We start from the raw sequence: 144,179 nt of genomic DNA, 5'->3' as shown, positions 1-144,179 counted from the left end.
AGCGGCTAGAGATTTTCTTGAGATTAGCATGAACCCAACTCCAGATTTGACTGAAGCGCCGGAGAGTGGAAGCTGCAGCAGGAACATCCTCAGAAGGAAAAATTGGTAATTCTGGGACTCGTGGATAGAATCCGTAATTAATGAAGAATGGGGACTCACCAGTGGAAGAGTGGCAAACTCGGCCCAGGGTAACAGTTCCACCCAATCGTCCTGTGAGGGAGAGAGACAAACGCGGAGAAAAGTCTCTAAATCTTGATTGACACGTTGTCACGATCCGGGTATCTGGACGCCATTACTTACCCTTCAGATGCCTCCTGAGGCTGGCTCAGCGTTCCAGGACCGGATCCCATCCGTTACACTGATGTCCACATTCCTGCCTCCTCTCCTGTCACTCTGAGACGCGGTCACCGCGGCGCCATGTTACATCTGGAATGGCGTTCCCCGCGGCCTCCGCCGCTGTCCCTGAGTTCCTGCATGCAGAGTGTCAGAGTGGCGATTACGTCAGCCGCGGCCTCCGCTGTGTCCGCGTGGTTGGATGTGCATCTGTCAGCCTGGCGCCTCCTGTCTCCGGTGGCCGGCGCCGCCATTACTGTTTTCATTACCACATGGATTACAAACCAAACTTCCCTCCAAGTGTCTGCATGGGCGCAGCCATCTTGGATTCTGTCAGCTGATCATTTCCACCAATCTGTTCTCAGTATTGATAATCTGCATAATTGCCTAGCCAATCCCTTCCTTGCTGCAGGTATAAATACACTGTGCCTGAGCAAGGAAGGCGTCAGTGCTTTGGTTGTCAAACCTAGTTCCTGTTTGTCTCTCTCCTGTGATTGTCTTCCAGGTTCCAGCTCCTGTCTCAAGACTTCCACCATAGAGACCCGCACCAGCATTCCACCTGCGGTGTAGCCTGACTCTCCAATCCATTGTGGATTCATCTGTTTCCAGCTACAACATTACCTGCTTCCAGCTCAGCTTCCAGCAGAGTACAGCTTCTCTTAAAGGGCCGGTGTCCTTTCTACACTTTACCACTCTCCACCGGTATTATTATTTCTCCGCTCTCAAGTTCTACATTTCAGTTCATATTTCATCGCTCCCAAGTTCATTTATTATTTAACTGGTTCCAGCCAGTATTCACTCCGTGCTAACAACAGTCTGGTTCCAGCCAGTATTCACAGCAGCCGTTTTATCTTCAGCAACCCAGCTTTTCCTGGAACACCAGCTGGCACAATCCTGGGTTATCTCCATTGCTACAGTCGGGCCTGGTAAGGACTTTCCATCTAGAAGATTATAAGAACTATCTCACACTACCAGTGCCCTGTGGCTCCTGCCATCCTGTAGTACCCAGGAACTGTATTTATTCTTTGCTGACTTTTACGTTTTCTTTTACTGCTGCTGTGTTGCGGAGTTGTCATAATAAACATCATTGACTTTTTATCCAAGTTGTCGTGGTCACGCCTTCGGGCAGTTATTATTCATGTTACTTACATGTCCAGGGGTCTGATACAACCTCCCAGGTTCCGGTACATCTCAGCCCCTACAACTGAGGCTGCCTCCCGTCAGCTCAGGCCCTCAGTTGTGACAGTAAGCACTGACTCAATGAATCCAGCCGGAGACCAGGATCAAGCGGCCAGGCCGATGCAAGAACTGGCAGCCCGACTAGAACATCAGGAGGCTGCACAGGGCCACATCATCCGCTGTCTCCAGGATCTCTCTACTCGGCTGGATGGGATTCAGACAACTCTCCGTGGATCAGGCGCGTCTGGTGCGTCAACCACAGTGACTCCAGCTATAACCCCACCCACCTTACCCATTTCTGCTCCACGTCTTCATCTTCCAACGCCAGCAAAATTTGACGGATCTCCAAGATTCTGCAGGGGATTTCTCAACCAGTGTGAGATTCAGTTTGAGCTACAACCTGGCAATTTTCCCAGTGACCGTACAAAAATTGCCTACATTATTTCTCTTCTCAGTGGCTCAGCCCTTGATTGGGCATCACCGTTATGGGAGAGGTCCGACACCCTGCTATCTTCCTACACTGCCTTCGTGTCAACATTCAGGCGCATCTTCGACGAGCCAGGCCGGGTAACCTCAGCTTCATCCGAGATTCTCCGTTTACGCCAGGGGTCACATACTGTAGGACAATATCTGATACAGTTCCAGATCCTGGCATCCGAACTGGCATGGAACGACGAGGCCCTGTATGCTGCATTCTGGCATGGCTTAGCTGAGCGTATTAAAGATGAGTTAGCTACCAGAGACTTACCTTCTAAGTTAGATGAGCTAATCTCACTCTGCACGAAAGTTGATTTACGTTTCAGAGAGAGAGCAACTGAGCGTGGAAGATCATCTGCTCCAAAATCTTCTGCTCCTCCTCCTCGTCAACTGTCACCATCTAAAGATGAGCCCATGCAACTTGGCCGTTCCCGTTTAACTCCTGCTGAGCGCCGAAGACGTCTCTCCGAGTCTCTCTGTCTCTATTGTGCAGCTCCGTCTCACACCATTAATGCCTGTCCCAAATGTCCGGGAAACTCCAAATCCTAGCTCGCCAAGGAGAGGGCCGGCTAGGAGTAATGATCTCCTCTCCATCTCCTCAAGATTGTAATCTCCCAGTCTCGCTTCAAGTTGCTCAACGTTATCGGAACGTCATTGCCCTCCTTGATTCCGGAGCAGCTGGGAACTTTATTACCGAAGCCTATGTTAAACGGTGGTCCCTACCCACCGAGAGACTTCCTTCGTCCATTTCTTTAACTGCCGTGGATGGCAGCAAAATTTTTGATGCAGTTATTTCTTTAAGGACTCTACCAGTTCGTCTGAGAGTGGGAGTTCTTCATTCCGAACTTATTTCTTTTTTAGTGATTCCAAGAGCCACACATCCTGTGGTCCTGGGCCTTCCATGGCTCCGTCTTCACAATCCTACAATTGATTGGACGACTACGCAAATCCTGGCATGGGGTTCCTCCTGTGCTGAGACATGTTTGTTTAAAGTATTGCCTGTCTGTTCTTCCTCCCCCAGGTCGTCTGATGTTCCACCTCCTCCATATCAAGATTTCACGGATGTGTTCAGTAAAGCTTCTGCTGATATCCTTCCTCCTCATAGAGAATGGGACTGCCCGATTGATCTCGTTCCAGGGAAGGTTCCACCTCGAGGCCGAACTTATCCGTTGTCTCTGCCTGAGACGCATTCTATGGAGGAATATATTAAAGAGAACCTAGCAAAGGGGTTCATTCAACCTTCTTCTTCTCCAGCCGGCGCAGGCTTCTTTTTTGTAAAAAAGAAAGATGGTGGTCTGCGGCCGTGCATCGACTACAGAGGTTTGAACGACATTACCATCAAGAACCGTTATCCTTTACCCCTGATTACTGAGCTCTTTGACAGAGTTAGCGGAGCTACCATCTTTACAAAGCTGGACTTGAGAGGTGCATACAATCTCATCCGGATCCGTGAGGGTGACGAGTGGAAGACCGCCTTTAACACCCGTGACGGACATTATGAGTACCTCGTCATGCCCTTCGGATTGAGCAATGCTCCAGCTGTCTTCCAGCATTTTGTCAATGAGATCTTCAGAGACATTCTATACCGTCATGTCGTGGTCTATCTAGACGATATCCTCATTTTTGCCAACGATTTAGAGGAACATCGTTTTTGGGTTAAAGAGGTTCTGTCCCGTCTCCGTGTCAATCATCTCTATTGCAAATTAGAAAAATGCGTCTTTGAAGTCAAGTCCATTCCGTTTCTAGGGTACATTGTGTCCGGTTCCGGACTAGAGATGGATCCTGAGAAACTACAAGCAATCCAAAATTGGCCGGTACCCTTAACCCTCAAAGGGGTCCAGAGGTTCTTAGGGTTCGCCAACTATTACCGAAAGTTTATACGAGACTTTTCCACCATTGTGGCGCCTATTACTGCTTTCACTAAGAAGGGTGCTAACCCGTCCAAGTGGTCTGAAGAAGCCATGCAAGCATTTCATCTTTTAAAACAAAGGTTCATCTCTGCGCCTGTTCTGAAACAGCCTGACATCGACTCTCCTTTCATCTTAGAGGTGGATGCCTCCTCCGTTGGAGTAGGAGCGGTGTTATCTCAGAGGGCTAAAGATGGCCATTTACACCCTTGCAGTTTCTTCTCCCGGAAGTTCTCCCCAGCTGAGCGCAACTATGCCATTGGCGACCAGGAGTTGCTAGCCATCAAGCTCGCTCTAGAAGAGTGGAGGTATCTGTTGGAGGGAGCTTCTCATTCAATCACCATACTTACAGACCACAAGAACCTTTTATATCTGAAAGGCGCACAATGTCTCAACCCTCGTCAGGCCAGATGGGCACTTTTCTTTTCCAGGTTCGACTTTAAACTCCAGTTCTGTCCGGGCTCTCAGAATCGCAAGGCCGATGCCCTTTCCCGCTCATGGGAGCAAGAAAATGAGTCAGAGTCTTCAGACAAGCATCCTATTATAAATCCGTTGGCATTCTCCACGGTAGGGATGGACTCTACGCCCCCATCAGGGAAAAGTTTTGTGAAACCGATGCTAAGGAAGAAGCTCATGCATTGGGCCCATGCTTCCCGTTTTGCCGGACATACAGGTATCCAAAAAACCCTGGAGTTTATCTCTAGGTCCTATTGGTGGCCAACTCTGAAAAAGGACGTCTTGGAGTTTATTGCATCTTGCCCAAAGTGTGCTCAGCATAAGGTATCCCGCCAGTCGCCTGCGGGGCAACTGGTTCCACTATCTGTTCCCCGTCGACCTTGGACCCATTTGTCGATGGATTTTATTACAGATTTACCCATGTGCAACAAGTTCAATACCATCTGGGTGGTAGTTGACCGGTTCACCAAGATGGCACACTTCATTCCTCTCACCGGTCTTCCGTCAGCTTCCAAGTTGGCTCAAGTATTCATACAAGAGATCTTCCGACTCCACGGTCTTCCTGAAGAAATTATCTCAGATCGAGGAGTTCAATTCACAGCCAAATTCTGGCGAAGTTTATGTCAAGTCCTCCAAGTCAAGCTAAAGTTTTCCACGGCTTACCATCCTCAGACCAATGGTCAAACCGAGAGGGTGAATCAGGACTTGGAGGCCTTCCTCCGCATCTATGTGTCCTCCTCTCAAGATGACTGGGTTCAATTACTTCCCTGGGCCGAGTTCTGTCATAACAACCAGTATCATTCTTCATCTGCTTCAACACCATTCTTCACTAACTTTGGATTCCACCCTAAAGTCCCTGAGTTCCAACCGCTTCCAGCAACTTCTGTTCCCGCAGTGGATATCACCTTGCATCAGTTTGCCAATATCTGGAAGAGCGTACGATCAGCTCTGCTCAAGGCATCGTTCAGGTACAAGAAGTTTGCGGATAAGAAGCGTCGAGCAGTTCCTGCTCTCAAGGTGGGTGATCGGGTATGGTTATCCACGAAGAATTTGAGGTTAAGAGTTCCCAGTATGAAGTTTGCACCTCGCTATATCGGTCCTTTCAAGATTGAACAAGTCATCAATCCTGTTGCTTACAGACTCCAGTTGCCTCCCTTCTTAAAAATACCCAGGACATTCCATGTTTCCCTGTTGAAACCGCTGATCCTGAATCGGTTTCATTCCTCACTTCCTCCAACTCCGAAAGTCCAAACTCAACGAGGCGTTGAGTATGAAGTGGCCAAGATCCTGGACTCACGTCACCGTTACGGTCAACTACAGTATCTTATTGACTGGAAGGGTTACGGCCCTGAGGAACGCTCATGGACCAATGCTTCTGATGTCCATGCTCCTGCCTTGGTCCGGAGATTCCATTCCAAGTTTCCTCAAAAGCCAAAGAAGTGTCCTGGGGCCACTCCTAAAGGGGGGGGTGCTGTCACGATCCGGGTATCTGGACGCCATTACTTACCCTTCAGATGCCTCCTGAGGCTGGCTCAGCGTTCCAGGACCGGATCCCATCCGTTACACTGATGTCCACATTCCTGCCTCCTCTCCTGTCACTCTGAGACGCGGTCACCGCGGCGCCATGTTACATCTGGAATGGCGTTCCCCGCGGCCTCCGCCGCTGTCCCTGAGTTCCTGCATGCAGAGTGTCAGAGTGGCGATTACGTCAGCCGCGGCCTCCGCTGTGTCCGCGTGGTTGGATGTGCATCTGTCAGCCTGGCGCCTCCTGTCTCCGGTGGCCGGCGCCGCCATTACTGTTTTCATTACCACATGGATTACAAACCAAACTTCCCTCCAAGTGTCTGCATGGGCGCAGCCATCTTGGATTCTGTCAGCTGATCATTTCCACCAATCTGTTCTCAGTATTGATAATCTGCATAATTGCCTAGCCAATCCCTTCCTTGCTGCAGGTATAAATACACTGTGCCTGAGCAAGGAAGGCGTCAGTGCTTTGGTTGTCAAACCTAGTTCCTGTTTGTCTCTCTCCTGTGATTGTCTTCCAGGTTCCAGCTCCTGTCTCAAGACTTCCACCATAGAGACCCGCACCAGCATTCCACCTGCGGTGTAGCCTGACTCTCCAATCCATTGTGGATTCATCTGTTTCCAGCTACAACATTACCTGCTTCCAGCTCAGCTTCCAGCTTCTCTTAAAGGGCCGGTGTCCTTTCTACACTTTACCACTCTCCACCGGTATTATTATTTCTCCGCTCTCAAGTTCTACATTTCAGTTCATATTTCATCGCTCCCAAGTTCATTTATTATTTAACTGGTTCCAGCCAGTATTCACTCCGTGCTAACAACAGTCTGGTTCCAGCCAGTATCCACAGCAGCCGTTTTATCTTCAGCAACCCAGCTTTTCCTGGAACACCAGCTGGCACAATCCTGGGTTATCTCCATTGCTACAGTCGGGCCTGGTAAGGACTTTCCATCTAGAAGATTATAAGAACTATCTCACACTACCAGTGCCCTGTGGCTCCTGCCATCCTGTAGTACCCAGGAACTGTATTTATTCTTTGCTGACTTTTACGTTTTCTTTTACTGCTGCTGTGTTGCGGAGTTGTCATAATAAACATCATTGACTTTTTATCCAAGTTGTCGTGGTCACGCCTTCGGGCAGTTATTATTCATGTTACTTACATGTCCAGGGGTCTGATACAACCTCCCAGGTTCCGGTACATCTCAGCCCCTACAACTGAGGCTGCCTCCCGTCAGCTCAGGCCCTCAGTTGTGACACACGTTCAGTTTGCCCATTGGTTTGTGGATTGTAAGCAGATGAGAACTTGAGTTTTATTTGTAAGGCTGAGCAGAGAGCCCTCCAAAATCTTGCAGTGAACTGTACCCCTCGATCAGAGACTATCTCCCGAGGTAACCCGAGCAGGCGGAAGTGTTCACGAATAAATAGTAAAGCCAACTTGGGAGCCGTTAGTAAACCGGTCAACGGAACAAAATGTACCATTTTTGAAAAGCGGTCAATAATCACCCAGATGGTATTGTAACCCTTGGAGAGAGGTAATTCCGTAATAAAGTCCAAAGAAATATGGGTCCAGGGTTTCTTAGGAATGGACAGTGGACGAAGGAACCCCGCAGGAGGCAGATGAAGAGTTTTGTGCTGAGCACATTGAGGACATGAATTGACATATCCTTCTTCATGGTGTCCCACCAATATGACCTTCATAGAAATTCACACATTTTTTGAACTCCAGGATGACCGGAAAACTTGGAGATATGAGCCCACTGCAGTAACTTTGGTCGAAATTCAACTGGTACAGACATTCTCCCAGGAGGAGGACCCAGAGAGGTGGGAGCTGCTGAAATAGAGACTGGACTGAGAATTAAGCTCTTTTCAAAGGAATTCTCCTCATCTGAGGCCGTTAAAGAACGAGACAGAGCATCAGCCTTAGCGTTAAGAGTCCCGGCCCGGTACTTAATAACGAACGAGAACCGAGTGAAGAAGAGCGCCCATCTAGCTTGACGGGGATTCAAGCACTGGGCCGTCTTGATATACAACAAGTTCTTGTGATCAGTGTAAATAGTAATTAGGTGTTTAGCACCTTCCAATAAGTACCTCCATTCTTCTAGGGCAGATTTTATTGCTAAAAGTTCCTGATCTCCAATGGTGTAGTTTCGTTCAGCAGGAGAGAACTTACGAGAATGGAAACCACATGGATGTAACTTCCCATCAGAAGAGTACTGTGAAAGGACGGCTCTGATGCCTACTGAGGAAGCATCGACTTCCAAGAAGAATGGTTTTGAGAAATTCAGTTGTTGGAGTACCGGAGCAGACATAAAGGCTGATTTCAACTGGGCAAATGCTTCTACAGCTTCGGAAGACCAGAGACTTGGGTCAGACCCCTTTTTGGTTAGGGCAGTAATGGGTGCAACGATGGTAGAAAATCCCTTAATGAATTTCTGGTAGTAATTTGCAAAGCCCAGGAATCTTTGTACCGCTTTCAAGGAGAGAGGCTGAGTCCAGTCCTGAATGGCATTGAGTTTTTCCGGATCCATACGAAGCTCCGTACCCGAGATGAAATAACCGAGGAATGGAATCGAAGGGACCTCAAAGATACATTTGGAAATCTTGCCGTAGAGACGATTCCTTCGTAAGCGAAGAAGTACTTCTTTGACCTGTACTCTGTGCTCTGCAAGATTCTTACAAAATAACAGAATGTCATCCAAGTACACCACTACCCTTTGGTATAACATATCTCGGAAGATTTAATTTACAAATACCTGAAAAACATCAGGGGCATTGCTGAGGCCAAACGGCATTACCAGATATTCGTAATGCCCGTCCCTGGTATTGAAGGCCGTCTTTCATTCGTCCCCCTGTCGGATACGTATCAGATTATAGCTCCTCTTAAATCAAGCTTAGTGAAGACGTGGGCTCCACGAACCCTATCAAATAGCTCAGTAATTAGCGGCAAAGGGTATTTGTTCTTAACAGTGATATCGTTTAAGCCACGATAATCATTACATGGTCTTAACCCCCCATCCTTTTTCTTCACGAAAAAGAAACCTGCTCCAGCCATGGAGGTAGAGGGGCGAATTAATCCTTTCAGTAGATTAGATTTGATATAGTCCGACATAGCTTGGGTCTCGGGTAATGACAAGGGATATGTGCGTCCCCGGGGCAGCATTTTCCCTGGGATAAGCTCAATGGGACAGTCCCATGGTCTATGGGGTGGTAACTGATCGGCCGCCTGTTCCGAGAACACATCTGTGAACTCCCGGTAGGCCTCCGGAATGAGCTCCTCATCCGATTTGAAAGATGCACGGAGCGGGTAAACAGGAGTGAGACAACTAGAGTGACAAAACAAACTCCAGGACAATATTTGTGACGATTTCCAGTCGACGTGAGGGTTGTGAATTTTAAGCCAAGGTAGACCAAGAACAAGATTGTGAGGCATCTCCGGAAATACTAGAAACTCCAGATGTTCTTGATGCAGAGCTCCGACCTGCAGCTTGATTGGCTCTGTGCGACTTGTAATAAGACCATTAGATATTTTGGTACCATTGATGGCAGTCAACGTTATAGGTCATTTGACAGACTAACTGTAAACCCAGACTCTGAACACAAGAAAGAGAAACAAAATTCCCTGCAGACCCAGAGTCCAGCAGGGCCTTAACAGGTTTGGCTATAGACTCAGAAAACAGAGACACGGAGAGTAAACAATCCACTGTCGGAGAAGATTTAGATGTAACCCCTAACTTGACTCCTCCGGAACAAGCTAGGCCTGCCCGTTTCCCGGACGGGACTTGCAGAACTTGATAAAGTGATCCGCAGCTCCACAGTAGAGGCAGAATTTACCCTCACGACGGCGCTGTCGTTCCTCCGGGGACAGCCGGGATCGGTTGATTTGCATGGGTTTGTCCGGACTCGGGGTAACTGTTTGCTTAGGCGGGAGAAGCCGGAATCTGGATCGATCCTACCGACTACGTTCGCCACCTTGTTCCTGCATGCGAAGATCCACCTTGACACAGAGTGAGATCAACTCTTCTAAAGGATCCGGCAGATCCCTAGTGACCAGCTCGTCCTTCAGACGTTCAGAGAGCCCATTCCAGAAAGCGGTCCTGAGAGCATCATTATTCCAGCGTAGTTCTGAGGCAATGGTCTGGAAGTGAACCACATACTGTCCCACATAATGGGAGCCTTGACGAACTCGGAGCAGGTCCAAGGAAGCAGCGGTCATTCTTCCGGGGGCCTTCAAAAATCCTTCGGAATGACGCAATGAAATTAGTGTAACTTGAAAACCAATGGGTCACATCGTTCCTACAATGGAGACACCCAATCCAACTCTGAACCTTAAAGCAAGGAAATAATGTATGCCACTTTGGACCAATCCATGGGGAAATTGTGTGAGAGAAGTTCAAAATGCACCTCGCATTGGTTGAGAAAACCACGGCAATTCCTTGGATTCCCATTATAGCGAGAGGGAGTGGGAAGCTGAAGGCGTGACCTGGTTCCAGACGAGGATTGAACATTACTGGAGATGACTACTGGAGCGGGTACTGGAGCAGGAGCCGGAACTACTGAAGCCAGGGAGGCCTGAATTTGATCCAGCCGGCCGGAAAGTTCCTGGAGATACTGCATCACCTGGCTCTGTGCCGCCTCCTGACTCTGAACTCGGGAAGCCAAGTTTTGGATGGCGCTTGACTCTGGGTTCCGATCCCCCGGGTCCATGTGGTGTCTGAGTATACTGTCACTGACCTGGGTTGGGAGTGTTGAGTACTCGGGGGTTCTTTCGATGATCGGGAAGAGGAACCACAGCTGGGCCGGAGCAGGGATGGCCGGATGTAGGTTTTCCTCATGCAGAACTTAGTAATTGTAACCGACGTGTAATGCTAAAGAATTAGTTGTGGCCAAGACTTGGGGGCGATGCTGAAGTACACAGAAGAATGAAGAACTTGTGAGCGATGTTGAAGAAATTAATGAAGATTTGAGAACGATGTTGAAGCACACAGACAAATGAAGAACTTGTGAGCGATGCTGAAGAGATGAATGAAGATTTGAGAACGATGTTGAAGCACACAGATGAATGAAGAACTTGTGAGCGATGCTGAAGAGATGAATGAGGATTTGAGATTCAGTGTAACTCTGGAAGTTTGGGAGGCATCCCACTAAGGGATACCCTGTAATTCTGGAAGCACAGGAGGTGTCCCTCTGAGAGATACACTGTAACACTGGTAACGCAGAGCATGTCCCACTGAGTGATACACTATAATGCTGGTAGCACAGGGAATGTCCCACTGAGTGATACACTGTAACGCTGGTAGCACAGGGTAGGTTCCACTGAGTGATACACTGTAACGCTGGTAGCACGGGGAAGGTTCCACTGAGTGATACACTGTAATTATGGTAGCACAGGGAATGTTCCACTGAGAGATACTCTTTAATGCTGGTAGCACAGGGAATATCCCACTGAAAGATACTCTGCAACGCTGGAACACAGGAGATGTTCAGCTTGAGAACACGCTGAATGCTGCTAGCACTGGTGATCATTGGAAAGACGATACTCAGGCGCTGGGGCTCTGTACGGGGTCTGCCTTTGTACTTCCCTCCTTCTCCCGATTGGCGGAAGGGGCTGATGACGTCACCCGCTCACCAAGCTCTCGTGGATGCCAGGCGCAATGGCGGCGCCCACACCCCGGGAACCCGCCGGAGGCAGCGCCAGCAAGACGCGACGACCCGGAGCCCACCGGGGGCGACGACCGCCACACCCCGGGAACCCGCCGGAGGCAGCGCCAGCAAGACGCGACGACCCGGAGCCCACCGGGGGGCGACGACCGCTGGGAGACCCAGCGCACCCGGAGCGGTAAGCGCGGCAGCCGCAGCGCCGCGAGTGTGACAGCCTCAGTAATCCGCTTTGCTACATGGTGACTGCTGTCATATTTCATTGTCCTCGCAAAGGACTGTTGGACAGTCAATTGCTTAGATGTAGTAGTACAAGTGGTCTTCTGACTTCCCCTTTAGGATGACGATTGACCCCCAACAGCAGCAACAACAGAAGCAGCAGCAGTGGCAGCAGTAGGCATACCACTCAAGGATCCTCCAGAGGAATCCTAGTTAGGAGAGGACTCGTCAGTCATGCCAGTGACATGGCCTGCAGGACTACTTACATTCCTGACTGAGGAGGAAATTGACATAAAGGGAGTTGGTGGTGTGGCTTGCAGGAGCTTGGGTACAACAGGAAGAAGGTATGTAGGTGTCAGTGGACTGCTTACGTTCTTACCCACAGTTTCTGAACTTGACACTGACTTCTGATGAATGCGCTGCAGGTGATGTATAAGGGAGGTTATTCCTAGGTGGTTAACATCCTTACCCCTACATATAACAGATTTATGAAGGCAACACATGACTTGACACCTGTTGTCTGGATTTGAGGATAAATAATTCCACACCGAAGAGGTGGCATTTTTGGTATTTTGCCCAGGCATGACAATGGGCTATCTCATCTCATTCACAACAACTGTCTCCACTGGTGCCTTATTCAAACAAACCACATCACAATCAGAATCCTCATCGGCAACTTCCTCCTCAGCGCCAGCTACACCAATATCCTCCTCATACTGGTGTACGTCTACAGTGACATCCTCAATCTCAATATCAGCAACTGGACTGGCGGTGCTCCTCCCAGCACTTGCAGGGGGTGTGCAATTGGTGGTAGGAGCCTCCTCTTTCCATAGAGTCTTGGGAAGGTGAGGCCTAGTCATTGCAACTATGGACACACTTGGACTCTCCTTGGGGATTTGTGATATCTCTGAATGCACAGTTGTTTTTTCCTATGCTTTAACAGCTTAATTTTTTTATTTTTTTGAGAGCTGAGCAACCAGTCATGAACATAGGCCAAAGCCTTAACCATTCATTGCCAGTTTGTGTCGTGCATGGCATATTGCCTATTTTACATTTCTCATCAGATAATTTCTTTTTTTTCTAATTATTAATTTTTGCTTCTTGTATTTTACATGCCATCTATGACAGTGAGCATTGGCCTTAGCAGACGACGTTGATGGAATTGCATCATCAATGTCATGACTTTTAACTTCAGCAGCTTCAGCACTAGTACTAGGAACTGGAAGTGGTTCCTGATCTTCCACTATTTTTTCCTCCAAATTGTTCTCCATTTCACAGGACAGCACCCCTTTATTATTTCACCACACAGTGCCCTAACTGACTTTTCAAACAATTGAATATCCCTCATAGCATTTAAAAATGGTTAGACAAATTTCTAACAGAAAAAGATATACGAGAATATAGCCCTTAACCTAAATAGATTAGGGAATGCAATCTAATTCAGGTTGAACTCGATGGACTACTAGTCTTATTTCAACCTCACTGACTATGTTATTATCTTACTATGTGTTATATTTATACTACTAATAACTACTAGTAAATGAATGAAAAAGTTTAAAAATGTAATGTATAAAGAGGAAAAAGAATGTTGTTGGATGGAACATAAAAACCTACAGCAGCATGTAAGTCCCACATGGTCTCCCATCCAAATACTAAACACATCCAACACTGCTTAGCTTCCAAGAACTGTAGAGATTGGGCATGCGCAGTGTATTAAATCTATATTTCAATTTGGTGTTTTAAGTGAGATATCTTCTACAGTTCTTCGATCTACTAGTAAATTAATGAAAAAGTTTAAAATTGAATGCATCAAGAAACAATACACTGTTGTTAGTAGTATAACATTGTAAAAAGCATCTGGGAAACCCAGGTAGTCTCCCATGTAAGTACTAACAAGTCCCAACACTGCTTAGCTTAAAAGAAGTGATGAGAATGGGCATGTGCAGTGTAATGTAGCTGAAGGTAAGATTTGTAGCTTTAGTTACATCTCTTCTACAGTACTTCTCTCTAATTGTAAATTAATGAAAAAGTTTAAAATGTTATGTATCACTAGAAAAAAGAGTGTTGTTGGTAGTACAAGAAGACCTACAGCACTTGGTATCCCCATGTGGTCTCCATCCAAATATTAACCAGGCCTAACACTGCTTAACTTCCAAGACCAGATGAGATTGTGCATGAACAGTGTTGTGTGGCTGTAGGTGAGCTTTGTAGTTTTTTTTTAGATTTCTTCTACAGTACATCTCTCTATGGTAAAGAAATGAAAAAAGTTTAAAAATGAATGTATCAACAGTGGCAAACTGAAGATTTCTAGAGGGGGTTTCCAAAAGCCAGTTCACAATCTCCCACTCTGCACAACATTGGTGCAAACGCAGGAGTCTGGGGGAGCAGTAGATGAACCTAGTATCAACCTAGGACATTAATGTAAACATTGGTTTACAGTATTGGTTTACAGTATTAATATTTACTAAACAAAGTGGTCAGGAAAATGTTAAACATACCATAATAAATAAATAAATACACAAACATAATAGAACCCGACTGCATTTTCTTTTTTTTAAATACATTTTTATTATGGGTTTATACAAGCAGGGGGTACAAAAGAAAATAGGGGAATAGGGGAAAGGGGACACAGTATAGGGAGTGGGACATGTACAAAATGATAGTATCAAACAGATACACAAAAGACAAGACAATATCGGAACACAATGATGGTGAAATATTTAAACAGCAGTACCATGTGTACGGATACTCAAAGATTACTAGCATTCAAATTAAGGCAGTGATACCCAGTTACAGTAATAATAATGTATATGATATAAAAAAATGAGCTATAGGAGGAAATATGGAATAGCAAATTAAGATCAAAAGGGAGCGGTCACGATCCAGGTATCTGGACGCCATCACTTACCATTCAGATGTCTCCTGAGGCTGTCTCAGCGTTCCAGGGCCGGATCTCACCTGTGTTGCTGATGTCCACACGCCACATCTCCCTCCTGTCGCTCTAAGACGCTGTCACAGCGGCTCCATGTTAAATCTCAGAATGGCGTCTCCAGCCCTCCGCGGCCTCCGCCGCCGTTCCTGTGTTTTCAGTATACAGACTTATCAGTGTAACGCCTCATGCCTGCCGCGGCCTCCGCTGTCATCCATGTGGTTCCAGAATGCAAGGCGCCAGTGTGGCGTCTCCTGCCTTCTGCGGCCTTCGCCGCCATTACTGCTGAATCTCCACATGGTTTCTCAAACTAACTTTCCCTCCAGGTGCTAGCATGGGTGCAGCCATGTTGGTTTCAGTCACATGCCTCAGTTTCCACCCATCCGCTGCTCTACTGGAATCTGCATAATTGTTCAGCCAATGCCTGCCTTGCTGCAGGTATAAATATCCTGTGCCTGAACCAGGAAATCGTCAGTGCTTTGGTTGTCAAACCTTGTTTCCAGTCTCTCTCTCCTGTGGTTGTTTTTCCAGGTTTCCAGCTCCTGTCTCCAGCCTCCACTTACCACCGTGCGGTGCAGCCTGACTCTGCAGTCCTCTGCGACTATTCCAGTTTCCAGTTTACAGATCCATCTGCTTCCAGCAGTCAGCTTCCAGCAGTGATCAGCATTCCTTAAAGTGCCGGTGCTTTCCCAGCAGTTCTCCACAAACCACCGGTACCAGTATTTCTACGCTCTCAAGCTTCATACTATCATTTGGCTGGTTCCATCCAGTCTCCACTCCATGTTCACACCTGACTGGTTCCACCCAGTACCCACAGCAGCTATTCCAACAACAGCGTACCAGCTTACAGTTAACATCAGCTGGTATGTTCCTTGGCTATTCTCACTACTACGAACGGGCCTGGTAAGGACTTTCCATCTCAAGGACATTAAGAACTGTACCTATTTCTACCAGAGCCCTGTGGCCATTGCCAACCCGTAGTATCCAGGAACTGTGTTATACTTTATTGCTTGTTGCATTATTCTTTTACCGCTGCTGTGATTCATGGGGTTATCTAAATAAATTATTATTGACTTTTACTCTGGTTGTCATGGTCACGCCTTCGGGCAACCTTCTTTCGTGTTACTTACATCGTCAGGGGTCTGATACAACCTCTACATCTCAGCCCCTACAACTGAGGCTTCCTCCTGTCAGCTCAGGCCCTCAGTTGTGACAGTAAGCACTGACCATATGAATCCAGCCGGAGACCAGGTTCAAGCGGCCAGGCCGATGCAAGAACTAGCAGCCAGACTCGAACATCAGGAGGCTGCACGAGGCCACATTATCCGCTGTCTCCAGGATCTCTCTACTCGGCTGGATGGGATCCAAACGACCCTCCGTGGATCTGGCGCGTCCGGTGCGTCCACCACAGTGACACCAGATGTAACTCCACCTACCTTACCCATTTCTGCTCCACGTCTTCACCTTCCAACGCCAGCAAAATTTAATGGATCTCCAAGATTTTGCAGGGGATTTCTCAATCAATGTGAAATTAATTTTGAGCTACAACCTGGCAGTTTCCCCAGTGATCGTACTAAAATTGCCTATATTATTTCCCTCCTCAGTGGCTCAGCCCTCAATTGGGCATCACCTTTATGGGAGAAGTCCGACATCCTGCTGTCCTCCTATACTGACTTTGTAACGACATTCAGGCGCATCTTTGACGAGCCAGGTCGAGTGACTTCAGCTTCTTCTGAGATTCTCCGTTTACGCCAAGGATTGCGTACTGTGGTACAGTACCTAATACAGTTCAAGATCCTGGCGTCCGAACTGGCATGGAATGACGAAGCCCTGTATGCTGCATACTGGCATGGCTTATCAGAACGCATCAAGGATGAATTAGCTACCAGAGACTTGCCCTCTAAATTGGATGAGCTAATATCTCTATGTACAAAAGTTGATCTACGGTTCAGAGAAAGAGCAACTGAGCGGGGAAGGTCACCTATTCCAAAATCTTCTGCTCCTCCTCCTCGTCAACCGTCTCCATCCATAGATGAGCCCATGCAAATTGGTCATTCCCGTCTATCTCCTGCTGAGCGTCGAAGACGTCTTTCTGAGTCCCTCTGTCTTTACTGTGCAGCTCCGTCTCATGCAATCAATGCCTGTCCCAAACGTCCGGGAAACTTCAAGTCCTAGCTCGCCAAGGAGAGGGCCGGCTAGGAGTAATGCTATCCTCTCCATCTCCTCATGATTGTAATCTCCCAGTCTCACTTCAAATTGCTCAACTTTATAGGAACGTCATTGCCCTCCTAGATTCTGGAGCAGCTGGGAATTTCATAACTGAAGCATATGTTAAACGGTGGTCCCTACCCACCGAGAGACTTTCCTTGTCCATTTCCTTGACTGCCGTGGATGGCAGTAAGATTTTTGACGCAGTTATTTCTCTAATGACTCTACCAGTTCATCTGAGAGTAGGAATTCTTCATTCAGAATTTATTTCTTTTTTAGTGATTCCAAGAGCCACACATCCAGTGGTTTTGGGCCTTCCATGGCTTCGTCTCCACAATCCATCGATTGACTGGATGACTACGCAAATACTGGCATGGGGGCCCTCCTGTGCTGAGACATGTTTGTCCAAAGTGCTTCCTGTTTGTTCTTCCTCCTCTAGGTCGTCTGATGTTCCACCTCCTCCATATCGAGACTACACGGACGTGTTCAGTAAAGCTTCTGCTGACATCCTTCCTCCTCATAGGTAATGGGACTTTCCAATCGATCTCATCCCAGGGAAGGTTCCACCTCGAGGCCGAACTTATCCGTTGTCCTTACCAGAGACGCATTCCATGGAAGAATACATTAAGGAGAATCTGGAGAAGGGTTTCATCCGACCTTCTTCTTCCCCAGCAGGTGCAGGTTTCTTCTTCGTTAAGAAGAAAGACGGTGGCCTGCGGCCATGCATCGACTACAGAGGCTTGAACGACATTACCGTCAAGAACCGATATCCTTTACCCTTGATTACAGAACTCTTCGATAGAGTTAGCGGAGCAACCATCTTTACAAAGTTGGATTTGAGGGGTGCCTACAATCTCATCCGGATCCAAGAGGGTGACGAGTGGAAGACCGCCTTTAACACCCGTGATGGACATTATGAGTACCTCGTCATGCCCTTCGGATTAAGTAATGCTCCAGCTGTCTTCCAGCATTTCGTGAATGAGATCTTCAGAGACATCTTATATCGCCATGTCGTGGTTTATCTAGATGATATACTTATCTTTGCCAATAATCTAGAGGAACATCGTTTCTGGGTAAAGGAGGTTCTGTCCCGTCTCCGTGTCAATCATCTCTATTGCAAATTAGAGGAGTGTGTTTTTGAAGTCAAATCCATTCCGTTTCTAGGCTACATTGTGTCCGGTTCCAGACTAGAGATGGATCCTGAGAAACTACAAGCAATCCAGAATTGGCCGATACCCTTAACCCTCAAAGGGGTCCAGAGGTTTTTAGGATTCGCCAATTACTACAGAAAGTTTATACGAGACTTTTCCACCATTGTGTCGCTGTTATGATTCCAGTACTCCTGACCGGAGGAGATCTTATGACAATGGCCAGAGTACTGGAAGGGAATGCTGGTTACGGGAGCAGGAAAGACTAGTTGCCCCTGGCGCCCTAACTCTATTGTCTCACCCGTGCTATCGGAAATCCCTTGCGAGACTATGGTTTCTTGAGCCCCTGGCAGCCACGTTTGAAAGGCGGATTATGTCTGCCCAACTCCGGTGCCCCCCGGTCTTAGTGAGAGACAAAGGGAAATCCGAGGCAGGATGATGACAAGAGGACCTCTGACTACAACAGGCCAAGGGCAACAAGCTAACTAACCAAACTTGAAGTATGCGCGGAAAAACCGCCAGATAAAAGGACAACCAAAATCCACTAGTCCATTACTCCTACCCAGCACCGCTGGATACCAGAGTGGATCTGTGGGAGCGGAATCCTCCGCAAAAGCTCCGAAACACAAATAATAAATAATAAGTAATAAAGCGGCCAAGCCGCAACACACGGCTACGCCGCGACTCACGAACACCACTGGATGTTTAACGGTGCTCAGTCAGGACTCTAGGAACAGATGACGACTTCCGAGTGCAGGACAACTGAGGACAGGAACGACCGGATACAGCAGGACTGGAAACACTCTCAGCAAACAGATACAGCATGCAGGAAGCTATTACCGGCGTCTGTGTGAGGCACTGCAAGAGCATATAAACCGAAGCCCTCCAATCAACTGCTGCCAGTGCTGATTGCATGAATGCCGTGCAGCTGCCTTGCTGCACGGCCAGGAAACAGGTGCCCTTACTAATTTAAATGGACCCAGCAACGGGGAACGCGGTCCGCCAGTGGCGTCCCCGTTGCTAGGGTCCGTGCGGCTCCGTGCGCCCGGCGTCTAGCGTTGCCAGGGAGCCGGCGGCTGTACGCGCACGGCGTCCCTGGTTGCTAGGCGCCGGGCCGCACCGACGAGCGGACCCCGGCGCCTAACAGTACCCCCCCCTTGAGGAGGGGTCAAGGAACCCCTAAAGCCAGGTTTCCGAGGAAATTCCCGAAAAAATGCCCTCTTGAGCCTCGGGGCATGGCGATCCTTATCCAGGACCCAAGACCTTTCCTCTGGACCATAGCCTCTCCAGTGCACCAGAAAATAAAGCCGACCCCGGGACAATTTGGAATCGAGAACCTTCTCCACCAAGAACTCCTGTTGTCCCTGTACATCTACTGGTGATTTCCCCTGAGAGATCTTCCGAGGAAATCTACTGGAAGAAACGTATGGTTTCAACAGGGAGCAATGGAACGTATTTCCGATCCGGAGAGCTCTTGGTAAACGTAACCGGAAAGCAACTGGGTTGATTTTTTTAATAATATGAAATGGTCCAATAAATTTGGGGCCCAATCTAGCTGAGGTTTGTTGAAGTCTAACGTTACGAGTCGACAACCATACCCTGTCTCCCACCTTAAAAGTGCAAGGACGTCGGAGCCTGTCCGAAAAAATTTTCTCTCGAAATGCCGCTTTTCTGAGGGCAAGGTGCACTTTTTTCCAAATAACTCTGTGATGAGAGGTTAAGGTTAGCGAGGAAACAGAAGAATGTTGAAAAAAAGAATTAGCTCTGGGGTGAAAACCAAAAACTGAAAAGAATGAAGACACATTAGTGGAGGAATGACAAGAATTATTGTAAGCAAACTCCGCCAAAGGAAGAAACTCGGACCAATCATTCTGGAGTTTGGCTGAGTACAAACGCAAATACTGTTTTAATGATTGATTAACTCGCTCGGTCTGCCCGTTGGATTGGGGATGGTAACCGGATGTTAAAGACAATTTCATCTTTAATGAGGCACAAAAGGACTTCCAGAATTGTGCAATGAATTGTGGACCCCGATCAGAAACAATATCAGTGGGCAACCCATGAAGTCTGAAAACATGGCGGAGAAACAAAACAACCAATCCCTGGGCAGATGGCAGTCGGGGAAGAGCAATGAAATGAGCCATCTTGCTAAAACGGTCCACTACCACCCATATGACTCGGAATCCGGCTGACAGAGGGAGGTCTACCACAAAATCCATGGAAATATGAGACCATGGCCTGAGAGGAACATTTAAGGGCATAAGTTGCCCGATAGGCAAGGAACGGGGAACCTTATGCTGTGCACAGACCTGACAAGAAAAAACAAACTCCTTAATGTCTTTAGAAAGACCAGGCCACCATACTGAGCGGGAGACTAATTCCAAAGTCTTAGAGATCCCCGGATGCCCGGCAACTTTGCTATCATGAAATTCAGTCAAAACAGTAGCTCTCAAAAACTCAGGGACGTAAAGACGACCAGCAGGAGTATTTCCAGGAGCTTGATGTTGAAGCTGCTTTAACTGGGTAAATAAATCTTGTGTGAGGCCTGCCCAAATGACTGAAGACGGAAGTATGGGAGTAACAGGACTGTTATTATGAACTGGAAGAAAACTGCGTGACAGGGCATCCGCCTTGGTATTCTTGGAACCTGGCCTAAAGGTGATAATAAACTTGAAACGAGTAAAAAATAAAGCCCAACGAGCCTGCCGGGCATTCAGCCGCTTAGCTGATTCGATGTACTGAAGATTTTTGTGGTCAGTCAATACTGAAATGGTATGTGTTGCTCCCTCAAGCCAATGTCTCCACTCCTCGAAAGCCCATTAAATAGCCAGTAACTCCCGGTTACCAACATCGTAGTTGGATTCAGCGGATGAGAATTTCCTGGACATGAAGGCACAAGGATGTAGTTCCATAGACTCCGGATCCTTTTGAGATAGGATAGCCCCCACTCCAACCTCCGAGGCATCAACCTCGACAATGAAGGGCAATTCTGGGTTGGGATGTCTGAGGACTGGAGCTGAGACAAAAGCTTGTTTCAAGGCCTGAAAGGATAACTCAGCTTCACGTGACCAGTTGGTAGGATCCGCTCCCTTCTTAGTCAGTGCCACCATGGGAGCAACCAGGTCGGAAAAAGAATGAATAAATCTTCTATTATAATTCGCAAACCCTAAAAAGCGCTGAATTGCTTTTAAGTTGGTGGGTTGCGCCCAACTAAGGATGGCTTGGAGCTTCTTAGGTTCCATGTAGAATCCCCGAGGGGAAATAATGTACCCTAAAAAGGATACCTCCGTGACATGAAACTCACACTTCTCCAGCTTGGCATATAGATGATTTTCACGTAATTTTTGAAGAACCTGACGCACCTGGGTAACATGTTGTTCAATTGAGTCAGAATAGATCAGGATGTCGTCTAAGTAAACGACCACGAATCTTCCTAGAAAGTCACGGAGCACATCGTTAATGAGATCCTGGAAAACTGCCGGAGCGTTAGACAAGCCGAACGGCATCACCAGATACTCGTAGTGACCCGACTGAGTACTGAAAGCCGTCTTCCACTCATCTCCAGACTTGATTCGGATGAGGTTATATGCTCCCCTCAGGTCAATTTTAGAAAAAATCACAGCCGAACGCAGCTGATCAAAGAGGACAGAAATCAGCGGCAGAGGATAAGTATTTTTAACTGAGATCTTATTCAGGGCTCTAAAGTCAATGCAAGGTCTGAGTGATCCATCTTTTTTCTCCACAAAGAAGAAGCCTGCACTTAAAGGGGATTTAGATGGCCTGATAAATCCTTTCCCTAGACTCTCCTTAACATACTCATTCATGGCCGCAGTTTCTGGCCCGGATAAAGCATATAACCTTCCCTTTGGCAATGTGGCACCGGGAATTATCTCAATAGCACAATCATAAGGCTGATGGGGAGGCAGAATGTCCGCATTGCCCTTGGAAAACACATCAACAAAGTCCTGGTATTCCACGGGAATGGGGTCGGGAATGGCAGCAGCTATTCTAACGGGAAACGTAATACATTCCTTATTACAGATGGTACCCCATTGTGAAATCTCCCCCGACTGCCAATCAATGGTGGGATTATGAAAGGCCAGCCAAGGGTGACCCAGAACCACTGGAACTGCTGGGCAATGGGTAAGGAAGAACTCGATCTTTTCGGAATGAAGAGCTCCTACCGTAAGTAGTACAGGAGGTGTACAGAGGGAAATAACCCCATTGGACAAGGGACTCCCATCTAAACCATGCATAGTGATACACCTACCCAAGGCTAACTGAGGAATACCTAAGGCCTTGGCCCAAGTTAAGTCCATAAAGTTCCCTGCAGCTCCACTGTCGACAAAACCGACACCGAAGAACTGAGGCTGCCAAAGGAAACTTTAGCTGGGACTAAAAGGGAGTTATTCGAGGAGATAAGCTGCAGACCAAAGTGAACCCCCTCACAATTCACTTGGTCGAGGCGTTTCCCGACTTGTTCGGACAATTACGGGCAAAATGTCCCTTACCCCAACAGTACAAACAAAGACCAGAGTTTTGCCTTCTGGCTCTTTCTTCTGGAGACAGTCGGGAGAGACCCATCTGCATGGGCTCCTCTACGTCCTCAGGAATGGAAAATACACATGGAGTAGTCCTGACTGGTGCTCTTTTTTCAGCCCTCCGCTCTCTGAGACGTCAATCAATCTTAATAGAAAGCTCCATGAGTTTATCGAGAGTCTCAGGAGCGGGATACTGAAGGAGACTGTCTTTTATAGACTCAGATAAGCCGAGGCGAAACTGACTGCGCAGGGCTGGGTCATTCCAGCCACAGTCGTTCGACCAACGGCGAAACTCTGTACAATAAACCTCTGCAGGATTTCTACCCTGTCTGAGAGCGCGTAACTGACTCTCAGCGGATGCCTCTCTATCAGGGTCATCATACAAAAGCCCTAAAGACCCCAAAAAAGCGTCGACTGACAACAATGTCGGATCCTCTGCTTTTAAACCAAATGCCCAGGTCTGAGGATCCCCCTGGAGCAAAGAAATAATGATTCCAACCCGCTGAGATTCAGTACCTGAGGAGATCGGTCTTAAACGAAAATAAAGTTTACAGGATTCTTTAAAATTAAAAAACTCCTTCCTATCACCAGAAAAACGGTCAGGCAAGTGCATTTTTGGTTCAGGGACTACCCTCGGGGAAGTTCGTAAAAGATCTTCCTGCGACTTCACCCGCAGGGAAAGATCCTGAACCATCTGAGTAAGTTCTTGAATCTGGCTGACTAGGAGCTGACCAGGATTTGGCCCTAAACCTGTGGGATTCATGAGGCCGATAACTCTTACAAAACGGAATAAGGAAAAAATCAAACCCTGTTTAATTTTAAGTTTTGGTTTTGGCCGGTAATAATGTTATGATTCCAGTACTCCTGACCAGAGGAGATCTTATGACAATGGCCAGAGTACTGGAAGGGAATGCTGGTTACGGGAGCAGGAAAGACTAGTTGCCCCTGGCGCCCTAACTCTATTGTCTCACCCATGCTATCGGAAATCCCTTGCGAGACTATGGTTTCTTGAGCCCCTGGCAGCCACGTTTGAAAGGCGGATTATGTCTGCCCAACTCCGGTGCCCCCCGGTCTTAGTGAGAGACAAAGGGAAATCCGAGGCAGGATGATGACAAGAGGACCTCTGACTACAACAGGCCAAGGGCAACAAGCTAACTAACCAAACTTGAAGTATGCGCGGAAAAACCGCCAGATAAAAGGACAACCAAAATCCACTAGTCCATTACTCCTACCCAGCACCGCTGGATACCAGAGTGGATCTGTGGGAGCGGAATCCTCCGCAAAAGCTCCGAAACACAAATAATAAATAATAAGTAATAAAGCGGCCAAGCCGCAACACACGGCTACGCCGCGACTCACGAACACCACTGGATGTTTAACGGTGCTCAGTCAGGACTCTAGGAACTGATGACGACTTCCGAGTGCAGGACAACTGAGGACAGGAACGACCGGATACAGCAGGACTGGAAACACTCTCAGCAAACAGATACCTTATGCAGGAAGCTATTACCGGCGTCTGTGTGAGGCACTGCAAGAGCATATAAACCGAAGCCCTCCAATCAACTGCTGCCAGTGCTGATTGCATGAATGCCGTGCAGCTGCCTTGCTGCACGGCCAGGAAACAGGTGCCCTTACTAATTTAAATGTACCCAGCAACGGGGAACGCGGTCCGCCAGTGGCGTCCCCGTTGCTAGGGTCCGTGCGGCTCCGTGCGCCCGGCGTCTAGCATTGCCAGGGAGCCGGCGGCTGTACGCGCACGGCGTCCCTGGTTGCTAGGCGCCGGACCGCACCGACGAGCGGACCCCGGCGCCTAACAGTCGCCTATCACTGCATTGACCAAGAAGGGTGCTAATCCGTCCAAGTGGTCTGAAGAAGCTATGCAAGCTTTTCATCTATTAAAGCAACGGTTCATCTCAGCTCCGGTCTTGAAACAGCCCGACATCGACTCTCCTTTCATCCTTGAGGTGGATGCCTCCTCCGTTGGAGTGGTGTTATCCCAGAGAGCTAAAGATGGTCATCTACAACCTTGCAGCTTCTTCTCCCGGAAGTTCTCCCCAGCTGAGCGCAACTACGCCATTGGCGATCAGGAGTTGCTGGCAATCAAACTCGCTCTGGAGGAGTGGAGATACCTGTTGGAGGGAGCTTCTCATTCGGTCACTATACTTACCGACCACAAGAATCTTTTATATTTGAAAGGCGCACAATTTCTTAACCCTCGTCAGGCCAGATGGGCACTTTTCTTTTCCAGGTTCGACTCTAAACTCCAGTTCTGTCCGTGCTCTCAGAATCGCAAGGCCGATGCCCTTTCCCGCTCTTGGGAGCAAGAAAATGAGTCGGAGTCTTCTGACAAGCATCCTATTATTAATTCGTTGGCATTCTCCACGGTAAGGATGGACTTTACGCCCCCACCAGGGAAAAGTTTTGTGAAGCCGGTGTTAAGGAAGAAGCTCATGCATTGGGCCCATGCTTCCCGTTTTGCCGGACATACAGGCATTCAGAAAACCCTTGAGTTTATCTCTAGTTCTTATTGGTGGCCAACTCTGAAGAAGGACATCATGGAGTTTATTGCATCTTGCCCAAAGTGTGCCCAACAAAAAGTATCCCGCCAGTCGCCTGCGGTGCAACTGGTTCCATTATCTGTTCCCTGTCGACCGTGGACCCATTTGTCGATGGACTTTGTTACAGACCTGCCTATGTGCAACAAGTTTAATACCATCTGGGTGGTAGTTGACCGGTTCACCAAGATGGCGCATTTCATTCCTCTCACCGGTCTTCCGTCAGCTTCCAAGTTGGCTCAAGTATTTATTCAAGAAATCTTCCGACTCCATGGTCTTCCTGAAGACATCATCTCTGATAGAGGAGTACAATTTGTAGCCAAATTCTGGCGAAGTTTGTGCCAAGCCCTCCAAGTCAAATTAAAGTTTTCTACAGCTTACCATCCTCAGACCAATGGTCAAACTGAGAGGGTGAATCAGGACTTGGAGGCCTTCCTCCGCATCTATGTGTCTTCCTCTCCAGATGACTGGGTTCAACTCAGTTCAGCCATAACAACCAATATCATTTCTCATCTTCTTCAACACCATTCTTCATTAACTACGGATTCCACCCTAAAGTTCCAGAATTCCAGCCGCTTTCAGCAACTTCTGTACCAGCAGTGGATATCACCTTACGCCAGTTTTCAAATAACTGGAAAAATGTGCGAGCGGCTCTGCTCAAAGCATCGTTCAGATACAAGAAGTTTGCAGATAAGAAGCGTAGGGCTGTTCCTGCTCTCAAAGTGGGTGATCGTGTGTGGTTGTCCACGAAGAATTTGAGGTTAAGAGTTCCCAGCATGAAGTTTGCACCTCGTTACATCGGTCCTTTTCAGATTGAACAAGTCATCAATCCTGTTGCTTACAGACTCCAGTTACCCCCATTCCTGAAAATTCCCAGGACATTCCATGTTTCCCTTCTGAAACCGCTGATTCTGAATCGGTTTCATTCTGCACTACCTCCGGCTCCTAAAGTCCAGACTCAACGGGGAGTTGAGTATGAAGTTGCCAAGATTCTGGATTCACGTTTCCGCTACGGTCAGTTGCAATATCTTATTGACTGGAAGGGCTATGGTCCTGAAGAGCGCTCTTGGACCAATGCTTCGGATGTCCATGCTCCTGCCTTGGTCCGGAATTTCCACTCTAAATTTCCCCAGAAGCCTAAAAAGTGTCCTGGGGCCACTCCTAAAGTGGGGGGTGCTGTCACGATCCGGGTATCTGGACGCCATTACTTACCATTCAGATGTCTCCTGAGGCTGTCTCAGCATTCCAGGGCCGGATCTCACCTGTGTTGCTGATGTCCACACGCTACATCTCCCTCCTGTCGCTCTAAGATGCTGTCACAGCGGCTCCATGTTAAATCTCAGAATGGCGTCTCCAGCCCTCCGCGGCCTCCGCTGCCGTTCCTGTGTTTCCAGTATACAGACTTATCAGTGTAACGCCTCATGCCTGCCGCGGCCTCCGCTGTCATCCATGTGGTTCCAGAATGCAAGTTGCCAGTGTGGCGTCTCCTGCCTTCCGCGGGCTTCGCCGCCATTACTGCTGAATCTCCACATGGTTTCTCAAACTAACTTTCCCTCCAGGTGCTAGCATGGGCGCAGCCATGTTGGTTTCAGTCACATGCCTCAGTTTCCACCAATCCGCTGCTCTACTGGAATCTGCATAATTGTTCAGCCAATGCCTGCCTTGCTGCAGGTATAAATATCCTGTGCCTGAACCAGGAAATCGTCAGTGCTTTGGTTGTCAAACCTTGTTTCCAGTCTCTCTCTCCTGTGGTTGTTTTTCCAGGTTTCCAGCTCCTGTCTCCAGCCTCCACTTAGAGACCCGCACCAGCTTACCACCTTGCGGTGCAGCCTGACTCTGCAGTCCTCTGCGACTATTCCAGTTTTCAGTTTACAGATCCATCTGCTTCCAGCGGACAGCTTCCAGCAGTGATCAGCATTCCTTAAAGTGCCGGTGCTTTCCCAGCAGTTCTCCACAAATCACCGGTACCAGTATTTCTACGCTCTCAAGCTTCATACTATCATTTGGCTGGTTCCATCCAGTCTCCACTCCGTGTTCACACCTGACTGGTTCCACCCAGTACCCACAGCAGCTATTCCAACAACAGCGTAACAGCTTACAGTTAACATCAGCTGGTGTGTTCCTTGGCTATTCTCACTACTACGAACGGTCCTGGTAAGGACTTTCCATCTCAAGGACATTAAGAACTGTACCTATTTCTACCAGAGCCCTGTGGCCATTGCCAACCCGTAGTATCCAGGAACTGTGTTATACTTTATTGCTTGTTGCATTATTCTTTTACCGCTGCTGTGATACATGGAGTTATCTTAATAAATTATTATTGACTTTTACTCTGGTTGTCATGGTCACGCCTTCGGGCAACCTTCTTTCATGTTACTTACATGTCCAGGGGTCTGATTCAACCTCCCAGGTTCCACTACATCTCAGCCCCTACAACTGAGGCTTCCTCCTGTCATCTCAGGCCCTCAGTTGTGACAGGAGCATGCTCATTCAGGCTAAATTGCAAGGGAGAGGTGCTACAAGGTTGTGAAATGAGATCTGCGCCCTCTCCATCTGTAACGTATTCATACCAGGACATCAATTTCATAATGGGAGAGGAAGCTGAAGAAGAATATGGTATGTATTCATTTTCCATGGTAAAGTGGAACCGGATTTTATGGAAGACCTTGTGCTATAGTGGCTCTTGCAGCTATACACATATGACCCATATGATAAGCTGGCACCTCAGTAGAATAAATGTGTAATAGTGCCAGTGTGGGGTCGGGCAGAGGGATAACTTTAAAACTTTATTTATTAGCTCAAAAACATAATTCCAAAAAACTTGAAGCATAGAGCAAGTCCAAAAAACTGTTATGAACCACAGGTAGTGGTTCATTCCTATTTTATGTTTATACTTGTCTTGCAGGCAAGGATTTCCCGTTGCTCTGGTTTAAGAATACTCTTGTTTGCTGCCGGTGGTGAGTCTGTGTATTGCAGCTTGTTCCCATGTGTTCAGCCTCACCTGTCTGTTGATTGCACCTCTCAGTTGTGCAGCAGGGCAGCTGCACGACATAATTAATTAAGCCTCTGTTATATTCTGGCTCAGTGCAATTCACAGACGCTGGTGATATTTCCTGAGTTCCAGAGTTCTTGAGTTCTGAGCTAGTCTCTGCCAGTTCCTGAGCTCCTGTCTAGCAGTGTCTGTCTAGCTGCTTCCAGTGTCGGTTCCTGAGTGTCGGTTCCTGTGTCGATTCCAGTGTCTGATCCTGTGTCCTGCTGTGAAGCGTTCCTGTCCAGGAGTCCTGTGGCTTTGTCTGTGCCTGGGCGAGTGTCTGGCTTCTTGGTGTCCACTGGTCTGTCGTTTGGGATTCTGCCTGTCCTTCAGTTCTGAGAGTCTGTGTCGGCTGCATTAGGGGTTCCTGTCCATTTGCCAGTATTTGTACCGGTTCCGTGAGTAGCGGCTTTGCCGCGTCCGTCGGCCTAGGCCGCAGTTTTCTTTGGTTATATTTAGTCACTGGTGTTTTGCAGAGGGTTCTGCTTATGCTGTCACCGCCGGTACACAAAGTATTGTGTCGGCGTGTGGACAGCATTTCCTTTGTTGTTCTTTTCCTTTGGCAGCGTGCCGCACATATATTTAGTTTTAGGGTAGTTAGTAGCCCCTAGCTTTCTGTTGTTTTAGTTAGAGGTCCCCTTGTTATTATCCTGTCTCGGTTCATGCCTTGTCTTACGCTAAGACCTGGGGGCATCGGAGTTGGGCAGACATAATCCGCCCTTCAAACGCGGCTGCCGTGGGCCCAAGAAACCATAGTCACTCAGGCGTGAACTGACCAAACGGGTAAAACAACGGTGGTAGGGTGCTAGGGGCTATTTCCACACCACACCTTATTTCAGCGTCATGTTCTGGTGCTCAGGACTCACTACGCAACATCTCCCTTGTTCTGAGCACCAGGAACCTAACATTATCACCAGCCATACCACAAAAAAGAAATAATACTTTTTCTTTTTTGGCCCATTCCAGTGTCCGGTGTTTAGAATCCAGTCCTGTCTAGAACTCAGTGTGCAGAATCCAGTCCGGTGTTTAAAAATCCAGTCTTGTCTTGTCTAGTTTAAAAATCCAGTCCAGTCCAGTCTTGTCTTGTCTTGTCTTGTCTTGTCTTGTCTTGTCTTGTCTAGTCTAGTCTTGTCTTGTCTAGTTTAAAAGCCTCCTATGCCAACTATGCAAGCCCTGCAGGCGTCTCTCTCAGCCCTGAACTCTGCTTTTAGTGCTTTGAAACCTGAGCGACTGGAAGTTTTGCAGCAATCCTTAAAGCAACTGCAAAACCTTCTGACTAAAATTTTGCTTATCTTGCCAGAAGTCGTTGAGAGTTCATCTACCTCTAAAGAGACTCTTGCTCACAATATGGTGACAAGAGAATCCTCAGGTTTAATTAGAGAGAAAAAGTTTGAAAGTTTTCTGCGGCCCAGACTCTCAGAAGAGGAGCGTCTGCATCGCAGAAGCTTAGATTTATGCCTATATTGTGGGGGTTTAGGCCACTATCTGCAGACCTGTGAGTTGCGCAAGCCAAAGTGTGGCGACAAGTCTTGCCCTCTGGCCAAGTTGAGTCAGGATACAAGACCTACTCCTGTCTCTACTGTGGCAGAGGTACTTGTCACACAACCCACACTAAAAAGCACTCTGTCCTATAATTGGGGTCCTTGGGCTAGGGAGCCCCATTATAGATTCAGGAACCAAAGAAGAATGTTTCTCTCCTCTTTTGATTTTCCTGTGGAAGCAGAGTTGCAAACCCCTGGAGTGGTGCCCGATGCCCAGGGTCCTGGAGTGGTGCTCGATGCCCAGGGTCCTGGAGTGGTGCCCGATGCCCAGGGTCCTGGAGTGGTGCCCGATGCCCAGGGTACTGGAGTGGTGCCCGATGCCCAGGGTCCTGGAGTGGTGCCCGATGCCCAGGGTCCTGGAGTGGTGCCCTATGCCCAGGGTCCTGGAGTTGTGTCCGATGCCCAGAGTTCTGGAGCGGTACTTGATGCCCAGAGTTCTGGAGAGGTACCCAATGCACAGAGTCCTGGAGCGGTACCCGTGCCCAGAGTCCTGGAGCAGTACCCGGTGCCCAGAGTCCTGGAGCGGTGCCCAGAGTCCTGGAGCGGTACCCGGTGCCCAGAGTCCTGGAGCGGTACCCGGTGCCCAGAGTCCTGGAGCGGTACCCGATGCTCTAGGTTATAGAGGGACATTGTAATATTATAGCTCAGGTGTCAATACCAGAAGGGGTCTCAGAAGCTGTTACCCCAGGTAAGGACTTGAAAAGCGCAACCCCAGAAAGAGTATCTAAAACCATAGTTCTAGAAGGGAACTCGAGAAGCAAAACCCCAGAAGGGATCTTTGAAGTAATATCCCCAAGTGGGGTCTCGAGAGACGCAGCCCCAAAGAAGGGTCTAGAGGTCGCTTCCCCAGGAAAGAACTTAAGAGGCATAGCGTTAGTGGAGGTTCTGAAGGTTATAGCTTCAGCAAAAGTCCCGGAAGTCATAGTCCCGGGAGAAGTTTCGATAATTATTGACTCAGAGAGGGAGGCCGACGGCCGGTCCCAGTAAACAAATCCAAGGTGCTGACCCCAGCGGGGTTCCCGAAGGCCACTGCCCCAGTGGGGTTCCCGAAGGCCACTGCCCCAGCGGGGTTCCCGAAGGCCACTGCCCCAGCGGGGTTCCCGAAGGCCACTGCCCCAGCGGGGTTCCTGAAGGCCACTGCCCCGGGTGGGGTTCAGAAAGTCACTGCCCCGGGTGGGGTTCAGAAAGTCACTGCCCCGGGTGGGGTTCAGAAAGTCACTGCCCCGGGTGGGGGTTCAGAAAGTCACTGCCCTGGGTGGGGTTCAGAAAGTCACTGCCCCGGGTGGGGTTCAGAAAGTCACTGCCCCGGGTGGGGTTCAGAAAGTCTCAGCCTCGAGTAAGGTCAATAGTGACCAGGTCCTAGCAAAGCACTCTAGTGAGTCAGATGTGAAGGAAGCAGATCCTGACTCTGTTGATATCTCAACATCTATAATCTTTGATGGGGACTTAGTCCAATTTCTGGCGCTTTACAAACACTATTACATCATTATGTTGTCTAGACCATTTCTGGGCATCACTTCAGAGAACCTTGTGCTCTATCTGATATATTCCTTTAGAGGGGAGCCTTTTGAGTGGGCATCCAATTTAATGAAAACTGAAGATCCCATTCTTCAGGATCCCCCAGCATTCAGTGATGCAGTTATTAAAAGATATGGTTCCAAAGAAATTGGTTCAGGTTCCTTTAGGTCACCCGTCTTATCTGCTGAGAGTTCACCGTATACTGTAAACTTGGCACAAGAGTCTCAGCCCGTTGTTTTGACTGCAGGATGTGCTTTTCTGTCTTCTTCTAATTGTAGTACTTTGCCTGAAAGTTCAGCTCCCAAGTTTAAGAAACCAATCTCTGATTTGAACCCAGCCTTGCTGGGAGGTACCATCAGTTCAGACAATGTTTGGGGAATTACCTTGGTCAGACCTCAAGAACTTTGTAAAAATAAGAAGAAGAAGAAGAAGAAGAAGAAGAAGAAGAAGAAGAAGAAGAAGAAAAAAAAGAAATAATTATTGACTCTTGCCTTGAGATATAAAAAAAAAAGATTTTTTCCCCCTTGTCTTGTGTCCAGTGGTCACCGTCTAGAGGGGGGCACTGTTACAAGCTGTTGCCACAGCTTGTTTCTGTTTCTTATCTTTGTATGTTTATTCCAGTGTCAGGTTTATTAATGTATACCTTGTTTTGGATAACCTGAATTTTGGGGTCCTTTGACCCCTCCTCAAGGGGTGGGGGGGTGGGGTAATGTTATGAGCCACGGCTGTGGCTCATTCCTGTTTAGCATTTTGGTTAGGTATTTTATGTTATATTTCTGTTTATGTTCCCCGTGGGTGTCATGGGGTGTTCGGAGCTCACCCTTAAGGAGAGAGCACTGTTATGAACCACAGGTAGTGGTTCATTCCTATTTTATGTTTATACTTGTCTTGCAGGCCAGGATTTCCCATTGCTCTGGTTTAAGAATACTCTTGTTTGCTGCCGGTGGTGAGTCTGTGTATTGCAGCTTGTTCCCATGTGTTCAGCCTCACCTGTCTGTTGATTGCACCTCTCAGTTGTGCAGCAGGGCAGCTGCACGACATAATTAATTAAGACTCTCTGTTATATTCTGGCTCAGTGCAATTCACAGACGCTGGTGATATTTCCTGAGTTCCAGAGTTCTTGAGTTCTTGAGTTCTGAGCTAGTCTCTGCCAGTTCCTGAGCTCCTGTCTAGCAGTGTCTGTCTAGCTGCTTCCAGTGTTGGTTCCTGAGTGTCGGTTCCTGTGTCGATTCCAGTGTCTGATCCTGTGTCCTGTCGTGAAGCGTTCCTGTCCAGGAATCCTGTGGCTTTGTCTGTGCCTGGGCGAGTGTCTGGCTTCTTGGTGTCCACAGGTCTGTCGTTTGGGATTCTGCCTGTCCTTCAGTTCTGAGAGTCTGTGTCGGCTGCATTAGGGGTTCCTGTCCATTTGCCAGTATTTGTACCGGTTCTGTGAGTAGAGGCTTTGCCGCGTCCGTCGGCTTAGGCCGCAGTATTCTTTGGTTATATTTAGTTACTGGTGTTTTGCAGAGGGTTCTGCTTATGCTGTCACAGCCGGTATGCAAAAGTATTGTGTCGGCGTGTGGACAGCATTTCCTTTGTTGCTCTTTTCCTTTGGCGGCGTGCCACACATATATTTCGTTTTAGGGTAGTTAGTAGCCCCTAGCTTTCTGTTGTTTTAGTTAGAGGTCCCCTTGTTATTATCCTGTCTCGGTTCACACCTTGTCTCACGCTAAGACCTGGGGGCATCGGAGTTGTTCAGACATAATCCGCCCTTCAAACGCAGCTGCTGTGGGCCCAAGAAACCATAGTCACTCAGGCGTGAACTGACCACACGGGTAAAACAACGGAGGTAGGGTGCTAGGGGCTATTTCCACACCACACCTTATTTCAGCGTCACGTTCTGGTGCTCAGGACTCACTACGCAACATCTCCCTTGTTCTGAGCACCAGGAACCTAACAAAAACATGAAATAAGTGGCCAACCTCTCTGCAATTCCTCCAGCAGTCTTTAGAACATGAGGGCTAGAAGGTATGATGTCTCTCTGGGGTTAGGTATAGTCTAATACACAAGGTGGGAAGCTGCTCAATCAGATTGTAATGTCACTCAGGTGCTAAAAGGGGAGGGGTAATTCTGTGTAGAGAGGCACAAATGGGTCAGCATTAGGAGGGATTGCTGACTCTAGTAGTGCCATAGGGGAAGCCAGGGGTATCCCCAGGTAAGCTGGCTCTCAGATGCTGTAGGTGCCATTACCATGTGGCCTTACACTGGGAATTTAACCCAGATATATATATGTAATTATTTATGGGGTGGGTGTGGGGTGCAGTGGCCCCTGTGTCGGTATGGGTGGGCTGTTGCAGGTCGGCACACCCTAACACTTTATTAACACTTATTATTTTTCCTATCACTTTGTATATATTTTTTAATCACACCACTTACATAGCACTTCTGTGCTTCTTATTAACCCCTATTAATTTTCACCTGTGTGCTGACCTGGGGTGGCCGACCTGTGCCGACATTGTGGGGTCCTGCACCCCAGGCCCATACCTAGTATTAGGGACCCCCAGTGACAGAGAAGCCTTGTCGATCGGCCTGGGGGCTTAACCCTATATCTGCAGATATACGCAACTAAGATCTCCGTATTATCTGACTATTATTATATAGTAATATTATTCACTCGGTGTGCATTAGGGAACACAGTTTTTTTCCTACACAGAATTACCCCTCCCCTTTTAGCACCTGAGTGACATTACAATCTGATTGAGCAGCTTCCCACCTTGTGTATTGTATATAGAGAGGCACAAATGGGTCAGCATTAGGAGGGATTGCTGACTCTAGTAGTGCCATAGGGGAAGCCAGGGGTATCCCCAGGTAAGCTGGCTCTCAGATGCTGTAGGTGCCATTACCATGTGGCCTTACACTGGGAATTTAACCCAGATATATATATGTAATTATTTATGGGGTGGGTGTGGGGTGCAGTGGCCCCTGTGTCGGTATGGGTGGGCTGTTGCAGGTCGGCACACCCTAACACTTTATTAACACTTACTATTTTTCCTATCACTTTGTATATATTTTTTAATCACACCACTTACATAGCACTTCTGTGCTTCTTATTAACCCCTATTAATTTTCACCTGTGTGCTGACCTGGGGTGGCCGACCTGTGCCGACATTGTGGGGTCCTGCACCCCAGGCCCATACCTAGTATTAGGGACCCCCAGTGACGGAGAAGCCTTGTCGATCGGCCTGGGGGCTTAACCCTATATCTGCAGATATACGCAACTAAGATCTCCGTATTATCTGACTATTATTATATAGTAATATTATTCACTCGGTGTGCATTAGGGAACACAGTTTTTTTCCTACACAGAATTACCCCTCCCCTTTTAGCACCTGAGTGACATTACAATCTGATTGAGCAGCTTCCCACCTTGTGTATTGTATATAGAGAGGCACAAATGGGTCAGCATTAGGAGGGATTGCTGACTCTAGTAGTGCCATAGGGGAAGCCAGGGGTATCCCCAGGTAAGCTGGCTCTCAGATGCTGTAGGTGCCATTACCATGTGGCCTTACACTGGGAATTTAACCCAGATATATATATGTAATTATTTATGGGGTGGGTGTGGGGTGCAGTGGCCCCTGTGTCGGTATGGGTGGGCTGTTGCAGGTCGGCACACCCTAACACTTTATTAACACTTATTATTTTTCCTATCACTTTGTATATATTTTTTAATCACACCACTTACATAGCACTTCTGTGCTTCTTATTAACCCCTTTTAATTTTCACCTGTGTGCTGACCTGGGGTGGCCGACCTGTGCCGACATTGTGGGGTCCTGCACCCCAGGCCCATACCTAGTATTAGGGACCCCCAGTGACGGAGAAGCCTTGTCGATCGGCCTGGGGGCTTAACCCTATATCTGCAGATATACGCAACTAAGATCTCCGTATTATCTGACTATTATTATATAGTAATATTATTCACTCGGTGTGCATTAGGGAACACAGTTTTTTTCCTACACAGAATTACCCCTCCCCTTTTAGCACCTGAGTGACATTACAATCTGATTGAGCAGCTTCCCACCTTGTGTATTGTATATAGAGAGGCACAAATGGGTCAGCATTAGGAGGGATTGCTGACTCTAGTAGTGCCATAGGGGAAGCCAGGGGTATCCCCAGGTAAGCTGGCTCTCAGATGCTGTAGGTGCCATTACCATGTGGCCTTACACTGGGAATTTAACCCAGATATATATATGTAATTATTTATGGGGTGGGTGTGGGGTGCAGTGGCCCCTGTGTCGGTATGGGTGGGCTGTTGCAGGTCGGCACACCCTAACACTTTATTAACACTTATTATTTTTCCTATCACTTTGTATATATTTTTTAATCACACCACTTACATAGCACTTCTGTGCTTCTTATTAACCCCTATTAATTTTCACCTGTGTGCTGACCTGGGGTGGCCGACCTGTGCCGACATTGTGGGGTCCTGCACCCCAGGCCCATACCTAGTATTAGGGACCCCCAGTGACGGAGAAGCCTTGTCGATCGGCCTGGGGGCTTAACCCTATATCTGCAGATATACGCAACTAAGATCTCCGTATTATCTGACTATTATTATATAGTAATATTATTCACTCGGTGTGCATTAGGGAACACAGTTTTTTTCCTACACAGAATTACCCCTCCCCTTTTAGCACCTGAGTGACATTACAATCTGATTGAGCAGCTTCCCACCTTGTGTATTGTATATAGAGAGGCACAAATGGGTCAGCATTAGGAGGGATTGCTGACTCTAGTAGTGCCATAGGGGAAGCCAGGGGTATCCCCAGGTAAGCTGGCTCTCAGATGCTGTAGGTGCCATTACCATGTGGCCTTACACTGGGAATTTAACCCAGATATATATATGTAATTATTTATGGGGTGGGTGTGGGGTGCAGTGGCCCCTGTGTCGGTATGGGTGGGCTGTTGCAGGTCGGCACACCCTAACACTTTATTAACACTTACTATTTTTCCTATCACTTTGTATATATTTTTTAATCACACCACTTACATAGCACTTCTGTGCTTCTTATTAACCCCTATTAATTTTCACCTGTGTGCTGACCTGGGGTGGCCGACCTGTGCCGACATTGTGGGGTCCTGCACCCCAGGCCCATACCTAGTATTAGGGACCCCCAGTGACGGAGAAGCCTTGTCGATCGGCCTGGGGGCTTAACCCTATATCTGCAGATATACGCAACTAAGATCTCCGTATTATCTGACTATTATTATATAGTAATATTATTCACTCGGTGTGCATTAGGGAACACAGTTTTTTTCCTACACAGAATTACCCCTCCCCTTTTAGCACCTGAGTGACATTACAATCTGATTGAGCAGCTTCCCACCTTGTGTATTGTATATAGAGAGGCACAAATGGGTCAGCATTAGGAGGGATTGCTGACTCTAGTAGTGCCATAGGGGAAGCCAGGGGTATCCCCAGGTAAGCTGGCTCTCAGATGCTGTAGGTGCCATTACCATGTGGCCTTACACTGGGAATTTAACCCAGATATATATATGTAATTATTTATGGGGTGGGTGTGGGGTGCAGTGGCCCCTGTGTCGGTATGGGTGGGCTGTTGCAGGTCGGCACACCCTAACACTTTATTAACACTTATTATTTTTCCTATCACTTTGTATATATTTTTTAATCACACCACTTACATAGCACTTCTGTGCTTCTTATTAACCCCTTTTAATTTTCACCTGTGTGCTGACCTGGGGTGGCCGACCTGTGCCGACATTGTGGGGTCCTGCACCCCAGGCCCATACCTAGTATTAGGGACCCCCAGTGACGGAGAAGCCTTGTCGATCGGCCTGGGGGCTTAACCCTATATCTGCAGATATACGCAACTAAGATTTCCGTATTATCTGACTATTATTATATAGTAATATTATTCACTCGGTGTGCATTAGGGAACACAGTTTTTTTCCTACACAGAATTACCCCTCCCCTTTTAGCACCTGAGTGACATTACAATCTGATTGAGCAGCTTCCCACCTTGTGTATTGTATATAGAGAGGCACAAATGGGTCAGCATTAGGAGGGATTGCTGACTCTAGTAGTGCCATAGGGGAAGCCAGGGGTATCCCCAGGTAAGCTGGCTCTCAGATGCTGTAGGTGCCATTACCATGTGGCCTTACACTGGGAATTTAACCCAGATATATATATGTAATTATTTATGGGGTGGGTGTGGGGTGCAGTGGCCCCTGTGTCGGTATGGGTGGGCTGTTGCAGGTCGGCACACCCTAACACTTTATTAACACTTATTATTTTTCCTATCACTTTGTATATATTTTTTAATCACACCACTTACATAGCACTTCTGTGCTTCTTATTAACCCCTATTAATTTTCACCTGTGTGCTGACCTGGGGTGGCCGACCTGTGCCGACATTGTGGGGTCCTGCACCCCAGGCCCATACCTAGTATTAGGGACCCCCAGTGACGGAGAAGCCTTGTCGATCGGCCTGGGGGCTTAACCCTATATCTGCAGATATACGCAACTAAGATCTCCGTATTATCTGACTATTATTATATAGTAATATTATTCACTCGGTGTGCATTAGGGAACACAGTTTTTTTCCTACACAGAATTACCCCTCCCCTTTTAGCACCTGAGTGACATTACAATCTGATTGAGCAGCTTCCCACCTTGTGTATTGTATATAGAGAGGCACAAATGGGTCAGCATTAGGAGGGATTGCTGACTCTAGTAGTGCCATAGGGGAAGCCAGGGGTATCCCCAGGTAAGCTGGCTCTCAGATGCTGTAGGTGCCATTACCATGTGGCCTTACACTGGGAATTTAACCCAGATATATATATGTAATTATTTATGGGGTGGGTGTGGGGTGCAGTGGCCCCTGTGTCGGTATGGGTGGGCTGTTGCAGGTCGGCACACCCTAACACTTTATTAACACTTATTATTTTTCCTATCACTTTGTATATATTTTTTAATCACACCACTTACATAGCACTTCTGTGCTTCTTATTAACCCCTATTAATTTTCACCTGTGTGCTGACCTGGGGTGGCCGACCTGTGCCGACATTGTGGGGTCCTGCACCCCAGGCCCATACCTAGTATTAGGGACCCCCAGTGACGGAGAAGCCTTGTCGATCGGCCTGGGGGCTTAACCCTATATCTGCAGATATACGCAACTAAGATCTCCGTATTATCTGACTATTATTATATAGTAATATTATTCACTCGGTGTGCATTAGGGAACACAGTTTTTTTCCTACACAGAATTACCCCTCCCCTTTTAGCACCTGAGTGACATTACAATCTGATTGAGCAGCTTCCCACCTTGTGTATTGTATATAGAGAGGCACAAATGGGTCAGCATTAGGAGGGATTGCTGACTCTAGTAGTGCCATAGGGGAAGCCAGGGGTATCCCCAGGTAAGCTGGCTCTCAGATGCTGTAGGTGCCATTACCATGTGGCCTTACACTGGGAATTTAACCCAGATATATATATGTAATTATTTATGGGGTGGGTGTGGGGTGCAGTGGCCCCTGTGTCGGTATGGGTGGGCTGTTGCAGGTCGGCACACCCTAACACTTTATTAACACTTATTATTTTTCCTATCACTTTGTATATATTTTTTAATCACACCACTTACATAGCACTTCTGTGCTTCTTATTAACCCCTATTAATTTTCACCTGTGTGCTGACCTGGGGTGGCCGACCTGTGCCGACATTGTGGGGTCCTGCACCCCAGGCCCATACCTAGTATTAGGGACCCCCAGTGACGGAGAAGCCTTGTCGATCGGCCTGGGGGCTTAACCCTATATCTGCAGATATACGCAACTAAGATCTCCGTATTATCTGACTATTATTATATAGTAATATTATTCACTCGGTGTGCATTAGGGAACACAGTTTTTTTTCCTACACAGAATTACCCCTCCCCTTTTAGCACCTGAGTGACATTACAATCTGATTGAGCAGCTTCCCACCTTGTGTATTGTATATAGAGAGGCACAAATGGGTCAGCATTAGGAGGGATTGCTGACTCTAGTAGTGCCATAGGGGAAGCCAGGGGTATCCCCAGGTAAGCTGGCTCTCAGATGCTGTAGGTGCCATTACCATGTGGCCTTACACTGGGAATTTAACCCAGATATATATATGTAATTATTTATGGGGTGGGTGTGGGGTGCAGTGGCCCCTGTGTCGGTATGGGTGGGCTGTTGCAGGTCGGCACACCCTAACACTTTATTAACACTTATTATTTTTCCTATCACTTTGTATATATTTTTTAATCACACCACTTACATAGCACTTCTGTGCTTCTTATTAACCCCTATTAATTTTCACCTGTGTGCTGACCTGGGGTGGCCGACCTGTGCCGACATTGTGGGGTCCTGCACCCCAGGCCCATACCTAGTATTAGGGACCCCCAGTGACGGAGAAGCCTTGTCGATCGGCCTGGGGGCTTAACCCTATATCTGCAGATATACGCAACTAAGATCTCCGTATTATCTGACTATTATTATATAGTAATATTATTCACTCGGTGTGCATTAGGGAACACAGTTTTTTTCCTACACAGAATTACCCCTCCCCTTTTAGCACCTGAGTGACATTACAATCTGATTGAGCAGCTTCCCACCTTGTGTATTGTATATAGAGAGGCACAAATGGGTCAGCATTAGGAGGGATTGCTGACTCTAGTAGTGCCATAGGGGAAGCCAGGGGTATCCCCAGGTAAGCTGGCTCTCAGATGCTGTAGGTGCCATTACCATGTGGCCTTACACTGGGAATTTAACCCAGATATATATATGTAATTATTTATGGGGTGGGTGTGGGGTGCAGTGGCCCCTGTGTCGGTATGGGTGGGCTGTTGCAGGTCGGCACACCCTAACACTTTATTAACACTTATTATTTTTCCTATCACTTTGTATATATTTTTTAATCACACCACTTACATAGCACTTCTGTGCTTCTTATTAACCCCTATTAATTTTCACCTGTGTGCTGACCTGGGGTGGCCGACCTGTGCCGACATTGTGGGGTCCTGCACCCCAGGCCCATACCTAGTATTAGGGACCCCCAGTGACGGAGAAGCCTTGTCGATCGGCCTGGGGGCTTAACCCTATATCTGCAGATATACGCAACTAAGATCTCCGTATTATCTGACTATTATTATATAGTAATATTATTCACTCGGTGTGCATTAGGGAACACAGTTTTTTTTCCTACACAGAATTACCCCTCCCCTTTTAGCACCTGAGTGACATTACAATCTGATTGAGCAGCTTCCCACCTTGTGTATTGTATATAGAGAGGCACAAATGGGTCAGCATTAGGAGGGATTGCTGACTCTAGTAGTGCCATAGGGGAAGCCAGGGGTATCCCCAGGTAAGCTGGCTCTCAGATGCTGTAGGTGCCATTACCATGTGGCCTTACACTGGGAATTTAACCCAGATATATATATGTAATTATTTATGGGGTGGGTGTGGGGTGCAGTGGCCCCTGTGTCGGTATGGGTGGGCTGTTGCAGGTCGGCACACCCTAACACTTTATTAACACTTATTATTTTTCCTATCACTTTGTATATATTTTTTAATCACACCACTTACATAGCACTTCTGTGCTTCTTATTAACCCCTATTAATTTTCACCTGTGTGCTGACCTGGGGTGGCCGACCTGTGCCGACATTGTGGGGTCCTGCACCCCAGGCCCATACCTAGTATTAGGGACCCCCAGTGACGGAGAAGCCTTGTCGATCGGCCTGGGGGCTTAACCCTATATCTGCAGATATACGCAACTAAGATCTCCGTATTATCTGACTATTATTATATAGTAATATTATTCACTCGGTGTGCATTAGGGAACACAGTTTTTTTCCTACACAGAATTACCCCTCCCCTTTTAGCACCTGAGTGACATTACAATCTGATTGAGCAGCTTCCCACCTTGTGTATTGTATATAGAGAGGCACAAATGGGTCAGCATTAGGAGGGATTGCTGACTCTAGTAGTGCCATAGGGGAAGCCAGGGGTATCCCCAGGTAAGCTGGCTCTCAGATGCTGTAGGTGCCATTACCATGTGGCCTTACACTGGGAATTTAACCCAGATATATATATGTAATTATTTATGGGGTGGGTGTGGGGTGCAGTGGCCCCTGTGTCGGTATGGGTGGGCTGTTGCAGGTCGGCACACCCTAACACTTTATTAACACTTATTATTTTTCCTATCACTTTGTATATATTTTTTAATCACACCACTTACATAGCACTTCTGTGCTTCTTATTAACCCCTATTAATTTTCACCTGTGTGCTGACCTGGGGTGGCCGACCTGTGCCGACATTGTGGGGTCCTGCACCCCAGGCCCATACCTAGTATTAGGGACCCCCAGTGACGGAGAAGCCTTGTCGATCGGCCTGGGGGCTTAACCCTATATCTGCAGATATACGCAACTAAGATCTCCGTATTATCTGACTATTATTATATAGTAATATTATTCACTCGGTGTGCATTAGGGAACACAGTTTTTTTCCTACACAGAATTACCCCTCCCCTTTTAGCACCTGAGTGACATTACAATCTGATTGAGCAGCTTCCCACCTTGTGTATTGTATATAGAGAGGCACAAATGGGTCAGCATTAGGAGGGATTGCTGACTCTAGTAGTGCCATAGGGGAAGCCAGGGGTATCCCCAGGTAAGCTGGCTCTCAGATGCTGTAGGTGCCATTACCATGTGGCCTTACACTGGGAATTTAACCCAGATATATATATGTAATTATTTATGGGGTGGGTGTGGGGTGCAGTGGCCCCTGTGTCGGTATGGGTGGGCTGTTGCAGGTCGGCACACCCTAACACTTTATTAACACTTATTATTTTTCCTATCACTTTGTATATATTTTTTAATCACACCACTTACATAGCACTTCTGTGCTTCTTATTAACCCCTATTAATTTTCACCTGTGTGCTGACCTGGGGTGGCCGACCTGTGCCGACATTGTGGGGTCCTGCACCCCAGGCCCATACCTAGTATTAGGGACCCCCAGTGACGGAGAAGCCTTGTCGATCGGCCTGGGGGCTTAACCCTATATCTGCAGATATACGCAACTAAGATCTCCGTATTATCTGACTATTATTATATAGTAATATTATTCACTCGGTGTGCATTAGGGAACACAGTTTTTTTCCTACACAGAATTACCCCTCCCCTTTTAGCACCTGAGTGACATTACAATCTGATTGAGCAGCTTCCCACCTTGTGTATTGTATATAGAGAGGCACAAATGGGTCAGCATTAGGAGGGATTGCTGACTCTAGTAGTGCCATAGGGGAAGCCAGGGGTATCCCCAGGTAAGCTGGCTCTCAGATGCTGTAGGTGCCATTACCATGTGGCCTTACACTGGGAATTTAACCCAGATATATATATGTAATTATTTATGGGGTGGGTGTGGGGTGCAGTGGCCCCTGTGTCGGTATGGGTGGGCTGTTGCAGGTCGGCACACCCTAACACTTTATTAACACTTATTATTTTTCCTATCACTTTGTATATATTTTTTAATCACACCACTTACATAGCACTTCTGTGCTTCTTATTAACCCCTATTAATTTTCACCTGTGTGCTGACCTGGGGTGGCCGACCTGTGCCGACATTGTGGGGTCCTGCACCCCAGGCCCATACCTAGTATTAGGGACCCCCAGTGACGGAGAAGCCTTGTCGATCGGCCTGGGGGCTTAACCCTATATCTGCAGATATACGCAACTAAGATCTCCGTATTATCTGACTATTATTATATAGTAATATTATTCACTCGGTGTGCATTAGGGAACACAGTTTTTTTCCTACACAGAATTACCCCTCCCCTTTTAGCACCTGAGTGACATTACAATCTGATTGAGCTGCTTCCCACCTTGTGTATTGTATATAGAGAGGCACAAATGGGTCAGCATTAGGAGGGATTGCTGACTCTAGTAGTGCCATAGGGGAAGCCAGGGGTATCCCCAGGTAAGCTGGCTCTCAGATGCTGTAGGTGCCATTACCATGTGGCCTTACACTGGGAATTTAACCCAGATATATATATGTAATTATTTATGGGGTGGGTGTGGGGTGCAGTGGCCCCTGTGTCGGTATGGGTGGGCTGTTGCAGGTCGGCACACCCTAACACTTTATTAACACTTATTATTTTTCCTATCACTTTGTATATATTTTTTAATCACACCACTTACATAGCACTTCTGTGCTTCTTATTAACCCCTATTAATTTTCACCTGTGTGCTGACCTGGGGTGGCCGACCTGTGCCGACATTGTGGGGTCCTGCACCCCAGGCCCATACCTAGTATTAGGGACCCCCAGTGACGGAGAAGCCTTGTCGATCGGCCTGGGGGCTTAACCCTATATCTGCAGATATACGCAACTAAGATCTCCGTATTATCTGACTATTATTATATAGTAATATTATTCACTCGGTGTGCATTAGGGAACACAGTTTTTTTCCTACACAGAATTACCCCTCCCCTTTTAGCACCTGAGTGACATTACAATCTGATTGAGCAGCTTCCCACCTTGTGTATTGTATATAGAGAGGCACAAATGGGTCAGCATTAGGAGGGATTGCTGACTCTAGTAGTGCCATAGGGGAAGCCAGGGGTATCCCCAGGTAAGCTGGCTCTCAGATGCTGTAGGTGCCATTACCATGTGGCCTTACACTGGGAATTTAACCCAGATATATATATGTAATTATTTATGGGGTGGGTGTGGGGTGCAGTGGCCCCTGTGTCGGTATGGGTGGGCTGTTGCAGGTCGGCACACCCTAACACTTTATTAACACTTATTATTTTTCCTATCACTTTGTATATATTTTTTAATCACACCACTTACATAGCACTTCTGTGCTTCTTATTAACCCCTATTAATTTTCACCTGTGTGCTGACCTGGGGTGGCCGACCTGTGCCGACATTGTGGGGTCCTGCACCCCAGGCCCATACCTAGTATTAGGGACCCCCAGTGACGGAGAAGCCTTGTCGATCGGCCTGGGGGCTTAACCCTATATCTGCAGATATACGCAACTAAGATCTCCGTATTATCTGACTATTATTATATAGTAATATTATTCACTCGGTGTGCATTAGGGAACACAGTTTTTTTCCTACACAGAATTACCCCTCCCCTTTTAGCACCTGAGTGACATTACAATCTGATTGAGCAGCTTCCCACCTTGTGTATTGTATATAGAGAGGCACAAATGGGTCAGCATTAGGAGGGATTGCTGACTCTAGTAGTGCCATAGGGGAAGCCAGGGGTATCCCCAGGTAAGCTGGCTCTCAGATGCTGTAGGTGCCATTACCATGTGGCCTTACACTGGGAATTTAACCCAGATATATATATGTAATTATTTATGGGGTGGGTGTGGGGTGCAGTGGCCCCTGTGTCGGTATGGGTGGGCTGTTGCAGGTCGGCACACCCTAACACTTTATTAACACTTATTATTTTTCCTATCACTTTGTATATATTTTTTAATCACACCACTTACATAGCACTTCTGTGCTTCTTATTAACCCCTATTAATTTTCACCTGTGTGCTGACCTGGGGTGGCCGACCTGTGCCGACATTGTGGGGTCCTGCACCCCAGGCCCATACCTAGTATTAGGGACCCCCAGTGACGGAGAAGCCTTGTCGATCGGCCTGGGGGCTTAACCCTATATCTGCAGATATACGCAACTAAGATCTCCGTATTATCTGACTATTATTATATAGTAATATTATTCACTCGGTGTGCGTTAGGTATAGTCTATCAGTTTAACATGCATTTCTAAATGGTTCAGGCATCTTGACATACAAAATGTCATATGATATAAATTGTGCATCAGATAAGAAACCATCCAAATCTGACTCCTATCGCTTTTGAGCATTGGATTTTTGTGACGGGACTAATTTTATAAGTATACTATACCAGAAGGAAATTTCCTTAAAAGGATGTAAGCAGTAATATATGGGACAGAACAGACTGAGCTATAGGGCAAGGAGAGTTTGGTGTATGGGGCAGACTATTAAACCAATGTCTAATTTGAAAGTAGTGGAATATTTCCTTGTGTGGGAGCGAAAATACCCCACTTACGTGAGAACGTAAGTAGGGTATTTCCATCCAATGGATCGCCTAAATTTTAAATATTACAGGCATACCAAGAAGAGACATTCAAATTAAGTATAAACTTAATAACAGCTATTAAGGTGAGGGCTGCACATGGTGGGATATACCCAGGGAGTTTGCCTATTAATTTATTGAACACCCTTATAGATGAGGCCGTTGAAGGGAGAAAAGGTAAGTTTGATGGACAAAGGCTTTTGGGAGTCCATAGAAGGTCTTCTAGGGGGTATCCTAAGCATCCCATTTTCTCAATATGTACCCAGGTGGATTGAGTCATCCCCCAGTAGTACTGCACTTTCTAAGTCCACGTTCTCCCACCTCATGGTAAGGCTCCTGTCTTTTCTTCCTGGTAGCTAATCTCTGGTCCAGTGCACTCATTAAGGACTCCATTCACACAGCAAACTTGGTAGAAAAATCTGCTGCCACTGGGCATGTGCAGCCGCTCTGCTTTGTCCCAAAAACTGCATAATATGGCGGCAGTTCTAGTAATTGTATTATATACAATTGCTATTGTTGTTATAATGTGAACCACTTGACAAGAAGAGGGGGTTTTGGGGCAACCAGAACCCCCCCACACTGGCATTGGCCTATGATTAAAAGGCAATAGACTGTTGTTAGTAGTATTTATAAAGGCCATCAGCACCAGGTTGTCTTCCATCCAAGTACTAACCAAGCCCAACACTGCTTTGCTTTAAAGATCAGATGACATTGGGCACATCTAGTGTGGTGTGGGTGTAGGTGATATTTTTAAATTCTGTTAGTTTTCTTCTGTTTCTAACTACTATTAAATGGTTACATATGTTTAAAAAATGTAATCTATCAATAAAAATATAGACTGTTGTTGGTAGTGCAAAAATATCAACAGCACCTGAAATTCCAAGGTGGTGTCCCATTTAAGTACTAAACAGGCATAACACTTGTTAGAATCTAAATTCAAATCAGATTGGGCATGTCTAAATGGTGTGCCTGTAGGTGAGATTTGTGATTTCTGTTAGTTCTCTTTTACTTCTCTATACTATTAAATGGTTAAAGTTTCAAAATTGAATGTATCAAGAAAAAATAGACTGTTGTTGATAGTTCAAAATTATCTACAGTACCTGGTATTCCCGTTTGGTTTCCTATTTAGGTACTAACCTGGCCAACACTGTTTAGAATAAAAAAAGTCAGATGAGATTGGGCATTTCCAGTGTGGTGTGGCTGTACATTAGGTCAGTTTTGTGGTATTTGTTAGATTTATACTACTAATAACTCCTAGTAAATTAATGAAAATGTTTCAAAATGTAATGTGTAAAGAGAAAAAAGAAAGATGTTGGTAGTAACATAAAAACCTGCAGCACCAGGTATTGCCAGGTGGTCCCCCAAACAAGTACTAACTAGGCCCTACACTGCTTAGCATCCAAGAATGTATGAGATTTTGCATGTGTAGTGAAGTATAGCTGTAGGTAAGCTTTGTGGTTTCTTTTAAATCTCTTCTACAGTAGTCCCCTTTACTAGTAGATTAATGAAAAAGTTTTAAATTGCATGTATCAAGAGACAATAGGCTGTTGTTTTTAGAATAACATTGTAAACAGCATTTGAAACCCAGATATTCTCCTATGCAAGTAGTAACAAGTCCCAACACTGCTTAGCTTAAACGAACAGATGAAATTGGTTATGTGCAGTACAGTGTAGCTTTAGGTAATATTTGTGGTTTCAATTAGATCTGTTCTACAGTACTTCTCTGCACTAGTAAATGAATGATAAAGTTTCAAAATGTAATGTATCAATTGGAAAAATAGTGTTGTTGATAGTACAAAAAGACCTACAGCACCTGGTTTTCCCAGTTGGTTTCCCATACAATTACTTACCAGGCCCAACACTGCTTAGCTTCCAAGATTAGACCAGATAGGACGTGCACAGTATGGTGTGGCTGAAGGTAAGCTTCGTAGTTTTTATTAGATCTATTCTTCAGTACATCTCTATACTAGTAAATAAATGAAAAAGTTTAAATTTAATGTATCAAGAGACAATAGACAGTTGTTAGTAGTAGTGTTCCATCCAAGTACTAACCAAGCCCAACACTTCTTTGCTTTAAAGATCAGATGACATTGTACATGTCTAGTGTGGTGTGGGTGTAGGTTATATTTTTAAATTCTGTTAGTTTTTTCTATTACTCATTACTATCAAGAGGTTACAAACATTTCAAAATCGAATCAATCAAGAGAATATAGACTGTTGTTGTTAGTGCAAAAATATCAACAGCATATTTAATTCCCAGGATATCTCCCATTCACGTACAAAACAGGCATAATACTGTTTAGAATCCAAAATCAAAAGCAGATTAGGCATGTCCAGTATGGTGTACCAGCAGGTGAGATTTGTGATTTTTGTTAGATCTCTTCTACTCCTCACTACTTTTAAATGGTTAACGTTTCAAAATTGAATGTATCAAGAGAAAATGGACTGTTCTTGGTAGTACAAAAGTATCTACAGCACCTGGCATTCCTCAGGTTGTTTCCTATTCAGGTACTAACCTGCCCAACACTGTTTAGAATACAAAATCAGAAGAGATTGGACATGTCCAGTGTGGTCTGGCTGTATAGTAGGTGAGCTTTGTGATAATTCCAGGAAGTAAACAGTTAATTTCCCTTCTCTCAGTGCTAGTCACCATGTCAAAGAAAAAACTGTACTGATACACTTGACCTCTGGCACAGCCCCATCTTTTAATGAAGTAAAGCAAAAGATGTTGCATTTTCACTATTTTGACAGAAGGGCTACCCTTCCAGAAATGGAAAAAGGTGTTACATGTTTTTATAAGAAATGGGGTCTGTATTTTCATCAAATGGACTCGGCCACTCAGAAAAGTTTGAAACATTTTTGAAACCACAGACTGGTTTCTTTATCAAAAACTGCTCCTTGCTCTGTATTGATCTTCACACCTGCACTGCTTTTATTCTTTGATGCAAAAAAATTGTGTTATTGTTGAATTATTTAATCTGCATGTTAACTAGGATGATATGTATTTCACTGCACTGCATCTGAAATCTCAACCTTTAGACATATCATCTTGTCAATTTGACTCTCTCAGACATTTATCCCCCCTTCTTTCCTCCTATGTCTCCCTCTATGTTCTTCCTTGTGTATGTGTGCATTCTTTTTTCCCTCCCTAATCTTTAAGCGCGCTTTTATTTTTGCACTTACAGTATTATAACTTGTTGGATGATTACTTATTGGGACATGTGGCATGCAAGACATGACATGGTGCTCTGCTCTGCATGCTGCTGAATATCTGTATTATTGTACACCATTTGCCTTCATAACTTTGATACTCTTGCTCTTGTTATTTATACTTTATCTGCATTACGGGGGTTATTCAGACTCAGTAGCAGTCTTTCAAACAGTGCAAAAACTGAAAGTGATAAAATTGCATGCTGTGGGCCACCCAACACAGGGCAAGCCCACCCAGCATGTGTAGCAGCACCCAGTGATGCAATCACAATTCAGTTGTTATCACATCACAGAAAGCAGCAAATAGAACTTGACCCCGGTGTACACAGCCCGGCTGCATATACAGGCACTCCACTGTCATGTTTCCTATTGCAGGAAATGTCCCGTCCCCCCCAGTGCCATATTGCCACCCTCAACCACCAACTGCATGTCAATCACTACGCGATCTCATCCTTCCGGGATGATATTGCATAGTGAAAGTCCACACATGTACTATGCGAGCGCTGTGCCTGTGCAGTCAGCCAAACATGGCTATTTGCAGTTATTTCAAAATTGCTATCAACTCTGAATAGCCCACTATATTTTATATTGTTGTGTTACTTTATCATACATATATCTTTAAAATTTAATGTAATAGATTTGTTAAAAATAAATAAAACTCATAGAACTGTAAAAAATGAAATATAAAAAAATATGTGTAACACAATCATTCAATGCCCAATCCACTATTGTAATGCCTTCTAAATACAGTAGATTTATACTACATAAGAAAATACTTCTATTGCTGACCATTTTCAGTGATAATTATAATGTAACAGTATAAAAACTGGAAAAAAAATGTGTACTGTGGAAAACATGATCTTGCTCTAAGTGAAAAATTCCCTTATCTGCAGTTGCTGTATAATTTCAGTTTAGAATGAAACAATCAAGCAATGATGGAAAGGGGAAACACAAGTATTTATGAAAACCTCAAAACAAGAAGTTTCCTGAAACAGCAAATAAAAAGAAGAAATACAGTAACTTGTAAAGTACTTTAAATCAGAATATGTCTGCTTAATAACAATAAATCTACTTAAAGTAAATATTTCAGTTTCATATTTCTCAATTTAAACATAATAGGTTTTATGCTGAACTGCATATAATTTGTGTTTAAATCACAAACATAAAATACTGTATGCTCCAAAAAACACAAAATTTGCGGGTATGCAACAGGCATCTAGTTTGGCAAAGCATACCTCCCCACTGTCCTGATTGCAGTGGGACAGCCCAGCTATTAGACACTGTCCCAACTGTGGGATGCAGTGTCCCATTGGCGGGGAGGAAGTTGGGAGAGCCTTTGATCAGCCACTGCTTTGCCCTGTAAAGCAGAGGGTGATCACTGTAAAGATTCTGTGTACATACACACAGCATCTATACAGTGCATGAGGTGAACCGTGGGTTGCCCAGCTGGTCAGAGAGAGCTGGGCATGTCCACAAAATGGTAAAAATAAAGCAGCCAGTATTTACCCTGCACAGAAACAAAATAACCCACCCAAATCTTACTCTCTCTACACATGTTATATTTGCCTCCCCTGCAGTGCACATGGTTTTGCCCAACTGCTAACAAAATTCCTGCTGCGATCAACTTGGAATTACCCCCTCTGTCTCCAAATGGTCTCAATGACTGTATTGAGAAGAACAATATATAGTTCCATTTTTCCTTTTTGTGTCCTGTGTCCATTACCATGATGATGGGCTATATCAACTCTTTGCCTGACATCATGGTAAAAAGAACTTGTTATTATATACACCATTATTACTAATAGTTGACTTTTTAACTTTATAATTTCTAAGAAAATAGGTGCATCTGCTATTTGTGTATATTTCATCTGCGAATATATATTTACATCTTTTTCTATAAGGTTTTCATAATTTAAAGCCTTTAATAAATAACAAAATATATATACGATTACACACACTATATATATATATATATATATATATATCAGTTAAACCCTATATGTGTGTATTTTCTAGGCAAAAATCACTACAGATAATATGGTTTAATACCACCGATTAAGCACTACTATTTTTGCTCTATACCGTGGTGCTTTAAGTGAGAGTAATCATCAGATGGGGCATTGTTGTTATATTGTGGGTTTTTTTAAGAGTTCTGCCCCCTTCTACTTTATCTAGTAGTAATTATCTTTACTCATTTTTTGAGATCGATATTTTGAGTGGGCTAAAGCGATTGTATTTAGTCCGTTTTTTATTCTATTTAATTTTATTCTATTACATTGTATTTTTTAGTCTTCAGTTGCCTCATAAACAGCCGTTTTTTTTAAATTAAAACCGTAACAATGAAACTAATCTAAGGTTACACACAATTAACAACTATGACTATAATTCCTTTTAAAACTATAGAAATAATAAATATAGATAATAATACAAAAAATCTAAAATTAAATTAAAAATAAATCAGCCATCAATGGGATTTGAACACTGGTTGTGCTGTCGCTAGATGCAGAGGATTAGCCCCTTAGGCCACCAGGACCTCAGGAAACTGGGTCTGATTTTTCTGATTCTTGTTGTTAATATAAAACAATCAATGGAAATGTTAACACTCCTATGTTTCTCCGTACAGTCTCTATAAATGGATATATATGTTTGCTTATTTAACTTTATATTTGATATAAGTGTATTTTGGTAGGCTCTGTTGCTTACGGTTATATAGCTGTATATATAGTTATATATATATTAACTGATGCATAAATAAAAATGCTAGCCATTGGGATTGAAACCTGACCCACTAGTAGTACAGAACCGCTGCTGATCAATTGATTGAGACATCTGTGAATAAGCACCTGTGAATCAGTAACAATACTGCTCTTATGATTGGTTACCCAGGAGCTTAAATAGAGCTCTCCACTTCACTGCTTTACCTTCTGATGAAACCATGGTTTTGTTTTCATGGAGAAACGCATTAAGGATACCTCACGCAGCCTTACTTTCCCTTCAGATCTTCATAAGCACAGCACCACAGCCTGCACTCCATCAGCCGCAATTGTAATGGACTCTCAGCCACGAACGGTGCCCTCCCTCCCCTGTGAACTAAGCAGAACACCGCTGCTCCCACAAACTGCAATGGACCCTGCATGCTGACAGCGAGCCTCAGATGAGACCATAAGGAACCAGTGGTGAGCATAAACTTTCTGGCGGCCGGGGAGGTAGTAGCACAGTGCCAGTCCAACATATAGCTGAGCATTTACTACTATTGGTAAGCATCCACTTACATTCCCACAGAACAATTTGGGACTTCATATTTTTCTTTGGAGTGGACCGGTCATATTGCCCTTTGGCTGTTGACATATGTGCAATATATAATTGGGATACGCCATATGGCAGCGTGTAAAATTATCAGCAGTGATTTAACCTTTTAAGTAATTTTTAATTTATGCATTGCATTTATATATGTTCTTAATTCATGTGATTGAATAAACTGTTTATGAAATAGTAATTAATACTTAGTGCTCTCTTGTGATATTGCATGTCTCATATATATATTTTCTATTGATCTGAGTACCACAGAATACTCAAATGGGAGCTGCTACAATTATATTGATATAATTATATAATGTAATTACATAATTAGGTGACCAACAGCTTGTATTTATGTGCCTTTAAATAGAGCGCCTGATTTGATAATTTTAGGAGTTTATATTTGTCAAGTACTAGGTTGTATTTTCTGTTTTCTTCAGGCAGCACTGTTATAATGGCTACAAGGAGAAACATAGGAGAGAGAAATAGTAGATGAAATATGATTTTAAATGAGGCAATTGAAAATAAAAAGGACGTTGATCAAATAAACCCCCTGGATATGCATCAATTATTCAATAAGCTGGAACATCTGCTTAAAGGAGAGACCAGACATTGGTTGGATAAAATGCTGCTAAATAAATATGTGATGGAGAAGATGATACCCAAGGGGCTTAGAATTTTTAATATTTTTCATTTAAAGAGGATGAGAAACTAAGCCAGAAATGGAACAACACTTTAGATACCTTTTCTTTTGCTTTAATGGAACTTTTAATTGCATATAGAGACAGTAAAGTGGTAGCTATCGCCTCAGAAATAGAGAAGATTCAACTATTGCTTAAACCCTTTGAGGTCAGATCAGACTTCAGGGACCTAGATTATACCATTAATTGTAGAATAGAGGAATTTGAACAGACCTTAATAACCACTAAAAGTAAAAAATTGTCAAGAGACCATCAGGACTATGCACAGGATCAGGTGAGATCCCACAATAGGAGATACAGAGATGATCCTGAGGGATCTAGATTCCTAAAAAGGTCCTATAATTATAACCAGGCATCTCAGTTTAGAGAGAGATCCACTTCCAATAACAGAATTAACTTTCAGCAGAGAAGAAAATTTCGTAGTGGGCCCCGAATTAAAGACCATGTCCCTAGGTCCCCACCATGATCCTATGAAACGCACCAATTGAAATATGCCACTAACAAAAAAAAAATCCCAATAGAGAACATAAAATGGACAAACAGGGGGCCCGACTTAAGACACACACCAATACAAATATATTATCTGTAGAAACGGCCTCTTTTTTAGATCAAAGTCTCTACCCAATCTGGAGAAACAGAAATCGGTATCAGACATTACAAACCCATTCTCCCAAAAGAAAATAACTAGATTCAGAGGAAGAAGAGCAGGAAAAAGGAAGTCAGCCCAAAAGTGCAAGAAATACCTAAGGAACAAAAATCTTTTTAATTTATCCTCACGTAATCTCACAGAAAGAGAAAAGGCACTTATTGCCAAAGGACTAAAGTTTGCTCCATCACAAAAACCCAATTTATTCGGGCTGTTTGTGGAATTAAATCGCTATACCCGCGACCTATGCAGGAAACATTATTTAGCTAAGAAGAAACTTAAACAACAGGGTAATTCAGGTTCTGCCATTGTTTTAGACACAACCGACAGTCCTGGTTTACAGATACTTAGAGAATTAGAACAAGAAAGCACCTTTCATGAAAATTCAGCTCATATTTATGATGTAAATAAGGATGGGATAAGTATCTTTAAGTGAAAATCTGAGTTCTACCCGACTCAACATCTTAGTGGAGGCATCGAGACCTTTTACAATTTAACTCTTAATGACTTTAGGAACCTATGCCAAAAAACTAAAAATAAGAAAAGGTGGCAACAGAAAGATAATCTACATAGACAAGAACGTAAAGCCCATAGAGATTTGAATAGCGACAAATCCATTATTATTAGAGCTGCGGATAAGGGGGGAGGGACGGTGGTACAAAATACCAAAGATTATTTGATAGAAGCACATAGACAACTTGATTATCCTCACTTCTTTACTCAAATTAAAGCAGACCCAACAGTAAGTTATCAAAAACAACTTAGGAGTCTGCTAGATACAGCTTTGGCAGAGGGGGCAATATCCAAGACCGAATTTCATTTTCTTTATATCACACACCCCATCACACCCACTTGTTACTACCTCCCCAAAATCCACAAATCTTTGCATGCACCACCTGGGCGCCCTATAATTTTGGGGTTGGGTTTCCTCACATCCAATCTATCCGCTTTTGTTGATTATCATTTGCAGCCACATGTTTTGGCACTTAGATCTTATATTAGGGATTCCACACATTTCATCAACTTGATCAAAGATGTACAATGGAAGGACAGTTATCTACTGATGACCTGTGATGTGTAATCCCTATATACCAATATTCCTCACGAATTAGGGTTGGAAGCACTTAATATCACTTTATCTACTGACACATCACTTGGACATAATAAATGTAAGTTTATCCTAGATGCAGTTATTTTCATCACAATTACTTCACTTTTGATGCACATTATTATTTGCAGGTCCTCGATGTGGCCATGGGTACCAGGTTCACCCCTAGTTTAGCCAACTTGTATATGGGCCACCCAGAAGATCATTATGTGTGGGGTGGTCCATTCAGGGCAAACCTGGTGCTATATGGACGTTACATCAACAACATGTTTTTTATCTGGGATGGGGACAGTCACCAAGCCTCTCAATTTCTAACCCACTTGAATAATAATACATTTGGATTATCTTTTACCAGCAATATCAATAAATCTAACATCACCTTCTTAGATATTGCCCTTAATATAAATAATGGAATCATCACTACATCCACCTTTCGCAAAGAGGTGAATACTAACAATTTTCTTAACTATCATAGTTGTCACCAACGACCTTGGCTTAATAACGTACCAAAAAGCCAATACCTCAGACTTAGATGCAATTGCTCTAGCACAGAACAGTTTAAAGCCCAAGCAAATGAACTTACAGAAGCCTTTCATGAACAAAATTATCCTCCAGATCTAACTAATCAAGCTTTCTCTGAAGCACTCAGATGTAAGAGAGAAGTACTTTTATGATCTAAACGAAAAAAAGATACACTAGAGACCAACATCGATAATCAACCTAGATTTGTTACCAAATACAATTCCTTTTCTAGAGAACTCAAAAACATAATTCAAAAGAATTACCCTATTCTTAAAACAGACAACATTCTCTCAGGGGAAAAAGCAGAGACTCCATGCATTACATTTAAGAAAGCATCAAATTTGCAGAATCTTCTTCCTTCATTTTAAATCTGACGCTAAGCCGTCAACTAGGAAAATTACTTGGCTTCATGAAACCCAAAGAAAAAAGGTAATTATAAATGCTTCAAACCTAGATGCATCACGTGTAAATATATGATTGATAAAACTAGCCAAATTAAATCTTTTTCTTTGTGCTTATCTTTCGATATAATGGAATATATCAACTGTCGTACCACCTATGTGGTCTATGTAATGACCTGCATCTGTGGGGTGCAGTACGTAGGGCGTACAACTAGGATGCTTCACACTAGATTTTTAGAACACAAAAGTACCATCTTCAGGAGTAGTAGCAAACATAGTTTAGCCCGCCATGTTAACTGGAAACATAAAAATGACATCAATTGTCTTAGTATACAAGGTGTGGAGCACATTAGAGAGACCACAAGAGGTGGTGGTCGATTTAATCTCTTATGAAAACGTGAAGCATATTGGATATTCTATCTGGTTACTCTGTCTCCAAATGGTCTCAATGTCTGTATTGAGATGAACAATATATAGTTCCACTTTTCCTTTTTTGTGTCCTGTGTCCTTTACCATGATGATGGGCTATATAAACTCTTTGCCTGACATCATGGTAAAAAGAATTTGTTATTATATACACTATTATTACTAATAGTTGACTTTTTAACTTTATAGTTTCTAAGAAAATAGGTGCATCTGCTATTTGTGAATATTTTTTCTGCAAATATATATTTACATCTTTTTCCATAGGGTTTTCACAATCTAAAGCCTTTAATAAATAACAAAATATATACGATTACACACACTATATATATCAATTAAAGCCTATATGTGTGTCTTTTCTAGGCAAAAATCACTACAGATAATATGGTTTAATACCACCGATTAAGCACTACTATTTCTGCTCTATACCGTGGTGCTTTAAGTGAGAGTAATCATCAGATGGGGCATTGTTGTTATATTGTGTTTCTTTTGAAGAGTTCTGCCCCCTTCTACTTTATCTAGTAGTAATTATCTTTACTCATTTTCGAGATCGATATTTTGAATTGGGCTAAAGCGATTGTATTAAGTCCGGTTTTTTATTCTATTTCATTTTATTCTATTACATTGTATTTTTTAGTCTTCAATTGCCTCATAAACAGCCGTTTTTTGAAAATTAAAACCGTAACAATGAAACTAATCTAAGGTTACACACAATTAACAACTATGACTATAATTCCTTTTAAAACTATAGAAATAATAAATATAGATAATAATACAAAAAATCAAAAATTAAATTAAAAATAAATCAGCCATCAATGGGATTTGAACACTGGTTGTGCTGTCGCTAGATGCAGAGGATTAGCCCCCTAGTACACCGGGACCTCAGTAAACTGGGGATGATTTTTCTGACCCTTGTAGTTAATATAAAACAATGGAAATGTTAACACTCCTATGTTTCTCCGTACAGTCTCTATAAATGGATATATATGTTTGCTTATTTAACTTTATATTTGATATAAGTGTATTTTGGTAGGCTCTGTTGCTTTTGGTTATATAGATGTATTGTCTATTTGTGTATCTATTTAACTGATGCATATATAAAAATGCTAGCCATTTTGATTGAAACCTGACCCACTAATAGTACAGAACACCTGCTGATCAGTTGATTGAGACACCTGTGAATAAGCACCTGTGAATCAGTAACTATACTGCTCTTATAATTGGTTACCCAAGAGCTTAAATAGAGCTCTCCACTTCACTGCTTTACCTTCTGATGAAACCATGGTTTTGTTTTCATGGAGAAACGCGTTAAGGATACCTCACGCTGCCTCAATTTCCCTTCAGATCTTCATAATCACAGCACCACAGCCTGCACTCCATCAGCGGCAATTGCCGTGGACTCTCAGCCACGAACGGTGCCCTCCCTCCCCTGTGAACTAAGCAGAACACCGCTGCTCCCACAAACTGCAATGGACCCTGCATGCTGACAGCGAGCCTCAGATGAAACCATAAGGAACCAGTGGTGAGCATAAACTTTCTGGCGGCCGGGGAGGTAGTAGCACAGTGCCAGTCCAACATATAGCTGAGCATTTACTACTATTGGTAAGCATCCACTTACATTCCCACAGAACAATTTGGGACTTCATATTTTCTTTGGAGTGGACCAGTCATATTGCCCTTTGGCTGTTAACATATGTGCAATATATAATTGGGATACGCCATATGGCAGCGTGTAAAATTATCAGCAGTGAATAACCTTTTAAGTAATTTTTAATTTATGCATTGCATTTATATATGCTCTTAATTCATGTGATTGAATAAACTGTTTATGAAATAGTAATTGATACTTAGTGCTCTCTTGTGATATTGCATGTCTCATATATATTTTCCGCACAAAGAAGACAATTAATTTTGACTAGAGATATCAGTGTACTTTATGAAACCAACTTATAATATTCTGTGTGCTGGGATTGCCAGTTATAATTAGTTTGTGGTGCACCAGGGTTACAGTAGAACACTACTGAGTAGTCAAAAAGCTAGAAACAAGAAATAATCCTTTGTTGGCACACTCGTTAAGAAAGAGAAAAATTGTAAGTTTAAAACTTAACTTTTAATTAGAACCATATATATAAAATGACGATTTCCCAAAATTTTTAAGTGTACTCCCTCTTGTCCACTATACTATGCAAAGTACGTATTTAAATCATAAAAGTGTACATGATAAGCAGACTGTCAAAAGAAAAGATTAGGGCAGGGGAAATACTATTATGAGATAATTCAGTCACAATAGCCTATTATGCAGCAGGATGTCAATATATCCCTAGAATTGGGAGTAAAACAGTGGCGCCCTCTAGAATATAATCAGGTCTTAATCTATGAACAATGTATACTTTTATAATTTAAATATGTAATTTGCATAGTATAGTGGACTTCAAAATTTTGGTAAATCATTTTTCTATGTTTACGGTTGTAATTAAAAGTTACATTTTTAACTTTACAATTTTTCTCTTTCTTAACGAGTGCTCCAACAAAGGGTTCTATCTTTTTTTTTCTAGTTTATTGACTACTCAGTAGTGTTCTAATAATATCAAACAGTTCCACTAGTAATTACGAAACATTGGTATCAGTCATCAGTTTTTTGACAAATGTATCAATAAAGTCCTTTTAGTGTGGCCACACAATAAATGTAAATTGTTGATGTCACAGAGTAACACTTTCCCAATATATCATCCAGACTGATCCAGAGATAGCTCCCTCTCCGCTCTTGCCTGAGATACATCTCAGCAGCGTATGTCAGCCACAGGTGGTATCCATCTAGGATTACTGGAGCCATCCGTCATGCTCAGCAATATACCGGATCCATCCTGACTCACAATTAGCAGGGATCTGGTGGCTGAGTAAATTCCAACTTGCACTTGCCGGAAAGTATTCAGATTTTACAAATTTACACAGTGGAGTTGGTAGGATGGTAATACTTGTCAAAACCCAGCAGTGGGTAGATTTCTCCTGAAAGTCCTGACACGTTTCATAACCTTGGGGCACTGGTAGTTTCTTTAGAGGCAGCAAGAAAGTAGGTATCTTGCTCTATCTGGTTTATAAAGGAACTTAGGGCTAATTAGCCCTGACCTGCATAAACCAGTTGTTAGGCGCCGGGGTCCGCTTGATGGTCTGCGCGGCCCGGCGCCTAGCAACTAGAGACGCCGTGCACGTACAGCCGCCGGCTCCCTAGCAACGCTAGATGCCGGGCGCGCTGAGCCGCATGGACCCTAGCAATGGGGACGCCACTGGCGGACCGCGTTCCCCGTTGCTAGGCTTTAGGAAATTAATATATTCACCTGCTCTCTGGCGGTGCAGCAAGGCAGCTGCACGGCATTTATTCTAATCAGCCTTTAGCAGCTGATTGGAGGACTCCTTGTTAAATACACTCCCAGGGCTTCTCACAGACGCCGGTAATAGCTTCCTGCATGCTGCCTTTGTTTGCTGAGAGTCTGTTTCCAGTCCTGCTGTATCCGGTCATTCCAGTCCTCAGAAGTCCGGTATTCGGGAGTTGTCATCTCATCCCAAGAGGTCGTTTGGTTCCCTGGAGTCCTGACTGATCACCGTTTTATATCCAGTGGTGTTCGTGAGTTGCGGCTCTGCCATGTGTTGCGGCTCAGCCGCTTTACCTTTTATATTTTGTGTTTGGAGCATTTGCGGAGGGTTCCGCTTCCACAAGTCCTCTCTGGTACTCGGCGGTGCCGGGTAGGAGAATTGGACAAGTGGATATTTTGGTTGTCCTTTTCCCTGGCGGTTTCTCCGCACATATTATAGTTTTGAGTTTGCTTAGCCCCTGGCCTGGTTGTTTAGTTAGAGGGCCTCTTGTTATCACCCTGTCTCGGGTTTCCCTTTGTCTCTCATCAAGACCGGGGGGCATCGAAGTTGGGCAGACATAATCCGCCCTTCAAACGCGGCTGCCAAGGGCTCAAGAAACCATAGTCTCGCAGGGGATTTCTGACAACACGGGTGAGACAACAGAGTTAGGGCGCCAGAGGCTATTTTCCTGTCCTGCTCCCTTCCCCAGCATTCCGTTCCAGTGCTCCGGTCCTTGCCATAAGATCTCCTCTGACCAGAGTGCTGGAATCATAACATTATTACCGGCCTTACCAAAACTTAAAATTAAACGGGGTTTAATTTTTTCTCATTCAGTTTTGTGAGAGTTTATCGGCCTCATGAATCCAACAGGTTTAGGGCCAAATCCTGGTCAGCTCTTAGTCAGCCAGATTCAAGAACTTACTCAGATGGTTCAGGATCTTTCTCTTCGGGTGAAGTCGCAGGAAGATCTTTTGCGAGCTTCCCCAAGGGTAGTCCCTGAACCAAAGATGCATTTGCCTGACCGTTTTTCTGGTGATAGAAAAGAGTTTTTTAATTTTAAAGAATCCTGTAAACTTTATTTTCGTTTAAGACCGACTTCCTCGGGTACTGAATCTCAGCGGGTCGGGTTTATTATTTCTTTGCTCCAGGGGGATCCTCAGACCTGGGCATTTGGTTTAAGAGCAGAGGATCCGGCATTGTTGTCAGTTGACGCTTTTTTTGAGTCTTTAGGGCTCTTGTATGATGACCCTGATAGAGAGGCGTCCGCTGAAAGTCAGTTGCGCGCTCTCACACAGGGTAGAAATCCTGCGGAGGTTTATTGTACGGAGTTTTGCCGTTGGTCGAACGACTGTGGCTGGAATGACCCAGCCCTGCGCAGTCAGTTTCGCCTCGGCTTATCAGAGTCTATAAAAGACAGTCTCCTTCAGTACCCCGCTCCTGAGACTCTCGATAAACTCATGGAGCTTTCTATTAAGATTGATCGTCGTCTCAGAGAGCGGAGGGCTGAAAAAGGAGCACCTGTAAGGTCAAGTCCATGTGTATATTCCATTCCTGAAGACGTAGAGGAGCCCATGCAGATGGGTCTCTCCCAGCTGTCTCCTGAAGAAAGAGCCAGAAGGCAAAATTCTGGTCTTTGTCTGTACTGTGGGGGTAAGGGACATTTTGCTCGTAATTGTCCGAACAAGTCAGGAAACGTACAATTGGTAGTATGAAGAACCCAAGCAGTGCGCAGAGGCAGCTAATAGTGTGGTATGTCACAAGAGAGGCTTTTCCCACCTCCTAGTACAAAATGCAGACCTCCTGTGTGGACACCAATGGCCTAAAAGAACTGTTCCGGCGAGTAAAGGAGTGCTGAGACCAGGGAATCCCTATGCTGCAGCTTGGTGACTTCTTTGATTTTTCATGCCTTTAGAACTGGTGTGAGCCAGTTCTCCCTTACAGCCGGTAATTAGCCATTCTTTACACCTTTGCCTAGGAGGCCAGTTATACCAGTGAATGTCTGCACCACCACAGTGTGGCTTCTTTTGTTCTTAATTGTTTTTAAATGTTATGTTTGGTTATGTAATGTGTGTCATGTATTAAATTGCTAACTTGTATACAGTATCACACTATGTCTACATACCATTTCTTTTTCATGGTACCATCTCTGAAAATGCCCCTGAAAGTTTCTCCATAACAGGAGTAATACGGAGGTTGAGATTTATCGGTCCATGAGAAGTGAGGCGCTGGTCCAGTGGTATTTCACGTATCGTTTTATTTCTGCAAGTCAGGAAACGCTTTGACCAGGTGAATTGTGAGGGGGTTCACCTAGGTCTGCAGCTTATCTCCTCGAATAACTCCCTTTTAGTCCCAGTTAAAGTTTTCTTTGGCAGCCTCAGTTCTTCGGTGTTGGCTTTTGTTGACAGTGGAGCTGCAGGAAACTTTATGGATTTAACTTGGGCTAAGGCCTTAGGCATTCCTCAGTTACCTTTGGGTAGGTGTGTCACTATGCATGGCTTAGATGGGAGTCCGCTGTCTAATGGGATTATTTCTCTCCGTACACCCCCTGTACTACTTACAGTAGGAGCTCTACATTCCGAGAAAATCGAGTTCTTTCTTACACATTGCCCAGCAGTTCCAGTTGTTCTGGGTCACCCTTGGCTGGCCTTTCATAATCCCACCATTGATTGGCGGTCGGGGGAGATTTCACATTGGGGTACTTTTTGTGATAAGGAATGTATCACGTTTCCAGTCAGAGTAGCAGCTATCATTCCAGAACTCATTCCGGTGGAATACCAGGAGTTTGCTGATGTTTTCTCCAAAGGCAATGCGGACATTCTGCCTCCCCATCGGCCTTATGATTGTGCTATTGAGTTAATTCCTGGTGCCGCATTGCCAAAGGGAAGATTATATGCATTATCCGGGCCAGAAACTGCGGCTATGAATGATTATGTAAAGGAGAGCCTTGAGAAAGGATTTATTAGACCATCAAAATCTCCTTTAAGTGCAGGCTTCTTCTTTGTGGAGAAAAAGGATGGCTCGCTTAGACCTTGCATTGATTTTAGAGCCCTGAATAAGATCTCAGTTAAAAACACCTATCCTTTGCCGTTGATTTCTGTACTCTTTGATCAGTTACGTTCTGCTGTGATTTTTTTCTAAAATTGACCTTAGAGGAGCGTACAACCTCATCCGAATTAAATCTGGAGATGAGTGGAAAACGGCCTTCAGTACTCAGTCGGGTCACTACGAATACCTGGTGATGCCGTTCGGCCTGTCTAATGCTCCGGCAGTTTTTCAAGACCTCATTAACGATGTGCTCCGTGACTTCCTAGGGAAATTCGTGGTCGTTTACTTAGACGACATCCTGATTTTTTCTGAATCAATGGAACAACATGTTACCCAGGTGCGTCTGGTTCTTCAAAAGTTACGTGAGAATCATTTATATGCCAAGCTGGAGAAGTGTGAGTTTCATGTCACGGAAGTATCTTTTTTAGGGTACATAATTTCCCCTCAGGGATTTTCCATGGAACCAAAGAAACTCCAGGCCATCCTTAGTTGGGCGCAACCCACCAATTTAAAAGCAATTCAGCGCTTTTTAGGGTTTGCGAATTATTATAGGAGGTTCATTCATTCTTTTTCTGACCTGGTTGCTCCCATTGTAGCTCTGACAAAGAAAGGAGCGGATCCTACCAACTGGTCGCGTGAAGCTGAGTTGTCCTTCCGGGCCTTGAAACAAGCCTTTGTCTCGGCTCCAGTCCTCAGACATCCTAATCCGGAATTGCCCTTTGTGGTGGAGGTTGATGCCTCGGAGGTTGGAGTGGGGGCTATCCTTTCTCAAAAGGATCCGGAGTCTCTGGAGTTACATCCTTGTGCCTTTATGTTCAGGAAATTCTCCTCCGCTGAATCCAACTATGACGTTGGTAATCGGGAGTTACTGGCGGTAAAGTGGGCTTTCGAGGAGTGGAGGCATTGGCTGGAGGGAGCAAAACATACTATTTCGGTATTGACTGACCATAAGAACCTGCAAAACATTGAATCAGCTAAGCGGCTTAATGCCCGGCAGGCACGTTGGGCATTATTTTTTACGCGTTTCAAATTTATAATCACTTTCAGGCCTGGTTCCAAGAATACTAAGGCTGATGCCCTGTCACATAGCTTTCTTCCGGTTCACAATAACAATCCTGTTACCCCCATACTTCCATCTTCGGTCATCTGGGCGGGCCTCACACAAGATTTATTTACCCAGTTAAAACAGCTTCAACACCAAGCTCCTAGAATTACTCCTGCTGGTCGTCTTTACGTCCCTGAGTTTTTGAGAGCTACTGTTTTAACGGAATTCCATGATAACAAAGTTTCAGGGCATCCAGGAGTCTCTAAGACATTGGAGTTAGTCTCTCGCTCAGTATGGTGGCCTGGTCTTTCTAAAGACGTCAAGGAATTTGTTTATTCATGTCAGGTTTGTGCACAGCGTAAGGTTCCCCGTTCCTTGCCCATCGGGCAACTTATGCCCTTAAATGTTCCTCTCAGGCCGTGGTCTCATATTTCCATGGATTTTGTGGTTGACCTTCCCCTTTCAGCCGGATTCCGAGTCATATGGGTGGTAGTGGACCGTTTTAGTAAAATGGCTCATTTTATTGCTCTTCCCCGATTGCCTTCTGCCCAAGGGTTGGCAGTTTTGTTTCTCCGCCATGTATTCAGGCTTCATGGGTTGCCTACTGATATTGTTTCTGATCGGGGTCCACAATTCATCGCACAATTCTGGAAATGTTTTTGTGCCTCATTGAAGATGAAATTGTCGTTAACATCCGGTTACCACCCACAATCCAACGGGCAAACCGAACGAGTTAACCAATCATTGAAACAATATTTGCGCTTGTATTCAGCCAAACTCCAGAATGATTGGTCCGAGTTTCTTCCGTTGGCTGAATTTGCTTACAATAATTCTTGTCATTCCTCCACTAAAGAGTCTCCATTCTTTTCAGTTTTTGGTTTTCACCCCAGAGCTAATTCTTTTTTTCATCATTCCTCAGTCTCCTCGCTTACCTTAACCTCCCATCTCAGAGCCATTTGGAAAAAGGTGCACCTTGCTCTCAGAAAAGCGGCATTTCGAGAGAAGAAATTTTCTGACAGGCTCCGACGTCCTTGCACTTTTAAGGTGGGAGATAGGGTGTGGTTGTCGACTCGCAACATCAGGCTTTGACAATCCTCGGCTAGACTGGGACCCAAATTTATTGGGCCATTTCTTATTATTAAAATAGTCAACCCAGTTGCCTTTCGGTTACGTTTACCAAGATCTCTCAGGATTGGAAATACGTTTCATTGTTCCCTGTTGAAACAATACGTTTCTTCCAGTAGATTTCCTCGGAAGATCTCTCAGGGTAGATCTCCAGTGGATGTACAGGGACAACAGGAGTTCTTGGTAGAGAAGGTTCTCGATTCCAAATTGTCCCGGGATCGGCTGTATTTTCTGGTTCACTGGAAAGGCTATGGTCCGGAGGAAAGGTCTTGGGTCCTGGATAAGGATCTTCATGCCCCGAGGCTCAAGAGGGCATTTTTTCGGGAATTTCCTCAGAAACCTGGCTTTAGGGGTTCCTTGACCCCTCCTCAAGGGGGGGGTACTGTTAGGCGCCGGGGTCCGCTTGATGGTCTGCGCGGCCCGGCGCCTAGCAACTAGAGACGCCGTGCACGTACAGCCGCCGGCTCCCTATCAACGCTAGACGCCGGGCGCGCTGAGCCGCACGGACCCTAGCAACGGGGACGCCACTGGCGGACCGCGTTCCCCGTTGCTAGGCTTTAGGAAATTAAGATATTCACCTGCTCTCTGGCCGTGCAGCAAGGCAGCTGCACGGCATTTATTCTAATCAGCCTTTAGCAGCTGATTGGAGGACTCCTTGTTAAATACACTCCCAGGGCTTCTCACAGACGCCGGTAATAGCTTCCTGCATGCTGCCTTTGTTTGCTGAGAGTCTGTTTCCAGTCCTGCTGTATCCGGTCATTCCAGTCCTCAGAAGTCCGGTATTTGGGAGTTGTCATCTCATCTCAAGAGGTCGTTTGGTTCCCTGGAGTCCTGACTGATCACCGTTTTATATCCAGTGGTGTTCGTGAGTTGCGGCTCTGCCGTGTGTTGCGGCTCAGCCGCTTTACCTTTTATATTTTGTGTTTGGAGCATTTGCGGAGGGTTCCGCTTCCACAAGTCCTCTCTGGTACTCGGCGGTGCCGGGTAGGAGAATTGGACAAGTGGATATTTTGGTTGTCCTTTTCCCTGGCGGTTTCTCCGCACATATTATAGTTTTGAGTTTGCGTAGCCCCTGGCCTGGTTGTTTAGTTAGAGGGCCTCTTGTTATCACCCTGTCTCGGGTTTCCCTTTGTCTCTCATTAAGACCGGGGGGCATCGAAGTTGGGCAGACATAATCCGCCCTTCAAACGCGGCTGCCAAGGGCTCAAGAAACCATAGTCTCGCAGGGGATTTCTGACAACACGGGTGAGACAACAGAGTTAGGGCGCCAGGGGCTATTTTCCTGTCCTGCTCCCTTCCCCAGCATTCCGTTCCAGTGCTCCGGTCCTTGCCATAAGATCTCCTCTGAATAGAGTGCTGGAATCAAAACACCAGTATCCTGACTATAAAGATTCTCTTCCAAAGCAATACTACTACTACTCTCTCTCTCTCTCTCTCTCTCTCTTTATATATATATATATATATATATATATATAAAAGAGAAAGTACATCAATTAAACAAAACTTATTTAAATGAAGACAGCAAAAAAATATTTTCCTGAAATGTATTATAGACAACTGATAATGGATATATTCTTTTTTTCTTTTTCATAAGAGCAGAGTGGTAGTCATACATTTTATTGTAAACTACAGATTATTAAACAAGTTATTGTTAACATCATTATAAATGGAATTAATCCAGAAAGCATAAATTAAAATTCTGAAATATTCCAAAAACAGCATAAAATTCTGATCTATAATTGCGTGTTTAGGAGATAATTGGACATAATTTGGTGATAGAATGGTATTCCCACATAATGCAATATTCATATTTCTGTTAGTGATTAAAGGTTCAAAGTGTCTCAAAACAATCTAAAAGATGTGTATAAATCCCTGAATGACCCTCTAGTGAAATTTGGGACTTAGAGATATATTTAAATTCATCTCCACTACCTTCCCACTGATGATCGTAGTCCTCATCATGAAGTCCATACCTATTCACAAGTATTTAATAGTTGTAACCAGTCTGAGAGGTGGATCGCCATATAAGGACCCACAGAACCATGGGTGTTCTTCTGGATATCCAACCCTCAGATCGACAGCTATCTGCGTGATACTACATCATATTTAATTCAACACATTCATAAAGACCCTGTGGACTTAATGAATGTAACTGAAAGATCCAGAAGGCTTCACGTCTACAAAGCCTATTGAACCTATGGTATCCGGTTGATAGATAGACAGTGTCTAGTTAGACAGTCAATAGATAGACACCATATGTTAGACAGACATTAGGTCGACAGGGTCAAAAGGTCGACATGAAAAAGGCAGACAGTACAAAAGGTCGACAGGGTCAAAAGGTCAACATGAAAATGGTCGACATAAAAAAGATAAACAAATGTTTATTTAAAATTTAACATGTTTTTAGACAATTTCATACCTTCTATATCCATGTCAGCATAGAGTTGGTTATAAACCTTGTGGTGAGCACAGCGAGCCTCCGAGCCCGAAGTTAGGTGAGCAAAGTGAGCCCCGCGAGGGTATGGCTTTCTACAATTGGGGATCCTAGAAGACAAAATTATCCACACAAACCACAAAAATGCAAAAAACATGGTGTCTACCTTTTTTATGTCGACCATTTTCATGTTGACCTTTTGAACCTGTCGACCTTTTAACCCTGTCGACCTTTTGAACTGTCTACCTTTTTCATGTCGACGTTTTGACTCTGTCGACCTTTTGACCCTGTCGACCTAATGCCTGTCTAACATATGGTGTTTATCTAGTGACTGTCTAACTAGACACTGTCTATCTTTTATACCAAACCCGAACCTATCACGACCACCACCACCCCTAGGTGTGGGCTTGACATGTTCTATGTTCCAAAACTTACTCATCCAGATGGCTGGTGGGAAAAGGTGGTGGCTGTATGACCTGTGGTCTGGGAGGCAGGAGGGGGTGAGCATGCAGTAGAGTGAACTTCGTGTGGACAGGGTCCCAATGGTGTGAGGCTGTGGGCGCCACCATCTTGCTTCTGGCACATGGCCAGAGGGAACCAATCAGAGGCCTGATACTGGTAATTTCAGCTGCAACAATCCCAGGAGAGCAAAGGGTATTTCTGGGAGCATTCTGGGGCATTCTGGTGCCAATGCAACATCTGATGCAGCCTAGTCTGCATGCTAGTGCTCTGTGCTCCCAGTTTCCAGAGTGTACTCTAGCTCCTAGTTACTGTTGTTAATTGCAGCTCCTTTTTTACAGTCTCCATCTGTCTAAGCTCACACACTTCCTGTCCTGTACCGGCTCCGTGTAAGTCCAACTGCTGACGCCACTCTGCTACAGTTCTCTGTCACCACTCCAGTCTGCTAGAGGGTGATCCAGCTCCAGATCCCAGTATACCGGTGTCCTTGGTCCTCCAGGAATTTTCCTTCAGACCATCAGTATGCGTATAATCCCATTTACAGTTGTTAGCTCAGGGGCAGCTAGGAACTTCAACCCTTCAGGTCACTTCCATCCCAGAGAGTCTGCATCCCAACTGCAACCCAGCTTAGAACCACCAGTCACAGCTAGAACATTACTGACAGTTTGCACTGGCCATATTGATCAAACTGGTGCACAGGCCCTGAGTGCGGATCTCCTATAAACTATTGCAGCCCATCTTGAAGGGTTGGAGGCCACCCAGCGACAGCTTACTCAGTGCCTACAAGAAATGTCTTTGCAACATTATTCATTTTAGGCCTCTTTGGATAGAGTGCATCCTTCAGTTCAGCCAAGTTCTCGCATCAGTCAAGTCGTCTCTTCTCCTGTTGCTCCATCTCCAACGCTTCTGCGGTTACCCACTCTCAACAAGTATAACGGAAATCCCAAACAGTGTTGAGGCTTCCTAAATCAATGGGATGTGCATTTCCAACTACAGTCGGGCCATTTCCCTACTTCCAAGACAAAGTGGCCTATATCATCTCCTTGCTCACTGGTGCCATCCTAGAATTTGTTTCTCCCCTGTGGGAGTGAGACAATCCATTATTTAGTGACCATACCACGTTCATTTCCACATTCTGCAAAATATTTGACGAAGCCGGGAGGGTTTCTTCAGCATCCTCAGAGATTATGCGTCTCCATCAAGGAAAAAGAACCATTTGCCAATATGTCATACAGTTCCAGGTACATGCCTCTGAGCTCAGCTGGAACAAGGATGCTGTCATTTCAGCATTCTAGAATGGGCTATCCGAATGCCTGAAGGATGATCTGGCAACTAGAGATCTGCCCACCAAGTTGGAAGACCTGATCTCTTTATGCAATAAAGTCGACCTGAGATTTCAGGAACGTCATGTCGAGAAAGGCCGGAGTGAGTGATTTAGGTCTCGGGTTACACCTTCCCCATCACATTTTATAGCAACTACAGACTCCACGGATGAACCTATGCAAATCAATTGGGCCCGCTTGTCACCTGAGTTGCGGCTGAGGCGCCGACGGGAGAATCTTTGCATGTATTGTGGGGATTCCGGTCATCTTGACACTTTCTGTCCATGAAGACTGGTAAACTTCCACTCCTAACCGATCGAGGAGAAGCCAGGTAAGGAGTAATTAATCATTCTTCAAGAAATTCCAAAAGCGAGATACTAGTAACACTGGAGTTTTCACAAGGAGTTATTTCTGTTCCCCCTCTTTTAGATTCCGCGGCTGGAGGAAACTTTATCTCAGCAGAACTCGTTCATAAATGCCAAATTCCAACTCATTCTCTGGGTCAAGGTATAATTCTTACAGCAGTAGATGCAGGGGTTAAAGTGAGCTGGAACGGGGCGGAACTGCATTCCGTCAGTTCCATTTGGAGATGGAACGCAGTTCCGCCTCCCCCGGCTCACCTAACTCGATGTCCCGGCGCTGCAGGGAGATGCCAGGCACCCGCTGAGATCACGTTACTAGAGGGCACCCATCTCCCTCACCGCAGCTGGAGGCAGGAGCTCAGTACTGAGCTCCTGCTTCCGGCTCTGTTAGTGCGCGCTATGGGAGAGACGTCATGATGTCTCTCCCACAGTGCCGTGGAGCGGACAGCGAGAGAGGACTGCGGCGGGAGCGGGGCTTGGTAAGTATGGTGCTTCTCCTCCCACCCACCCTCCCATATGTGTACCACTAGCGGCGTTTCTACTGGGGGCTAGTTACTGGGGGGCTTTTACTACTGGGGCAAACTACAGAGGGGCAAACTACTGGGGGGCTTCACTACTGGTGCAAACTACAGAGGGGCAAACTACTGGGGGGCTTTACTACTGGGGCAAACTACAGAGGGGCAAACTACTGGGGGCTTTAGTACTGGTGCAAACTACTGGGGGGCTTTACTGCTGGGGAAAACTACAAGGGGCAAGTTACAAAGGGGAAAACTACTGGGGGCATTACTACTGGGGGCTAATCTACAAGGGGGCATAATTACAGGCACTAAACTACTGGGGGTATAACTACAAGGGGCAAACTACTGGGACATTACTAATGGGGGCAAACTACATGGGGGCTAAACTACAGGGGCTAAACAACTGGGGGCACAATTGCAGGGGGCATTACCACTGGGGGCTAAACTACATTGGGCAAACTACATGAGGGCAAAACTATTGGGGCATTACCACTGGGAGGCTAAACTAAAGAGGGGGAGTAAATTGCTGGGGTCATAACTGCAGGGGCATTACCAGTGGGGGCATGACTACTGGGGCTAAACTACAGGTGGCTAAATGACTGGGGGCATTACTACAGGCAACATTACTACTGGGGGCAATACTACACAGGGTCATTACCATAAAGGGCATTACTGATAGGGTGCACTGCTGAGGGCATTGTAAAGGGGGCACTTCATAAGGGGCACCACTCCTGGGGACATAAGGGGCACTACTATTGCGGGCATTGCATAAGGGGCACTACTACTGTGGACATTATATACAGGGTGCTACTGCTGTGGGCATTACTGTATGGGCTGACAATGAAGCTGAGCTCCCGGTCTGCCCTCCATCGCTCCGCCCCTACCATCGCCACCACACTGGAAGCCCTAGTTCCAGACTCCCAACTGCAGCGGATCTGGGACCAGGCCGGCTTTATTATCCCTGCCGCTGCATCGAGCTCCTGTGACTGCGGCGCTACTAGTTCAAATCTGTCGCTGATTGGCTGCCGGTCCGCAGCAGTTTTGAAATATTAGCGCCGTGGTCACAGGAGCTCTATGCGGCAGCAGGGGTAATAAAGCCAGCCTGGTTCCAGATACACTGCAGCCGCCCTCAGCCTCTTCTGCCGCTCCGCCCTCGGACCTCTGTACGTCCACAGCCTCCTCCTCCGCACTATCTCCGAGGCCCACAGCCTCCTCCACTTCACACCTACCACAGCCTACACATCCACGGAACTGTAGACCACCGCCGCTACTAAACAGGTAATCTTACCCTGCTGCCTTTCTCTCTCCCTAGTCCCTATTGTATGCCCTTGCTGTCACTCTCCATGTCCCTGCTATCATCTTCCATGTCCCTGCTGTTACTCTCCCTGTCACTCTATAATGTGAATTTCTTCTCATACCGTGTGCTATAATTTGAATTTCGGCTCATACTGTGTGCTATAATGTGAATTTCGGCTCATACCATGTGGTATAATGTGAACTTTTATTACAGCTCCAGTCCTCCACCAGGATTATCTGCAGGTTAATAAGATTATTAGCAAGAGTCAGCACATGTTTGTAAGGGACAGATCATGTCAAACTATCTTAATTAGCTTCTACGAGGAAGTGAGTGATAATCTCGACTAAGGCAATGCAGTGTATGTTGTCTTTTTAGATTTTGCAAAAGCCTTCGATACAGTGCCTCACAGGAGACTGATCATCAAATTCAGGGAACTCGGCATAGGATATACTATTTGTACATGGATAGGTAATTGGCTGGATAACAGAGTACAAAGAGTAGTGGTCAATGGGACGTTCTCCAGCTGGTCACCAGTAGTCAGCGGAATACCACAAGGGTCCGTACTTGGCCCGCTACTGTTCAATATATTTATTAATGATCTAAGAATAGGTCTGGGTAGCACAGTGTCAATCTTTGCAGATGAGAACTGCTTAATACAGAATACAGGTTGAACCCGATGAGCTTTTTGACTCTTTTCAACTTCATTAACTATGTTACTATGTTACCAGCTGGATACCAACAAGCAGTTTCGTCAGGAAAAACTCAGAATGACTAGCGTGGCTCTATCTGTACCTTCTAAATTCATATCTGATCGGGGAGTTCAATTTGTGGCCAAGTTTTGGAGATCCCTCTGTGCAGTATTCCAGGTCAAGTTGAAATTCTCCATGGCATATCATCCCCAGACCAATGGTCGGATGGAGAGAGTGAACCAAGATCTGGAAACATTCCTGCATCTTCATCTATCATCATCTCAGAATTATTGGGCAGAACATCTTCCCTGGGCAGAGTTTGCTCATAATAATGCTTATAATTCCTCTTACAAAATCACTCTGTTCTTTTTTGTCTATGGAATGCATCCTCGAGTTCCAAAATTTCTAAGTCTACCCATGCCATTCCGGCAGTGGAATCCTCTGTCCAGCAATTTGCTAGTAACTGGAAGCAAGTTCGTACTGCTCTTTGCAAATCCTCTACCTGGTATAAGTTCTGGGCTGACAGGAAGAGACAAGTAGCACCTGTCACGGCGCCGCGGTCTTCATACTTACCTCTCCGGGAGCGCTGGGTCTCCGTGCGGCCGTCCTCACTGGCGGGTCCCCGGCATCCGGCGCTCCGTCTAGCAGGCCTCCACGTCCGACGTCCTCGGGAGCTGCGGGTGACGTCATCGGCCCGTCCTCCAATCAGGCCCTGGCGGGAAGTTTAAATTTAGACGCCGGGCAGTGCTCCGGCGCCTGAGTATCATCGTTCAACTGTACCTGTGATCTCCAGTGCTCCGTGCCTCCAGCACATCTGTGCCTCCAAGCACCTCCGTGCCTCCAAGCACCTCCGTGCCTCCAAGCACCTCCGTGCCTCCAAGCACCTCCGTGCCTCCAAGCACTTCCGTGCCTCCAGCACATCCGTGCCTCCAAGCACCTCCGTGCCTCCAGCACCTCCGTGCCTCCAAGCACCTCCGTGCCTCCAAGCACCTCCGTGCCTTCAGCACATCCGTGCCTCCAAGCACCTCCGTGCCTCCAAGCACCTCCGTGCCTCCAGCACCTCCGTGCCTCCAAGCACCTCCGTGCCTCCAGCACCTTCGTACCTCCGTGCCTCCAAGCACCTCCGTGCCTCCCAGCACCTTCGTGATTTACCAGCATCTGTCAAGTTCTCTCTTTCAGGAGACCTTCAGCGTCCGCACGTGCCTCCTGTCCGCCGATCAGATCCTGCATGAGGAAGACTTACATCCGGCCATCTCTGCTGCGGCCCAGTTGCGGTTCCACTTCCCAGTCATCGAAAGAAACCCCGAGTCCACAACCTCCTCAAACCAGGTCAGTGATAGTATACTCAGGCCCCATGGACCCGGGGAATCGGAACACGGACTCAAGTGCCATCCAGGACCTGGCTTCCCGTGTACAAAGTCAGGAAGCGGCACAAGGTCAGGTGATGCAGTACCTCCAGGAGTTGTCCGGACGTCTGGATCAGATTCAGGCGTCTCTAGCCTCAGTAATTCCGGCACTAGTTCCGGTTGCTGCACCACTTGCCACCTCCAGCAATGTCCAACCATCGGCCGGTGCCACTCCGCGCCTTCAGCTGCCTAGGCCATCCCGTTACAATGGGAATCCTAAGAATTGTCGTGGTTTCTTAAACCAATGCGAGGTACATTTCGAGCTACTAGCTCACAACTTTCCTACAGACCGGTCCAAGGTAGCATATATTATTTTTCTGCTGGAAGGATCTGCCTTGGACTGGGTGTCTCCATTATGGGAACGTTCTGATTCACTGGTTTCCAACTACTCCGAATTCCTCACGTCTTTTCGACGAATTTTTGACGAGCCCGGCAGGATGACCTCGGCCTCTTCTGACTTACTCTGCATCCGTCAAGGCTCCCGATCCGTGGGTCAGTATGAGGTTCATTTCCAAACCATTGCCTCTGAACTTCGTTGGAATAATGAGGCTCTGAGAGCTGCTTTCTGGAACGGTCTTTCTGATCGCCTGAAGGACGAGTTGGTCACTCGAGAGCTTCCCGATTCTTTAGAGGAATTGATCTCCCTCTGTGTCAAGGTAGATCTCCGGATGCAGGAACGTGGAGGAGAACGTAGTCGATCGGATCGTTCTAGGTTCCGGCTTCCCCCTGCAAGGCAAGCGGTGGGTCCAAGTCCAGACGAACCCATGCAGATTAACTGATCCCGATTGTCCCCGGAGGAGCGGCAACGTCGTCATGAGGGTAAGCTCTGCCTGTACTGCGGAGCTGCGGTCACTTCATCAAGTCCTGCATATCCCGTCCGGGAAACGAGAAGGCCTAGCTTGTTCCGGAGGAGTCAAGTTGGGGGTTACGACCAAATCTTCTCCCACTTCGGACTGTTTGCTTCCTGTAACGTTAATCACCAAGGCCACTTCCAAGTCTTTTGAAGCCCTGTTGGACTCTGGAGCTGCGGGGAATTTCGTTTCTTCCCTCTGTGTTCAAAGCCTGAATTTGAAAGTACGGTCCATCGAACGGCCTATTTCCTTGACAGCCATCAATGGTACTAGGATATCCAAGGGTATCATAACAGAACGCACGGTTCCAGTTAAACTACAGGTCGGGGCTCTACATCAAGAATACTTGGAGTTCCTAGTGATCCCGGAAATGCATCATGATCTGGTTCTCGGAATACCTTGGCTCAAAAGTCACAATCCCCATATCGATTGGAAGACCGCACAGATTCGGTCTTGGGGTTCTTTTTGTCACGTTAACTGTCTCACCCCTGTTTGTCCGCTTCGTGTTTCTTCTAAGGCGGAGGAGGAACCTATTCCAGAGGCATACCAAGAATTTAGAGATGTGTTTTCGGAACAAGCAGCCGACCAGTTACCACCCCATAGAGCTTGGGACTGCCCCATTGACCTTATCCCTGGAAAAATGCCGCCTCGGGGTCGCATTTATCCTCTGTCTCTCCCAGAGACACAGGCTATGTCTGACTATATCAAAACCAATCTTCACAAGGGATTCATCCGCCCCTCTACTTCCCCGGCTGGAGCGGGCTTTTTCTTCGTGAAAAAAAAGGACGGAGGGTTAAGACCATGTATCGACTACCGCGGCTTAAATGATATTACCATCAAAAATAAATACCCCTTGCCTCTAATCACAGAGTTATTTGATAGAGTTCGTGGTGCCCATGTTTTTTCCAAGCTCGATTTGAGGGGGGCCTATAACCTTATACGCATCAGAGAGAGAGATGAATGGAAGACCGCCTTCAATACCCGGGATGGGCATTATGAGTACCTGGTGATGCCGTTCGGTCTTAGCAATGCTCCTGCTGTCTTCCAGGGATTCGTCAACGAAATATTCCGAGACATGTTATACCTAAGTGTCGTGGTGTATTTGGATGACATCCTGATTTTTTCAAAAGACCTTGCTGAACACAGATTACAAGTCAAAGAGGTACTCCGCCGTCTACGTGAGAATCATCTCTATGCCAAGATGTCCAAGTGTACCTTTGAAGTAACATCAATACCGTTCCTCGGTTATATTATCTCGCGGAAGGAGCTTCGCATGGATCCGGAGAAACTCTCTGCCATTCGGGACTGGGCACAGCCACTCTCCTTGAAAGCAATACAAAGGTTCCTGGGTTTTGCGAACTATTATAGAAAGTTCATTAGAGGTTTCTCCACCATTGTTGCACCCATTACCGCCCTAACGAGAAAGGGTTCCAACCCGGGGTTGTGGTCTCCCGAAGCCATAGAGGCCTTTTCCCACTTGAAATCAGCTTTTATGTCCGCTCCAGTACTCCAACAACCAAATTTCGAGGAACCTTTCTTCCTAGAAGTCGACGCATCCTCGGTCGGAGTTGGGGCCGTTCTCTCTCAGTATGCCTCAGATAAGAAATTACATCCGTGCGGCTTTCACTCTCGTAAATTCTCTCCAGCTGAACGGAATTACACTATTGGAGACCAGGAACTCTTGGCGATTAAATCTGCCTTGGAAGAGTGGAGATATCTCTTAGAGGGGGCCAAACATGTGACTACCATTTACACTGATCACAAAAATTTGTTGTATATCAAAACTGCACAGTGTTTGAATCCTCGCCAAGCTAGATGGGCACTCTTCTTCACTCGATTTTCTTTCATTATCAAATACAGAGCCGGGACTTTCAATACCAAAGCGGATGCACTGTCCCGTTCACAAACTCCCACAGATGATGAGGATTCCTTTGAACGGAGTTTAATTCTAAATCCAATTTCTGTCTCTGCTGCCTCGACTACTCCAGGTCCTCTTCCTGGAAGAATGTCCGTACCGGTCAAATTCCGGTCGAGGATACTTCAGTGGGCCCATATCTCCAAATTCTCCGGTCATCCCGGCGCCCAGAAGATGTACAAGTTTCTGCAAAGATCTTACTGGTGGGACTCCATGAGGAAGGATGTACAGGATTACGTTAATTCCTGTCCCCAGTGTACACAGCATAAATCTCCCCGTTTACCTCCTGCTGGGTTGCTTCATCCTCTGTCCATTCCTATGAAACCCTGGACTCATATTTCCATGGACTTCATCACTGACTTGCCCCATTCCAAGGGTTGCAACACCGTTTGGGAAATCGTCGACCGTTTTTCGAAGATGGCACACTTCGTTCCTTTGACTGGTCTACCAACAGCCCCAAAACTAGCTCTACTGTTCATCCAAGAACATTTTCGGTTGCATGGGTTGCCACAGAAAATAGTCTCTGATCGTGGGGTACAGTTCACCGCAAGGTTTTGGAAAGCCCTCTGTTCGACTCTACAGATTAAATTTAAGTTTTCCTCCGCTTATCATCCCCAAACGAATGGACAAACGGAACGAGTCAATCAAGATCTAGAGACTTTCCTCCGTCTTTATCTCTCCCCTTCACAGGACAACTGGGTGGAGTTGTTACCTTGGGCAGAGTTTGCCCATAATCATTCGTTTCATTCTTCCACTGGTGAATCTCCATTTTTCATCAACTATGGGTTCCATCCAAGTGTTCCAGAATTACTAAGCCTTCCGATGGAAGAGGTTACAGCCGTAACGTCCACTCTACTACACTTCAGACAAATTTGGAGTAAGGTTCATGCTAATCTTAAGAAGGTTTCAGTCCGGTACAAGTTCTTTGCGGATAAGAAACGGCGAGCCGCTCCACAATACAAGGTTGGCGACAGGGTATGACAGTCCACACGTAATCTCCGGTTGAAGGTGCCCACCATGAAGTTTGCTCCAAGATTCATCGGTCCTTACCCTGTGCTACAAGTCCTGAATCCTGTGGTCTGCAAGCTGGGTTTACCTTCACACCTACGTATACCGAACGCCTTCCATGTTTCTCTTCTTTGTCCTCTCGTCCTTAATCGTTTCCATTCAAAGACCTCTAGCCCCACCTCAGTGGAGACTGAAACAGGAACAGACTTCGAGATCAAAAATATTCTAGACTCGCGTTACCTTCACAAGAATCTGCAATATCTGGTGGAATGGAAAGGATATGGTCCTGAGGAGAGAAGTTGGATAAAGGCTTCTGAGGTCTCGGCTCCTCGACTAGTCCGGATCTTCCATGCTAGACATCCTACGAAGCCGGGAAAGTGTCCAGAGGCCACGCCTAGAGGAGGGGGTACTGTCACGGCGCCGCGGTCTTCATACTTACCTCTCCGGGCGCGCTGGGTCTCCGTGCGGCCGTCCTCGCTGGCGGGTCCCTGGCATCCGGCGCTCCGTCTAGCAGGCCTCCACGTCCGATGTCCTCGGTAGCTGCGGGTGACGTCATCGGCCCGTCCTCCAATCAGGCCCTGGCGGGAAGTTTAAATTCAGACGCCGGGCAGTGCTCCGGCGCCTGAGTATCATCGTTCAACTGTACCTGTGATCTCCAGTGCTCCGTGCCTCCAAGCACATCCGTGCCTCCAAGCACCTCCGTGCCTCCAAGCACCTCCGTGCCTCCAAGCACTTCTGTGCCTCCAAGCACCTCCGTGCCTCCAAGCACTTCCGTGCCTCCAGCACATCCGTGCCTCCAAGCACCTCCGTGCCTCCAGCACCTCCGTGCCTCCAAGCACCTCCGTGCCTCCAGCACATCCGTGCCTCCAAGCACCTCCATGCCTCCAAGCACCTCCGTGCCTCCAAGCACCTCCGTGCCTCCAAGCACCTCCGTGCCTCCAAGCACCTCCGTGCCTCCAGCACCTTCGTACCTCCGTGCCTCCAAGCACCTCCGTGCCTCCCAGCACCTTCGTGATTTACCAGCATCTGTCAAGTTCTCTCTTTCAGGAGACCTTCAGCGTCCGCACGTGCCTCCTGTCCGCCGATCAGATCCTGCATGAGGAAGACTTACATCCGGCCATCTCTGCTGCGGCCCAGTTGCGGTTCCACTTCCCGGTCATCGGAAGAAACCCCGAGTCCACAACCTCCTCAAACCAGGTCAGTGATAGCACCCAGTTTCAGAAATGGAGATTTGGTGTGGCTGTCTACTTGGAATCTGATACTTCGGTGTGGTGTGGAACTTGTTCTATGTGCAAAATACACAAGAAGACCCCCCCAAAAAAGTGTAAGAACTCACATTGATTTCTAATGGAGCAATCTGTAACATCAACAAATTCATTGCTTGCAACAACAAGAATTGCAATTACCTTATGGAATGCAAATACAAACATCAGTATGTTGGCAAAACTACCTACACCCTTTGAGAGAAAGATGGGCCTGACATATCCCCAGTATAAAAAGAAGCTTTGAGAAACAAATATTATCATGCCATTTTAAAGAGTAACACACATGTTCCACTGATTCCATCATTAAAGTAATTGGCATAAAAAAGATTGAGAGCCACTGGAGGAAAAATAATTTTTAAATAAGATTAGCACAAAGACAAATTAAAATTTTTGTGCCCTCAAAACTTTGTCCCCATATGGTCTAAATACAGACTTTGAATTTGAAAGTTGTTCCTATAATGTCCTTTCTAATTGGCCTTTAGATTCATGTTTATATATTCTTGCGGGTTTTTATATGACTGTATATGTTTATTCATGTGTTTTACATATGTTTTTATATGTCAACACTACCTTCAGTAGCTAATATTAATGGTATTCCAGGAATGTGCACTAGAGCCCGATATTTTCTGTCTAGTGCTGATGGTGAGTGCCTGGAATGCATAGATCGGGAGATTACTTCCGCTTCTGGTGTTTGCAAAAAGGGCTGGATTTAGGGTCTCATGGGCCTGCGGCTGAAAATGATCAAAGACCTATTATGAGAAGAAGAGGGGCTGTGACTTGTGGTGTATGGGCATGGCATGTGACAAGTAGAGAGGGGGTGTGGTATTGAAAGTCGACAGTAACTAGGTCGACAATGTCTAGGTCGACCACTATTGGTCGACAGTAACTAGGTCGACAGGGTCTTTGGGTCGACATGTTCTAGGTCGACAGGTGAAAAGGTCGACATGAGTGTTTAATGTTATTTTGGTGTCGTTTTCTTCGCAGAGTGACCGGGAACCCCAATTAGTGCACCACGTCCCCTCACATGGTTCGCTTCGCTCGCCATGCTTTGGGCATGGTGCCTTCGCTCCACTACCGCTTCGCTCGGCACAGATTACCGTTCCAATCGTAGTCCACGTGGATCGTTAAGTATGGAAAGGTTCAAAAAAAGAAAAAAAAATTGTGAAAAACTCATGTCGACCTTTTGACCTGTCGACCTAGAACATGTCACAATCTGATCAGATAATTAGTTACTGACTCACGTGAGTACAATGTCTAACTCAGCGGCACGGTAGCTCCCTCTCTGCTTTTGCCTGCGATACAGGTTATGTCAGGTGCAGGTTGTATCCGTCCATGATTTCCAGAGCTATCCTTCATGCTCAGCAACATACTGTACCGACTCCATCCTGACTCACAATTAGCAGGGATCTGGTGGCTGAGTAAATACCAGCTTGCACTTGCTGGAAAGTATTCGGAGTTTACAAATTCACACAGTGGAGTTGGTAGGATGGTAATACTTGTCAAAATCCAGCAGTGAGTAGATTTCTCCTGAAGGTTCTGATGCATTTCTTGACTTTGGGGCACTGGTAGTTTCTTCAGAGGCAGTAAGAGTGTAGGTAGCTTGTTCCATCTGGCTTATAAAGGAACTTAGGGCTAATTAGCCCTGACCTGCATCAACCAGTATCCTGACTATAAAGATTCTCTTCCAAAGCAGTACTATTATATATATATATATATATATATATATATATATATGTGTACAGTATATATATATATATATATATATATATATATATATATATTCCATAGACAAAAAACCTTACGGTTTCACAGGTCCCATTAAGGCTTCTTACACATGATCTGGAATTTCAGAAACCTGTTGTGACTCTTCCACTCAAACTCCAAAAAGCAATGAAATTCCGATTATTAAGGCTGACGCCTTAATGGACGTGTTCCTTGCGCAATACAGATATGGTATGCCATCACAGCCTGTGGGTAAGTTTAGATTCAGCACTCTCACAGAGTGAGATTGCTGTCACTCACACAATGGTGGAGCTGCTAATTCACAGATTTGTGTGCTCATTGGAATACACACATGCAGTCTATGCAACTGAAGGTCTGAGCGGAAGACAAAGATGCTCGGATGAGGTAAGAGTGTTGTTGATTGGAGGGAGAAGACAGAGCATTGTGGATGGGGGTGTGTGGATCGAGGGAAGACTAAGTAGCATTGATGGGTGGGGACAAAGAAACACGGGATAATTCAGACTGCAGCGACCGCAGTCTAAATTAGTTTGTGGGGTGCGAATGCGCAATGGCCGCACTGTGCGTGCGTACCCGGGAGCCCAGTGAGGGGAGGGGGAGGGCCTGACATGCGGGGCGGACAAGCCCTGTGCTGGGCGTCACATCGCATGTTAGAGTAAATGATTGTAGATGTGCGAAATTTGGCACATCTACAATCAATTCTGAATTAATTGTAGATGGGGGGTTAAGACAGATGGGGGAAAGACAGTTGCACAGATGGTGAGGAGACAGCTGCGTGGATGGGTGGACAGTGCCGTGTGGATGAGGGGGAAAAAGCAGCACAGATGTGGGAGGGGTAAGAGCAGTATAGATGGAAAGAAATGGCATGGATGAGGAAGGCAGAGCAGCATGGATGAGGGGAATACAGTCCCAACATCGGAGGGGATAAGTATTTTTACCTCCCCTTAGGGGGTGGCAGCTAGGCCCAACCCTTGGGTGGGTTGGATAGGGAAACCCCCCCCCAATAGTGACCCACGAAACTTACCTTCAGGATGACAGCTATATGAATAGGGTAAGAGTGGTGTGGATAGGGGGTAGATTAAGCAGCAAGTATGGGAAGGGAGACAGAGCGGTGCAGGTGGGGGAAATGATGCAGATGGGTTGAAAACACTGGCACGGATGGGTAGAAAACTGGTACAGATGGGAGAGAAGACAGTGTGCCCTGTACTGGAGGAGACAGAGTGACGTTGAAGAGGGAAACACTGAGCAGCACAGAGAGAAGGAAACGGTGATACAGACAAGGCACAGGTGGGGAAAGACAGATGGTGCAGATAAGTTAGTACAGACTAGCACAGATGGAAGAACACAGCAGTAGGGATTGGGGAAGACAGGGCAGCATGGGGGTGTATAGGGGAAGTAAGTGTAGATGCATAGACCATAGATGGGGTATTATAGTTTTAGCAATTAACCAAGATGTTTGAGGGAGCTAAATCTGTAGACTAAATGAGATGGATGTATGGAGTGAGAAGGCTGTTGTAAAATGGTGGGATTGTTGTGGTGACCGAATGGGATGGTTGTGGGCACTGTGTGGGATGGGAGCTCCACAACACTGCTCAGACCTTCAGTTGCATAGACTGCATGTGTGTATTCCAATGAGCACACAAATCTGTGAATTAGCAGCTCCACCATTGTGTGAGTGACAGCAATCTCACTCTGTGAGAGTGCTGAATCTAAACTTACCCACAGGCTGTGATGGCATACCATATCTGTATTGCGCAAGGAACACGTCCATTAAGGCGTCAGCCTTAATAATCGGAATTTCATTGCTTTTTGGAGTTTGAGTGGAAGAGTCACAACAGGTTTCTGAAATTCCAGATCATGTGTAAGAAGCCTTAATGGGACCTGTGAAACCGTAAGGTTTTTTGTCTATGGAATTTCATAGCTTTTTTTCAATTTATTTTTTGTAATTCAGAAATGTTAAATTTTACTGTAAGAATAAACATTTGATTTTTTTTAAATGTTTAACAATAACACACCCCTGGCAACAAGCATTTCCCCTGGCCACAAGCATTACAAACCCCTGACATGAGTATGACACCTGTCCCAGAGCATGAAATCCCTGGCAATGAGCAAGACAGCAAGCCTAAGAAACCCCAGGGAACGAGCATGACACCCAGCGTGTAGAAGCTTTACTGTAGGGCATAATGTATCACGAGCATTAAAGTGTGGGGCATATGGTGCAGTGTGGGGCTTAATATGGTGAAAAACTTTTTTTCCCTGTGGTGGCCAAGGTCTGTTGGCGCAGGGCCAAAAACTGGGGTGTAAGGTAGTCTTTTCTGGTGAGGTCATGCCCATTTTAGTGAGCACACGCCCCTTGCCTGGAGCACAGCATTCTGCAGCTTTTACATTTCCACAATGGCGGAACAGCGAAAGAGACACAGACCACGGGCAGCATGAGAGAGAGAGAGAGAAAGACCAGGGGCAGCAAGAGAGAGACAGACAGACCAGGGGCAGCGAGAGAGACAGAGATACCAGGGCCAACGAGAGAGACAGAGACAGACAAAGGAAGTGGCGGAATTAGAGAATAGTGGGCCCAGGTGCAACAATATGCATTGGGCCCCTCTCCCTTACTAAAATTAGGGATCGCATGCACCACAAAAAAAACTGTAAGTGGGTGACTGAAGTAGGGGAGACAGGGAGATAGTATGCAAGTAAGGCAAGAGTGACAGGTAGATAGTGGGTGACTGAGGCAGGGGTGACATGAACATAGTGGGTGACTGAGGCAGGGGTGACAAGTAGAGAGTAGATGACTGAGGCAGGGGTGACAGGTAGAGTTGGTGACTGAGGCAGGGGTGACAGGGAGATAGTGGGTGACTGAAGCAGGGGTGACAAGGAGATAGTGGGTGACTGAAGCAGGGGTGACAGGGAGATAGTGTGCGAGTAAGGTAGGAGTGACTGGTAGATAGTGGGTGACTGAGGCAGGGGTGACAGGGAGATAGTGGGTGACTGGTGAGGCACGGGTGACAGGGAGATAGTGGGTGACTGAAGCAGGGGTGACAGGGAGATAGTGGGTGACTGAGGCCGGGATGACAAGTAGAGAGTAGATGACTGAGGCAGGGGTGACAGGGAGATAGTGGATGACTGAGGCAGAGCTGACATGGACATAGTAGGTGACTGAGGCAGGGGTGACAAGTAGAGAGTAGATGACTGAGGCAGGGGTGACAGGGAGATAGTGGGTGACTGAGGCCAGGGGGACAGGGAGATAGTGGGTGACTGAGGCTGGGGGGACAGGGAGGTAGTGGGTGACTGAGGCAGGGGTGACAGGGATATAGTGGGTGACTGAGGCAGGGGTGACAGGTAGAGTTGGTGACTGAACAGGGGTGACAGGTAGAGTTGGTGACTGAGGCAGGGTGAGAGTTGGTGACTGAGGCAGGGGCGACAGGGAGATAGTGGGTGACTGAGGCAGGGGTGACAAGTAGAGAGTATATGACTGAGGCAGGGGTGACAGGGAGATAGTGGGTGACTGAGGCAGGGGTGACAGGTAGAGTTGGTGACTGAACAGGGGTGACAGGTAGAGTTGGTGACTGAGGCAGGGTGAGAGTGGGTGACTGAGGCAGGGGTGACAGGGAGATAGTGGGTGACTGAGGCAGGAGTGACATGGACATAGTGGGTGACTGAGGCAGGAGTGACATGGATATAGTGGGTGACTGAGGCAGGGGTGACATGGACATAGTGGGTGACTGAGGCAGGGGTGACATGGACATAGTGGGTGACTGAGGCAGGGGTGACAAGTAAAGAGTAGATGACTGAGGCCGGTATGACAGAGAGATAGTGGGTGACTGAGACAGGGGTGACAGGTAGAGTTGGTGACTGAGGCAGGGGCGACAGGGAAATAGTGGGTGACTGAGGCAGGGATGACAGGGAAATAGTGGGTGACTGAGGCAGGAGAGACAAGGAGATAGTGGGTCACTGAGGCAGGGGTGACAGGGAGACAGTGGGTGACTGGGGTGGTCTTCTGTTTGCCGGTGGCCAGACTCCTAACGATCAACATACTGGCGCCGGAATCCCGACATCTTTTCTCCCTCTTGGGGGTCCATGAGCACCCTGGAGAAAGTATAGATAGCATGGCGAGCCACCGTGCGTGCAGCGTGGCGAGCCCACAAAGGGCTCATTTGCGCTTGCCCGGGTGTAGCAGGGTATGCTGGCGGCCGGGCTCCCGTCGACCAGCATACCGGCGCCGGAATCCCGACCGCCGGCATACCGACAGCTGGGCAAGCGCAAATGAGCCCCTTGCGGGCTCGCCATGCTGCGGGCACGGTGGCTCGCCACGCTATCTATACTTTGACTGAGACAGGGCTGACAGGGAGATAGTGGGTGACAGGTATAGAGTGACTAAGGCAGAGGTGCAGAAAGATGGCGGCCGCAGTGTGCGACCCTGTCCCAGTAGTTTCCCTCCCTGGCTCCCCACTCACCTCACCATGTGATCCAGGCTCTCTCTTTAAGCAGTGCAGCAGGTGTGCGAGCACACCTCGGGAGGACATGAGAAGGCGGCAGCAGCACCCTCCACATATGGTACTCTCCGCGATGTAATGGTCAGGCCGGCCCTGTATATACACTCACATAGTAAAAGACAAACATATAGCAAAACATACATACACACATATGACAAAACACACAAACAGCTAAACACACATAGCAAAAAAAAAGATTTTACTCACCGGTAAATCTATTTCTTGTAGTCCGTAGTGGATGCTGGGGACTCCGTAAGGACCATATGGAATAGACTGGCTCCGCAGGAGATAGGGCACTCTAGAAAAGAATTAGGTCTACTGGTGTTCACTGGCTCCTCCCTCTATGTCCATCCTCCAGACCTCAGTTAAGGAAACTGTGCCCGGACAAGCTAACATTACAAGGAAAGGATTTTGGAATCCAGGGTAAGACTCATACCAGCCACACCAATCACACCGTATAACTTGTGATAACCAAACCCAGTTAACAGTATGAACAATACAAAACATCAGATAACCTGATGTAACATAACATAACCCTTTGTTAAGCAATAACTATATACAGTATTGCAGAAGAAGTCCGCACTTGGGACGGGCGCCCAGCATCCACTACGGACTACGAGAAATAGATTCTTATTTTCTCTAATGTTCTAAGTGGATGCTGGGGACTCCGTAACTCCGGACCATGTGGATTATACCAAAGCACCCAAACGGGCGGGAGAGTGCGGATGACTCTGCAGCACCGAATGAGCAAACTCAAGGTCCTCCTCAGCTAGGGTATCAAACCTGTAGAACTTTGCAAATGTGTTTGATCCCGAGCAAGTAGCTGCTCGGTAAAGTTGTAATGCCAAGACCCCTCGGGCAGCCGCCAAAGAAGAAGCCCACCTTACTTGTGGAATGGGCCTTTACTGATTTCGGAGGCGGCAATCCAGCCGCAGAATGAGCCTGCTGAATCGTGTTACAGATCCAGCGAGCAATAGTCTGCTTTGAAGCAGGAGCACCCAACTTATTGGATGCATACAGGATAAACAGCGACTCCATTTTCCTGACCTTGGCCGTTCTAGTCACATAAATCTTCAAAGCCCGCACTACATCTAGTAACTCGGAATCCTCCAAGTCCCCTGTAGCCACAGGCACCACAATAGGTTGGTTCATATGAAATGATGACAGCACCTTGGGCAGAAATTGTGGACGGGTCCGCAATTCTGCCCTGTCCATATGAAAAACCAGATAGGGGCTTTTATGTGACAAAGCCGCCAATTCCGACACATGCCTGGCTGAGGCCAGAGCCAGCAGCATAACCACCTTCCACGTGAGATATTTTAACTCCACAGTTTTTAGTGGTTCAAACCAGTGTGATTTTAGGAAACCCAACACCACGTTAAGATCCCAAGGTGCCACTGGAGGCACAAACGGGGGCTGTATATGCAGCACTCCCTTCACAAAAGTCTGAACTTCAGGAAGAGCTGCCAGTTCTTTTTGAAAGAAAATGGATAGGGCCGAAATCTGGACCTTAATGGATCCCAATTTTAGGCCCAAAGACACTCCCGATTGTAGGAAATGAAGGAACCGGCCCAGCTGGAATTCCTCTGTAGGAGCCCTCCGGGCTTTACACCAAGCAACATATTTTCGCCATATACGGTGATAATGCTTAGACGTTACATCCTTCCGAGCCTTTATAAGCGTAGGAATAACCTCATCCGGAATCCCCTTTTCTGCTAGGACCCGGCGCTCAACCGCCAAACGCAGCCGCGGTAAGTCTTGGAACAGACAGGGCCCCTGTTGTAACAGATCCTGTCTTAAGGGCAGAGACCATGGGTCCTCTGTGAGCATTTCTTGCAGATCCGGATACCAAACCCTTCTTGGCCAATCCGGAACAATGAGAATTGTTCTCACTCCTCTTCTTCTTATGATTCTCAGTACCTTGGGTATGAGAGGAAAACACATAAACCGACTGGAACACAAACAGTGTCACTAGTGCGTCCACAGCTATCGCCTGAGGGTCCCTTGACCTGGCGCAATACCGCTGTAACTTTTTGTTTAGACGGGACGCCATCATGTCCACTTGTGGCAGTTCCCACCGGTCTGTGACCTGTGTGAAGACTTCTGGATGAAGTACCCATTCTCCCCGGGTGGAGGTCGTGCCTGCTGAGGAAGTCTGCTTCCCAGTTGTCCACTCCCGGGATAAACACTGCTGACAGTGCTCTTACATGATTCTCCTCCAACGAAGAATCCTGGTGGCTTCTGTCATCGCCACCCTGCTCCTTGTGCCGCCTTGACGGTTTACATGAGCCACTGCGGTGATGTCTGATTAGGGCTGCAGTGTCAGGGGACGGTAGCACCACCTTCTTGGACAACCGTGCTAGAGCTTTGTCCACCGTGGGTGTTGACTCCCACCTTATCCTATCCTCAGAGGGAAAAGTATATGCCATAGAAATTCTCTTGGGAATCAGTAACTTTTTGTCAGGAGTTTCCCAAGCCCTTTCAAAAGAGTGTTCAGTTCATGAGAGGGAGGAAACGTTACCTCAGGTTTCTTTCCCTTATACATACAGACCCTTGTCTCAGGGATATGTAATACGTCCCTTATTGCCACAATCATGTACTGAATGCTCTTAGCCAGTTTAGGATTCAATTTGACATCACTATAGTCGACACTGGAGTCCGAATCCGTGGCGGTATCTGTGTCTGCTATCTGGGTAAACAAACGTTTCTGTGACCCCGAGGGGGTTTGAGTTTGTGACAAAACATCTCCCATTGATTGTCTCCATGCTTGGTTCTGAGACTCAGATTTGTCTAATCTTTTATGCAACAAAGCCACACATGCATTTAAGACACTCCAGATATCTACCCAATCAGCAGTCGGCGGTGCGGACAGATTTACTCCCACATTCTGTTCCGCCCCCACACCAGCTTCCTCCTGGGAAGAGCATTCAGCCTCAGACATGTCGACACACACGTACCGACACCCACTAACACACTGGGCTATAGGGGACAGACCCACAGTAAGGTCCTTCAGAGAGAAAGTATGCCAGCTGACGACCAGCGCCTCACCCGGTCTGAAGGAATATACAATGTCCCAGACCTAGCAGCGCTTTTATATATAAATATATACAACACGGTCCATGGAAACAGCCCGGCACTCCGTGGTCCCCACAGGGGTATCGCTCTGGTGCCCTCCTCGGGGTATGGCGGCCCCAATATGCAGAATGTCGGAAATCGGCGGCACTCAGAGACTTTCACATCCAGGTTTAATCAAACATAAGGTGCTTTTAATCGGTCAACGTTTCGGGGACGGACCCCCTTCCTCAGGACACTGCAAACTAGTGACAAAAACAAAACATACAACTTAAATACCTTACCTGTCCTGGATACCTCCGGCTGTCCCCACGCCCACGCCGCCGAGAGAGGCGGTGCCCGTGCTTCCGGCAACGCGCCTCCAGCACCGCCCGGAAGTCGCGTCATCCAGCCGCACGGGCTCACTGATGACGCGGGTGGCAGTCGGAGGACCAGGTTACCATGGAGACGCGGCGCAGCGTGGCGACGCTGCGCCGGCCCAAGTGACACATCTATAGAAACAGAAGTATATATATAAGAGTGACATCAAAATAACAATTAATTGCATGAATATTAAGCAGCAAACATGTAGCGTAGAATAAATATGTAAACATAAGTGATAAAGTGCATATCAGTGCATTATATATAAAAGCACACATTGAAGGTACGTGACAATTCTACCTGAACCGTTGTGGTGGCCTAGTCTGGCAAGGCTGGCCCGGCCTCAAACTTTAAAGTATAAATATCAGCAAAAACTGTGAGCAATAACAGTGTAAAGATGCACAAAAAACATCTTAAATATAATACCACCCAGGTGCCCCCGGTGCTCTCCTTCGGAGCTTGGGCACTACCCACCAGATCTCTACCTACCCATGGGAGTGATTATAGAGCTTCTTAAAAATTTAACTATTGAACTTAACTAAGCTACATTAGGGCCAACCGGATGATGACATTGGCAGTGTTTTTAATAAGGTTGAAATATACCCGCCGTTTCGGGATATCATGTGCTCATCTCCTCTAGAGAAAGCATTGTAGATGAAGCTGTTCATTGAGACCTCTGGGGTGGATAGTGTCTAATTTAAAAATCCACCGAGCTTCCAATCGGAGTAGTTGGACTGCTCTATCACCTCCACGGTGAGAAACTGGGATATGGTCCACAATTTTATATCTGATGGCTGCCACGTTGTGGCGCATCTGGGCGAAATGGCGAGCGACCGGTTGGTCACTTTTGCCGGAGTTCAAGGCCGCCCTAATAGCAGACCTATGTTGGGCCATGCGTTCCTTGAACTGGCATTGGGTCTTGCCCACATAATATAGGCTGCAAGGACATATCAGTACATAAATTACATAAGAGGAACTGCACGTTAAGGGCCAGGTGATGTTAATTTTCTTACCAGTATGTGGATGTAAAATAAAATCGCCAGTCAGCATGTAGCTGCACGTGGTGCAGCCTAAACATTTAAAACAACCGGATTTGCGACTTAAAAAGTGTGGGACTGTTGTGGCAGATTTAAAACGGGTTACGTCATTTTTGACCACCAGGTCCTTGATATTAGCACTCCGGGTGTAGCAGGGCATTATTTTAGTGTGTTTAAGGGACGGTTGACTGGGATCTGTGCTGATCATGGGCCACATCTGTTTAACGCGTTTATTAGTCGTGGCACTATTTGTGTTATACTCGTTAACCCAGGTGATCCTGTCACCTCTTACTTTGGTATCAACACCATTCAGGGCCTCACTTCTACTAAGGGCCATCACCTTCCTTCGGGCTTGTTTCAAAATATCTTGCGGATAGCCTCTCTGGCGGAACTTATCTGACATTAACGCTATCTGGGTTTCAAAGTCTTCAGGTTCACTGACAATTCTGCGGACCCTGAGGAACTGGGAGTAAGGCAGGCCCCTCACCAGGGTTCTAGGGTGAAAACTATCATACCGCAACAGCGTGTTGCGGTCTGTGGGCTTGCTATAGAGGGTGGTCTGGATCCTGCCTTCATGTATACTGATTTTGATATCAAGAAAGCAAATTTCACTAGCATGGGAGTTAAGGGTGAATTTAACAGGACTAGCTGACCTGTTATGGCCCGCAATTAAAGTGCACAGTGCTTCAGGTTCACCTGTCCAAAACAGAAGTAAATCATCTATGTATCGCACATATAGTGGGATATGTTCTGAGATAGACGTGTGTTCATAGAACAACTTACGCTCTATCTCCCACATATATGTGTTAGCCAATGACGGGGCTACTGCTGACCCCATGGCACATCCTATCTTCTGGATAAAAAAGCGGCCATTAAACAGAAAATAATTATGGGTTAACGTAAACTCCAACAGTGCAATAAATAGATCTATGTCTGGGCCATTGTATAGTGGATTACCAGTAATGAGCAACCTCACTGCAGCTAAGCCTGCTTGATGCGGGATGCAGGTATATAAGCTGGTTACGTCGAGCGTATTTAATGTAATACCACTGTCAACCGGGCCATAGTCGACCAACTTCTTCAGCAATGCATTAGAGTCCTTTAGGTGGGTGAAGGTACCCTGTATGCATGGCTGAAGATGTCCATCTAAATAAATGGCCAATGCCTCACATAATGAACCCCTGGCGGATATGATGGGCCGACCAGGGGGGTGCTGTGCATCTTTATGCATTTTGGGAATGGCATAGAATATAGGAGTAACCGGAAACCTGCAGCATAACTTTCTGTATATTTCATTTGAAATGAGCCCTTCAGACATGGCTGAGCTTAAGATCCCATCAAGCTCTGTTTTAAATTCAGCAGTGGGGTCTATTGGCAATTCACTGTAAGTCTCACTGTCGGCCAGAAGGCGATCGCATTCCGCAATGTAAAAGTTCGTATCCAAGACGACAATGCCTCCGCCCTTATCTGCTCCTCGCACAATTATGTCCTCTCTCTCATGTAAAGATTTCAAGGGCCAGTCGTTCCTCACTGGTGAGATTTTGATGAAACCCAGGGGCCAGACCATCCTGCAAACTGTCCATCATGCGTGTAAAGGTCTTAATGGATGGGTTAGTGGAAACTGGCTCAAACTTGGAGGTAGAACCGAATTTCCTGGTGTGCGTTTGTGAACTGGGCTTAACTGGCGGAGTGGCGGATTTATCGAAATGTTCACGAAGTTTGAGAGATCTGTTAAACTTAAAGGTCTCGATCTTCCATTTGAATCTATCCGGGGATTTGGTGGGGACATAAGCCAGACCTTTGGCTAGGACCGCGGTTTCAGCCATGCATACAGGGTACCTTCACCCACCTAAAGGACTCTAATGCATTGCTGAAGAAGTTGGTCGACTATGGCCCGGTTGACAGTGGTATTACATTAAATACGCTCGACGTAACCAGCTTATATACCTGCATCCCGCATCAAGCAGGCTTAGCTGCAGTGAGGTTGCTCATTACTGGTAATCCACTATACAATGGCCCAGACATAGATCTATTTATTGCACTGTTGGAGTTTACGTTAACCCATAATTATTTTCTGTTTAATGGCCGCTTTTTTATCCAGAAGATAGGATGTGCCATGGGGTCAGCAGTAGCCCCGTCATTGGCTAACACATATATGTGGGAGATAGAGCGTAAGTTGTTCTATGAACACACGTCTATCTCAGAACATATCCCACTATATGTGCGATACATAGATGATTTACTTCTGTTTTGGACAGGTGAACCTGAAGCACTGTGCACTTTAATTGCGGGCCATAACAGGTCAGCTAGTCCTGTTAAATTCACCCTTAACTCCCATGCTAGTGAAATTTGCTTTCTTGATATAAAAATCAGTATACATGAAGGCAGGATCCAGACCACCCTCTATAGCAAGCCCACAGACCGCAACACGCTGTTGCGGTATGATAGTTTTCACCCTAGAACCCTGGTGAGGGGCCTGCCTTACTCCCAGTTCCTCAGGGTCCGCAGAATTGTCAGTGAACCTGAAGACTTTGAAACCCAGATAGCGTTAATGTCAGATAAGTTCCGCCAGAGAGGCTATCCGCAAGATATTTTGAAACAAGCCCGAAGGAAGGTGATGGCCCTTAGTAGAAGTGAGGCCCTGAATGGTGTTGATACCAAAGTAAGAGGTGACAGGATCACCTGGGTTAACGAGTATAACACAAATAGTGCCACGACTAATAAACGCGTTAAACAGATGTGGCCCATGATCAGCACAGATCCCAGTCTACCGTCCCTTAAACACACTAAAATAATGCCCTGCTACACCCGGAGTGCTAATATCAAGGACCTGGTGGTCAAAAATGACGTAACCCGTTTTAAATCTGCCACAACAGTCCCACACTTTTTAAGTCGCAAATCCGGTTGTTTTAAATGTTTAGGCTGCACCACGTGCAGCTACATGCTGACTGGCGATTTTATTTTACATCCACATACTGGTAAGAAAATTAACATCACCTGGCCCTTAACGTGCAGTTCCTCTTATGTAATTTATGTACTGATATGTCCTTGCAGCCTATATTATGTGGGCAAGACCCAATGCCAGTTCAAGGAACGCATGGCCCAACATAGGTCTGCTATTAGGGCGGCCTTGAACTCCGGCAAAAGTGACCAACCGGTCGCTCGCCATTTCGCCCAGATGCGCCACAACGTGGCAGCCATCAGATATAAAATTGTGGACCATATCCCAGTTTCTCACCGTGGAGGTGATAGAGCAGTCCAACTACTCCGATTGGAAGCTCGGTGGATTTTTAAATTAGACACTATCCACCCCAGAGGTCTCAATGAACAGCTTCATCTACAATGCTTTCTCTAGAGGAGATGAGCACATGATATCCCGAAACGGCGGGTATATTTCAACCTTATTAAAAACACTGCCAATGTCATCATCCGGTTGGCCCTAATGTAGCTTAGTTAAGTTCAATAGTTAAATTTTTAAGAAGCTCTATAATCACTCCCATGGGTAGGTAGAGATCTGGTGGGTAGTGCCCAAGCTCCGAAGGAGAGCACCGGGGGCACCTGGGTGGTATTATATTTAAGATGTTTTTTGTGCATCTTTACACTGTTATTGCTCACAGTTTTTGCTGATATTTATACTTTAAAGTTTGAGGCCGGGCCAGCCTTGCCAGACTAGGCCACCACAACGGTTCAGGTAGAATTGTCACGTACCTTCAATGTGTGCTTTTATATATAATGCACTGATATGCACTTTATCACTTATGTTTACATATTTATTCTACGCTACATGTTTGCTGCTTAATATTCATGCAATTAATTGTTATTTTGATGTCACTCTTATATATATACTTCTGTTTCTATAGATGTGTCACTTGGGCCGGCGCAGCGTCGCCACGCTGCGCCGCGTCTCCATGGTAACCTGGTCCTCCGACTGCCACCCGCGTCATCAGTGAGCCCGTGCGGCTGGATGACGCGACTTCCGGGCGGTGCTGGAGGCGCGTTGCCGGAAGCACGGGCACCGCTCTCTCGGCGGCGTGGGCGTGGGGACAGCCGGAGGTATCCAGGACAGGTAAGGTATTTAAGTTGTATGTTTTGTTTTTGTCACTAGTTTGCAGTGTCCTGAGGAAGGGGGTCCGTCCCCCGAAACGTTGACCGATTAAAAGCACCTTATGTTTGATTAAACCTGGATGTGAAAGTCTCTGAGTGCCGCCGATTTCCGACATTCTGCATATTGGGGCCGCCATACCCCGAGGAGGGCACCAGAGCGATACCCCTGTGGGGACCACGGAGTGCCGGGCTGTTTCCATGGACCATGTTTAGTGGAATTCTGGGTGAAACCAGACACTCCACTCAGCCAAGGCACCTGTAATTATTTCACCGACTACAGTCACGCAGGATTACAGCTTTCTCCTTGCACGGTGGGGATTTTTTGTTGGCACTAACTCTGTTTTTTAAAATACAAGCACTTTTTTCACTTTACTGCACTGGCACTTTAGTGCACCATTACTGATCGATTGCACTGCCACGTTGATACGGCTTGCCGCCGTTGTGTTTACATCCAACAAAGATGTCGGCCGCTGACACAGACATTGGAGACGCCATGTCATATATTCTCCAGTGCGACACGTATGACACTTTGAGCTTTTCGGATGTAGAGGCTGATCACATTTTATTGAAGGAATCTGCGTTTGACGAAAGCACTGGCACCACAAATGAGGAACTTTACCGTGAATTATACAAATTAAGGAAACGGGAAATTGATTTCATGTTCCATGGTCGCACGCTGTCTGATTATTACAGAAATAAACAGATCCCTAGGGGGTTTCGGGTACAAAATTCTCCCACCATTGGACGCCACAACCCCTCTTTTTGCAAAAGATGGATTGCTGTGCTTAATAAATGCGCGATGGACTTGATGCTCCTGGTGATTGAGGAGTCCACCAGAGAAGTCACCTGCACACGGGATAAATTAAAAGTATTTGAGGAACAACATCTAGACACCCTCTCAGGAGATAAGACCACCAATTGGCTGGAGAAGTTAAAAACACAGATTGAAACCTACCGCACGGAGTTGATTAAATTCAAGAAGGATAAGTTAAAAAAAGTGCAAGCTGATTATGAATCACACCGGGTATACACTTGGCTATCCAACACGGCAGCGCCCCCTGCCCAGCACAGGGGCAGAGGACCACGCAGGCAACGGACCTACTACTCGCAGCGTAGTACTTCAGCCAGTGAAACAGACGACCCAATGGCCTCAGATCAACCATCCTCCTCCAGCCAGGGGGCCCCTTTAGGGGCAATCACCAGGGCAGTGGCGTCCGGCAGAAGAAAACACCCACCCGCAGGGGCGGGCAGTCGAGGCGGCAAAAGGGGCGGCCGCCCCCCGAGATCGACTCGGACGTAATTTTCAATTTATCTTCAAAAACTCTATCCGCGGCAGAAACCGCGGTCCTAGCCAAAGGTCTGGCTTATGTCCCCACCAAATCCCCGGATAGATTCAAATGGAAGATCGAGACCTTTAAGTTTAACAGATCTCTCAAACTTCGTGAACATTTCGATAAATCCGCCACTCCGCCAGTTAAGCCCAGTTCACAAACGCACACCAGGAAATTCGGTTCTACCTCCAAGTTTGAGCCAGTTTCCACTAACCCATCCATTAAGACCTTTACACGCATGATGGACAGTTTGCAGGATGGTCTGGCCCCTGGGTTTCATCAAAATCTCACCAGTGAGGAACGACTGGCCCTTGAAATCTTTACATGAGAGAGAGGACATAATTGTGCGAGGAGCAGATAAGGGCGGAGGCATTGTCGTCTTGGATACGAACTTTTACATTGCGGAATGCGATCGCCTTCTGGCCGACAGTGAGACTTACAGTGAATTGCCAATAGACCCCACTGCTGAATTTAAAACAGAGCTTGATGGGATCTTAAGCTCAGCCATGTCTGAAGGGCTCATTTCAAATGAAATATACAGAAAGTTATGCTGCAGGTTTCCGGTTACTCCTATATTCTATGCCATTCCCAAAATGCATAAAGATGCACAGCACCCCCCTGGTCGGCCCATCATATCCGCCAGGGGTTCATTATGTGAGGCATTGGCCATTTATTTAGATGGACATCTTCAGCCATGCATACAGGGTACCTTCACCCACCTAAAGGACTCTAATGCATTGCTGAAGAAGTTGGTCGACTATGGCCCGGTTGACAGTGGTATTACATTAAATACGCTCGACGTAACCAGCTTATATACCTGCATCCCGCATCAAGCAGGCTTAGCTGCAGTGAGGTTGCTCATTACTGGTAATCCACTATACAATGGCCCAGACATAGATCTATTTATTGCACTGTTGGAGTTTACGTTAACCCATAATTATTTTCTGTTTAATGGCCGCTTTTTTATCCAGAAGATAGGATGTGCCATGGGGTCAGCAGTAGCCCCGTCATTGGCTAACACATATATGTGGGAGATAGAGCGTAAGTTGTTCTATGAACACACGTCTATCTCAGAACATATCCCACTATATGTGCGATACATAGATGATTTACTTCTGTTTTGGACAGGTGAACCTGAAGCACTGTGCACTTTAATTGCGGGCCATAACAGGTCAGCTAGTCCTGTTAAATTCACCCTTAACTCCCATGCTAGTGAAATTTGCTTTCTTGATATCAAAATCAGTATACATGAAGGCAGGATCCAGACCACCCTCTATAGCAAGCCCACAGACCGCAACACGCTGTTGCGGTATGATAGTTTTCACCCTAGAACCCTGGTGAGGGGCCTGCCTTACTCCCAGTTCCTCAGGGTCCGCAGAATTGTCAGTGAACCTGAAGACTTTGAAACCCAGATAGCGTTAATGTCAGATAAGTTCCGCCAGAGAGGCTATCCGCAAGATATTTTGAAACAAGCCCGAAGGAAGGTGATGGCCCTTAGTAGAAGTGAGGCCCTGAATGGTGTTGATACCAAAGTAAGAGGTGACAGGATCACCTGGGTTAACGAGTATAACACAAATAGTGCCACGACTAATAAACGCGTTAAACAGATGTGGCCCATGATCAGCACAGATCCCAGTCTACCGTCCCTTAAACACACTAAAATAATGCCCTGCTACACCCGGAGTGCTAATATCAAGGACCTGGTGGTCAAAAATGACGTAACCCGTTTTAAATCTGCCACAACAGTCCCACACTTTTTAAGTCGCAAATCCGGTTGTTTTAAATGTTTAGGCTGCACCACGTGCAGCTACATGCTGACTGGCGATTTTATTTTACATCCACATACTGGTAAGAAAATTAACATCACCTGGCCCTTAACGTGCAGTTCCTCTTATGTAATTTATGTACTGATATGTCCTTGCAGCCTATATTATGTGGGCAAGACCCAATGCCAGTTCAAGGAACGCATGGCCCAACATAGGTCTGCTATTAGGGCGGCCTTGAACTCCGGCAAAAGTGACCAACCGGTCGCTCGCCATTTCGCCCAGATGCGCCACAACGTGGCAGCCATCAGATATAAAATTGTGGACCATATCCCAGTTTCTCACCGTGGAGGTGATAGAGCAGTCCAACTACTCCGATTGGAAGCTCGGTGGATTTTTAAATTAGACACTATCCACCCCAGAGGTCTCAATGAACAGCTTCATCTACAATGCTTTCTCTAGAGGAGATGAGCACATGATATCCCGAAACGGCGGGTATATTTCAACCTTATTAAAAACACTGCCAATGTCATCATCCGGTTGGCCCTAATGTAGCTTAGTTAAGTTCAATAGTTAAATTTTTAAGAAGCTCTATAATCACTCCCATGGGTAGGTAGAGATCTGGTGGGTAGTGCCCAAGCTCCGAAGGAGAGCACCGGGGGCACCTGGGTGGTATTATATTTAAGATGTTTTTTGTGCATCTTTACACTGTTATTGCTCACAGTTTTTGCTGATATTTATACTTTAAAGTTTGAGGCCGGGCCTGCCTTGCCAGACTAGGCCACCACAACGGTTCAGGTAGAATTGTCACGTACCTTCAATGTGTGCTTTTATATATAATGCACTGATATGCACTTTATCACTTATGTTTACATATTTATTCTACGCTACATGTTTGCTGCTTAATATTCATGCAATTAATTGTTATTTTGATGTCACTCTTATATATATACTTCTGTTTCTATAGATGTGTCACTTGGGCCGGCGCAGCGTCGCCACGCTGCGCCGCGTCTCCATGGTAACCTGGTCCTCCGACTGCCACCCGCGTCATCAGTGAGCCCGTGCGGCTGGATGACGCGACTTCCGGGCGGTGCTGGAGGCGCGTTGCCGGAAGCACGGGCACCGCTCTCTCGGCGGCGTGGGCGTGGGGACAGCCGGAGGTATCCAGGACAGGTAAGGTATTTAAGTTGTATGTTTTGTTTTTGTCACTAGTTTGCAGTGTCCTGAGGAAGGGGGTCCGTCCCCCGAAACGTTGACCGATTAAAAGCACCTTATGTTTGATTAAACCTGGATGTGAAAGTCTCTGAGTGCCGCCGATTTCCGACATTCTTCAATATATACAACACCAAATTTGCTGTGCACCGCCCGTTTTTGCACCCTGTTACTTGTGACAGAAGTGAAGGGCCATGACCAGCGTCTCTGCAGCTTGCTGTGAAGAGAAAATGGCGCTGATTAGAGCTGGAGGACGAAGCCCCGCCCCCTAAATGGTGCGCTAGTGTCCCCCTTTTATTTATACTGGCGGGGGTCTGTATACAGTGCCTATGCACTGTATACTGCTGTGCCTGTCCTTAACAGAGGTTTAATTGCTGCCCAGGGCGCCCCCCCTGCACCCATGTAGTGCCGCTTGTGTGTGGGAGGAATGGCGTGCAGCGTGACCGCTGCGTGATACCTCCGAAGATCTGAAGTCTTCTGCCGCCTTCACTGAAGTCTTCTTTGCTTATGTTACTCACCCGGCTTCTTTCTTCAGGCTCTGTGAGGGGGACGGCGGCGCGGCGCGGCTCCACGATGCAAGGAGCCTGTTGCCAATAGTGCTCCCTGAAAATAATAAACCTAACAAAAGTCTTTTCTAGAGAAACTCTGTGGAGTTCCCCTAGTGTGTGTCCAGTCTCTCTGGGCACAGAATCTAACTGAGGCATAGAGGGAGGAGCCAGTTCACACCCATTTAAAGTCTTAAAGTGCCCATGTCTCCTGCGGATCCCGTCTATACCCCATGGTCCTTTTGGAGTCCTCAGCATCCTCTAGGACATATGAGAGAGAGAGAGAGAGAGAGAGATAAATACTTACCATCTCTCCTCGCTGGCAGTCAGGCTCCTCGTGGTGGCAGATCCCGGGCAGCTGCTGGGAAGAAGGAGGAGGAGGGAGGGGGACAGGAGCCGCTGCAGCGCTATGTAATTGGTAGTAGACCGCTGCAGCAGTCCCCTCTCCTTCCGTATTGGCTGGCCGCCGCTGTGAATGCTGGGATGAGGGAAGCGCATCCCAGCATTCACAGCAGCGCCGGGCAGCCAATGCTGAAGGAGAGGGGACTGCTGCAGCGGCACTACTACCAATGGCACACACGTAGTTACGGCGCTGCTGTACATCCCTACATCCGTACACTGCCGCTCTCATACATCCGTACACTGCCGCTCTCATACATCCGTACACTGCATCTCTCATGCATCCGCACGCTGACGCTCTCATGCATCCGTACACTGCATCTCTCATACATTCGCACACTGACGTTCTCATACATCCGCACGCTGACTCTCTCATTCATCCGCACGCTGACGCTCTCATACATCCGCACGCTGACGCTCTCATACATCCGCACGCTGACGCTCTCATACATCCGCACGCTGACGCTCTCATACATCCGCACGCTGACGCTCTCATACATCCGCACGCTGACGCTCTCATACATCCGCACGCTGACGCTCTCATACATCCGCACGCTGACGCTCTCATGCATCCGCACACTGCATCTCTCATACATCCGCACGCTGACGTTCTCATACATCCGCACGCTGACTCTCTCATACATCCGCACGCTGACGCTCTCATACATCCGCATGCTGACGCTCTCATACATCCGCACGCTGACGCTCTCATACATCCGCACGCTGACGCTCTCATACATCCGCACGCTGACGCTCTCATACATCCGCACCCTGACTCTCATACATCCGCACCCTGACTCTCATACATCCGCACCCTGACTCTCATACATCCGCACCCTGACTCTCTCATACATCTGCACCCTGACGATCTCAAACATCCGCACGCTGACGCTCTTACATTCATACAGCCGCTCACTGACGCTCTCATACATCCGCATACTGACGCTCTCATACGTCCGCACGGACGCTCTCATACGTCCGCACACTGACGCTCTCATACGTCCGCACACTGACTCTCTCAGACGTCCGCACACTGACGCTCTCAGACGTCCGCACACTGACGCTCTCAGACGTCCGCACACTGACGCTCTCAGACGTCCGCACACTGACGCTCTCAGACGTCCGCACACTGACGCTCTCAGACGTCCGCACACTGACGCTCTCAGACGTCCGCACACTGACGCTCTCATACGTCCGCACACTGACGCTCTCATACGCGTCCGCACACTGACGCACTCATACGTCCGCACACTGACGCACTCATACGTCCGCACACTGACGCACTCATACGTCCGCACACTGACGCTCTCATACGTCCGCACACTGACGCTCTCATACGTCCGCACACTGACGCTCTCATACGTCCGCACACTGACGCTCTCATACGTCCGCACACTGACGCACTCATACGTCCGCACACTGACGCTCTCATACGTCCGCACACTGACGCTCTCATACGTCCGCACACTGACGCTCTCATACGTCCGCACACTGACGCTCTCATACGTCCGCACACTGACGCTCTCATACGTCCGCACACTGACGCTCTCATACGTCCGCACACTGACGCTCTCATACGTCCGCACACTGACGCTCTCATACGTCCGCACACTGACGCTCTCATACGTCCGCACACTGACGCTCTCATACGTCCGCACACTGACGCTCTCATACGTCCGCACACTGACGCTCTCATACATCCTTACCCTGACGCTCTCATACATCCTTACCATGACGCTCTCATACATCCTTACCCTGACGCTCTCATACATCCGTACGTTGACGCTCTCATACATCCGTACGTTGACGCTCTCATACATCCGTACGTTGACGCTCTCAAACAACCGCACGCTGATGCTCTTACATTCATACATCTGCACACTGACGCTCTCATACGTCTGCACACTGACGCTCTCATACGTCCGCACACTGACGCTCTCATACATTCACACACTGATGCTCTCATACCGCCGCACGCTGACGCTCTCATACCGCCGCACGCTGACGCTCTCATACCGCCGCACGCTGACGCTCTCAGACGTCGTCCGCACGCTGACGCTCTCAGACGTCGTCCGCACGCTGACGCTCTCAGACGTCCGCACGCTGACGCTCTCAGACGTCCGCACGCCGACGCTCTCATACTGCCGCACGCCGACGCTCTCATACTGCCGCACGCTGACGCTCTCATACTGCCGCACGCTGACGCTCTCATACTGCCGCACACTGACGCTCTCATACGTCCGCACGCTGGTGCACTTATACATCCGTACTCTGACGCAATCATACATCCGCATATATCTATACCCATATATGCACACAGCCGTACATGTGTATATATATATATATATATATATACACACACACACACACAGCTGTACAAATATACAGTCACACACTTATACACACAGCCACACACTTATACCCATATATGCACACAGCCACACACTTATACCCATATATGCACACAGCCACACACCTATACACACAGCCACACACCTATACCCATATATACACACAGCCACACACTTATACACATATATACTCACAGCCACACACTTATACACATATATACTCACAGCCACACACTTATACACATATATACTCACACCCACACACTTATACATACATGTTCACTTACAGATGGTGCCTCCCTTACCTTAACAAATGACAATTACATGGCAGCATATCACAATGTTCAGTATTGCAGCTCAGAGCCATTCCTCCTCTCAGTTTCCCACATTGCAGGAAGGCAGCAGTGACCCGTGTAGCCACGCCCCCTGATCGGACTCCTCTGTAGTTTCACTTTCAGCTGTGCAGACACTGACAGTAGTATGCCGTGCTGCTCTGCCTGCCCAGATGGCCCTAGGATTTCCCCATGTCCTAGGTAGTTGCCTATAGCTAGGGCCAGGACTCTGGAGCATATGACGAGCGCTGACAGTGGGCATGTGTCCTGTGCCTCCTGCCCAGCACTCGCACCATAGTAACCCACCCACACCCAAAATACTGTCATCAGCAGGGGGCAGTACAGGTGGCCGGTGCCCTCCCGGCTCTTGGAGCACATTAGTGTCAGGTAGAGGAGGAGCATAGAGCGGGAGATAGGGTCACAGAGGATCCCCAGTAGCTGCTGGTAACCTCCGATTCTCATGCCTCCGCAGGTAGTGGAAGCCAGTCACTGCAGATCCAGCGGGTTACACAGATCAGGCTACCCGCCGGCGAGCGCATGAATCACTAGTGCACAGCGCTGCTGGGAGCCTCGCCCAGGAACACTCTGCCGAGGTTGTCACTGCTGAGAGGCAGTCGTGATGGGGACAGGGGCGACTAGCTGCCCGCTCTGTCTTCCCGTCAGATGTCCTGTGCTGCTGCTACTGTATGTCAGCTTTAGGTGCAGCAGTAACAGGGCGGCCGGCCGGGCAGCAATGTACACAGTCACAGAGTACAAGAGCACATTTGAATTTGCCGCCCCATCTGGCATTGCGGCACACACATGAATAAATTAAGTGACGTCATCTAAACTGCCTGGCCACGCTCACAGCATAATACGGATGTAAGATATTTTTACTAACACGACACCATAACTAAAAAAAGACTCAGACAGCATCCACTCAGTCCCAAAACACCCCCCAATCATTTTGTATAATACATATAGATCTAATTATTTTTATAATCACAAAATAAATTGGCTATGTGAGGAGTGATCAGCCATATTGCTCCACTCAAGTGAAGCTACTCTCTGTACACCCCCTGCTGGCGGCCACTGCGCAGGCGCAACAAATTGAAAAGCCCTATCTTTAAAATGGGGCATATTTTACTTAATTAAAAAAAAACTATAACTTTCTCAAAAACCACAACCCCAAAAGGCACTACACTGGGACATACTCTGTCTAATAAAACAAACCCCAAGTCTTTCTTTGTCCTCTACCCTGAGTTATGCCTTCCCAAAAATCTCCTCATTCACTCTATAGGAAAACGTTGTCAAAAAGCCATACAGGAAGTTGCAGAAAAAAACTGACAGTTGGAACTTTAGGTTACTCCCAATTCCTCAGTTTTTATTATTTTGGCCTGAAATTTGGCATGCAGCACCGGGTGACGATTCTACGCATCCATGCCAAATTTCAGCTCGGTACGTCTAATCACGTTTGAGGTGTAGCCCCTCAAACACCATGCCCCCATCTCTGAAGTTCCCTATGGGAGAAATCCGTTTGTTCGATTCAGCCTTAATATAAGGGCACGACCGTGCCCTTATAATAAAAACAGTTATGACCGGCACTCCTACAGCAGAGACCAAATACCTGGGTGCCTTCCCGTGGCACTGCAAGGCCCAGCAAACAGGATAATGTGATGGGCGGCACTCCAAAGGATTTTCAATAAATCAAACAGCTCACCAGGCCGATTAGCGTTCAACGTTTCAGGTGTCTTTATTTACACCTTTCGAAAGGTGTAAATAAAGACACCTGAAACGTTGAATGCTAATCGGCCTGGTGAGCTGTTTGATTTATTGAAAATCCTTTGGAGTGCCGCCCATCACATTATCCTATATATATATATATATATATATATATATATATATGTGTGTGTGTGTGTGTGTGTGTGTGTGAAGCGCAGGTCCGGCACTCCTTGCTTTCCATTAATCTGCACCGGTGCCTTCACGGGGTAAAATGTACAGCATGCAGAGGTGCGGCACTCAGACTGGAACAAAAGACGCTAAGATGGTGGATTCGTTATCTACGTTTCAATATATTAAATATTGTCATCAAGATAATGTGAATACAGATAAACATACCTTTTATAAGTGAACATCTCACGTGAATGGTGGCATCGGAGCTGGGACCGCACACCCTCCCCATTGCCGCGCTGCTAGGTGACGTCATTAGAATGAGCAATACACCTATGTGAAACTTAACCCATTACCATACATCTAGTTAACATAATAGAATAAAATAGCAGGCTTTACAAAAAAGCAAGCACTTAGGTGTGGTCATATAGATACATAGTATATAAAGCATGGAACCAACCGATACATATTTCTTTTAATGTATCCACAGGCATATAAATACAAATAATTACAGCCCTGACTTACTATTTAGTCTTACAGGGAATCCAAAGGTTAAGCCTTTCTAAGCTGGTCCATTCTACCCTTGGAAAAAACATGCATTAGCACAAAGAAGAACTACTTCAAATATGGTTGAAAAATACTGAATTTGCATAGTAAAAGCAACCAAAGTATAATTCCACCATTTCAACCGACATACACAACAATGTACACCTGTCCCAAAGAAACCATTAAAACTTCCAAAGAGACAATACACATACACTTTATCAAATCAATTAGTAAAACACCCGATAAACAATTACCTTAGGGCAGCATATGCTAATTTATCATTTAACCCTTTAGGATGTATAACATTAAGCCGGTATATCCACCGTGCCTCACATCTTAAAAGTTTTAAAGACCGATCACCATCCCGTTTATTAAAAGGGACGGTATCAATCATTCTGTATCATAAGCTAGATAAAGAATGCTAGGCCTCCGCAAAGTGACGTGCAACCAGTTGGTAGCTAGATCAAGAATTAATGCTGCATGAATGGCAGCACTGTGATTAGCCAAACGTTCTTTAAATTTAGATTCCGTTTTACCAATATAGCTTAATCCGCATGGGCATATGAGTTGGTATATTATGAATGTAGAGTTGCAGGTAAAGTAATGTCGTATCTTGTAGACCTTGCCTGTATGGGGATGATTGAAAGTGTCCCCTACCAGCAATAATTGACACGTAGTGCACGTACACTTAAAACAACCCACACGGGTATTGCTCAAAAATGTGGTTTTACTGATGGAAGATCTAGAAGTGTCTGTTTTTACCAAGATGTCTTTTAAATTGCAGCCACGAGAATAACATGGCATCAGCCTATGATTATTCAAATTTAGCTTGACGTCACTTTGAATCATTGGCCATAATGATTTAGCAGTACTATTAATTACTGGTGATGTTACATTAAATTTATTAACCCAAGGTAAACAAATTTCATTGGATACCTTATTCGACACTGACTCATCCAGTAATACCTGTCTATCCAAAGCCAAAAACCTTTTGTTTACATGATTCAAGTAGCCTCGCATTATACCCTCTCTCCAAAAACTTTATAACCACCTGATCAATTTGAGAGGCGGCCATCACAGGATCACTGTTAATACGGAAGACTCTCAGCATTTGTGAATAAGGTAAACCATTGACCAAAGAACGCGGGTGGCAACTCTGGGCTTGCAATAGCATGTTTCTATCCGTAGCTTTAGAAAAAAGGCTGGTGTGTACAACACGATTTATAACAGAAACATGCACATCAAGAAAATATAGAGACTCCCTACTATAAGTATAAGTGAACTTAATAGGGTTATCTGTGGCATTGTGCTCCTCCAATAACGATTGAAGGCTACACAATGTCACCTTGCCAAATCAGGAACAAATTATCTATGTACCTCAAGAGCAACACAATATGCTCTTTAACACTCTCAGAGAAGAATACCAGTAGTTCAATAAAAAACATGACTACATTGGCATAGGCCGGTGCCATGGAGCTACCCATGGCACAGCCTTGAACCTGTAAATAAACAACATTATCATACAAGAAATAATTATTGTGTAAAATGAGCTCAAATAACTGCAATATGATACAGATTTTATCACTAGACAATAAACTTCTGGATTCCAAGAACACCCGTACAGTATGCAAACCCAGACTGTGTGGGATCGACGTGTATAAATTAACCACGTCGATGCCAACCAGCCAACAATCATCATCTAATGCAGGGACCGTTCCTAGCTTCCTCAAAAACATGGTTGTATCAAGGAGAAAAGTATCCTCACATTGAAACAACGGTTGCAGGATTGAGTCAAGAAATGTGGCTACCGGCTGAAAAAGGGAGCCCCGGGCAGAGACAATGGGGCAACCCGGTGGCGGGTCTATTCCCTTGTGTACTTTCAGGATTGTGTAGAAAATGGGTATAATTGGGGATGTGGGGTACAAAACATCCATGATTTTATCTGTAATGAGTCCCAGTGTGTATATATATATATATATATATATATGTGTGTGTGTGTGTACAGTATATATATATATGTATATATATATATATATAAAAGAAAGTACATCAATTAAACACAATTTATTTAAATGAAGACAGCAATATCATATTTTCCTGAAATGTATTATAGACAACTGATATTGGATATATTCTTTTTTTCCTTTTCATAAAAGCAGAGTGGTAGTTATACATTTTATTGTACTACAGATTATTAAACAAGTTATTGTAAACATCATTATAAATGGAATGAATCCAGAAAGCACAAATACAAATTCTGAAATATTCAGAAAACAGCATAAGATTATGACCTATAATTCTATGTTTAGGAGATAATTGGACATAATTCGGTGATAGAATGGCATTACCACATAATGCAATATTCATATTGCTGTCAGTGATTAAAGGTTCAAAGTGTCTCAAAACAATATAATAGATGTGTATAAATTAGAGATGAGCGGGTTCGGTTCTCCGAGATCCGAACCCCCCCGAACTTCACCTATTTTACACGGTTCCGAGGCAACCTTGGATCTTCCCGCCTTGCTCAGTTAACCCGAATGCGGCCGAACGTCATCATCCCGCTGTCGGATTCTCGCGAGATTTGTATTCTATATTAAGAGCTGTGCACCGCCGCCATTTTCACTTGTGCATTGGAGACTGAATGGAGAGGACATGGCTGCATTCTCTCCCTGAAAAGCTCCGTATCTGTGCTCAGTGTGCTGCAAATATCTGTGCTCAGTGTGCTGCAAATATCTGTGCCCAGTGTGCTGCAAATATCTGTGCTCAGTGTGCTGCAAATATCTGTGCTCAGTGTGCTGCAAATATCTACGTTCTCTGCCTGAAAATGCTCCATATCTGTGCTCAGTGTGCTGCAAATATCTGTGTTCAGTGTGCTGCATTGTGGGGACCACCAGCATATAATTATAGTAGTAAAGTACAGTAGGCCATTGCTGTATCTTGCAGCTCTGTGTGTCACGTATACTATCTCTGTGCTGCATTATTGTGAGCAGGGCCGGTTCTTGGGTGCTGTGCGCCCCGGGTGACAATAGGGAGCGTGGCTTTGTACAGGGGGCGTGGTCATATACGCCCCCTGTAGACTGAAATGATGTGCGGTGCGCGATGACGTCATCGTGCACCGCACAGCAAAGGTCCTCTCCACGAAGGAAAACTAGACGCGTAGCGTCTAGTTCCCTTCGTGGAGAGAACCTTTGCTATGCGGTGCGCGATGACTTCATTGCGCACCGCACAGTAAAGGACCTCTCCATGAAGGGAAACTAGATGCGTACGCGTCTAGTTTCCCTTCACAGCGTCAGCGGGCAGCGGGGGGCACAGCAGCAGCGGATCTTGCCCTGGTGCGGCGCCCTCCGGAGGGCGGCAACCCGGGCAAAAGTCCTGCTTGCCTGTGGCAAGATCCGCTACTGATTGTGAGTAGTATATAGTAGGACAGTGCAGCATTTTGCTGACCAGCAGTATACATATAGTACAGTACAGTAGGCCATTGCTGTATCTTGCAGCTCTGTATCAAGTATACTATCTCTGTGCAGCATTATTGTGAGCAGTATATAGTAGGACGGTGCAGCATTTTTGTGACCAGCGGTATACATATAGTACAGTACAGTAGGCCATTGCTGTATCTTGCAGCTCTGTGTCAAGTATACTATCTCTGTGCTGCATTATTGTGAGCAGTATATAGTAGGAAAGTGCAGCATTTTGGTGACCAGCAGTATACATATAGGTGGTCATTCCGAGTTGTTCGCTCGCTAGCTACTTTGAGCAGAAATGCAAGCACAAAGCCACCGCCCTCTGGGAGTGTATCTCAGCATAGCAGAATTGCTAACGAAAGATTAGCAATTCTGCTATTAAGTATTTCCTTGCAGTTTCTGAGTAGCAGGGGAGGGATCCTGGGGTGCACACCGGTAATGAGAGTTGCGACCCTGTGGAGACCTTTCAGTAGAACTGCATACAAAGACAAGGTTGCAGGTGCACAATTCAAACATTACCATTTTATTAATAATAATCATTGCAATAAAACTTTATTGCAATGATTATTATTAATAAAATGGTAATGTTTGAATTGTGCACCTGCAACCTTGTCTTCGTATGCAGTTCTACTGAAAGGTCTCCACAGGGTCGCACCTCTCATTACCGGTGTGCACCCCAGAATCCCTCCCCTGTATACCTAATGCTGTGTATTTACATACACAATAGAAGGCCAGAGACCCCTTCTGTCTGGTGGTAGCACCCACGCCCACCTGTCCTATATATTGGTTTTAATTAGGTTCCTGACATTTCTTAGACTGCATGCAGAGCAAGGTGAGTCCTGCACAAATGTATATTGGATTATCAGATGGGGGTGCATTTCCGGGGGTGTGGGTCCCCCTGGACTGTTGTGGCTGTTTTGCCTCAGGAGCAACACAGATTAACACTTATTTTTATATTTACTTTCATTAGAGATGAGCGGGTTCGGTTTCTTTGAATCCGAACCCGCACGAACTTCACTTTTTTTTCCACGGGTCCGAGCGACTCGGATCTTCCCGCCTTGCTCGGTTAACCCGAGCGCGCCCGAACGTCATCATGACGCTGTCGGATTCTCGCGAGGCTCGGATTCTATCGCGAGACTCGGATTCTATATAAGGAGCCGCGCGTCGCCGCCATTTTCACTCGTGCATTGAGATTGATAGGGAGAGGACGTGTCTGGCGTCCTCTCCATTAGAATAGAGATAGATAGATTAGATAGAGAGAGATTGTGCAGAGTCGCAGACAGAGTTAGTTTACCACAGTCAGTGACCAGTGCAGTTGCTAGTTAACTTTTATTTAATATAATATATCCGTTCACTTCTCTCTGCTATATCCGTTCTCTGCCTGAAAAAAAAAACGATACACAGCACAGTCAGTCACACAGTGTGACTCAGTCTGTGTGCACTCAGCTCAGCCCAGTGTGCTGCACAGTCATCAATGTATAAATTAAAAGCTTATAATTAATTGTGGGGGAGACTGGGGAGCACTGCAGGTTGTTAGCAGGAGCCAGGAGTACAATTATATTAATTAACAGTGCACACTTTTGCTGCAGGAGTGGTGACCAGTGCCTGACCACCAGTATAGTATTGTTGTATACTACTAATATCTCTTTAAATATCAACCAGTCTATATTAGCAGCAGACACAGTACAGTGCGGTAGTTCACGGCTGTGGCTACCTCTGTGTCGGCACACGGCAGGCAGTCCGTCCGACCAGAATTGTATTATTTATTATTATATACCTACCACCTAACCGTGGTTTTTTTTTCATTCTTTATACCGTCATAGTGTCATCCTAATTGTTACGAGTATACTACTATCTCTTTATCAACCAGTGTACAGTGCGGTAGTTCACGGCTGTGGCTACCTCTGTGTCGGCACACGGCAGGCAGTCCGTCCGACCAGAATTGTATTATTTATTATTATATACCTACCACCTAACCGTGGTTTTTTTTTCATTCTTTATACCGTCATAGTGTCATCCTAATTGTTACGAGTATACTACTATCTCTTTATCAACCAGTGTACAGTGCGGTAGTTCACGGCTGTGGCTACCTCTGTGTCGGCACACGGCAGGCAGTCCGTCCGACCAGAATTGTATTATTTATTATTATATACCTACCACCTAACCGTGGTTTTTTTTTCATTCTTTATACCGTCATAGTGTCATCCTAATTGTTACGAGTATACTACTATCTCTTTATCAACCAGTGTACAGTGCGGTAGTTCACGGCTGTGGCTACCTCTGTGTCGGCACACGGCAGGCAGTCCGTCCGACCAGAATTGTATTATTTATTATTATATACCTACCACCTAACCGTGGTTTTTTTTTCATTCTTTATACCGTCATAGTGTCATCCTAATTGTTACGAGTATACTACTATCTCTTTATCAACCAGTGTACAGTGCGGTAGTTCACGGCTGTGGCTACCTCTGTGTCGGCACACGGCAGGCAGTCCGTCCGACCAGAATTGTATTATTTATTATTATATACCTACCACCTAACCGTGGTTTTTTTTTCATTCTTTATACCGTCATAGTGTCATCCTAATTGTTACGAGTATACTACTATCTCTTTATCAACCAGTGTACAGTGCGGTAGTTCACGGCTGTGGCTACCTCTGTGTCGGCAGTCGGCAGGCAGTCCGTCCATCCATAATTGTATTATTATTATAATATATACCACCTAACCGTGGTTTTTTTTTCATTCTTTATACCGTCGTCATAGTGTCATACTAGTTGTTACGAGTATACTACTATCTCTTTATCAACCAGTGTACAGTGCGGTAGTTCACGGCTGTGGCTACCTCTGTGTCGGCAGTCGGCAGGCAGTCCGTCCATCCATAATTGTATTATTATTATAATATATACCACCTAACCGTGGTTTTTTTTTCATTCTTTATACCGTCGTCATAGTGTCATACTAGTTGTTACGAGTATACTACTATCTCTTTATCAACCAGTGTACAGTGCGGTAGTTCACGGCTGTGGCTACCTCTGTGTCGGCAGTCGGCAGGCAGTCCGTCCATCCATAATTGTATTATTATTATAATATATACCACCTAACCGTGGTTTTTTTTTCATTCTTTATACCGTCGTCATAGTGTCATACTAGTTGTTACGAGTATACTACTATCTCTTTATCAACCAGTGTACAGTGCGGTAGTTCACGGCTGTGGCTACCTCTGTGTCGGCAGTCGGCAGGCAGTCCATCCATCCATAATTGTATTATTATTATAATATATACCACCTAACCGTGGTTTTTTTTTTCATTCTTTATACCGTCGTCATACTAGTTGTTACGAGTATACTACTATCTCTTTATCAACCAGTGTACAGTGCGGTAGTTCACGGCTGTGGCTACCTCTGTGTCGGCACTCGGCAGCCCGTCCATAATTGTATATACCAGTGACCTAACCGTGGTTTTTTTTTCTTTCTTTATACATACATACTAGTTACGAGTATACTATCTCTTTATCAACCAGTCTATATATTAGCAGCAGACACAGTACAGTGCGGTAGTTCACGGCTGTGGCTACCTCTGTGTCGGCACTCGGCAGCCCGTCCATAATTGTATATACCAGTGACCTAACCGTGGTTTATTTTTCTTTCTTTATACATACATACTAGTTACGAGTATACTATCTCTTTATCAACCAGTCTATATATTAGCAGCAGACACAGTACAGTGCGGTAGTTCACGGCTGTGGCTACCTCTGTGTCGGCACTCGGCAGCCCGTCCATAATTGTATATACCAGTGACCTAACCGTGGTTTTTTTTTTTCTTTCTTTATACATACATACTAGTTACGAGTATACTATCTCTTTATCAACCAGTCTATATATTAGCAGCAGACACAGTACAGTGCGGTAGTTCACGGCTGTGGCTACCTCTGTGTCGGCACTCGGCAGCCCGTCCATAATTGTATATACCAGTGACCTAACCGTGGTTTTTTTTTTTCTTTCTTTATACATACATACTAGTTACGAGTATACTATCTCTTTATCAACCAGTCTATATATTAGCAGCAGACACAGTACAGTGCGGTAGTTCACGGCTGTGGCTACCTCTGTGTCGGCACTCGGCAGCCCGTCCATAATTGTATATACCAGTGACCTAACCGTGGTTTTTTTTTCTTTCTTTATACATACATACTAGTTACGAGTATACTATCTCTTTATCAACCAGTCTATATATTAGCAGCAGACACAGTACAGTGCGGTAGTTCACGGCTGTGGCTACCTCTGTGTCGGCACTCGGCAGCCCGTCCATAATTGTATATACCAGTGACCTAACCGTGGTTTTTTTTTTTCTTTCTTTATACATACATACTAGTTACGAGTATACTATCTCTTTATCAACCAGTCTATATATTAGCAGCAGACACAGTACAGTGCGGTAGTTCACGGCTGTGGCTACCTCTGTGTCGGCACTCGGCAGCCCGTCCATAATTGTATACTAGTATCCAATCCATCCATCTGCATTGTTTACCTGAGGTGCCTTTTAGTTGTGCCTATTAAAATATGGAGAACAAAAATGTTGAGGTTCCAAAATTAGGGAAAGATCAAGATCCACTTCCACCTCGTGCTGAAGCTGCTGCCACTAGTCATGGCCGAGACGATGAAATGCCAGCAACGTCGTCTGCCAAGGCCGATGCCCAATGGCATAGTACAGAGCATGTCAAAACCAAAACACCAAATATCAGTAAAAAGCCTCTTTTTTTCTTTGCGTCATGTGCTGTTTGGGGAGGGTTTTTTGGAAGGGACATCCTGCGTGACACTGCAGTGCCACTCCTAGATGGGCCCGGTGTTTGTGTCGGCCACTAGGGTCGCTAATCTTACTCACACAGTCAGCTACCTCATTGCGCCTCTTTTTTTCTTTGCGTCATGTGCTGTTTGGGGAGGGTTTTTTGGAAGGGCCATCCTGCGTGACACTGCAGTGCCACTCCTAGATGGGCCCGGTGTTTGTGTCGGCCACTAGGGTCGCTAATCTTACTCACACAGTCAGCTACCTCATTGCGCCTCTTTTTTTCTTTGCGTCATGTGCTGTTTGGGGAGGGTTTTTTGGAAGGGCCATCCTGCGTGACACTGCAGTGCCACTCCTAGATGGGCCCGGTGTTTGTGTCGGCCACTAGGGTCGCTAATCTTACTCACACAGCTACCTCATTGCGCCTCTTTTTTTCTTTGCGTCATGTGCTGTTTGGGGAGGGTTTTTTGGAAGGGACATCCTGCGTGACACTGCAGTGCCACTCCTAGATGGGCCCGGTGTTTGTGTCGGCCACTAGGGTCGCTTATCTTACTCACACAGCAACCTCGGTGCAAATTTTAGGACTAAAAATAATATTGTGAGGTGTGAGGTATTCAGAATAGACTGAAAATGAGTGTAAATTATGGTTTTTGAGGTTAATAATACTTTGGGATCAAAATGACCCCCAAATTCTATGATTTAAGCTGTTTTTTTAGTGTTTTTGGAAAAAAACACCCGAATCCAAAACACACCCGAATCCGACAAAAATAATTCGGTGAGGTTTTGCCAAAACGCGTTCGAACCCAAAACACGGCCGCGGAACCGAACCCAAAACCAAAACACAAAACCCGAAAAATTTCAGGCGCTCATCTCTAACTTTCATCCATATCGTGTGTTTTGTTTCAATGTAATTCATTTCTTATTTTCACTTTTCACTACTTTACCTCTCACTACTTTATCTCTCCCTTCATTACCTCTCACTAATTTACCTCTGCTGTTTTCAGCAGCCTCTCTCACTAACCTATATTTCACTTTTTCACTATATATTTTTTCACTTTTGTGTTGCCCTGGGGTCACTCAGCTGCTTCATTTTTGGGGGGTCCCTCACCCTAGATTTGTACCCCCCAAAATGTTAGGGACTTGCCCGACTAATGAGGTCACCTGGACGCGGTGGGCAAGCCATTACTTATGGCCATAACTAAGCGAAGAACCTCGCACAAAATGCAAAATTTTATTGCAATGATTATTATTAATAAAATGGTAATGTTTGAATTGTGCACCTGCAACCTTGTCTTTGTATGCAGTTTCTGAGTAGCTCCAGACCTACTCCTAGATTGCGATCACCTCAGTCCGTTTAGTTCCTGGTTTGACGTCACAAACACGCCCAGCTTCCAGCCAGCCACTCCGCCGTTTCTCCAGCCATTCCTGCGTTTTCTGCTGACACGCCTGCGTTTTTTAGCACACTCACGGAAAATCCTCAGTTACCACCCAGAAACACCCACTTCCTGTCAATCATTCTCCGATCAACAGAGCGACTGAAAAGCTTTGTTCGCCCGTGAGTAAAATAGCATAGTTTTGTGTAAAATTTCTTAGCGCATGCACCCTGCAGTACATACGCATGCGTAGAACTGCCGGATTTTAGCCTATTAGCAATTCTGCTAAAAATAGCAGCGAGCAAACAACTCGGAATGACCACTGTAGTACAGTACAGTAGGCCATTGCTGTATCTTGCAGCTCTGTGTCACGTATACTATCTCTGTGCTGCATTATTGTGCGTAGTATATAGTAGGACAGTGCAGAATTTTGGTGACAAGCAGTATACATATAGTACAGTACAGTAGGCCATTGCTGTATCTTGCAGCTCTGTGTCAAGTATACTATCTCTGTGCTGCATTATTGTGCGTAGTATATAGTAGGACAGTGCAGCATTTTGGTGACAAGCAGTATACATATAGTACAGTACAGTAGGCCATTGCTGTATCTTGCAGCTCTGTGTTAAGTATACTATCTCTGTGCTGCATTATTGTGAGCAGTATATAGTAGGACAGTGCAGCATTTTGGTGACAAGCAGTATACATATATAGTACAGTACGGTAGGCCATTGCTGTATCTTGCAGCTCTGTGTCACGTATACTATCTCTGTGCTTCATTATTGTGAGCAGTATATAGTATGACAGTGCAGCATTTTGGTGACCAGCAGTATACATATAGCACAATACAGTAGGCCATTGCTGTATCTTGCAGCTCTGTGTCAAGTATACTATCTCTGTGCTGCATTATTGTGAGCAGTATATAGTATGACAGTGCAGCATTTTGGTGACCAGCAGTATACATATAGCACAGAACAGTAGGCCATTGCTGTATCTTGCAGCTCTGTGTCAAGTATACTATCTCTGTGCTGCATTATTGTGAACAGTATATAGTAGGACAGTGCAGCATTTTGGTGACCAGCAGTATACATATAGGTGGTCATTCCGAGTTGTTCGCTCGCTAGCTACTTTGAGCAGAAATGCAAGCACAAAGCCACCCCCTTCTGGGAGTGTATCTTAGCATAGCAGAATTGCTAACGAAAGATTAGCAATTCTGCTATTAAGTATTTCCTTGCAGTTTCTGAGTAGCTCCAGACCTACTCCTAGATTGCGATCACCTCAGTCCGTTTAGTTCCTGGTTTGACGTTACAAACACGCCCAGCATCCAGCCAGCCACTCCCCCGTTTCTCCAGCCACTCCTGCGTTTTCTGCTGACACGCTTGCGATTTTAGCACACTCCCAGAAAACGCTCAGTTACCACCCAGAAACACCCACTTCCTGTCAATCATTCTCCGATCAATAGAGCGACTGAAAAGCTTTGTTCGCCCGTGAGTAAAATAGCATAGTTTTGTGTAAAATTGCTTAGCGCGTGCGCCCTGCTGTGCATACGCATGCGTAGAACTGCCGGATTTTAACCTATTAGCAATTCTGCTAAAAATAGCAGCGAGCGAACAACTCGGAATGACCACCGTAGTACAGTACAGTAGGCCATTGCTGTATCTTGCAGCTCTATGTCACGTATACTATCTCTGTGCTGCATTATTGTGAGCAGTATATATTAGGACAGTGCAGCATTTTGGTGACCAGCCGTATACATATAGTACAGTACAGTAGGCCATTGCTGTATCTTGCAGCTCTGTGTCAAGTATACTATCTCTGTGCTGCATTATTGTGAGCAGTATATAGTAGGACAGTGCAGCATTTTGGTGACAAGCAGTATACATAAAGTACAGTACAGTATGCCATTGCTGTATCTTGCTGCACTGTGTCACTTCTAGTATCCTGATCAGTGCTTAATATCTGTGCTCAGTGTCAGTGCTGCATTGTGGTGACCAGTATACTACAGTACAATAGTCCAGTTCTGTTCTCATTGCTCAGTGTCAGTTCTCCGTACTATAATCAGTGATCAGTATAATCAGTGCTAAGTAAAATCAGTGCTCAGTATAATCAGTGATCAGTATAATCAGTGATCAGTATAATCAGTGCGCTGATAGACGTGTGCCCATTTTCCGCCATTAGTGCATTGGGATTTAGACAATTGATGAAGTTATTGTGCCCCCGGTACAAAATCCCATCTAGATTCCACTTCACTAGGCAGGCGAAAGCGAGATTTTACCAATTTATATCAGTGATTTATAATTAATTTTTCATTACAGTGATCATGCCAAATGATTACAGTGATTTTGTAATTTTCTTCCAGTGATTTGGACCAATAATACCATTGATTAGAACGAATAATTCCTGTGATTTTGTCAGTTTCTTCCAGTGATTTGGACCAATAATACCATTGATTAGAACGAATAATTCCTGTGATATTGAGTAGAGATGAGCGCCTGAAATTTTTCGGGTTTTGTGTTTTGGTTTTGGGTTCGGTTCCGCGGCCGTGTTTTGGGTTCGAACGCGTTTTGGCAAAACCTCACCGAATTTTTTTTGTCGGATTCGGGTGTGTTTTGGATTCGGGTGTTTTTTTCAAAAAACCCTAAAAAACAGCTTAAATCATAGAATTTGGGGGTAATTTTGATCCCAAAGTATTATTAACCTCAAAAAACATAATTTACACTCATTTTCAGCCTATTCTGAACACATCACACCTCACAATATTATTTTTAGTCCTAAAATTTGCACCAAGGTCGCTGTGTGAGTAAGATAAGCGACCCTAGTGGCCGACACAAACACCGGGCCCATCTAGGAGTGGCACTGCAGTGTCACGCAGGATGTCCCTTCCAAAAAACCCTCCCCAAACAGCACATGACGCAAAGAAAAAAAGAGGCGCAATGAGGTAGCTGACTGTGTGAGAAAGATAAGCGACCCTAGTGGCCGACACAAACACCGGGCCCATCTAGGAGTGGCACTGCAGTGTCACGCAGGATGTCCCTTCCAAAAAACCCTCCCCAAACAGCACATGACGCAAAGAAAAAAAGAGGCGCAATGAGGTAGCTGTGTGAGAAAGATAAGCGACCCTAGTGGCCGACACAAACACCGGGCCCATCTAGGAGTGGCACTGCAGTGTCACGCAGGATGTCCCTTCCAAAAAACCCTCCCCAAACAGCACATGACGCAAAGAAAAAAAGAGGCGCAATGAGGTAGCTGTGTGAGTAAGATTAGCGACCCTAGTGGCCGACACAAACACCGGGCCCATCTAGGAGTGGCACTGCAGTGTCACGCAGGATGGCCCTTCCAAAAAACCCTCCCCAAACAGCACATGACGCAAAGAAAAAAAGAGGCGCAATGAGGTAGCTGACTGTGTGAGTAAGATTAGCGACCCTAGTGGCCGACACAAACACCGGGCACATCTAGGAGTGGCACTGCAGTGTCACGCAGGATGTCCCTTCCAAAAAACCCTCCCCAAACAGCACATGACGCAAAGAAAAAAAGAGGCGCAATGAGGTAGCTGACTGTGTGAGAAAGATAAGCGACCCTAGTGGCCGACACAAACACCGGGCCCATCTAGGAGTGGCACTGCAGTGTCACGCAGGATGTCCCTTCCAAAAAACCCTCCCCAATCAGCACATGATGCAAAGAAAAAGAAAAGAAAAAAGAGGTGCAAGATGGAATTATCCTTGGGCCCTCCCACCCACCCTTATGTTGTATAAACAAAACAGGACATGCACACTTTAACCAACCCATCATTTCAGTGACAGGGTCTGCCACACGACTGTGACTGATATGACGGGTTGGTTTGGACCCCCCCCAAAAAAGAAGCAATTAATCTCTCCTTGCACAAACTGGCTCTACAGAGGCAAGATGTCCACCTCATCTTCACCCTCCGATATATCACCGTGTACATCCCCCTCCTCACAGATTATCAATTCGTCCCCACTGGAATCCACCATCTCAGCTCCCTGTGTACTTTGTGGAGGCAATTGCTGCTGGTCAATGTCTCCGCGGAGGAATTGATTATAATTCATTTTAATGAACATCATCTTCTCCACATTTTCTGGATGTAACCTCGTACGCCGATTGCTGACAAGGTGAGCGGCGGCACTAAACACTCTTTCGGAGTACACACTTGTGGGAGGGCAACTTAGGTAGAATAAAGCCAGTTTGTGCAAGGGCCTCCAAATTGCCTCTTTTTCCTGCCAGTATAAGTACGGACTGTGTGACGTGCCTACTTGGATGCGGTCACTCATATAATCCTCCACCATTCTATCAATGTTGAGAGAATCATATGCAGTGACAGTAGACGACATGTCCGTAATCGTTGTCAGGTCCTTCAGTCCGGACCAGATGTCAGCATCAGCAGTCGCTCCAGACTGCCCTGCATCACCGCCAGCGGGTGGGCTCGGAATTCTGAGCCTTTTCCTCGCACCCCCAGTTGCGGGAGAATGTGAAGGAGGAGATGTTGACAGGTCGCGTTCCGCTTGACTTGACAATTTTGTCACCAGCAGGTCTTTCAACCCCAGCAGACCTGTGTCTGCCGGAAAGAGAGATCCAAGGTAGGCTTTAAATCTAGGATCGAGCACGGTGGCCAAAATGTAGTGCTCTGATTTCAACAGATTGACCACCCGTGAATCCTTGTTAAGCGAATTAAGGGCTGCATCCACAAGTCCCACATGCCTAGCGGAATCGCTCCGTGTTAGCTCCTTCTTCAATGCCTCCAGCTTCTTCTGCAAAAGCCTGATGAGGGGAATGACCTGACTCAGGCTGGCAGTGTCTGAACTGACTTCACGTGTGGCAAGTTCAAAGGGCATCAGAACCTTGCACAACGTTGAAATCATTCTCCACTGCACTTGAGACAGGTGCATTCCATCTCCTATATCGTGCTCAATTGTATAGGCTTGAATGGCCTTTTGCTGCTCCTCCAACCTCTGAAGCATATAGAGGGTTGAATTCCACCTCGTTACCACTTCTTGCTTCAGATGATGGCAGGGCAGGTTCAGTAGTTTTTGGTGGTGCTCCAGTCTTCTGTACGTGGTGCCTGTACGCCGAAAGTGTCCCGCAATTTTTCTGGCCACCGACAGCATCTCTTGCACGCCCCTGTCGTTTTTTAAAAAATTCTGCACCACCAAATTCAAGGTATGTGCAAAACATGGGACGTGCTGGAATTTGCCCATATTTAATGCACACACAATATTGCTGGCGTTGTCCGATGCCACAAATCCACAGGAGAGTCCAATTGGGGTAAGCCATTCCGCGATGATCTTCCTCAGTTGCCGTAAGAGGTTTTCAGCTGTGTGCGTATTCTGGAAAGCGGTGATACAAAGCGTAGCCTGCCTAGGAAAGAGTTGGCGTTTGCGAGATGCTGCTACTGGTGCCGCCGCTGCTGTTCTTGCGGCGGGAGTCCATACATCTACCCAGTGGGCTGTCACAGTCATATAGTCCTGACCCTGCCCTGCTCCACTTGTCCACATGTCCGTGGTTAAGTGGACATTGGGTACAACTGCATTTTTTAGGACACTGGTGAGTCTTTTTCTGACGTCCGTGTACATTCTCGGTATCGCCTGCCTAGAGAAGTGGAACCTAGATGGTATTTGGTAACGGGGGCACACTGCCTCAATAAATTGTCTAGTTCCCTGTGAACTAACGGCGGATACCGGACGCACGTCTAACACCAACATAGTTGTCAAGGACTCAGTTATCCGCTTTGCAGTAGGATGACTGCTGTGATATTTCATCTTCCTCGCAAAGGACTGTTGAACAGTCAATTGCTTACTGGAAGTAGTACAAGTGGGCTTACGACTTCCCCTCTGGGATGACCATCGACTCCCAGCGGCAACAACAGCAGCGCCAGCAGCAGTAGGCGTTACACGCAAGGATGCATCGGAGGAATCCCAGGCAGGAGAGGACTCGTCAGACTTGCCAGTGACATGGCCTGCAGGACTATTGGCATTCCTGGGGAAGGAGGAAATTGACACTGAGGGAGTTGGTGGGGTGGTTTGCGTGAGCTTGGTTACAAGAGGAAGGGATTTACTGGTCAGTGGACTGCTTCCGCTGTCACCCAAAGTTTTTGAACTTGTCACTGACTTATTATGAATGCGCTGCAGGTGACGTATAAGGGAGGATGTTCCGAGGTGGTTAACGTCCTTACCCCTACTTATTACAGCTTGACAAAGGGAACACACGGCTTGACACCTGTTGTCCGCATTTCTGGTGAAATACCTCCACACCGAAGAGCTGATTTTTTTGGTATTTTCACCTGGCATGTCAACGGCCATATTCCTCCCACGGACAACAGGTGTCTCCCCGGGTGCCTGACTTAAACAAACCACCTCACCATCAGAATCCTCCTGGTCAATTTCCTCCCCAGCGCCAGCAACACCCATATCCTCCTCATCCTGGTGTACTTCAACACTGACATCTTCAATCTGACTATCAGGAACTGGACTGCGGGTGCTCCTTCCAGCACTTGCAGGGGGCATGCAAATAGTGGAAGGCGCATGCTCTTCACGTCCAGTGTTGGGAAGGTCAGGCATCGCAAACGACACAATTGGACTCTCCTTGTGGATTTGGGATTTCAAAGAACGCACAGTTCTTTGCGGTGCTTTTGCCAGCTTGAGTCTTTTCAGTTTTCTAGCGAGAGGCTGAGTGCTTCCATCCTCATGTGAAGCTGAACCACTAGCCATGAACATAGGCCAGGGCCTCAGCCGTTCCTTGCCACTCCGTGTGGTAAATGGCATATTGGCAAGTTTACGCTTCTCCTCCGACAATTTTATTTTAGGTTTTGGAGTCCTTTTTTTTCTGATATTTGGTGTTTTGGATTTGACATGCTCTGTACTATGACATTGGGCATCGGCCTTGGCAGACGACGTTGCTGGCATTTCATCGTCTCGGCCATGACTAGTGGCAGCAGCTTCAGCACGAGGTGGAAGTGGATCTTGATCTTTCCCTAATTTTGGAACCTCAACTTTTTTGTTCTCCATATTTTATAGGCAGAACTAAAAGGCACCTCAGGTAAACAATGGAGATGGATGGATTGGATACTAGTATACAATTATGGACGGACTGCCACGGTTAGGTGGTATAAAAAAACCACGGTTAGGTGGTATATATTATAATAATAATACAATTATGGATGGACGGACTGCCTGCCGACTGCCGACACAGAGGTAGCCACAGCCGTGAACTACCGCACTGTACACTGGTTGATAAAGAGATAGTAGTATACTCGTAACAACTAGTATGACACTATGACGACGGTATAAAGAAAGAAAAAAAAATACCACAGTTAGGTGGTATATATTATAATAATAATACAATTATGGATGGACGGACTGCCTGCCGACTGCCGACACAGAGGTAGCCACAGCCGTGAACTACCGCACTGTACACTGGTTGATAAAGAGATAGTAGTATACTCGTAACAACTAGTATGACACTATGACGACGGTATAAAGAAAGAAAAAAAAATACCACAGTTAGGTGGTATATATTATAATAATAATACAATTATGGATGGACGGACTGCCTGCCGACTGCCGACACAGAGGTAGCCACAGCCGTGAACTACCGCACTGTACACTGGTTGATAAAGAGATAGTAGTATACTCGTAACAACTAGTATGACACTATGACGACGGTATAAAGAATGAAAAAAAAACCACGGTTAGGTGGTATATATTATAATAATAATACAATTATGGATGGACGGACTGCCTGCCGACTGCCGACACAGAGGTAGCCACAGCCGTGAACTACCGCACTGTACACTGGTTGATAAAGAGATAGTAGTATACTCGTAACAACTAGTATGACACTATGACGACGGTATAAAGAAAGAAAAAAAAATACCACGGTTAGGTGGTATATATTGTAATACAATTATGGATGGACGGACTGCCTGCCGAGTTCCGACTGCCGACACAGAGGTAGCCACAGCCGTGAACTACCGCACTGTACTGTGTCTGCTGCTAATATAGACTGGTTGATAAAGAGATAGTATACAATACATACAACAATATACTACTATACTGGTGGTCAGGCACTGGTCACCACTAGTCACACTGGCAGTGGCACTCCTGCAGCAAAAGTGTGCACTGTTTAATTTTAAATTAATATAATATTATGTACTCCTGGGGGCTCCTGCTATAACAACCTGCAGTGCTCCCCAGTCTCCCCCACAATTATTATAAGCTTTGCCTTTTATACATTGATGTGCAGCACACTGGGCTGAGCTGAGTGCACACAGACTGAGTCACACTGTGTGACTGGCTGCTGCTGTGTATCGTTTTTTTTCAGGCAGAGAACGGATATAGCAGAGAACGGATATATTATATTAAAATAAATAAAAGTTAACTAACAACAACTGCACTGGTCACTGTGGTAAACTCTGTCTGACTCTGCACAATCTCTCTCTCTCTTCTAATCTAATTTCTAATGGAGAGGACGCCAGCCACGTCCTCTCCCTATCAATCTCAATGCACGTGTGAAAATGGCGGCGACGCGCGGCTCCTTATATAGAATCCGAGTCTCGCGAGAATCCGACAGCGTCATGATGACGTTCGGGCGCGCTCGGGTTAACCGAGCAAGGCGGGAGGATCCGAGTCTGCTCGGACCCGTAAAAAAAACATGAAGTTCGTGCGGGTTCGGTTTCAGAGAAACCGAACCCGCTCATCTCTAATATTGAGGTGTTTGTGTCGCTTAGCTTAGCCATCCTGCGACCACAGTGCACCTCTTTTTCTCTTTTCTTTGCATCATGTGCTGTTTGGGGCCAATTTTTATTAAAATAAAATAATATTTTGAGGTGTGAGGTGTTCAGAATAGACTGGAAATGAGTGGAAATTATGGTTATTGAGGTTAATAATACTATGGGATCAAAATTACCCACAAATTCTATGATTTAAGCTGTTTTCGAATCCAAAACATACCCGAATCCGACAATTTTTTTTTAAGGAGGTTATGCCAAAATGCGTCCGAATCCAAAACACGGCCGCGGAACCGAACCCAAAACCAAAACACAAAACCCGAAAAATTTCCGGTGCACATCTCTAGGATAAATCCCTGAACAACCCTCTAGTGAAAATATGGGACAGAGAGATATATTTAAATTAATCTCTAGCACCTTCACACTGATGATCATAGTCCTCATCATGAAGTCAATACCTATTCACAAGTATGTAATAGTTGTAACCAGTCCGAGAGGCGGATCGCCATATATGGACCCCACAGGACTGTGGGTGTCTTTCTGGGTATCCAACCCTCAGAACGGCAGCTATCTGCATGATACATCATATTTAATTCAACACATTCATAAAGACCCTGTAGACTTAATGAATGCAACTGAAAGATCCAGAAGGCTTCATGTCTACATAGCCTAGTGACATGTTCTATGGATCTCACTATCAGACTCCCTAATGATCCCTTCTGACATGTAGTGCTATGATAACATAAACTGTATATCTTTAGATGTTTCAAAATGTTCAGTCTGTGTTCCATGAATTTTCCATGTAAAGAATGAGTGGTGCGGCCTACATACTGTATACCACATTTACACTGTATTACACAGATCACAAATCTGGTTCTATCAGCAAAAAGACATATAGTACAGTTGTTTTTCCACATTTGAAAAAAACATTGGGTTTAGGTGGTAATCTAAAACTTTGTTCAGTTATTCCCTCATCATAAAGAGAAAGATGGAAGAGACTGGGATTATTTACTATCTGTCAGGGCCAGCGGGAGTGTGCGGTGGGGAGCCAAAGCTTACTCATCTGGACGCTGTGCGTCCTCTCCATGCAGTGCTGTGGTGGGAGGAGATGGCTGGCAGGAGTTGGCGGCGGCTGTATGGCCTAAGGACTGGGAGGCAGGAGGGGGCTAGCAGGTGGTATAGTGAGCTCTGTGTGGCCAGGGCCCAGTGGTGCCAGGTTGTGGGCACCAGGTTGTGGGCACCACCATCTTGGTTTGGGCATATGGCCAGAGGGGAGCATTCTGGGGCATTCTGGTGCCAGTGCAACATTTGACGCAGCCTAGTATGCATGCTAGTGCTCTGTGCTCACAGTTTCCAGAGTGTGCTCTCAATCCTGGTTCCTCTTGTTAACTGCAGCTACTTTTTCAGAGTCTCCATCTGTCTAAGCTCACATGCTTCCTGTCCTATACCGGCACTGTGCAAGTCCAACTGCTGGCATTACTCTGCTACAGTTCTTCATCACTGCTCCTGTCTTCTAGAGGCTGATCCTGCTCCAGATAATGGTATACCGGTGTCCTTGGTCATCCAGGAATTCTCCTTCAGATCATCAGTACGCGTGTCATTCTTCTTTTCTTCATTATTGTCATCTTCAAGTTTTAAGCACTTCATGCAAAGGAACTATATTCAACCAGTCCATTTCCATCCTGGAGAGACCATCTCCCAATTGGAACTCAGTTCAGAGGTCCCAGTTACAGTCATCACCTTAGGGGAAGCTAAGAACTTCAACCCCTCAGGCCACTTCCATCCTGGAAAGTCCACCTCCCAACTGCAACCCAGATTGGAATCATCAGTCACAGCTAGAACATTACTGACAGTTTGCACTCGCCATATTGATCCAACTGGTGCACATGCCCTGAGCACAGATATCCTACAAACTATTGCAGCCCATCTTGAAGGGTTGGTGGCCACCCAGCAACAGCTTACTCAGTGCCTACAAGAAATGTCTTTGTGACATGATTGATTTCAGTCGTCTTTGGATAGAGTGCGTCCTTCAGTTCATTCCAGTTCTCCCATGAGACTTCCAATGGACTTTTTAGTGAAACCCAATAGATAGCTTGATTTTCTCTTTGTTTACTCAAATACTGAATGCTTATGTCTTATAAATTTAGTAGGAAAGTATTCTAATGACTTGCTTATGATACCCCATAGAATATATTATGTTTAGTACCTTGGACACTGTAGCTTATTCACTTAAATCTCTGATAAATTGTTTGTCTGATATGTACAGTCTGGTTAGCACAGTTAGTAAGGTGTAGGGTTTGCGCTATCAAATTAAGACTGTCATTGGTTCGAATCCCATGTTATCATGTTTTTATTTTACTAGTGTGGTTTGTGGCTCTATAATATGAATGCCTATGTCTTTTAACAACAATAGTCAAGTCTTCCAATGGACTTTTTAGTGAAACCCAATAGATAGCTTTATTATCTCTTTGTTTACTCAAATATTGAATGCTTATGTCTTATAAATTTAGTAGGAAAGTATTCTAATGACTTGCTTATGACACCCCATAGAATATATTATGTTTAGTACCTTTGACACTGTACCTTATTCACTTAAATCTCTGATAAATTGTTTGTCTGATATGCACAGTCTGGTTAGCACAGTTAGTAAGGTGTTGGGTTTGCACTATCAAATTAAGACTGTCATTGGTTTGAATCCCATGTTATCATGTTTTTATTTTACTAGTTTGGTTTGTGGCTCTATAATATGAATGCCTATGTCTTTTAACAACAATAGTCAAGTCTTCCAATTGACTTTTTAGTGAAACCCAATAGATAGCTTTATTTTCTCTTTGTTTACTCAAATTATGAATGCTTATGTCTTATAAATTTAGTAGGAAAGTATTCTAATGACTTGCTTATGACACCCCATAGAATATATTATGTTTAGTACCTTGGACACTGTAGCTTATTCACTTAAATCTCTGATAAATTGTGTGTTTGGTATGCACAGTCTGGTTAGCACAGTTAATAAGGTGTTGGGTTTGCACTATCAAATTATGACTGTCACTGGTTCGAATCCCATGTTATCATGTTTATATTTTGCTAGTGTGGTTTGTGGCTCTATAATATGAATGCCTATGTCTTTTAACAACAATAGTCAAGTCTTCCAGTGGACTTTTTAGTGAAACCCAATAGATAGCTTTATTATCTCTTTGTTTACTCAAATATTGAATGCTTATGTCTTATAAATTTAGTAGGAAAGTATTCTAATGACTTGCTTATGACACCCCATAGAATATATTATGTTTAGTACCTTTGACACTGTACCTTATTCACTTAAATCTCTGATAAATTGTTTGTCTGATATGTACAGTCTGGTTAGCACAGTTAGTAAGCTGTTGGGTTTGCGCTATCAAATTAAGACTGTCATTGGTTCGAATCCCATGTTATCATGTCTTTATTTTACTAGTGTGGTTTGTGGCTCTATAATATGAATGCCTATGTCTTTTAACAACAATAGTCAAGTCTTCCAATTGACTTTTTAGTGAAACCCAATAGATAGCTTGATTTTCTCTTTGTTTACTCAAATACTGAATGCTTATGTCTTATAAATTTAGTAGGAAAGTATTCTAATGACTTGCTTATGATACCCCATAGAATATATTATGTTTAGTACCTTGGACACTGTAGCTTATTCACTTAAATCTCTGATAAATTGTTTGTCTGATATGTACAGTCTGGTTAGCACAGTTAGTAAGGTGTAGGGTTTGCGCTATCAAATTAAGACTGTCATTGGTTCGAATCCCATGTTATCATGTCTTTATTTTACTAGTGTGGTTTGTGGCTCTATAATATGAATGCCTATGTTTTTTAACAACAATAGTCAAGTCTTCCAATTGACTTTTTAGTGAAACCCAATAGATAGCTTTATTTTCTCTTTGTTTACTCAAATTATGAATGCTTATGTCTTATAAATTTAGTAGGAAAGTATTCTAATGACTTGCTTATGATACCCCATAGAATATATTATGTTTAGTACCTTGGACACTGTAGCTTATTCACTTAAATCTCTGATAAATTGTGTGTCTGATATGCACAGTCTGGTTAGCACAGTTAGTAAGGTGTTGGATTTGCACTATCAAATTAAGACTGTTATTGGTTTGAATCCCATGTTATCATGTTTTTATTTTACTAGTGTGGTTTGTGGCTCTATAATATGAATGCCTATGTCTTTTAACAACAATAGTCAAGTCTTCCAATGGACTTTTTAGTGAAACCCCATAGATAGCTTTATTATCTCTTTGTTTACTCAAATATTGAATGCTTATGTCTTATAAATTTAGTAGGAAAGTATTCTAATGACTTGCTTATGACACCCCATAGAATATATTATGTTTAGTACCTTTGACACTGTACCTTATTCACTTAAATCTCTGATAAATTGTTTGTCTGATATGCACAGTCTGGTTAGCACAGTTAGTAAGGTGTTGGGTTTGCACTATCAAATTAAGACTGTCATTGGTTTGAATCCCATGTTATCATGTTTTTATTTTACTAGTGTGGTTTCTGGCTCTATAATATGAATGCCTATGTCTTTTAACAACAATAGTCAAGTCTTCCAATGGACTTTTTAGTGAAACCCAGTAGATAGCTTTATTTTCTCTTTGTTTACTCAAATATTGAATGCTTATATCTTATAAATTTAGTAGGAAAGTATTCTAATGACTTGCTTATGACACCCCATAGAATATATTATGTTTAGTACCTTGGACACTGTAGCTTATTCACTTAAATCTCTGATAAATTGTGTGTCTGGTAAGCACAGTCTGGTTAGCACAGATAGTAAGGTGTTGGGTTTATACTATCAAATTAAGACTGTTATTGGTTCGAATCCCATGTTATCATGTTTATATTTTACTAGTTTAGTTTGTGGCTCTATAATATGAATGCCTATGTCTTTTAACAACAATAGTCAAGTCTTCCAATGGACTTTTTAGTGAAACCCAATAGATAGCTTGATTTTCTCTTTGTTTACTCAAATATTGAATGCTTATGTCTTATAAATTTAGTAGGAAAGTATTCTAATGACTTGCTTATGACACCCCATAGAATATATTATGTTTAGTACCTTGGACACTGTAGCTTATTCACTTAAATCTCTGATAAATTGTTTGTCTGGTATGCGCAGTCTGGTTAGCACAGTTAGTAAGGTGTTGGGTTTGCACTATCAAATTAAGACTGTCATTGGTTTGAATCCCATGTTATCATGTTTTTATTTTACTAGTGTGGTTTGTGGCTCTATAATATGAATGCCTATGTCTTTTAACAACAATAGTCAAGTCTTCCAATGGACTTTTTAGTGAAACCCCATAGATAGCTTTATTATCTCTTTGTTTACTCAAATATTGAATGCTTATGTCTTATAAATTTAGTAGGAAAGTATTCTAATGACTTGCTTATGACACCCCATAGAATATATTATGTTTAGTACCTTTGACACTGTACCTTATTCACTTAAATCTCTGATAAATTGTTTGTCTGATATGCACAGTCTGGTTAGCACAGTTAGTAAGGTGTTGGGTTTGCACTATCAAATTAAGACTGTCATTGGTTTGAATCCCATGTTATCATGTTTTTATTTTACTAGTGTGGTTTCTGGCTCTATAATATGAATGCCTATGTCTTTTAACAACAATAGTCAAGTCTTCCAATGGACTTTTTAGTGAAACCCAGTAGATAGCTTTATTTTCTCTTTGTTTACTCAAATATTGAATGCTTATATCTTATAAATTTAGTAGGAAAGTATTCTAATGACTTGCTTATGACACCCCATAGAATATATTATGTTTAGTACCTTGGACACTGTAGCTTATTCACTTAAATCTCTGATAAATTGTGTGTCTGGTATGCACAGTCTGGTTAGCACAGTTAGTAAGGTGTTGGGTTTATACTATCAAATTAAGACTGTCATTGGTTCAAATCCCATGTTATCATGTTTTTATGTTACTAGTGTGGTTTGTGGCTCTATAATATGAATGCCTATGTCTTTTAGCAACAATAGTCAAGTCTTCCAATGGACTTTTTAGTGAAACCCAATAGATAGCTTTATTATCTCTTTGTTTACTCAAATATTGAATGCTTATGTCTTATAAATTTAGTAGGAAAGTATTCTAATGACTTGCTTATGACACCCCATAGAATATATTATGTTTAGTACCTTGGACACTGTAGCTTATTCACTTAAATCTCTGATAAATTGTTTGTCTGATATGTACAGTCTGGTTAGCACAGTTAGTAAGGTGTAGGGTTTGCGCTATCAAATTAAGACTGTCATTGGTTCGAATCCCATGTTATCATGTCTTTATTTTACTAGTGTGGTTTGTGGCTCTATAATATGAATGCCTATGTTTTTTAACAACAATAGTCAAGTCTTCCAATTGACTTTTTAGTGAAACCCAATAGATAGCTTGATTTTCTCTTTGTTTACTCAAATATTGAATGCTTATGTCTTATAAATTTAGTAGGAAAGTATTCTAATGACTTGCTTATGACACCCCATAGAATATATTATGTTTAGTACCTTGGACACTGTAGCTTATTCACTTAAATCTCTGATAAATTGCTTGTCTGGTATGCGCAGTCTGGTTAGCACAGTTAGTAAGGTGTTGGGTTTGCACTATCAAATTAAGACTGTCATTGGTTCGAATCCCATGTTATCATGTTTTTATTTTACTAGTGTGGTTTGTGGCTCTATAATATGAATGCCTATGTCTTTTAACAACAATAGTCAAGTCTTCCAATGGACTTTTTAGTGAAACCCAATAGATAGCTTTATTATCTCTTTGTTTACTCAAATATTGAATGCTTATGTCTTATAAATTTAGTAGGAAAGTATTCTAATGACTTGCTTATGACACCCCATAGAATATATTATGTTTAGTACCTTTGACACTGTACCTTATTCACTTAAATCTCTGATAAATTGTTTGTCTGATATGCACAGTCTAGTTAGCACAGTTAGTAAGGTGTTGGGTTTGCACTATCAAATTAAGACTGTCATTGGTTTGAATCCCATGTTATCATGTTTTTATTTTACTAGTGTGGTTTGTGGCTCTATAATATGAATGCCTATGTCTTTTAACAACAATAGTCAAGTCTTCCAATGGACTTTTTAGTGAAACCCAATAGATAGCTTTATTTTCTCTTTGTTTACTCATATATTGAATGCTTATATCTTATAAATTTAGTAGGAAAGTATTCTAATGACTTGCTTATGACACCCCATAGAATATATTATGTTTAGTACCTTGGACACTGTAGCTTATTCACTTAAATCTCTGATAAATTGTGTATCTGGTATGCACAGTCTGGTTAGCACAGTTAGTACGGTGTTTGGTTTGCACTATCAAATTAAGACTGTCATTGGTTCAAATTGCATGTTATGTTTTTATTTTACTAGTGTGGTTTTTGGCTCTATAATATGAATGCCTATGTCTTTTAACAACAATAGTCAAGTCTTCCAATTGACTTTTTAGTGAAACCCAATAGATAGCTTTATTTTCTCTTTGTTTACTCAAATTATGAATGCTTATGTCTTATAAATTTAGTAGGAAAGTATTCTAATGACTTGCTTATGACACCCCATAGAATATATTATGTTTAGTACCTTGGACACTGCACCTTATTCACTTAAATCTCTGATAAATTGTTTGTCTGATATGTACAGTCTGGTTAGCACAGTTAGTAAGGTGTTGGGTTTGTGCTATCAAATTAAGACTGTCATTGGTTCGAATCCCATGTTATCATGTCTTTATTTTACTAGTGTGGTTTGTGGCTCTATAATATGAATGCCTATGTCTTTTAACAACAATAGTCAAGTCTTCCAATTGACTTTTTAGTGAAACCCAATAGATAGCTTGATTTTCTCTTTGTTTACTCAAATACTGAATGCTTATGTCTTATAAATTTAGTAGGAAAGTATTCTAATGACTTGCTTATGATACCCCATAGAATATATTATGTTTAGTACCTTGGACACTGTAGCTTATTCACTTAAATCTCTGATAAATTGTTTGTCTGATATGTACAGTCTGGTTAGCACAGTTAGTAAGGTGTAGGGTTTGCGCTATCAAATTAAGACTGTCATTGGTTCGAATCCCATGTTATCATGTCTTTATTTTACTAGTGTGGTTTGTGGCTCTATAATATGAATGCCTATGTTTTTTAACAACAATAGTCAAGTCTTCCAATTGACTTTTTAGTGAAACCCAATAGATAGCTTTATTTTCTCTTTGTTTACTCAAATTATGAATGCTTATGTCTTATAAATTTAGTAGGAAAGTATTCTAATGACTTGCTTATGATACCCCATAGAATATATTATGTTTAGTACCTTGGACACTGTAGCTTATTCACTTAAATCTCTGATAAATTGTGTGTCTGATATGCACAGTCTGGTTAGCACGGTTAGTAAGGTGTTGGATTTGCACTATCAAATTAAGACTGTCATTGGTTCGAATCCCATGTTATCATGTTTATATTTTACTAGTGTAGTTTGTGGCTCTATAATATGAATGCCTATGTCTTTTAACAACAATAGTCAAGTCTTCCAATGGACTTTTTAGTGAAACCCAATAGATAGCTTGATTTTCTCTTTGTTTACTCAAATATTGAATGCTTATGTCTTATAAATTTAGTAGGAAAGTATTCTAATGACTTGCTTATGACACCCCATAGAATATATTATGTTTAGTACCTTGGACACTGTAGCTTATTCACTTAAATCTCTGATAAATTGTTTGTCTGGTATGCGCAGTCTGGTTAGCACAGTTAGTAAGGTGCTGGGTTTGCACTATCAAATTAAGACTGTCATTGGTTTGAATCCCATGTTATCATGTTTTTATTTTACTAGTGTGGTTTGTGGCTCTATAATTTGAATGCCTATGTCTTTTAACAACAATAGTCAAGTCTTCCAATGGACTTTTTAGTGAAACCCAATAGATAGCTTTATTATCTCTTTGTTTACTCAAATATTGAATGCTTATGTCTTATAAATTTAGTAGGAAAGTATTCTAATGACTTGCTTATGACACCCCATAGAATATATTATGTTTAGTACCTTTGACACTGTACCTTATTCACTTAAATCTCTGATAAATTGTTTGTCTGATATGCACAGTCTGGTTAGCACAGTTAGTAAGGTGTTGGGTTTGCACTATCAAATTAAGACTGTCATTGGTTTGAATCCCATGTTATCATGTTTTTATTTTACTAGTGTGGTTTCTGGCTCTATAATATGAATGCCTATGTCTTTTAACAACAATAGTCAAGTCTTCCAATGGACTTTTTAGTGAAACCCAGTAGATAGCTTTATTTTCTCTTTGTTTACTCAAATATTGAATGCTTATATCTTATAAATTTAGTAGGAAAGTATTCTAATGACTTGCTTATGACACCCCATAGAATATATTATGTTTAGTACCTTGGACACTGTAGCTTATTCACTTAAATCTCTGATAAATTGTGTGTCTGGTATGCACAGTCTGGTTAGCACAGTTAGTAAGGTGTTGGGTTTGCACTATCAAATTAAGACTGTCATTGGTTCAAATTGCATGTTATCATGTTTTTATTTTACTAGTGTGGTTTGTGGCTCTATAATATGAATGCCTATGTCTTTTAACAACAATAGTCAAGTCTTCCAATTGACTTTTTAGTGAAACCCAATAGATAGCTTTATTTTCTCTTTGTTTACTCAAATTATGAATGCTTATGTCTTATAAATTTAGTAGGAAAGTATTCTAATGACTTGCTTATGACACCCCATAGAATATATTATGTTTAGTACCTTGGACACTGTAGCTTATTCACTTAAATCTCTGATAAATTGTGTGTTTGGTATGCACAGTCTGGTTAGCACAGTTAGTAAGGTGTTGGGTTTGCACTATCAAATTAAGACTGTCATTGGTTCGAATCCCATGTTATCATGTTTATATTTTACTAGTGTGGTTTGTGGCTCTATAATATGAATGCCTATGTCTTTTAACAACAATAGTCAAGTCTTCCAGTGGACTTTTTAGTGAAACCCAATAGATAGCTTTATTATCTCTTTGTTTACTCAAATATTGAATGCTTATGTCTTATAAATTTAGTAGGAAAGTATTCTAATGACTTGCTTATGACACCCCATAGAATATATTATGTTTAGTACCTTTGACACTGTACCTTATTCACTTAAATCTCTGATAAATTGTGTGTCTGGTATGCACAGTCTGGTTAGCACAGTTAATAAGGTGTTGGGTTTGCACTATCAAATTATGACTGTCATTGGTTCGAATCCCATGTTATCATGTTTAGATTTTACTAGTGTGGTTTGTGGCTCTATAATATGAATGCCTATGTCTTTTAACAACAATAGTCAAGTCTTCCAGTGGACTTTTTAGTGAAACCCAATAGATAGCTTTATTATCTCTTTGTTTACTCAAATATTGAATGCTTATGTCTTATAAATTTAGTAGGAAAGTATTCTAATGACTTGCTTATGACACCCCATAGAATATATTATGTTTAGTACCTTGGACACTGTAGCTTATTCACTTAAATCTCTGATAAATTGTGTGTCTGGTATGCACAGTCTGGTTAGCACAGTTAGTAAGGTGTTGGGTTTGCACTATCAAATTAAGACTGTCATTGGTTCAAATTGCATGTTATCATGTTTTTATTTTACTAGTGTGGTTTTTGGCTCTATAATATGAATGCCTATGTCTTTTAACAACAATAGTCAAGTCTTCCAATTGACTTTTTAGTGAAACCCAATAGATAGCTTTATTTTCACTTTGTTTACTCAAATTATGAATGCTTATGTCTTATAAATTTAGTAGGAAAGTATTCTAATGACTTGCTTATGACACCCCATAGAATATATTATGTTTAGTACCTTTGACACTGTACCTTATTCACTTAAATCTCTGATAAATTGTGTGTCTGGTATGCACAGTCTGGTTAGCACAGTTAGTAAGGTGTTGGGTTTATACTATCAAATTAAGACTGTCATTGGTTCAAATCCCATGTTATCATGTTTTTATGTTACTAGTGTGGTTTGTGGCTCTATAATATGAATGCCTATGTCTTTTAGCAACAATAGTCAAGTCTTCCAATGGACTTTTTAGTGAAACCCAATAGATAGCTTTATTATCTCTTTGTTTACTCAAATATTGAATGCTTATGTCTTATAAATTTAGTAGGAAAGTATTCTAATGACTTGCTTATGACACCCCATAGAATATATTATGTTTAGTACCTTGGACACTGTAGCTTATTCACTTAAATCTCTGATAAATTGTTTGTCTGATATGTACAGTCTGGTTAGCACAGTTAGTAAGGTGTAGGGTTTGCGCTATCAAATTAAGACTGTCATTGGTTCGAATCCCATGTTATCATGTCTTTATTTTACTAGTGTGGTTTGTGGCTCTATAATATGAATGCCTATGTTTTTTAACAACAATAGTCAAGTCTTCCAATTTACTTTTTAGTGAAACCCAATAGATAGCTTGATTTTCTCTTTGTTTACTCAAATATTGAATGCTTATGTCTTATAAATTTAGTAGGAAAGTATTCTAATGACTTGCTTATGACACCCCATAGAATATATTATGTTTAGTACCTTGGACACTGTAGCTTATTCACTTAAATCTCTGATAAATTGTTTGTCTGGTATGCGCAGTCTGGTTAGCACAGTTAGTAAGGTGTTGGGTTTGCACTATCAAATTAAGACTGTCATTGGTTCGAATCCCATGTTATCATGTTTTTATTTTACTAGTGTGGTTTGTGGCTCTATAATATGAATGCCTATGTCTTTTAACAACAATAGTCAAGTCTTCCAATGGACTTTTTAGTGAAACCCAATAGATAGCTTTATTATCTCTTTGTTTACTCAAATATTGAATGCTTATGTCTTATAAATTTAGTAGGAAAGTATTCTAATGACTTGCTTATGACACCCCATAGAATATATTATGTTTAGTACCTTTGACACTGTACCTTATTCACTTAAATCTCTGATAAATTGTTTGTCTGATATGCACAGTCTAGTTAGCACAGTTAGTAAGGTGTTGGGTTTGCACTATCAAATTAAGACTGTCATTGGTTTGAATCCCATGTTATCATGTTTTTATTTTACTAGTGTGGTTTGTGGCTCTATAATATGAATGCCTATGTCTTTTAACAACAATAGTCAAGTCTTCCAATGGACTTTTTAGTGAAACCCAATAGATAGCTTTATTTTCTCTTTGTTTACTCATATATTGAATGCTTATATCTTATAAATTTAGTAGGAAAGTATTCTAATGACTTGCTTATGACACCCCATAGAATATATTATGTTTAGTACCTTGGACACTGTAGCTTATTCACTTAAATCTCTGATAAATTGTGTATCTGGTATGCACAGTCTGGTTAGCACAGTTAGTACGGTGTTTGGTTTGCACTATCAAATTAAGACTGTCATTGGTTCAAATTGCATGTTATGTTTTTATTTTACTAGTGTGGTTTTTGGCTCTATAATATGAATGCCTATGTCTTTTAACAACAATAGTCAAGTCTTCCAATTGACTTTTTAGTGAAACCCAATAGATAGCTTTATTTTCTCTTTGTTTACTCAAATTATGAATGCTTATGTCTTATAAATTTAGTAGGAAAGTATTCTAATGACTTGCTTATGACACCCCATAGAATATATTATGTTTAGTACCTTGGACACTGTACCTTATTCACTTAAATCTCTGATAAATTGTTTGTCTGATATGTACAGTCTGGTTAGCACAGTTAGTAAGGTGTTGGGTTTGTGCTATCAAATTAAGACTGTCATTGGTTCGAATCCCATGTTATCATGTCTTTATTTTACTAGTGTGGTTTGTGGCTCTATAATATGAATGCCTATGTCTTTTAACAACAATAGTCAAGTCTTCCAATTGACTTTTTAGTGAAACCCAATAGATAGCTTGATTTTCTCTTTGTTTACTCAAATATTGAATGCTTATGTCTTATAAATTTAGTAGGAAAGTATTCTAATGACTTGCCTATGACACCCCATAGAATATATTATGTTTAGTACCTTGGACACTGTAGCTTATTCACTTAAATCTCTGATAAATTGTTTGTCTGATATGCACAGTCTGGTTAGCACAGTTAGTAAGGTGTTGGGTTTGCACTATCAAATTAAGACTGTCATTGGTTCAAATCCCATGTTATCATGTTTTTATTTTACTAGTGTGGTTTGTGGCTCTATAATATGAATGCCTATGTCTTTTAACAACAATAGTCAAGTCTTACAATGGACTTTTTAGTGAAACCCAATAGATAGCTTGATTTTCTCTTTGTTTACTCAAATACTGAATGCTTATGTCTTATAAATTTAGTAGGAAAGTATTCTAATGACTTGCTTATGATACCCCATAGAATATATTATGTTTAGTACCTTGGACACTGTAGCTTATTCACTTAAATCTCTGATAAATTGTTTGTCTGATATGTACAGTCTGGTTAGCACAGTTAGTAAGGTGTAGGGTTTGCGCTATCAAATTAAGACTGTCATTGGTTCGAATCCCATGTTATCATGTCTTTATTTTACTAGTGTGGTTTGTGGCTCTATAATATGAATGCCTATGTTTTTTAACAACAATAGTCAAGTCTTCCAATTGACTTTTTAGTGAAACCCAATAGATAGCTTTATTTTCTCTTTGTTTACTCAAATTATGAATGCTTATGTCTTATAAATTTAGTAGGAAAGTATTCTAATGACTTGCTTATGATACCCCATAGAATATATTATGTTTAGTACCTTGGACACTGTAGCTTATTCACTTAAATCTCTGATAAATTGTGTGTCTGATATGCACAGTCTGGTTAGCACAGTTAGTAAGGTGTTGGATTTGCACTATCAAATTAAGACTGTCATTTGTTCGAATCCCATGTTATCATGTTTATATTTTACTAGTGTAGTTTGTGGCTCTATAATATGAATGCCTATGTCTTTTAACAACAATAGTCAAGTCTTCCAATGGACTTTTTAGTGAAACCCAATAGATAGCTTGATTTTCTCTTTGTTTACTCAAATATTGAATGCTTATGTCTTATAAATTTAGTAGGAAAGTATTCTAATGACTTGCTTATGACACCCCATAGAATATATTATGTTTAGTACCTTGGACACTGTAGCTTATTCACTTAAATCTCTGATAAATTGTTTGTCTGGTATGCGCAGTCTGGTTAGCACAGTTAGTAAGGTGCTGGGTTTGCACTATCAAATTAAGACTGTCATTGGTTTGAATCCCATGTTATCATGTTTTTATTTTACTAGTGTGGTTTGTGGCTCTAAAATTTGAATGCCTATGTCTTTTAACAACAATAGTCAAGTCTTCCAATGGACTTTTTAGTGAAACCCAATAGATAGCTTTATTATCTCTTTGTTTACTCAAATATTGAATGCTTATGTCTTATAAATTTAGTAGGAAAGTATTCTAATGACTTGCTTATGACACCCCATAGAATATATTATGTTTAGTACCTTTGACACTGTACCTTATTCACTTAAATCTCTGATAAATTGTTTGTCTGATATGCACAGTCTGGTTAGCACAGTTAGTAAGGTGTTGGGTTTGCACTATCAAATTAAGACTGTCATTGGTTTGAATCCCATGTTATCATGTTTTTATTTTACTAGTGTGGTTTCTGGCTCTATAATATGAATGCCTATGTCTTTTAACAACAATAGTCAAGTCTTCCAATGGACTTTTTAGTGAAACCCAGTAGATAGCTTTATTTTCTCTTTGTTTACTCAAATATTGAATGCTTATATCTTATAAATTTAGTAGGAAAGTATTCTAATGACTTGCTTATGACACCCCATAGAATATATTATGTTTAGTACCTTGGACACTGTAGCTTATTCACTTAAATCTCTGATAAATTGTGTGTCTGGTATGCACAGTCTGGTTAGCACAGTTAGTAAGGTGTTGGGTTTGCACTATCAAATTAAGACTGTCATTGGTTCAAATTGCATGTTATCATGTTTTTATTTTACTAGTGTGGTTTGTGGCTCTATAATATGAATGCCTATGTCTTTTAACAACAATAGTCAAGTCTTCCAATTGACTTTTTAGTGAAACCCAATAGATAGCTTTATTTTCTCTTTGTTTACTCAAATTATGAATGCTTATGTCTTATAAATTTAGTAGGAAAGTATTCTAATGACTTGCTTATGACACCCCATAGAATATATTATGTTTAGTACCTTGGACACTGTAGCTTATTCACTTAAATCTCTGATAAATTGTGTGTTTGGTATGCACAGTCTGGTTAGCACAGTTAGTAAGGTGTTGGGTTTGCACTATCAAATTAAGACTGTCATTGGTTCGAATCCCATGTTATCATGTTTATATTTTACTAGTGTGGTTTGTGGCTCTATAATATGAATGCCTATGTCTTTTAACAACAATAGTCAAGTCTTCCAGTGGACTTTTTAGTGAAACCCAATAGATAGCTTTATTATCTCTTTGTTTACTCAAATATTGAATGCTTATGTCTTATAAATTTAGTAGGAAAGTATTCTAATGACTTGCTTATGACACCCCATAGAATATATTATGTTTAGTACCTTTGACACTGTACCTTATTCACTTAAATCTCTGATAAATTGTGTGTCTGGTATGCACAGTCTGGTTAGCACAGTTAGTAAGGTGTTGGGTTTATACTATCAAATTAAGACTGTCATTGGTTCAAATCCCATGTTATCATGTTTTTATTTTACTAGTGTGGTTTGTGGCTCTATAATATGAATGCCTATGTCTTTTAACAACAATAGTCAAGTCTTCCAATGGACTTTTTAGTGAAACCCAATAGATAGCTTTATTATCTCTTTGTTTACTCAAATATTGAATGCTTATGTCTTATAAATTTAGTAGGAAAGTATTCTAATGACTTGCTTATGACACCCCATAGAATATATTATGTTTAGTACCTTGGACACTGTAGCTTATTCACTTAAATCTCTGATAAATTGTGTGTTTGGTATGCACAGTCTGGTTAGCACAGTTAATAAGGTGTTGGGTTTGCACTATCAAATTATGACTGTCATTGGTTCGAATCCCATGTTATCATGTTTAGATTTTACTAGTGTGGTTTGTGGCTCTATAATATGAATGCCTATGTCTTTTAACAACAATAGTCAAGTCTTCCAGTGGACTTTTTAGTGAAACCCAATAGATAGCTTTATTATCTCTTTGTTTACTCAAATATTGAATGCTTATGTCTTATAAATTTAGTAGGAAAGTATTCTAATGACTTGCTTATGACACCCCATAGAATATATTATGTTTAGTACCTTTGACACTGTACCTTATTCACTTAAATCTCTGATAAATTGCTTGTCTGATATGTACAGTCTGGTTAGCACAGTTAGTAAGCTGTTGGGTTTGCGCTATCAAATTAAGACTGTAATTGGTTCGAATCCCATGTTATCATGTCTTTATTATACTAGTGTGGTTTGTGGCTCTATAATATGAATGCCTATGTCTTTTAACAACAATAGTCAAGTCTTCCAATTGACTTTTTAGTGAAACCCAATAGATAGCTTGATTTTCTCTTTGTTTACTCAAATTATGAATGCTTATGTCTTATAAATTTAGTAGGAAAGTATTCTAATGACTTGCTTATGATACCCCATAGAATATATTATGTTTAGTACCTTGGACACTGTAGCTTATTCACTTAAATCTCTGATAAATTGTGTGTCTGATATGCACAGTCTGGTTAGCACAGTTAGTAAGGTGTTGAATTTGCACTATCAAATTAAGACTGTCATTGGTTCGAATCCCATGTTATCATGTTTTTATTTTTCTAGTGTGGTTTGTCGCTCTATAATATGAATGCCTATGTCTTTTAACAACAATAGTCAAGTCTTCCAATGGACTTTTTAGTGAAACCCAATAGATAGCTTGATTTTCTCTTTGTTTACTCAAATATTGAATGCTTATGTCTTATAAATTTAGTAGGAAAGTATTCTAATGACTTGCTTATGACACCCCATAGAATATATTATGTTTAGTACCTTTGACACTGTACCTTATTCACTTAAATCTCTGATAAATTGTTTGTCTGATATGCACAGTCTAGTTAGCACAGTTAGTAAGGTGTTGGGTTTGCACTATCAAATTAAGACTGTCATTGGTTTGAATCCCATGTTATCATGTTTTTATTTTACTAGTGTGGTTTGTGGCTCTATAATATGAATGCCTATGTCTTTTAACAACAATAGTCAAGTCTTCCAATGGACTTTTTAGTGAAACCCAATAGATAGCTTTATTTTCTCTTTGTTTACTCATATATTGAATGCTTATATCTTATAAATTTAGTAGGAAAGTATTCTAATGACTTGCTTATGACACCCCATAGAATATATTATGTTTAGTACCTTGGACACTGTAGCTTATTCACTTAAATCTCTGATAAATTGTGTATATGGTATGCACAGTCTGGTTAGCACAGTTAGTAAGGTGTTGGGTTTGCACTATCAAATTAAGACTGTCATTGGTTCAAATTGCATGTTATCATGTTTTTATTTTACTAGTGTGGTTTTTGGCTCTATAATATGAATGCCTATGTCTTTTAACAACAATAGTCAAGTCTTCCAATTGACTTTTTAGTGAAACCCAATAGATAGCTTTATTTTCTCTTTGTTTACTCAAATTATGAATGCTTATGTCTTATAAATTTAGTAGGAAAGTATTCTAATGACTTGCTTATGACACCCCATAGAATATATTATGTTTAGTACCTTGGACACTGAAGCTTATTCACTTAAATCTCTGATAAATTGTGTGTTTGGTATGCACAGTCTGGTTAGCACAGTTAGTAAGGTGTTGGGTTTGCACTATCAAATTAAGACTGTCATTGGTTCGAATCCCATGTTATCATGTTTATATTTTACTAGTGTGGTTTGTGGCTCTATAATATGAATGCCTATGTCTTTTAACAACAATAGTCAAGTCTTCCAGTGGACTTTTTAGTGAAACCCAAATAGATAGCTTTATTATCTCTTTGTTTACTCAAATATTGAATGCTTATGTCTTATAAATTTAGTAGGAAAGTATTCTAATGACTTGCTTATGACACCCCATAGAATATATTATGTTTAGTACCTTTGACACTGTACCTTATTCACTTAAATCTCTGATAAATTGTTTGTCTGATATGTACAGTCTGGTTAGCACAGTTAGTAAGGTGTTGGGTTTGCGCTGTCAAATTAAGACTGTCATTGGTTCGAATCCCATGTTATCATGTCTTTATTTTACTAGTGTGGTTTGTGGCTCTATAATATGAATGCCTATGTCTTTTAACAACAATAGTCAAGTCTTCCAATTGAATTTTTAGTGAAACCCAATAGATAGCTTGATTTTCTCTTTGTTTACTCAAATATTGAATGCTTATGTCTTATAAATTTAGTAGGAAAGTATTCTAATGACTTGCTTATGACACCCCATAGAATATATTATGTTTAGTACCTTGGACACTGTAGCTTATTCACTTAAATCTCTGATAAATTGTTTGTCTGATATGTACAGTCTGGTTAGCACAGTTAGTAAGGTGTAGGGTTTGCGCTATCAAATTAAGACTGTCATTGGTTCGAATCCCATGTTATCATGTCTTTATTTTACTAGTGTGGTTTGTGGCTCTATAATATGAATGCCTATGTTTTTTAACAACAATAGTCAAGTCTTCCAATTGACTTTTTAGTGAAACCCAATAGATAGCTTGATTTTCTCTTTGTTTACTCAAATATTGAATGCTTATGTCTTATAAATTTAGTAGGAAAGTATTCTAATGACTTGCTTATGACACCCCATAGAATATATTATGTTTAGTACCTTGGACACTGTAGCTTATTCACTTAAATCTCTGATAAATTGTGTGTCTGGTATGCGCAGTCTGGTTAGCACAGTTAGTAAGGTGTTGGGTTTGCACTATCAAATTAAGACTGTCATTGGTTCGAATCCCATGTTATCATGTTTTTATTTTACTAGTGTGGTTTGTGGCTCTATAATATGAATGCCTATGTCTTTAAACAACAATAGTCAAGTCTTCCAGTGGACTTTTTAGTGAAACCCAAATAGATAGCTTTATTATCTCTTTGTTTACTCAAATATTGAATGCTTTTGTCTTATAAATTTAGTAGGAAAGTATTCTAATGACTTGCTTATGACACCCCATAGAATATATTATGTTTAGTACCTTGGACACTGTAGCTTATTCACTTAAATCTCTGATAAATTGTGTGTCTGGTATGCGCAGTCTGGTTAGCACAGTTAGTAAGGTGTTGGGTTTGCACTATCAAATTAAGACTGTCATTGGTTCAAATTGCATGTTATCATGTTTTTATTTTACTAGTGTGGTTTTTGGCTCTATAATATGAATGCCTATGTCTTTTAACAACAATAGTCAAGTCTTCCAATTGACTTTTTAGTGAAACCCAATAGATAGCTTTATTTTCTCTTTGTTTACTCAAATTATGAATGCTTATGTCTTATAAATTTAGTAGGAAAGTATTCTAATGACTTGCTTATGACACCCCATAGAATATATTATGTTTAGTACCTTGGACACTGAAGCTTATTCACTTAAATCTCTGATAAATTGTGTGTTTGGTATGCACAGTCTGGTTAGCACAGTTAGTAAGGTGTTGGGTTTGCACTATCAAATTAAGACTGTCATTGGTTCGAATCCCATGTTATCATGTTTATATTTTACTAGTGTGGTTTGTGGCTCTATAATATGAATGCCTATGTCTTTTAACAACAATAGTCAAGTCTTCCAGTGGACTTTTTAGTGAAACCCAAATAGATAGCTTTATTATCTCTTTGTTTACTCAAATATTGAATGCTTATGTCTTATAAATTTAGTAGGAAAGTATTCTAATGACTTGCTTATGACACCCCATAGAATATATTATGTTTAGTACCTTTGACACTGTACCTTATTCACTTAAATCTCTGATAAATTGTTTGTCTGATATGTACAGTCTGGTTAGCACAGTTAGTAAGGTGTTGGGTTTGCGCTGTCAAATTAAGACTGTCATTGGTTCGAATCCCATGTTATCATGTCTTTATTTTACTAGTGTGGTTTGTGGCTCTATAATATGAATGCCTATGTCTTTTAACAACAATAGTCAAGTCTTCCAATTGAATTTTTAGTGAAACCCAATAGATAGCTTGATTTTCTCTTTGTTTACTCAAATATTGAATGCTTATGTCTTATAAATTTAGTAGGAAAGTATTCTAATGACTTGCTTATGACACCCCATAGAATATATTATGTTTAGTACCTTGGACACTGTAGCTTATTCACTTAAATCTCTGATAAATTGTTAGTCTGATATGTACAGTCTGGTTAGCACAGTTAGTAAGGTGTAGGGTTTGCGCTATCAAATTAAGACTGTCATTGGTTCGAATCCCATGTTATCATGTCTTTATTTTACTAGTGTGGTTTGTGGCTCTATAATATGAATGCCTATGTTTTTTAACAACAATAGTCAAGTCTTCCAATTGACTTTTTAGTGAAACCCAATAGATAGCTTGATTTTCTCTTTGTTTACTCAAATATTGAATGCTTATGTCTTATAAATTTAGTAGGAAAGTATTCTAATGACTTGCTTATGACACCCCATAGAATATATTATGTTTAGTACCTTGGACACTGTAGCTTATTCACTTAAATCTCTGATAAATTGTGTGTCTGGTATGCGCAGTCTGGTTAGCACAGTTAGTAAGGTGTTGGGTTTGCACTATCAAATTAAGACTGTCATTGGTTCGAATCCCATGTTATCATGTTTTTATTTTACTAGTGTGGTTTGTGGCTCTATAATATGAATGCCTATGTCTTTAAACAACAATAGTCAAGTCTTCCAGTGGACTTTTTAGTGAAACCCAAATAGATAGCTTTATTATCTCTTTGTTTACTCAAATATTGAATGCTTTTGTCTTATAAATTTAGTAGGAAAGTATTCTAATGACTTGCTTATGACACCCCATAGAATATATTATGTTTAGTACCTTGGACACTGTAGCTTATTCACTTAAATCTCTGATAAATTGTGTGTCTGGTATGCGCAGTCTGGTTAGCACAGTTAGTAAGGTGTTGGGTTTGCACTATCAAATTAAGACTGTCATTGGTTCGAATCCCATGTTATCATGTTTTTATTTTACTAGTGTGGTTTGTGGCTCTATAATATGAATGCCTATGTCTTTTAACAACAATAGTCAAGTCTTCCAGTGGACTTTTTAGTGAAACCCAAATAGATAGCTTTATTATCTCTTTGTTTACTCAAATATTGAATGCTTATGTCTTATAAATTTAGTAGGAAAGTATTCTAATGACTTGCTTATGACACCCCATAGAATATATTATGTTTAGTACCTTGGACACTGTAGCTTATTCACTTAAATCTCTGATAAATTGTTTGTCTGATATGTACAGTCTGGTTAGCACAGTTAGTAAGGTGTAGGGTTTGCGCTATCAAATTAAGACTGTCATTGGTTCGAATCCCATGTTATCATGTCTTTATTTTACTAGTGTGGTTTGTGGCTCTATAATATGAATGCCTATGTTTTTTAACAACAATAGTCAAGTCTTCCATTTGACTTTTTAGTGAAACCCAATAGATAGCTTGATTTTCTCTTTGTTTACTCAAATATTGAATGCTTATGTCTTATAAATTTAGTAGGAAAGTATTCTAATGACTTGCTTATGACACCCCATAGAATATATTATGTTTAGTACCTTGGACACTGTAGCTTATTCACTTAAATCTCTGATAAATTGTGTGTCTGGTATGCGCAGTCTGGTTAGCACAGTTAGTAAGGTGTTGGGTTTGCACTATCAAATTAAGACTGTCATTGGTTCGAATCCCATGTTATCATGTTTTTATTTTACTAGTGTGGTTTGTGGCTCTATAATATGAATGCCTATGTCTTTTAACAACAATAGTCAAGTCTTCCAATGGACTTTTTAGTGAAACCCAATAGATAGCTTTATTATCTCTTAGTTTACTCAAATATTGAATGCTTATGTCTTATAAATTTAGTAGGAAAGTATTCTAATGACTTGCTTATGACACCCCATAGAATATATTATGTTTAGTACCTTTGACAGTGTACCTTATTCACTTAAATCTCTGATAAATTGTTTGTTTGATATGCACAGTCTAGTTAGCACAGTTAGTAAGGTGTTGGGTTTGCACTATCAAATTAAGACTGTCATTGGTTTGAATCCCATGTTATCATGTTTTTATTTTACTAGTGTGGTTTGTGGCTCTATAATATGAATGCCTATGTCTTTTAACAACAATAGTCAAGTCTTCCAATGGACTTTTTAGTGAAACCCAATAGATAGCTTTATTTTCTCTTTGTTTACTCATATATTGAATGCTTATATCTTATAAATTTAGTAGGAAAGTATTCTAATGACTTGCTTATGACACCCCATAGAATATATTATGTTTAGTACCTTGGACACTGTAGCTTATTCACTTAAATCTCTGATAAATTGTGTATCTGGTATGCACAGTCTGGTTAGCACAGTTAGTAAGGTGTTGGGTTTGCACTATCAAATTAAGACTGTCATTGTTTCAAATTGCATGTTATGTTTTTATTTTACTAGTGTGGTTTTTGGCTCTATAATATGAATGCCTATGTCTTTTAACAACAATAGTCAAGTCTTCCAATTGACTTTTTAGTGAAACCCAATAGATAGCTTTATTTTCTCTTTGTTTACTCAAATTATGAATGCTTATGTCTTATAAATTTAGTAGGAAAGTATTCTAATGACTTGCTTATGACACCCCATAGAATATATTATGTTTAGTACCTTGGACACTGTAGCTTATTCACTTAAATCTCTGA

Source organism: Pseudophryne corroboree, chromosome 5, assembly GCF_028390025.1.
Source record: "Pseudophryne corroboree isolate aPseCor3 chromosome 5, aPseCor3.hap2, whole genome shotgun sequence".
NCBI classification, from domain to species: Eukaryota; Metazoa; Chordata; class Amphibia; order Anura; family Myobatrachidae; genus Pseudophryne; species Pseudophryne corroboree.
The sequence above is the reverse complement of the archived record's forward strand: the minus strand, read 5'-3'. Positions refer to the sequence as shown.